This window comes from Antechinus flavipes, chromosome 1, assembly GCF_016432865.1.
Source record: "Antechinus flavipes isolate AdamAnt ecotype Samford, QLD, Australia chromosome 1, AdamAnt_v2, whole genome shotgun sequence".
Lineage (NCBI taxonomy): Eukaryota > Metazoa > Chordata > Mammalia > Dasyuromorphia > Dasyuridae > Antechinus > Antechinus flavipes.
In genome coordinates, this window is record NC_067398.1 from 405,650,832 (window position 1) to 405,795,010 (window position 144,179).

The window sequence follows — 144,179 nt, forward strand, 5'->3', positions numbered from 1 at the left end:
TTTGCTTTAAGAGACAAAAAACAACTGCTTAGGTTTAGTAGCATGTGAATTTTAACGCAAAAAACTCATTACTCTCGATAATGTTTGTAGTCTAAAAATTAAAATGACATTAGATTTAAAAGATTATGTATATATATCCATACATATATTTAAATCAACATTCACCAATAGCCTTATTCTCTTTAAGAAAGCATTATGGTGGTAGGTCAGTCAAGCATTTATTAATCACCTACTAATGCCAGGCACTATGCTAAGTCTTGAGTATACAAAGAAAGACTAATGATAAAACCAGCCCTCAGGGATCTCATGGTTTAATGGAGGAGAGGGAGACAAGCAAACAGCTAAATGGATGACACCTTCAATGGCACAGCTTCCCCTCATTAAGTGGATTAGAGCAGGAGGGACCTAGCTATATTCCAACTAAATGAATTGAGCAAATGTCTTCTTGGCTGCTAATACTCAGTATGATCCTGCTTTGGATCAATATGGTTATCTCTATTTATCCATTACTCTGTACTGCCTGAATGACCTCTTCCTTCACCCTTTCTGGACATGGTTAGCCTAGTTGATATTGAACTGATTCCTATGCCTGACTAATAAGTCTTTGGCTCTTACATTCAGACATATGGCCTGTGAACCATGGCTCCACATACAGATAAATCCTTGAGTAAATGCCTGTCATCATTAGCCAGACATATGCCTTTCCCTTCCCAGACACAGAGCAGGTCAAAACAATGAGACAAAAACAACCTGTAAATCCCTTTTGCATAAAGAGTTAAAAGTAGCCTAGTTTATTAACCTTATTTTAACAACTCAGCTCATCTAATTTCAAGATCTGTACCTATAGAAATAGGCTAACTGGTATGATTGAGAAAATAAGCTATTTCCATTTAAAGATCTGATGGAATAACTTTAATTACCCTCATTTGTCCACATTTACTTCCTCAGAAAAACAAATTATAGATATCTAGGGTCAAACTTTTAAAGCAGTTCTTTTATTTAGTTATTAATTTAGTTATTTAAAAATAATTCATATTAGGCAGAGTAATTAGATATGGTATTTTGTTTAAATTCAGGTAATTGTTAGAATTTCTGTTGTACTCTAGAGTAGATAAAATATTATTTAGAAAGTCAACAATAATCTGTTCAATGAATTGCAGGTATATCCTATGTGGGACAAGACTATTGGCTTAAATAAATCAAATAAACTAAAGAGATTTCTCAAGGCAAAAGGAGAAAGGAATTTTATTATTATCTCTCAGAGAAAGGTGATCTCCCTCTCCACAAGCAGTTAGGCAAGGAGAGGCAAGGCCCAGTCAGCAGACAAGAATTATATAGAGGCCTGGGCTAATACTCCCTGTAGGCTAGAACTTTGCCCTGATTAACCAGGACAAATGACCTCATATTCTAAGTCATCAATGGGGAAAAACTTTCAGCCCAACCACATCTTTAGGATTACTAAATTACCTTCTATAGGAGTTTCAATGCCAAGGTGGCTCCAATTTAGTCTCACAAAGAAAAGGTCCCACTCCTTGTAAACCGCATGATTTCTGGAGAAAGAAATCTAGCCCTGGGGCACAGCTGACCTTCACTCGATTTTTACAACATTGTCTCCATCTTGTGAGACAGCTTTCACAGTTCACTTCATTCAATCCCATATTGATTAAATTGGGAAGCACTGAATAATGGAGTTCAATAGCAATTCCTAGTTTGAATAAGAGGCACAAGGTGCAAGGAACATATGAAGAATTCACAATGGCTTTCTGGTTCTGGACAAAAAGAAGAGGTAAAATAGACATCAGTAATGTAAATATGAAATCGATTTGGGAGAACATATAATTATTAAGGAAAGGGGTTTTAACAAGTAACAATGGAAAAGACTAGTTCCCCAGTAAAACTCACAATTAACCAGGAGAAAGGCCATAAGGTAGGGTGTGCCATTAATTGGAAGGCTAAATCTATAGAGTAGTTTAGCACTCTAAGAGTTAGTAATAACAAAGAGAAAGACACCATGGAGGAAGGGGGCAAGACACCATGGAGCAGAATGCCAGGGCAGGCTAATCTCAATAGGGATTCAGCCAGCATGACACAGGCCATTGGCAGATTTATGGGGGAAGTTTAACCTTAAGCATTTGACATCATAATTTGGCCTTCTGTTTAAATACAGTAAAGTGGAGTTTCCCAAAATCTCCACGGGGTAGGACTGTAAAACTGAGCTGATACCCCCACCAATGCCCTTCCCTTCATGTCTCAGAGAATATCCTAATCTTATCAATACAGGCTTTCTCTGATAACCCCATCTGATAACCCAGGACATTATCAATATGACATCATCAATACCTTTTACTCCAAATCTGGAAAGGCAGTTTCTGTAGCTAATGGCTTCACAATGAGGAGAACCTAATTTCCAACTCACCTCTGATATAGACTGGCATTGTAACCCCCTGGTTAAGTCTACAATTACCTCTCAGAATGATCCTCAACCCCATACCCAGCAATTCTCTGAAAATAAAATGCAGGACAGGTTCTTCATTTATAGAGGGGATTTTTTTTTTCAGTTGGATATATAATATTAATGAAATCACAGGTCCTGACCCAAATAAAACTAAAACAAAATCTGAAACAAATTAACCCATATCCCATTCTGTTAGGAAAACATGATAATATGACTCTGATCTGAAGCTAGTTAAAGTTAACTCAAGTGACAGGTTTTAATTTTTGCTCTTTGCTCCTATCACCCCATCTATAGGATCAGTTTCTAATTCTTACAAACAGCTACTAAAACAAGCACCCTACACCTCTCCCTCACATAGGATGAAAAAAAAGTTATTCAGGATTCAGCCAAACTGACACCTACAGAGCCATTTTGATGAGTTTAAAAAAAAATCACAAAGAAATTGAGAAAGGGAAAGAGAAATTTGATTCCTGGACCCAGGCCCCAGCTCTAATCAATTTGTTTCTTCCAGTCACCAAAAGTTGGATGGACTAAACCTAAAGACTTTTACTTTTGTCTATTTGAGGGAATGGATTTTTTTTTTCTCTGACTGTGAAAATAGCTTAGAAAGTTGTTTTTAAAGAAACATTATCTAGGTTCATCTGAAAATTGTCATCTATACTTAGATCTTAAACTTGAGGTTACCAGATTTCTGAAGAGGAAACAATTATCTCTTCTTTCCATCCCCCTTCCAGGATGTTAGTGAATTATTTAGCTCCCCATTCAGTTCTGAAAAAATCTTCATTAGTCCCTAGGGAAGCCCCATTCATATCTGCTTTTTGTCTTGTAATCAGCCAACACCTCTTCCATCTCATTCTCTGGTCAATATTATATGTGCTATCTAGTTTGGTCTTTCCTTTCCATCCTTACAAATTTCATCTTACAGGTCGCTGGCCTCTGGCAATCTGACCCTTCCCTACGGCCTTTAATCAGCTGAAAACCTGAGATTGGGGGTTGGGGAGGGCTTACTTTGGTGACTTAGGTTGTCAGACTTTGTATCCGTTAATGTATTCCAGCACATTTCCTGTGAATACCCACCATACTCTCAGTTCCCTGTAAAGACAGATTTCAAGCTTTCTTTCTTTTTTTTTTTTTTAATTCTAGAAATGAGGTTATTAGCATAGGTCAAGAATACAATTTTTTTTTTTTTTTACTATATTTGCTTAAAAAGGCAAAACCAAAAACAAAACCAACCAAACTCTTTCCCCTAAGTATTTCACTTAAAAGTCATATTTTTGAGGTATCAAAATTCATTGAATTATTCTATACAAACATTTTAGGCTTATTTAGTATAAAGATAATCACATGATCACATTTAAAAACCCAACTGGCAATCTCACATCTGAGACTTTTGCTTTTGTGTTTAGATTTTCCTGGGCTTTGGGGATTTTCTGTCAAGGGAAAATGTTAAATCCTTTCCACCTTAATATTATGAAAAGATCACTTAGGGCCAATATGCAGTTCATGGTCAAAAGCACTTAATCAGGGTCAAGAACATTCAGACTCCCTCAAAAGCAGCAATCAAAAGGTGAGTCAGGCTTTCAAGATTAGGTTGGAAGCAAAGAATGTGAGGGATTTGAGACAAAACATATTCAGTAAATGAAACTTAGGTCATGCAGCTGTTAAGCTCATCAATATTTAGGAAATAAAGTTGCTAAAATAAAGTTTCAAACACTAGAGGTCAGTGTATGATGGACTAGGAAAATTTGGAGCCAAACAGCACCCTTAATTAGCTCAGAATTGAGTAAGGAGCAAGCAAGTACCTGAAAGAAAAGCTTGAAAAGCTTAAATACCAAGTTATCTTGTTCATTTTCTCCCAGGTTACATGCTAACTCTTACCTAATTAATCTGCTTTCTATTAGTAAGCAAATGGTTTCAAAGTAGAAAGAGCAGATGTAGAAGAATAATACTTAAATAGTAATGAAGATTTGGTCCAAAAGATAAACTCTACTTTTTTGCAGTCTCCACCATGGTCCCACTTTACAACTATTTCCACTCCACCAAAAACTTGGACTGTATTTCTACCCTGCTGAGTTCTGGTAATCAGGAACCAGTCCTCCATACCATTTCTTGCGTTATTTCTACCTTATGCGCCACCTTCCTTCGTGCCTTTCCTCCATTTTAGTCCTCCTTTATAGGCAATCTTCCTCCATTAGAACATAAGCCCAATGAGTACAGGATCAGTTCACGAGAGTGCTTGGCAAATAATGTGTTTAATAAAATTTCCTTCTATCTCTCTTAAATAGTCTTGAGAATTGAATGAGAACAAAGGATGAAATTGGAGCTGAAGTTGCAATTCTAGAATATACGAGTCTCATACTGAAATTGTGTTTAAGCACAGGTGATGTGGATAGTTGGAAGCCAACATGGTACAGTGGAGAGAATGCATTTCAAAAGAGCTGGGTTTAAATTCTAGCATTTCTATTTTCTAACTGTGTGAGCTTGAGCAAATCATTTTGATTTTCTGATGTGCATTTCCTTTCTTTTTATTTTTCTGGTTAAACATATTTCCACATTATTCATGTTGTGAAAGAAAAATCTGAACAAAAGGGAAAAAGTACAAGAAAGAAAGGAAAATGGGAATACTATGCTTCAATCTGGACTCCATAGTTCTTTCTATGGATGTAGACAGTATTTTTCATCATGAGTTTTTTTGGAATTGTCTTGGATCATTGTGTTGTTGAAAATAGCTAAGTCTAACATAGTTGATTGTTTCACAATGTTGCTGTTACTGTGTACAATGTTCTAATTCTGCTCAAATTACTCAGCATCTGGTATTTATTTTCTATAAAACGAGGGCGTTGAACTAGAAAATCTTGGGGGTCCTTTCTATAACTACAGTAATTCTTTAGTACTATAAGGTCAAAAATGATATATTCAAACAATGATAATTAGTTATAGAAAATGGTGAAATTAATCTTGAAGTAAGACCATCATTTTAGCAATTAGTGACACTAAGGACAAAGAAAATGAATAAAACATATAATTCAGCTATTTTGAATGATAGGTGTAAATATGTGTGTAGATGAATATGTCTGTGTTTGCTATAACTGTCCTGTAAATATCTATCTTATACATACCTATTCAAATATTTGTAAATATTAATTTGTGATATGTTGGAGATAAACTGAAAGGAAATAGGAGGGGAAAATATAGTTTATTTTGGTTTGTTATGGTAAGGAAGAAAATATTTATCAAATACCTTATCAGTATTATCTCATTTAAGACTCATAACAACTCTGAGAAGTATATACTCTTACTATCTCCATTTTACAGTTGAGAAAACTAGAGCAGTCAGAGATTGATTTGTTCGGGATCACAAAGCTGGTGAGTAGATGCCAAATCTGCACTTGTCTTCCTCATTCTAGATGCAGAATTTGGATTGCTGTTCTGTTTAGCTGTAAATAGAAATATGAAGATGGAAATATGAACAGAAAACTGAAGGGGGAAAAAAGCATAAGAAGATAAATAAAGGAGAGAACTGAGTTAATCAAAGTATCTAAAGGTCAGCAGAGTAAAAAATATAACTAGTTGAAATTTCTTGATAAGAGCTCAAGATCAGTAGGAAACGTAGAGAGCATGATATGTTTAAGTAAATCTATAAATAATTCTTTATTTTGGAATTGAAAAGAAGGGTGAAGAGAAAAGGTCATGATATTGGAGGAACTTAAAATATCACAATAGTGCTCACAGAAAGAGGAATGGATTCTTGGTAATGGTAGTTTAAAAAAAAAAAGGGGAAAAAAGCCTGCTATTGAATATTTGCCTTTTTACTTAGTGTAAATGTTTCTTTGGTAACACAAAGTCAGGATGCATTTTTCATTTAGTTTCTGAGACCTGCGTTTGCTCAGGCTCCTGAGCCAACAGAAAGGCTCCTGAAACAAGGAACTAGATTTAAGGAGATTCCAAAAGTCACATACTGGGTAACAACAGAAATTTGAAGTTAGATAGGGCATGATTTTGTGGGACTTTGTTCTGTCTTCTTAGAAATTGCCTAAAAAAAAAAAAGAAAGAAATTGCCTAGATATTTAAGGGATATGGCCAAATTTCAGATATTTGATTAAGTGTGGACCCCCATTAAAAGAACCATGAAAAAATTCCAGCTCTGTTTTTGAACAGCAAAATCATGAATGAGATTGGAAAAGTTTCTGGATTTCTGTCTCTTTCCTTTGCTGTTACAGTAAGTATTTGTGTAATGGAAGCATGTAACATTTTGGTGATGGGGATGAATTTCTGACTTGAGCATCTCAGTATACACATAAAAAAAAACTCTTTTTGGCTCCAGTGTGTGAATAGTACTCTTTTAATAGTAGTAAAAACCAACCTGACATGAAGTAAATACACCAAGAGTAATATATTTGACTTTTTGGAATTCATAAACATGGTTGAGGAAAACAAGAAATGCACATATTTACATGTTATACCAATAATGTATTCTTGAACTATATAACATATGGCCTCTAGTCTAGGTTTTGCTCAACAAACAATTTCATCCATGCAGCAGTTCCAATTTTATCTTGCCTTTAGCATATGGTATGGCCTCTTCCAACCCTCTTAATGGGTTGAGAGTGTGATGATTCCGCATATGTAATTCTTAAGGACAGAGTGTTTGGGATCATGCTATATCCTAGAAAGGAAGATGGGTTCCCCATAAGCATCCAGGAAAAGGTGTTGGAAGTAGGAGTAGTAATTTAGGAGAAGATTACGAAGTGAACTTCAACTACTATTCTGTGCTACTCCTCTTGTAAATCTTGATTTTTTGTCTCCTTCTTCTTCCAAACATTTTCCTAATGTGTGTGTGTGTGTGTGTGTGTGTGTGTGTGTGTTAGAATTTTTTGAATGCCTTTCTTTCATTGAATATTCCTTTATTTTTCACCACTGAAGAGTTAGAATCAGGTTTACAGTATATGTCATTTTAGTTTGTATCTTGAACTCCTTTGTTTTCTCAATACATTATTATTCCATCTCCTTCTATAGTTTCTGATGGGTGCAGAATAGTGTTGTGTTATTTGATTTTTTTCTCCTTTATATTGGAAGAGCTTGCTCTCTTGGTCACTTACAAAATTTGATCCTTATTGGAATTATTAAATTTAATCACTATGTGTCTTGGGGTTTAAAGCATAGTTTTTTTCCTTTTCTTTTCTAGAGAATATTTATAGATTCTTTCAATTGACATTTTATTTATTGATTGATTGTATTCTGAAGTTCCCAGAAGTTGAAATATATTGTCTTACATTGTGGTGTTCAAGTTTTTTAAGCTATCATGTTTTTCTATGAGGTCTATTTTTTTTTTTTTTTTTGAGGCCTATGATTCTTAAGTTGTTTTTACACATCCTGTTTTCTAGAGCAATGTATTTTGCATATGTAAAAAACATGTGCTCTCAATTATTATTGCATTTTGCTTCTCTTCTTTTAGATTGTCCTTTATTTCAATATATTTGTATTCCCAATTAATTGTTCTCTTTTTTTGCATCCTTGGAAACACTTGTTGATGTCAGTCAAGCAATCATTAGGTTAACTAATAAACCTTTATCAAGCATTTACTCTGTGTTTACTAAAGCATAGGCTAAGTGTGCCTTACTTACAAAAAAGAGCAAAATACGGTACCTGTCCTCAAACAATATAATGGAGAAGAAAGTAGTTCAATAGCTATATACAGGATATATTAGAAATCATCATCAGAGGAAAAGACTTCCTGTAGAAGATGCGATTTTAATGGGGACTTGAAGGGAAACTAGGAGAAAGAGATAAGAGAAAACCCTGAAATCACCCAGAGTCAGAAGATAGAGACTTTTATGAGAGGAAGAGCAAAGAGGCCAGTGTCTACACTCCTATTACTACTATGCTAGTAGGAAGCATGTGAATGTAAGGTGAAGAGGGAGAGAGGTATTCTGGGTTATGTAGGGTTTTTGACACCATAAAGAGGATTTAAAATTTGATCCTAGAGATGATACTAAGTCAAGATGACCTAGAGGTCATAAGTATTTATTGCATAGGGAGTGTGATGGTTGGACCTAGATTTCAGGAAAATCACTCCAGCACCTGAAGAGAGGACAGACTTTAGTGAGAAAAAATTTATGGCAGGCAGACCAACTGATAGTCTATTGCAATAGACAGTTCAAATGTGAGGAAATGAAGACCTGTATCAGGGTGACAGGAGTATCAGAGGAGATAAGGGCTATATTCAAGAGATGGCACAAAGGTAAAGTTGATTGATTTGGACATGGAGGGATGGTATAAAAATATAGTGAGGCGTCAAGGATAATACATAGATTGTGAGCCCAGAGACTTAGGAAGATAGTGTAGTAATAGTGTAGTTTGGAAGCAGGAAGAATTTGGGGAAAAGATGAGTATTGTTTTAGACATATTGAATTTAAGAGATCATTAGGATATCCAGTTTGAGAGGTTTAACAGAGATATAAAACTGGGGGTAAACAGAATGTTAAAATTGGATAAGTAGATTTGAGAATAATTAACATAGAGATAATAACTGAATCCATGGATGAGATCACTAAGTGGTATAGAAGAAGAAAAAAAGATCCAGGACAGAAAGAACTCTATGGGATACCCAAAATTAGGGGGGCATGACCTGTATACAGATTTAGCAATGGAGACTGAGGAGTTGTCAGATAAGTAACAGGAGAACCATGAGAGAATAGTGTCTCAAAAACCTAGAGAGAAGAAAGTATCAAGAGGAGAGTGATCAAAAATATCAAAGGTTGTAGAGAGAGGTCAAGGGAGATGGGCATTGAAAAAAGGTCATTGGATTTGGCAATTAAGTGATCACTGCTAACTTTGGAGAGAACAGTTTCAGTTGAATCATGAGGCTAGAAGTGAGATAGTAGAGAATAAGAGAGTTTTTCCATTTTGTGAATTATTTCTGTTGTGCGGGCCATAAATTCTACCATTTTTTTCCTTATAACTTTTTTGAATCATTTGGGAACATCTTTGTTAGGTTCCATGCTCTTTTAGGAATAGATATGGTTCTTTACACTATCATGTGTTGGTCCAATATATATATGTTAATTTAGATGTTTTAGTATATATTTAATTATCTTCCCTTTTGATCCATTTGTGCTTTTAGGTTTTTAATTCAAGTCTCCTGAAATCTTTGATGGCTTTAGTACTTCCCTCCTCCCTCCTTCCCCCCCCCCCCCCCATTTTATTTCCCTATTACTTACTGGTTGAATTCATCTTTTATAATGGTAGCTTCCCCCAGATGTTGGGACTCAAAACTTTATCGGCTTTGTTCCATGCTAGGGAATTCATTTTTCATTCTCCTTGCCCCAAGTGACTTCTGAGATGAAGAACTGGCTTCAGCTAAATATTAGTGCCCTTTCCCTCGGGTATGATACAGTCCATCACATACATATTTGTATACTCTTCCAGTTCTGTTTTTTAGTTCTCTGAGTGTTGATGCAGAGAAGAGCATGTTCTGCCATCCTGTACTAGCCTGAAAGTGGGTGGGCAGATTTGAGGTCTATTGTTTTTTGTCAGAATGGTGGGGTGAGATTAGGAGCAGAAATATATTGGCAAAGACTGCAACAACAAGGAATATGTTGAATGGATCTCAGAACATAAACTGATGGGTTGGATTGTATGTTTTCTCAAAGTATGGGGATAGTGGAGGGAAGGCTACTCCACTAGGGAAAGTATTCAGAATTATCCTTCTCTTCTATTACTTCACCTGGCTGTTACCTGACTAGCTTGGTTCTTGGACGATTTCAATTGCTTTCACTCTTGTGTATAATCTTATTTTGAGGAGTTTTTGTGGGATTTTTCTTTTGAGTTTTGAGTATTGAAAAAAAAAGTCATCTTTCACCTTGTTCCTTACAGACCCTTGCTTTGCCGCTATCATCCTTCAACGTCTCCTTTGCAATTTTTTGGTATTAAATTATATCATCTTATCCAAATAACTGTTGCAGTCACTTACCAATCTTTAGGAAACTATTTCATTTTCCTTATTGACTTCAACCCCAGTTTCTCAGTGTTGTTCATCAAGAGAAACTATCCTACTTTTAAGGTTCAGGATTCTGAACCTACCCCATCTGATCAGTCTCCTTTCCTCCAACTTCTATGGAACTGATTCTTTACCTTCAGCATGACTTCTGATTCCTCAGTTCCTTCTTGTTTTTTTCTTTCTCTTGCTTCATTTCCAATACGTTGTTGTTTTGTTCCTAGGTGGGCAGATTATGTATTGGGAATGAGTGTATAAAATATTTAGATCCTTACCAATACTGTGAAATCATTAAGTTACTAAGTAATCCAACAGTATTTAAATAGCTACTATGTATAACACCTTATAATACATGCTTTAGGAAATGCAAAAATAAGAGGAATTTCATTTTTCTCTCAAAGTAGATTTTTATTAAATATCTAGCTCAATTGACCTAATTAACATGGCTGTTTCATTTAAAGATGTAGATCCATTCAAGATTATCTATACAGTTTGAGTCTCATTTATGTCATTCTGGAAAGTTGCCAATGGTATTCTGCTTAGCACTCTTCGGACCTTTGATTTTTCTTGCTATTAAGAAGATCCCAATGGATCACATAGGCCATAGCTCATCCCTAACTTTCACCATGTGACTAGCCATTTAGCTGCAACTTTCTTCTGTATTCTAGTTTTCTTTATAAAGAGAATCTGAAAAATGGTACCATTCAATTACTTGAGTTCTATGTCTACTAATTGGTAATAGTTCACTTATGAAAACTGTGGGACTCCTAGTACCCTGGCCATCTGCATAAGGCAGTATGTCATTTTATATATTTCTGTTTATTTCATGGGTTGCTATGGTCAACCAGCTTGCTATTGGACATCCAACTGATGATAATCTCAATAAATATGGAAAGAATTGAGATAATTTATCATAAATTTGTATTTATGCATATTGGTTATACTTAAAGCAAGGCATAACAATATCTTAAGGGTACAGATTTCAACGTGGAGGAGTCCTGGATTGAGTCACACTTTTGCTTGCTCCTAGCATTTTGATTCTGGGAAAGTCAATTTACTTTAAAGGGCTTTACTTTGAGTCCTAAGTCTAGGTTTGGTCAAAGAAAATATTTGAATCATTTGTAAGAAAAGTTCTCATGAAGTTTAAATTTGCAAACAAGTCAAGGTTTGGTGTAAACACAGACAAAATATATTCTTAAGTAATTTGTTGTATGATTTGTTTGATTTTTAGCAATTAGAGAACTCTAATCAAACATTATTGATCTTGAGACATTTTTGGGTGTGTACATTAGACAACATTTTGACTATGCAAATTTAGAGTTTAGTTTTTCTTGTTTCCTTAAGAGGAGGGAAGAGGGAGATGTGGTCTGTGAGAGAAAAAGAAAAAGTGGATTTTCTAGAAAAACAAAATAAAGTCTAATTTAAAAAGAAAGGAAATCATCAATCTTCCTAAACATGAGATCTTCAAATTAATTCTTGTGAATTCTCTAAATCAAATCTTTAGTTTTTTCTCTCAGGTTACACAAACACATTAAAGATACTAGGATTAATTTGGAAATATGATTGGAAATTGTACTAAATGAGCATTTTAAAGTTATTTAGTTGTTGAATTCAGAAAGCCTTGTGCATGGGGTTTTAATTTTAGACAGACTAGAAGTTCATGGAAAAGCTTCCATTCAAGATTAGTTGTGCAGTTAGATCATTATTCCATAAAAGTAGAGCACCCTTTTTTAAGTTTCAGAAGAGCCGAACATGATAGAAGATGAATTTCAGTGGATCTGCATTTCTTAATGTTGGTTTAAGGATTTTTACCCCTCCAGTTTCTATGGCAACAGAGGATCTGTATTCCAATTACATTGTCTAAAGGGGTGTTTTCCCCATCATGAAAAATGCCCCTCTAAAAAAGATAATACTTAATAAGAATTTGGTAACGTTAAAGACAATTTACACATCTGAAAGAGAATAGGAATAAACCATAAATATTAAACCTAATATGATGGTCACTTTTGTTGTTTTGTCATTCATTCTTTAATAAAATATCTCACTGATTTAGGCACAGAATTGAAAATATATGGCACTCCAAAGAAAAATGACTTATCTAGTCAGATAAAAAAATAAAGAAATAAAGGTTTGATATGGCTAATAATATTGACACGTCTTAAGAAAATGGGAGGTTTTTAAGGGAAGTGTTATACACTGCATATATAATTTATCTTTCTACACTCCAATAACATTTTTCTGCTGTTTCATTTGCTGGGAAAAAAATGAAAATTTCATCCCCTTTCGCATACTGTAGTGGGGAATTTGTTGCCAAATTGCATAGTAAGTCTAATTTAACTGTAAATAAGGTCATCATTGATAGTAAATAAATGTTAACACTAGAAGAACCGTATCACAACAGTTTGCAGATTTACATGACCACGATTAAGGCAAATTGTTTTTAGTTTATTTATAATTAAAAGAAACAATTCCTTTTTTTTTTTTTTTTTAAGGAAACCTTCCTTAAAGAGGAACCCATTTCAAATTATGAGCCAACCTACTTAGAAAGTATTTTCCATAACAATAAAATGACTTACCTTTCCCCAACCTAAAAGTAGATACCTTTATAACCTTCATGCCTACCTCTTTCTATTTTTAATTACATTTGATTTCACAGGCTCTGAATGGTGACGACCACTTTTGAGATACAAATTCCTGTCTATAACTCTGTTCCAATTTTGCAATAAATCAATAATCCGGCTCTTCCTAGAACGAGGGAATTAAGAATTAGATAGTGCAGGAAGGGGGCGCCAAAATGCTGCAAATGGAAATTCCAAGTCCTGGACACTAATTTTTTACCCCAAAATAAATTTCGCTTTAATCAAATTTAACAGCTGTTAATTCAAAGTTTTCCTCCCTTTCCTTTTTTATTTCCTTCTTTCCAAAACGTTTGCCAGGTGTGCAATATTCCCCAACTGCTGCATTTGGGGGATTAATTGATGTATCTATCAGTTTTACATACTCGTGGCAGCTTTTTGCCAACATTAACTTGTCACAATTTGTCAGAGGTTGGAACCGTGCGGTTCTTAGCTGGACAGCTGCTAGATGCCTCGAAATAATCCCTTCATTTGAAATGTGGCTGTCCCTTCACCTTTTTTCTTTTTACCGAGATAAACCCGCTTCTTTGGCTTTTATCTTCTTTTCCTTTCTCTTGCTTTCCTAATTCCCTGTGCCTCTTGTCTTTGGGGGCGCGGAGAGCTAAGCAAAAGTGCTTCTTTTCCAACTCAGTGTGCAGCACTTGGACGCATTTAGCCAACCGGTTCTTCGACCTCTTTATCTTCTCTGAAGTTGAGAGAGCCATGCTATGGAGCCTTAGCCTCTAGTCGTCTGGCTGTTCAAAGCTAAAACCAGCTCGTTTACAGAAGAGAAGAAAAGGAATGTTTGCTGCCGTTGTGGTCTCACATCTTAAGTGACTTCAGTCCACCGGGCTGAGAGAACAATAACCTTCCAATAGCCCCCCAAACACCAGTGTCTTCTGCAGATTTCTGGCAATAGGGAGGGGAAAGAAGCCTCAACTCCCAAAAGCTAGGATCCCCGCTAATAATAGCACTAATTGAAAATAAGGTTAGCTGTTATAAGCAAGGTTCACTTATGGACCCTGCGTCCCAGAGCTCTTAGCACTTCTTCTTAAAACGTTGGGTCTCGACGCCCCCTTAAGACTGGGTGTGAGCGGTAGCGGAGTCTTTCCAATAAATAAAGCAATGGGGGGAGGGGGGCCCCCCGCAAATACACTTACAGCTAGAGCTGGCGTGGCTTTTGAACTGCCCATAGACTGTTACCAAGAGGCGAAGGGGGAAGGGAGGCAGGCGGGGAAGAGGGAGGGAAGAAGGGAGGGAGGAGGCAAGGAGGGAGGCAGGCGAGGGGAGGAGGGAGGGAGGGAGAGAGAATGAGAAATGCAAAGGCAGCAGCGGCGGCGGCGGCAGTAGCAGCAGCGGCGTTGCTCCAATAGACTCCCCTCGCTCCAGTCTCCGCTCTCGAGCCCGGGAGAGACATCGCGCCACCCAGTCCCAGCCGAGAGGACCCTAGGCTCCCCCAGGCTCTATTGGTGACACCAGGGTGCTCCGCACACGAACCGAGGGGGCGGAAAAGAGACAAACTCAGGTAAGGAGGAGCATCTCCTTTCTACCATTTACACATCGCATACATGGGAAGCATTGCTTTGGAGCCCCTTTGCCTCTTGCTTTCCTTCCTCCTCCCCCTCCCTCGCCGAGCCCCTTCTTTCTTCCCCCCGGAGAGGGAAGGTGGGGGGCTGAATTTGAAGGAGTGGAATGGGGAAAACGCCTCCACATTCAAACGGAGGAGCCTCCTGGCTGGGCGCAGTGAGAGCCTCTGTCTTCTGTAAGGAGAGAGCTATGAATTAATGCGAAGCTTCCAATCGGATAAAATAATTGCTCAAAGTTTGCTCTATTTGTACTGATAGGGAGGCAAAGATTGGGATGGGAGTGATGGGGGCGGGGGGGGCGTCGTGGGTTGGAGACCTTAGCCCAAGAAGGGAAGCTACTAAATCTAAAAAATACTCATACACACAAAAACCTTAACTTGAGAAGGGACCATTTTTTTGAGAGCTTAAAAGAAACATGTGTTAGTGGAGCGAAAACACTACGAAGAAAATGATTCTTGTTAGGGGTATGGCAGAGAGAAAAGATGGAGGGGCTCGAGAGGGGGTGGGGAAAGGGATGGGGTGGGGTGCGGATGGGGAGGAGGAAGGGAGAAGAAATGGGGAATCTTTTGGTACCTTAACCAGATGGGAGCCTGGAATAGAGTGCTGCTTTTAGAAATTGGCTTTTATTTACCTGTGGCAATTTATGATCTTTGACTTTGGGGAGCCAGGCTATCAAGATTGGCATTAAAACGTGAATCTGAAAACAAATGCTTAGCCACTCATAGCTCTAGCCTTCAACATGGCAGTGTTATCTTTCCACTAACCTATTGTGGTTGTTGGACAATTAATTTATGCTTCCTAGTGTTCTGTAAAGGCGCTCCTTGTTTTTATTTCAGTTGACTCTGGCCAGTGCTTGGAATTGACAGCATGCTAGCTGCTCTGAAACGGGGTTTTAATCCCACTGTGGTCAAAGCTTTATGCAAATGTTTGAGGTTTAGCGGCTTGTGCCTAAACCGAGCTAACGCTGCAACCAGACTCCAGGTTCCCGCCCTCCTCTCCCTCCCTTCTTTCTTCCCCACCAAACCAAATTCGCTGAGCCCGTTGACTGTATAGCACTTCTTAATTGCAAGCAAACTGCCTGGCTCGGAAGGGCAGTTTTTCCATGAATATTCATCGAGTGCTTTGCTTAAGATCCTTATCTCAGTGCTACCATGAAGATTTTAGCTTTGAAACTACATGGACCCCACCTGTCCCATGTAATTTTTTTCCCTGCACCGAGGCAGTCAGTATCTATGCATTTTTAGAATAATCTGTATGCTTAGTATGATAACCCTGTTTCCGTTGAAGCTTCTTCCCAGATGTTTGGTTTGTTGAATGAACACTCAAACATCCATGTCTTTCTTGTATGCCGGGTTGAACCACCCCAAGATACTGCTACTCTTGCTAATAGATCAGTACTGCGGTGAAAATGAATGAAACTGGACTGTAATTACCTATTCCTTTGTCTTTGCCTCACGCATGCGCCAGAGAGCTGGGTGTGGAGAGGGACATAGGCAGCTTGATCTCTCCATCACTAACCAACCTCATATCAGAAGCGGTGGAACAAAGGCCTAAATGTTGCATTAAACCCATTGATGCAATGGCAGGTCTTTGGGGAAAGAAGAGGAAGGTTCTTTTCCTATAGGGTGTCATCTTTTGCTTTCTTAATGATGAATGTGATAACATTAATAATTTTTTAAAAATCTATCTACCTAAATATTAAAGATCAGTTTACTATATCCTGATTTTTCTATACTTGTTAATAAGTGACAGCTTCCCTACCCTAATACTTTATTACTTGTATTAAAGCATCTACTAAACTTAGCATCTCTTTATCCTTTGTCTCCCACACAAGATTTTTTTTTCATTGGATTTATTAAATTATTAAATTAATTAAATCCCTATCACTACAAAAGTTCAACTAAAGGAAATTGGAGCCCTAAATTTTGCTTAGGCAGTTTTGCCTAACAAACCTAGAAGACGTGTATTCAAATACAAATTTCACATGAAGTGATCTGGGTGTTGCCTCTGGCAGCACTGGTTAGGGAAGTTTACTATTATAAATCATGCTAACAAGATGGCCTCAAAAATCTAGTGAAGGAGAAAATGATTACCTTTCTGAATATGTAGCTTTAGTCTTTCTGTTTTGTTTTCATTTCCACTTGGATGATTGGCAGGATCCTTAAAAAATGGCAAAATGGAATTACTAATCGACTGTGAAGGTTTGGAGTGAAGGTGATTGTTCCTTTAAGATTCCACTATGTCAAGAAGTGTGGCCCAAATCATATTGGTTGTTGGATGGCTCACTCTACCAGATCCTTAAAATTTACTCTACCTTTAAGCTTCTGGGAATGTCGTGCATTAAAGAGATGCATCTTGGTGTATTTACAAATGAAAGATTTCTCCTATAGGATTGTGAAGTTGGTTTTTTTTTTTTTTTTTTTTTTTTTTTTTAACATGTTGACCCATGGAGTCTTTCACAGCTACAAATGTAGCAGGATGGGTTAACATTGAACTTGTTATTGTACTTGATTATTTTGTATCTCTCATCCAAATTTTCAGTGTTCTTTAAAAGAAATTTCATATTTATGGTCAGGAGGAGAAATAGAAGCCCAATTGCTTCACCATATTGTAATTAAAATTTGGGAGGGCCATTGAAGATTGTGGGGATTTTGTTTTATAAAGTTCTAATTTCAGTAAATCTTGGATTTTAAAATAACCTTTTTTGTTCATTTTAATTGACGAACTTCTTTATTCTCCCTTTCAGTGTCCTTATTGATTCTTTTTAGTTTTTACTATTCCTCTGCAAGGAATTAGGTGAGGAAAGGGAGTTGAAATGAAGATAATTGTCTCTATATTGATCATCAATTATTGTTTTGCTATGGATATAGTTTGTGTGCTTTTGCTATGGAGTTTCAAGTAGACAACTGTTTTCTAGATACACCTGAATTTGAAAAAGTTCAACTGAACGAAATTGGAGCCCTAAATTTTGCTTAGGCAGTTTTGCCTATCAAACCTAGATGACTTGTATTCAAATACAAATGTCTGACATTTATTGACTGCAAGACCCTGAGCATCTCAGCCCCTGAGGAAGTCTTTTTAAATTCAGATAAGGTGCTAGCCTGCCTAGGTATAGTTGGAGATTCCTCAGTCAGCCCTAAAATAAATGAAATCACATGTCCAAATCCTAAGTGTTGTGATTGCTCTCAAAGTTGAGACTTAAGGCTCTGTATCAAAGGCACTTTAATTTGAAAGGTTTGGGGGGGGTGGTGGTGGTGATTATTTTACAGATCTAAAAATGTATATTGTCTCTCCAGTTTTTATTTCAGATAAACCACAATTCATGGTCAAGATAAAGTATGCCAATACTGGGGACAAGTATGACTTTTGGGGAGGAGATAATTATCTCTGCAAACACAATAGATATTTTTGTAACCTGTAATATTAGTGTTTGTAACTAACTGCATGATCTAGTTTGTATCAACTTGAACTGATGATTTAGAATTACATTTTGTGAAAATAAAATTTATGAAAAACCCATACACCCTAAGATATTGTGTTGCAGTTTAGTGTTTTCATGCTGCTTTTGGAAGTTGTGTTTTCTTGAAACAGCTTTTTCCCCCCCTCTGCAGGTTAAAAAAGATTCTGCTACCATACCATATCACTAAAGAAATGGGACAAATAGAAAATAAGAGCCTATTTTCCATTTTAAAAATGCAACAAAGTTACTTTTAGAAAAAAGGGATTCATAATAACTGCTGTCAAACGAGCAATCAGTGGGATAAGTAATGTTTATAAAAAAAAGAAAAAGGATTTTTAAAATTAGCCTTTCTATACTAATGATTTAATGTGACATTCAGACATATGAATCATATACATATTATGTATATGTTATGTAAACTGTTATACACATTATACATACATGCTTGCTTACATATATAATGACTAGCAGTGACCCAGACAGCCCCTATTCTTTTCATAAGGGTTACATTGATCTTTAGGTCCTAGGTTCTTTCTGGGACCCTCTAATCTGAGGTGCAAATCTTATTAGTTTACCTTACCTCCTGGTCTAACAAGATTAACATTTGCTTTATAGTAGCCTCACCTAGTGAAACTAGAGTGCAAACAGTTCAGAAATCATCTTAAGTATGTGGATAAGCTTGTACTGCCTTCGGGCATGCATAAGATATCTTTGATCTTGGATGAAAATGGTTTGTAAACCTTTGACTTTAGCAATTATTCTTAACTCTCAGTTTTTAAAAATTGTGTCTTTATGACTTTTCTTGGGTAAGTTTCTTTGACACATTTGTTCTAGTAAGGTGTCATTCTCGAAATTCTATTAGTTTATTAGGATAGTTATTACAAGTTATGTGGTAACACATGTATAGTTAATGTGCACTTAGGAAGTATATTTTGTATTTAATTCTCAAGCTTGAAGGAAGAAATTTAACTTCAAGCTTCTCCAAACTACTTGGAGAGCTGGAATGATGCTTCAATTAGTTTGTCTGTTTTCTAGTGTGGTTCTGTGCACACAAGGTGCTTAATGTTTGCCAAGCATGTACTAATGTTGGAAAATAAGGGTAGGTGTAGTGTTTCAAAGAGGCATAGTTCACACTAGCACACTTATCTTCTCTTTCTTAGAGTAATGGATTTATTGACATCTTTCTTAGTAGTTTTTCCTCACTAGAAGCCGGAATGATTAGAAATGTTATACAAAATACCTCTTTTTTTTATGTGTTTCCTTCCTTGATGCTCTAAAGATTTAACTAAGATTGAACTAGCCTAAAGCCTACTTTCTTGAATACAAGCAGTAGGAAATAGAAGAAACTGATTCTGACAAGCCAGAGCAATCAGTGACAATGGGATTGGAATGGGGAGAGAAATCTAGGAATGAATTCCTGAAAGCATTAGAGATTTAGAAATGGAAACCATCTGTAACACAACTGGGACTCTTGTGCATAAGGAAACACTTTTCAAGATAATATCAGAAAATGGTGTTTAGTGGTGAATGAAAAGCTGCTTAAGGAGAATATCTCCCTTATCATTTTAGAATTGCATAGATTTGCTTTTTGATTGATTTTTGATCCTTGTTTGGGCTAGTAAGCCACTGAAATTCATCAAACTTTACTGGATTCCACTGGTTTTATGAATGTCTAATCTTAAGACTTTTTTCTTTTAGAAAATATTGCTGCAATTTTTTTGAATAAAATGAGATGGGCGATGAAAAGGAGTTGAGGCCTATGATTTATGAATGTAGACATCCTATAATGGAATTCTATATTTCTAAGATAATTTTTATTAAATCATATAAAAATTATGCATATTTTATCCATAAGAGATTAACTCATTTTCCTTTTGGATATAGGTTCACATATCTCTGTGAATGAAATCCTTGCACTAATGGGGAAATAGAACTTGATCTTCCTAAATACTTTGTTGCAAGGGGCAGCTAGGTGGCTCAGTGGATAGAACACCAGCTCTGCTGGCAGGAGGATCTGAGTTCAAATGTGGTCTCAGACATTTAACTTGTGACTTTGGGCAAGTCATTTAACCCCAATTGCCTCCGGGGGTGGTGGTGGTGGGGACTTTGTTGCAGTATGGTTGAATTGATTAGTTCACAAAATGGCGTGTTGATTTTGGGAACAAGCTAATTGTCTACTTTGCCTCAAAATTTAAGAATATGTGAAGGATTGTAATGTGAAATTAACCTAAGAAATTCAAGTAGCATTAGAATGTTCAAGGATTTAAATGCCAGACTGAGGGTCTTTTATTTTAAAGAGCCACTGAGGATTTTTGAGGAGGGAATGTAGTCAGATCTACTCTTTAAAGTAGATTATTTTGATATGAACATTGGAATGAAGCAGTAGAACCAAAGGCAAAGAAATTGGGAGACACTTAGAATTTATAATTCTTGATAGATTATCCTTATCAGGATGAGGAAAAACCTATATTAGATTATTAACTGGTTTGACTTTGTAAGTCACTTTAGAACCCTTGTAATTAATTGGTTAGGGAATCAGCATTACAGCATTTGCAGGCCTATAAGAGACAATAAACCAACCTGGATTTAAAAATTATACTTACATTGACACCAACAAGGATGGCATTTCTGGCCCTATCCACAACTATAATTAATCTTGAAGATTATTTTTCTCCATTGGATTTCCTTTAAATTTATATTTCTACTTAGCTAGCTTTCATTCTTTATCACTGAATTTTTCTCTGTGGCAATGACATAAAAATAGAAAGCCTGTTGCTTATCAATGGATTTCTACCTACTTAGTAAAATGGTGGTTCTTCCTGATGTACGGAGAAAAGATCCTTTGTGTCCATATAGAAAATGAACAAAACTCTTTGTATACAATTCTTAAAATACTCAGATTTTAATTCCCTGTACCTTTGTGATTTAAAAAAAATATATTTTGCTTTTGGTAAGATATTTGAATGTGAATGGGTGCTGGAGAAGATAATTATTACAATACATGCCTTTTTTTTTTTTTTTTTTTTTTTGCGCTCCTAAGACTTGTTACTTAAGTATTCCACTACTTTGAATGTTGAGTGCAAGAAAATGTATGCTTAGAGAGATGTTACTAATCCTTGGGAGGCTCTGGACTAAAACTCTCCTATATTGGTATCCTTGCTTTCCTACTTGAAAACACTAACTCTCATTAGTAATTCTTTCCCTTTTTGCCCTTGGTAGGTGCTTGAAAAATGCTTATTGAGTGACTAGTACCCACGGACTATTTCTGTGGGGGTATTCTGAATAAAAGAAAGTACTTGACTCTTTAGAGCAAAACCTAAGTCTCCAGTGTAATTCTTCCTGGAGTAGATTTTTGTCTACTATTCATTAGTAACAATTATCACCTTCCTCCCTGAGTGGGGAAAAGTTGAGTCTGTCTTTGGTATTTCAGCTATTTTGGGTGGGTCTGTTTTTTGAAACAGTATTCACATTTTTGGTATTTAAGGGCAGGTGATGTTGAATGCAGAATTTCACTTTATCTGCTGTGGGACAAAAAAGGTTTTTATTTGCTGTGTGTCTTAGCCTACTAATTATAAGGAAAAGTTAAGATGATGAAGACACTTGTTAAATATTACTAATTTTTACAAGCTAATTATCTTCTTTCTCATAGAGTTCTTCTGGTGTGTGAAAAGTCTTGAAAGGGTACTTTGGAGGTGATTTTGCATTTCTTGAAGTTCTCTGCTTGGGATTTCTAGGAGTTGGAACTTTTTAAAGAGGGGAAATTAGAACTACTTTGTTCTCAAGTGAGAAAAATAATTTTTAGTTATGGTGACTTGTAATCTATTTCATTTAAACGAATATTGTTCATCAAATTGAAACAACTTCAGTTTTCTCACCAAGTAGGATCTACTCAGAATTTTAAAGATCAGATGGAGTTCATTTGTAAAGTGATTTTTAAATCTTATATGATAATGATGATCTTGATGTGATGATGATGATAATGTGGATCTTGTATAAGTTGGTTTGAAAGAAATTAAATAAATGCCTTAAAATGTTGGAACATGACAATGAAACTCATCCTCCTCTTGATGTAGAAAAATAGCAAATAGTTTTGACTCAATGTCCTTGTGCCTATATTCCATTTTTTTTTTGGTTTCAACACAGGCAAAGAATATGAATCTGCTTTAAATGCTGGCATTCTTTTTCTCCTTAAACTCCCAGTTACTGCAAGTGTTATTCTGGGAATTCTCCAAGTAAGCACATGGTAGTAACCCTAAAAAAATGTCTTGTATGTAATGCTGACTATTTTTGAAGAATGTCATAAAGACCAGCAGAGGCTCTTCTTGCTGTTATGTCAGATTAGAAAAATCCAGGTATTGAATTACTGAAAAAATGTTTACTTTTGATTGGTCAGCAGACACAGTTATAAAATATATATATAGCTTACTTGGTTTCCAATCAAAATCGGTTCTATAGTTGTACAGTACTGGGACTATCTTGCCTAAAAATAATATTGTCCATTATAGAGGTGGAATGAATTTCAGAGAAAATTTAATCCAACCATTTTTGCAGATGAAATAATTGCAATCCAAAGAAATTAGGTGACCCATAGTTGGTGGAGGTATTGGTGGAGACTCTGGACTATACTGAATTCCATCTTTTGATACCTTCCTAAGTGTAATGAAAATCTGCTCTACTTAGTATTTTTCCAGGGTAGTTACTGACTTTGTCATTCTACTTTCCCTTGGCCAATAACCTTCTCTTCTTCCTTTTTTTTTTCCCCAGTTATTGAAAAATCTACTCACTTAAAAAAATACAATTCATGGTCTAAATGCCAAAATCAATTTCAGTAAATATTAAATAGCTATTACCATGGACTAGATACTGTGATCTGAATTTAGCTTGTGCTCTATCATTCAGATTGCTTTGCATTCTTCTGAGTAGGAATAGGCCTCTAGTACGGAAAGTTAGTTAATTATCTCGTGGAGAGTAGGGAACGAAAGGACATTTATAAAGTGCTCATTTAATCCTACCCCCAGTTAAGAACTAGCACTTTACAAATATATTTTTCTCTTATTATTCCCCCAAACCTAGGCTGATAGGTGCTATTCCCCATTTTATAGTTGAGGAAACTGAGGTAGTTGGGAAATGACTTTACCAAAGTCACTCAGTTAAGTGTATGTGCTTAAATTACTTCATGGAAGATATTCAATTCTGGTACTCAAGGAAGTATTAACTGATACTGATTCTTAAAATTTAGAGATAGATTCTTGAGGGGCTAAAATGAAGGAGTAAATGTGGCTGATAATTTGTAGAAGGAAGGTGGCATTGAATTCTGGGAAGTAGGCCAGTGTACCTGGAAACTATAAAGTCTGCTGTAAATTAAGATTGCCAAATTAGGATGCCTCCAGAATGTTTCCAGAAGATGGTCTTTACTTCTAGTTTATGAAGTTATTTTAGGAGCAATAGGAAACCATTAATGTTTTTTGAATGGGGCAGTAACACTGTAAAACCTCTGATATTAGGTTATCTTGGCAGCTTTCTGAACATTGGTCTGGAAAAGAGAGAGGAAGCCTGTAGACCAGTTAGGTTATAGAGGTGGGACTTAGAAGATTTAGGACTGAACAGATCCTTTATAATACCTAATCTAATCCCTTCATTTCAAAGATTAAAAAATTGAAGACCTAAGAGATGTAGTTTGAGCAATTTAGGGTTGGTAGAGTTAACTTGTTTAAGATCATACAGCTAGGATAACGTGGTAATTGCATCATACATTTAGAAATCATCCAACATAACCTTGTTTTTTTGCATATATAAACTGAGTCTCAGTTAAGTGGCTTACCTAAGGACACAAAACAGGCATTTATCTCTTAGTGGCTTGCATTAAAAGTTATTTCCTCCCATATCAATGTCCCCAACTAAACCCTTAATTTTCTCTAAGTGTAATACTTTATAATGCATCTCCATTGTTAGGGATTGTGTGTATTTTTAAAAGTTCTAGCTTTTTCTTTTCTTTTAAAAATAATACAAAAAATATAAAGAGATTAAGAAGTGAAGGTAGATGATGGAGTCCAGAGTAAGTAGAATGAAGTTTCCTAGAATCTTGGAGACACTCATCCATGTTTAAAAACTTAGATAACATTTTCCTTAGGCCTGATGCTGGAGTGAAACTCTTAGACTTGTGGACTGTAAAAGAACATCACAGGTCCTCTACTCCAAACTCCAGAATAAGATCATCGCAGTGTAGCTCTGGGAAGTTTGGAAAGATAACTGGACTAACAATTAATTTGGGATGGATGCCTTTTTGTGTCCAAGTGCTTTTTGTTATCAGGGTTTATGGATTAATGTTGACATTGTTAAAACATCTTGCTCTGAGCTTGGCGTTATGACCTATAAAAATCCTTCAGTTTAGCTTGTATGATGGTATTGGGAGTTGGAAATGTTAAAGAGCTGCAAACTGAATTTCCTCTTTTCCAGATGATGTGACTGCAAGTCCACAGAATGGAAGTCATGTAGGTAGAGGGTTTGAATCCACATTTTTTGATTTTAATTCTTTTCAAAACATCGTACAACAGAGATAGAATTACAGTTTTAGATTTAGAATAGACCCCTTGAGGACATCTAATATAGTCCTCTCATTTTACAGATGAGGAAACAGACCTATGGACATTAATTGACTTGCCCAAATCCACTGTGGCATTACCCAGTACCAGAGGCAGCACTGGAGCATAAGCCATCTGATTTTTTCATTATACCAGGTATAACAGTTTTAAGTTAATCATAAGGATACGGAAATAATCTTTTATGAGTGGATCCCTACATTTTAGATAAATTTAAAAAACCCTTTAGAGAATATATTTTAAAATACCATAAAATTATTAAAGATGTTCTCATACTGAATAACCTTGAAATTTTATGCATTTACAGGTTGGTAGCTAGATAATGAATAAATTGGCCTTGGGAACCCATGAATCCTTACATGAGAGAAAAACTTTGATCAGGAACATTGTTTTTAGGTAAAAGATGCACTGATACCTAATCTTTTACAATTTCCAATAAAATTGTTGGTTTTATTATGAAGCTCTGGGATCAAAATAGGAGTTTAGTATGATGTTAACTACACGAATAAAAAAATGGGGAAAATAGAAAAAATGATATGTAGAGCACCAAACTAACCCTGTGTTATACATGTACAATACAGTAAATGATAATTCTTATTTGCACCATAATTAGGTGCTCATTTTGATTTGAAAACCAGTGTAGTTCATTGAACAGAATGTAAGAAACAACTTTGTTAAGAAATCCAGGGAGAAATGTAAGTCAGCTGTTCATTGGATTAAGAAGATGAAATCCCAGTTCTTTTCTCTGAACTCAAATTTCCTCCATTGCATCAAAAAAAGGAAGGAAGTGAGAGAGGGAAGGAACCAGTTAACTTGGTCTCTGAGGACAATCTGTTGAAATTTCTGTTCCATTAGACAAGCATAATGCATTACATATATTTTGAGAACCATTTTTGGGGAAAAGTGGTTCAAAATCCTCCACAAGACTAAGAAACTTCTCATATTTCATCTACTGATTGCTAGCTTTCTAACTAATTTATTTGTAGACAACTCTCATTGTATTGTATTTTAACACTTCTGCCATTACTTTGCATAACTTGGAGATTCACACACATTCATTGACTGTTTAGCTAAATGTATAAAGAATGTCGTGTCCAGTTTGGGTAACATACCTGATGTAAGATGTATAAAATTTAAACCTATAGCTTTAAAAACATTTCAAGTGGTTAAAAAAAAGTCTCGAGTATTGCTTTGGCACAAAGTTTCTTAATCTGGTGCCTATGGATTTGATTAATTTCTTTAATATATGCATTTAAACATTCTTTTAAGGACTTTGTCAGACTCCATAAAATGCTCCATAACAAATAAAATGGTTAGAAATATTTGCTTTAGAATATTCTTGCTTAGGGAAATGGGTGGGTTATTGAGAGTAAGGGAGGTCAGTGAACCTCAGATTAGGAGATCTTCCTGACTTGGGTGTAGGGTGCCCTCTTGGCTGGTTACCTAGTACTGCAAATTTGCCTGGTCTAGACATTTTCTTGAATCTTCCTAAAATGACTCATTCTCCTGAGGCCAAAAAAAAAAAAAAAAACCTCTTAACAATTAGAGGTAACAATAGGTCATGGGGCTCCTCTTGGTTACCAAACCTCAGTGAATAATGCCCTATTGATGGAGGTTTATTCTGGCCTAGCGTTCTCCTTTGTAGCCCTGGAGATCTTTTGTTCAAATCTCTTCTTTTGATATGTTAGGGCTCCTACTACTTGGCTTCAGAAACAGTTTACTTGGGTCAAGAATGCTCAGTGCTTGCCTTAAAAAAATTTTATATCTATATTTTGTACTAGTGTAATCTTTGGTGATAAAAGATTAACACACGTTTCTTTTCTTTTCTTTTTTTTTTTTTTTAGTGTGACTTAAACCTTAAGGGGCAATTATTTACTGTAAATAGGTTTTCTCAGTTGAAGGATTGACGTAGCTAAAAATTCAATTGAAATAATATTTATAGGATGATTGAAGACATTTGGATAGATATTTATTTAAGATAAGGGTAATGGTGTCTTCTGCCATTTTGCCCATTCATAACTAAAGATGGTCATATAAACAACAGTCCTTTGGACAGATCTTGGGAGTCCAGATCAGGGAACTAAATGAGTTCATAGCTGGACCCGAGTTAACCCTACTGAAGAAAGGAAAAAGGGACTCTTGAAATCTGTTTTAGTGAGGAAAAGAAATCTCACCTTTCCTTCTTTTGGTCTGCAAACAAATGTCAATCTCAGCAATACATTGAATGGCAGCATAATAGATTTAGGGTTGGTTAAGATCTAGTCTGTTTCATTTTGCCGGATAGGAAATTTATTCCCTGGGAGGGATCCAGTAACTATTGCAGTTTATACCAGTAGTAACATTTCTAAAATACATTCATGCCTCCTATCCAGTTATATCCAGATAAGATATTTAATTTAACAGTGGGTTAAATGTGAAAGCCTTTCTTTGTAAATCAATTTAGAGCTAAAAGACCTCAGAAATTTTCTAGTTTAATACCTCTCATTTTACAGCCAAGGAATGAAAGGACCAGACAAGTTAAGTTGGGTTAAGACCCAAGTTAAGACTTATACATACCAACAATAGTAACAGTAATAGCTAATGTAGCATTTAGTATGTAATAGAATACTTAATGTGCCAGATACTATGCTTTATAATTATTACCTCAGTTAGTTATCACTACAACCATGAGAGTTAGGTTATTGTTATCTCCATCTTACTGATGGGGAAACTGAAGCAAACAGGTTACATAATTTGCCAATTCAATAACTGAAATCATTGGATTTCAAGTCTTCCTCACTTCAGACCTACCACTGTATCCACCTATTCTCAGAGTTGGTCTAAGACGACAAAACCGGCTGTAATAATGGATTTATTCCTCCTAAGAAATCAGACACATAAGCACAGTTAGAAATGAGTTCCAGGTGCTCTTAGGCTAGGCTGCAGGGGATATTAAGACAAAAATCAGAGTGGAGTGATGAATAAGCAGGAAGTGCTCTTATCTTCTTTGCATCTTATCTTTGGGTTGGGTTGTTTTTCAGAACTGGGGGTTGATGTGAATCCATCTAAGTTGCTTATCTGTCATCAAGGAGAGATCTGGGTATTCCAAATACCACAAGGAATGCTCAGGTTTATCTCTTCCTGGGCTGGTTCTAATTCCTAGTTCAGTGTAGCCTCTTCTGAATAGTAAGGTAGCTTGAGCAAATCAAGGTGATTAATAAAAGTCATGAACCATTCCATTTTCACAATAGTGAATAGAATATCAGTCTTGAGTCAGGAAATGTTGAGTAATTTCAGTTATGTCTGACTTTCTGATCTCATTTGGGGTTTACTTGGCAAAAAGTGTTTTGCCTTTTCCTTCACTTCATTTTATAGATGAGAAAACGGAAGCAAACAGGGTTAATTGACTTGGCTATGGTCACATGGCTAGTTAGTGTCTGAAGCTAGATTTGAATTTAGGATTTCCTTACTCTGGGGTGCTTTTTTCACTGTGTTGCAACCCAGGGAAAACTTCAGTTTATATTCTGTCTCAGACTTTTAGCCATGTGACTCCTGGGTTAAGTTGGTTAACCTTTTTCTGTCGTCTTCCTCATCTATAAAATGGGAATAATAATAGCACCTGTTTTACTGCATTGTTGTTCAAGTGAGATAACATAAATTCCTCTAAAAGCACCATAAAAATACTACTTGTTATTAAATCTAGGTCCTTTTAACCAAGCTCCAACCAAGCTCCACAGCCACAGCCTTTACTGTTTTACTCTGCTGAATACCACAAAACAAACAGGTAAATTGCTGTTGTTGTTTTTTTTTTAAGATTATTTATATTATGCATTGAATTTTGAAAAACTAATGATGTTGGGCTTTGATTACTAATTTCATTCTTCCAAAATGTGTTTCTTTTGCAATTGGTCACAGATTTCATCTGCCCTCTTAAGAGGCTGCTATAATTTTGAATTGCCCTTCTCTGCTTTACCCCTACCCATCTGGCTAGAATAATGTCTGAGAAGAGACACTATGCAAATGAAGTACCTATCACCCATCTTGAGCTAGTCTAAATAAGATCAGGATAGTTTTGCAACAAAATATTTACAGAATTATACTGAGAGAAAAGAAATTTAAGGCAGTTGGGTGTGATTAGTGTTGAAAGACAGTCATAACTAAGGGAGAAGTACACATTCCCCCCCCCCCCCCCCCAGCTCCTTTTATTAAGTAGATTGGCAGCAAATTACAGAGCGATCAACAGATTGCATGCCCCAACAATCATCTATTTTGCATAGCATACCTGACAAAAGAAATATCTGGCAAATAGCAAAGCTGTTTTGGTGATGCTGATATGTGACTTTAAATAGTTTTAAATCTTGTATCCTATAACTGGTTTTCTAAACAATTAACTTCAAATCTTCAGAGAAAAAGACAAATATGAGCAGCTTTCTTGTTAAAATATTTTTAAAGAGTAATTGTTCGTGTTCAATCTTCAGTGCAATATAAGCATTTACATTTTGCAAATCCTTATTTTAATGGAAAGCCGATTTGGATAAAAATGTCATTCTCCATTTTCCCACCTGATTTTATTTCTCCTCTCTGAAATTAAATGTACTGAGTAAGAGTTAGTGAAATGTAGCAAAAATTAGTCTTGGTAGTCAAAAGTTGTGACTTTTAGTAGGCTTTGCAAATCTCTTGTCATTGAACTGACTATAGAAATTTAGTTTCTTCTGTAATTGTTTTTTTTTCCTCCTGTAAAATGGAGATATTCTTGGTCAGTCATGTCTGACTCTTAGTGATCTCATAATGTTTTCTTAGCAAAGATACTGGAATAAATTGCAGTTTCATTCTCTAGCTCATTTTACAGATAAGAAAACTGGAGGTAAACTGGGTTGTGACTTGTCCCAGGGTCACATCTAGTAAGACTGAGATTGGTTTTGAGCTCAGTGCTCTATTCACTATGCCACCTAGCTGCTCCTAAAACGGGGTTAATATTTATTCTATTTAGTTCCCTAGGTTGTGAGGAAAGCACCTTTTCCTTGAAATACACTTCAAGTGTGAATACTGTTGGAGAATTTCCTCTACTCCAAGATCCTGAGATCCTTCTGGAGGATAATCCTTCTACTTTGGTCCGTATGGCTGAAGATCTGTAAATCTAGAGGCTAGACAATAAAATTTTTTTGTTAATTTTGGCTAATGGGCAGTTGCCCCTTGACTAGCAATCCACTAAATCAAGCCTGACATGGGGCAGTCTCTGGGCAAGCTGTAGAGGGAGCCTTTCTTGCTTTTATTGGTGAAGTTGAATCATCTAAATTGAATGTCTGAAATTTGGAGCAGTTAACTTCTTTTTTGGTCTCTGGAATTGCCAAAGATCTGGTTTATTCTAATGGAGTTATTCCTTCTGCATTTAATCCTATCTGCATATCCTAGGTGGAAGGCGGGGGAGGCAAAGGCTTTGGGTTAGTTCCTCCTGTAGTTAATCCTATCAGCATATGCAGATGGGTGAGTGTTTCTGATAAAAGAGAGGTTATCTTGTTGAATAAAACTTTTTCTATTCACTTTCTTTGGCTTCCAGCTTTACTATTTCTGGGGAGACTGTTTCCTCAAACTCCACACATAGATTTTATTCATTTTCTCCACTAAAACTAATTCTAGGTCATGTGATTAGTATTTTTTTTTAAGTCTTAAAGAACCACCACCTGTAGAGTAGAACAGTTTCTGAGGTAGGCTTGGGAGTAAGGGATGAGAACAGTAAAAAATGGAGAGGAAAAAGAAAGAGGAAAGATAAAAGAAAATTATTTGAAGGATTGTTTCATTATCCTAGGTAAAATGTTAATACAAATTTGATTTTTTTTCTTTTGGTGGAGAGGGTAGCACTTTAGACTGTTTAAAAGTTAAAGAAATAAAAAGATGGTGCTTTCCTTTGTATTTTTGGGCTGTAAAAACAATTCTGATGATACTAAAATGACACTCGAGGGATTCCAGAGTGAGAGACATTTCAATTGGGGAAATTGAGATTCTCAGTGACTGGATGTGTAGATGTAAAATGCTTAATTTTGGAAGTTACTTTTTAAGATTTATACAAATGTGTCTGTCTGCCTTGTATTCAGTGATTTAGTAACTCAGTCTTAGCTCTAGATTTCAGATGATTTCATATTTTACTGTTGCCCATTACGATAAAATCAGTCAGTTAACCAATAAACATTAAATGATTTCTATATGCCAGGCATTGTGCTAAGGGCTACGTCTCCCCACCTCCACCTCTCCAACCACACAAAAAAGGACAAAAGATCTGGTTTCAAGGAGCTTACAGTGTTAGTAAAAGAAACAACATGCAAACAAAATGTATATTAAGGAAACTATACACAGGATAAATAGGAAGCAATAGAGGAAAGGCAGATTTAGGAGTGGTTGGTGAAGGCTTCTTGCAAAAGGTTGGGACTTTTAATGTAAACTAAAGAAGTCAGGTGGTAGGATTGAGGAAAGAAGGTATTCCAGGCATGGAGGATAGCTAGAGAAAATGCCCAGAGTTGAGAAATGGAGCATCTTGTTCATGGAAGAGTAAGGGGGCCAATACTACTCGATTTGAGAGGGTTTGGTGGGGAGTAAAGTATTCTTACACCTGAAAGTATTCTGGTCTTACAGATTGGGATGGTTGGAACGGGTAGGCTGTGTAGAATTTAGAGTGCATTTGTGTTTGATCTTGGAGGCAAAATAAGAAATTGTTGGCGTTTATTAAGTACCTCTGGTCAAATCTGAGTTTGAGCAAAATCACTTTGGTGGCTGGTTGGAGTTGGGCGTAGAGACTTGAGGCAGGCAGACCCACCAGCAGACTATAGTAATAGTCTAGTTGTAAGATAAAGGTATGCAACAGAATCTTGGCAGTGTTTGAGAACATATTTGAAAGATGATGCAAGAGTGAAGTCATCAGACTTTGGTAACAGATAGGATTTTGGTGGTGAGGTGAGAGATTGATAAATCAAGAGTAATTCAAAGTTTTGAGCCTGAGGGGTTAGGAAAATGGTATTGCCCTCTACAGTAAGAGGAGTATTTAGGGCAAAAGATAATGATGTTTATTTTAGACATACTGAGTTTTGGTTGTTTATTGGCCATCCAATTCCGGATGTCTGAAAGGCAGTTGGAGATGTAAGATTGGAGATTACAGGATAGGTAAATGAAAATCACCAACATAGAAAAGATTCTTAATCTAAGGGGAGGTGATCCTCAAGATCACCAAATAAAACTAAAGGATAAGGGGGAAGAAAGGACTAGGCCCCAAAGTCTGAAGGACAATGGCAGAGAAGTGAACTGAATTAAGATCCAGCAAAGGAGATTTTTGGGCATCTGGGTATCACAGTGAATAGTGCTGGACCTGAAGTCAGGAAGACTCATCTTCCTGAGTTCAAATGTGGTCTCAGATACTTATCTGTGTGACCCTAGAGTAGTCACTTAAATTCTATTTGCCTCAGTTTCCTCATCTATAAAGTGAACTGGAGAAGGAAATGGCAAACTACTACAGTGATTTTACCAAGAAAACCTCAAATGGAGTCACAAAGAATCAGACAATTGAAGTGACTGAACAACTGAGGAAACAGAGGAATTATCAAATAAGTACCAGAATCAGTATAGAGTAGTACCCCCCCCCCCCAATTCTGCACTGAGTGCAAAGAGAAAAGTGATCAACAATGCAGAAGGCTGCAGATAGGTCAAAGAAAGTGATTTATGAGAATAAACTGTTGGATTTGGCTTTGGGGTGGGATTTGGTGAGGCAATTGGGATTAAGCAATTTGCCCAGGGTCACACAGCTATTAAATGATAAAGTGTCTGAGACTGTATTTGAACTCAGGTTCTCCTGATTTCAGGAATGGTACCCTATATCCATTTCAGCATCTAGCTGCCCCTATCCATAGAGAGAAGTTTTGGAGAGAGTAGTTTTGGTAGAATAAAGTCAAAAATGAAAAGAGAGTAAAAGGAAAGAAAATGGATACACCCATTGAAAATTGCCTTTTAAAATCAACATGAAGATAATCACTTGAAGAAATTCACAATGAATTTACTTAACAAATAAATTCATAATCTCAGCTAAATCATTTTAAGTGAATTCAACCTGTGTTGTAACTCATTAAGATGACTTAAATTCAAGGGACAATAACCTGTCACTACTGGAAGTAATGCTCAATAGTAATAAGGAAAGGCAGGCAGGACAGGCATTCCTTGGTGTTGTCAATTGTTGATTTATTGCCACTTCTAATATTGAGACCATGGGTTATATATCCCAGAGCCAGCTTACCCACAAGAAAATAGCCGGAGGTAAATGAGCTGCCTACCCTTAAATAGAAAAAATCTGATCCTAGGAATTAGATAACCTTGGTTAGCATCCAATTTCTTATCACTAAACACTGGCTATAGGCAAGTCACTAACTCTGTGGGCCTCACTTTGTTCATCTTTAGGTAGGGATTGGATTAAATGATCTCTAATATTCCCTTCAACTCCAAAGCTATGATTCTATGATAATGAAAAATACCACTCCACCCTCCACTCTCTGAAGTAACTGCAAAACCGGCTGTTTTGGAGAGTTTAGCTAGATATGAAGTAATGTAAGCAATTAAATGATTGCTAATGGAACTACCCAAAACTAGAGGGTGATTGATTTAGAAACATCTGGTTGTGATTTACCCTCATTTGCTAAAACATGTGTATCCATGAACTAAGTCATAATGTGAACTGAAAGTCTCACATCAATTTCAGCTATCTTGGTTTTTTTTTTTTTTTTTTCCTTTTCAAATATGATTTATTCCCCCTGCCAGAATTTCATCTTATGTGTCATTTGAAACTTTTATTAAAAATTGTTTATTGGGATGCACCTAATGTTCGCATTTAATTTGGTGTTATATGCGAGCACAAATATGTTTCAAATGTTTGGCTGCCTGTGCTCTTAATATTCAAACCCCTAACATCATGAGCCTCTGCCCATCTCACTGAAACTTATAAGTGATGAATTGACATTTGGGGCATATTTCATTTGATTCTCCTCTCCTTTTTGTAATAAAATACAAATAGGGAAAATATTTTTCTTTAATTACGTAGGAATACTGGTTTCTCTTTATGGTCACATTATGGTTTTTGTTTTTTTCCCTCTTTTTTATTGATTTTTTTTTTTCTCCTCACAAATAGCTACAGATTATTTTCACTGCATAAGGTCTCCTAACAGAATAAAACAATTTACATCAAATTTATCACACTTATCCCACCTGAGAGTACATGCAACATTTTGCCTCTCTAGTATTACCCCTCACCTCTATTAAAAAAAAAAAAAGCAGAAAAATTGATTTTTCTCTCCTACCTCTCGTCCTATTAGGGAAAAAAAAGAAATTATGGACAAATTCTCTGGCTTTATACACACAAACATATATGCTTCGTTCTGTTATTGTATCACTCAGTTCTTACAGCTCTCAGAATCTGTGTTTATTGTTGTTTCTATATACATTGTCTCCTGGTTCTATAATTTCATTCTTCACTGGTTTATAAAAGTTTTCAGAATTGTTCATTTTTGCAAAATTGAGCATATATTGTAAATTGTCCTGGTTCTGTACCCTTCAGTTTGTATCAGTTCATTTAAATCTTCCCATTTCTTCTTAAAATCATCTACTTCATTTTGAAGACTGCAAAAGTCCATTGTATTCATATGCCACAATTTATTCCTTAATTGATGGGCATCTTCCTAGTTTTTAGGGTAGGTTTTTGCCACCATGAAAGAGCTGCTATAAATATTTTTTGTACGTAAGAGACTTTTTCTTTTTGGTTCAGGTTTTCCACAAGCCTTAGTACAATTTTAAGGTTTTACAACTATAAAATATGAGGTGTTTGTCTAAATGTAATTTCTTCTATACTGCTATCCAATTTCCCCACTACTTTTTGTCAAATAAGTTCTTACTCTAGGAGTTAGGACCTTGGTTTTTATTTAAATGATTAAGTTTTTATTAAAATTAAATTCATTAGTTTTAATTAAAAATTGACCATCTAGTTGTGAGACTTTACATGTACCATGGAGTCAGTATATTTTAAAACTGTTTCCTGAAAGAATAATTTTAAGTAGACAACATGTATTGTTCATATTTTCCCTTCTATCTGGTGAACTCCAATTAGTATAAGCTTCTGCTTCCAGTCAGTAATTCTACTAATAATTGCTCTCCTGCCCTGAGAAGTTACAAAGCTATTAGTACTAAAGACTCTGATATCTTCCTTTCCAAGATTGCAGCTCCAAAGAAAAATCCTGTATTCTTTGTTGGGTACTAAAACATATTAAATGTTATGGAGATCTCAGTTTCTGCAGTATACTGCTGTTAGTTGAGGAGTCAAGAATAAATTATGGAAAAGTTTCTTTCATCTGACAGATCTGAAAATTTAAAAAAATTAAGAGTCCATAAATCAAATAAATACTTAAGAAAAATCATTTAATTCCTGCTCTGTGCAATGATAATTATTCCACCGGAATAATTAACGATTTAACGAATGAAATTTTGAACATGAATGTCCTCTAGCATGTATAAAGGAGTAACATGAATCAAAAATCTATTTAAAATGGAAAATTTTCTTTTCATGGATATGATGAAATTTTGGCCAGATTCTTAAAGAGTTTGATTTGGCAAAGTAAATTATCTCTCTAGTGATTTTCCACATTTTCATTTTGTCTGTGATGGGAAAATTCGATCTTTCAGCTGTTCTCTCAATAACTTAGTGTCACTGGCCTTAGTTTGAACTAAGATTATATTGGAGAACTATCTTGATGCAAATATTGAAATTTTCATCAGACCCAAATTTAGCTTTCTCAAGCTGGTCCTTAGAGATTAAGTCATTTCTGTAGAATTGTGCTTTTAAAACTGTATGTAGTTCTTTAGTAGGGGATCATGTTTTGTTTTTTGTTTTTTTGGAAAAACCCTGTGGGTAAGCTTAATTTGTTAATTTGTTCAGTTTTAAATAAAAATGTCACACTTAACCTGCATTGTGAATATTTGCATTTTACTAAGAATTTAAAAAATATTCAATAAGGAATTTTCATAAAAATCATGGGGGTATAATACCATGATATTTTCATGCTCTAATAGAATTGTGATCTTCAATATAGTTAGCATGGTCATTTCTATAATGGAAAATTAGTCATAGATGAGAAAACTGAGGTCTAGAGAAATCTGGTGATTTGTTCATTGTCACAGTGATAGAACTAGATTAGAACCTGTCACAGAACCATAGATTAAGAGGGAGAAGACCATGAATGAGGTCCTCTGACTTCAAACTCCTAAACTATCTAAAAGATCCCTGATTAAAAAATTAAAAACTGAGTAGAGCTTTCCTTAGCCCCTTACCTATTGTATATAACAAGTTTTCTTCAAAGTTTTCTTCAATTTTCTACTAATAGGATGATTTTATTATAGTTGCGTGTGAGTGCACATATATGTGTATGTGTATTTATGTTTTTCTCTCCACTTTGACAACTTGGATGGGAGCAAGCATGTAGGTCAGAGACAGTAATAAATAGTAAATATTTTATAGGTAGTTGAAAAGAATGAATGCATTGTTTTGTTGGTCATAGGAACAATCAACCATCCTTTGCATGGGCAACTAAGAGAAAGAATGGGGTACTATGCTCCTGATAGTTTCCCTTGAAAGTACTTTAATTAAAAATGACAGTGTTTCAAGCAGTTTGCCAGTCCTCTAGGAAATGCTGGGTGGTGGAGCCCTGCTGGCAGGTACTTACTTATGTTGGCTTGACTGGATTTTCACAGGAATGTTTCTTACTAAGAAATGTCAGGAAAGCCTCAACATTGTTAAGAGTTGTTAAAGTGTATTTCAAAGGAAGTTCCTTCCTGTGTATCATCTGTTTGGAGAAAGGCAGTTTGTGCATAAATGGGATATAGGTAAGTAGTAGTTATGTTGACTGCCTTACTAAAATTATAAGATGACCAAACGACTCAATTTATTGGCAGTTATGTTTTGGCAAACGTGTTAAGCATATTCTCAACCATGTGTAATTAATCATTTATATGTGAAATATTTTACCTGAATGCAATATCTATTTTTTCTTAAATTAGAAAGCCTTTTCGGAAAGTGACCTTTTGAATGTTGTCAGATCCTATGAAATGAATACACCTTAAAAACTTTCATTGATCATTGAAGACAGGAAGGTATAGTGGACCAGAAGTTTGTTCCTGAATTCAGTGGGTTTGGGTTCAAGTTCCAGGATTATTCTTGCCAACACTGTAAAGAGATCACATTACCCTATCTCTTTGAGCTACAGTTTGTCTGCAAAAAGGGGTTATTAGTACTATCTAGTAAGAACTTATTATTGGACTTCTACATAATTCCTTAAAGGACTGACCTGTAATTTATGTTGTCATTACTATACTTTAAACCACTTTCAAAGCGCCAGTAGCACAGAATCTGTTTTTACTCTGGATGTCCATGTAAAGAAAGGCTGGTTATGTTCATGACCAACAATTCAATAATCCCCTATTCTTTATAGTTACATATAATCCTTGATACTTCCTTGGCCAACAGTCTCATCTTTGATTTACTTATATTGTAGTTGGTGATCCTACTTACCAAGTTAAAACTGTCTCATTGTACATATTAAGTCATGGCACTATGTTTTTCTTAATGTTATTGTCATTTAGCTTTTCCTCTAAAGTCATAGAATTAAAGCTTGGAGGACATTTAACCCAATCCCCTCATTTTACAGATGAATTTTAAGGCGTTCTACCCTTCAACCTTCCCCATTCCCCACCCCCCACCCTCAAATGTCAGAAAAGGTGTAGGAATTAGAGATTGGGATATCATTCCATTAATATGGACAATGAATAAATTCTAGACAAGATATGGAAAAGATAGAAAGAGGAACAATTGTAAATGGAAAATAGTTGAAACAGCCAGTTGGAAGACCTGGGTTTTTTAAACTGTAGGGACAAATCTCATTGTGTGCTAGATAGTAAAATGGAGAATATTATTGTCACACAGTAGTGACTTACATTCTCCTGTCGATTGAGTATGAGGGCAAGAGGAGAGACCTGCTGATTGGCCCAAGTGATCAACAGGCACATTCTGACTGTGATTATGTTATTATTGATTGAGAATGGATAGAGCAATTAAAGAATTTTAAAAAGAATCTTAAGTTTAAGAGGTTTTAAGTATTGTCATGTCCAATTCCTTTATTTTTCAGGTGAAGAAATAAGCTTTGAGGTTTTATAGTGTTTAAAGCTCGCTATTAAAGTTAAAGCAATAAAACAATAGTTTAATTGAATTACACTGAATGACAGTGCTTTCTTTAGTGACCCCAAAACTTGCCAGTGGTGTCTTCCAACTCATGCCAACCTTTTGCAAAGATATTCTAATGAAAATTGATGTGCCCACCCAATTAGGGATATAAAGAGTTATTCTTTGTTCATTTAGACTGCTTTTTTAAAGCCACAAAAGCATGACCTCAACCATATTATTTACTTCACCAATGTGGACTTTTGTTATTTGTCGATAAAGCCCTCCCTAGGTCCACATTGACTACTATATAATTTTCTGAAAATATCATGTGTTCCTGGCTTTGCTAAATCAGTTAAATGATTTGTTTATATAATCTGTACATTGTTGGCATCTATTGACCTTTCAAGCAAGTAGCAGGTACCTGGAGTTCTCATTTCAGCGTACCAGTATTATTCAAATGTTTATGACAAAGTAGTAGGGAGGCAAGATAGTGAAGCCAGTTTAGGAAACGGGAGACCTGCTTTTTAGTCTTTGCCTTGTCGTCAAAGAATTTAGTGAATAACTCAGTGAATACTTTAGTATTCACTTTTAGTATTCAGCGGGATATAATCAGGTACAATATACTGAGAATCTGAAACTTTTAATTCAAACACTGCAAAGAAAAACACTACCAGAATATAGAGTTGACATATAAGTATATTAAGTTATGGGAGGCCAGCAGGTCAGAATTCAACTCCTCTTTGACCCTGGTAAATCTCTTTATCTCTGTGCCTGAGGCAATGCCTGGGACTTTTATTCAAATCCTAAACTTAGTTGTAGAAATATTTATTCAAATGGATCCATCTGTTCCCACCTTGCTACTCGAAATCTTCTTTGTTTACATTTCCTGACCCCCTCATTTAACTCATTAAAAAAAAATATGTAAATATATTAACAAAATTATCTTGCTGCATAAGAAAAATCGGATCAAAAAGATAAAAAAGAGAAAGAAAACCATGCTAGGGAACAACAACAAAAAGTGAAAATGCTGTTTTATTATCCACACTCAGTTCCCACAGTCCTTTCTTTGGGTGTAGATTGCTCTCTTCATCACAAAATCATTGGAACTGGCTTCAGCCATCTCATTATTGGAATTATTTAGTTCATTTTCCATTTCTTTGATACATTTTATTTTGATTTTTTTCTTTTAGTAGTTCTTATAATGTATTTTATCCTGCTTTCCAGCACCATGCTTTTCTCCTAGTTTCTCTGGATAATTATCCTTAATGCCTCACTGGAATATAAAGTTGACCTTGTTTTTAAAAAAATTTATCCATTTATTTAAAAGCTGTAGGCTGTGCCAGATGAGAGCAAGTCCTGATAAGTTCTACGAGACCTCATTTGAATTAGAGAAGTTTATCACTAGTAGGCTGGCCACAGTTACCAATGAAACATGCAAAACATCCCCCAGGTTTTTGTGACCCTTTTTACATCTATAATTACTATGACAGACAATGGGCCAAGGAAAATCTGACTGTTTTTAGACCCATCTCTAAAATTTACCTCAGTTGTTGCTACTCTAAATGTGAGATCCTTATCAAAAGGGTCATAGATATAGAGGTCAAAGTGCTTTATTTATTGATTTTAATAATAGCTTATTCCAAATACATCCAAAAATGTTTTTCAATATCTACCTTTGCAAAACTTTGTGTTCCAAATTTTTCCCTTCCTTCTTCCCCCCTATAGGTTTCGATATAGTTTAACCAAGCCACTCCTTCCCATTTTAAAGCTGAGAAAATGGAGACACAGAGGGGCTAAGTTACTTGCCCAGGGACACATAGCTAGTAAGTGTCTGAAGTGTTATTTGAACCCAGAATCTTTCATCATCAATTCAGTGCCCCATAGACATAGTACTGGCATTACTGAAACCAAAAGAAAGAAGGAATTTTTAGTTAAATTGGATTACCAGTGTTCCTTGAAAAGAAAACATAAGGCGCTGAAGGAGTTGGTTTTTATTTTGTTTCCAATGATACATTATCTGAGATTCTTGTTCACTTCCCAGAAATCTATATTGATATTAATAAAGTTATGGAATTTGATAACAATCCAATTCTACAACTATTGTAAGACCCTATGGATATAAATGAAAAAACTGACCTTCACTGCCCTGAAGGAGCTTAATTTTTACTAGGTGGAATATAGGACATAGATAAATAAATACAAAGAAATGTGAGGAAGGAAAGAACACTAATAAATGGGAGGATCATGGAGGACTTATTTTATAGAAGGACTTCTAGAACAGACTCTTGAGAGGAAGGTGAACTTTTGAGAGAGGTAAGGATCTGGAAAAAGTACATTCTAGGATGCTTATATGAACCTCAGAATATATGGAATAGATTTTGGGATTTATATCTTGTATGCCAGATGAAGGCATTTATAATTTTATCCTAGAGGCAATAAGAAGCTATTGGAGGATTTCCATTAGGAAGTGTTATCCGATCCATTCCCTATGGTTATTTCAGTATTTCTGTGGAGGAGTAGTTAAATGGTACAGTAGTGGAGTGCCAGGTTTCCAGTCTGGAAGATCTGAATATAAATCAATAATTGTTGAAGAGAAACTGGAGGGAGGGATTTGCATATAGGGATATCAATTGAGAGGTTATTTCAATTTTTAGGCAAGAGATACTGAGGAGTGGAACCAGGACATCCACTGTTTAAGTGTAGAACCCATAGTAGAACCTACTAAATCACATTTAGTGAGTGTTGTGAAAATAGAAAAAAAAGAATATCTGGCAATTGGGTATAGGAGAGATTAATAAAAAAAAAGTAAGGCAGAATCATGATTTCAAGGTTACAAACTTGGGTGACAAAGAAGATAGTTACATCCAGAATAGCAGTTAGGAAGCTTGGTGGAGATTTGGGTTTAAAGACTAAGACAATGAATTCTCTCTTGGGCACCTTAAATATGAGATGTTGAAAGGGCATCCAGAGGGAGATGGATCCAGGAAGTTGGGTTTCTTGACTACAGTTCTGAGAGTTGAAGTCTGGAAATGATTGAAGCCATTTGAACAATTAAGGTAATAATGAGAAAAAGAGGGAGCCAAGAACAAAATCCTGTTTAGGAGGCTTCAACTGAGGGAGACTGAGGAAAAGTAGAAAGATCAGGTAGCGTCAGAGTGGTTTAAAGAAGTCAAAGAGAACAATTACTGAAAATAATGCAAGTTCAACAAAAGCCAACATATCAGCTATGTCCCACGGCATATGCAGTATTCCATCTCTTCTTACTACAGAAGAGAGTATGAAATATGGCTTTTCTCAAAGAGGGCCAAATTTGTCATAATTAGAGCTTCAGTTTTATAGTTCTTAAAAAAATTTACTTTGTTGTCTTTGTGTATATCATTTCCTGGTACTGTGTACTTTTACTTTGTGTCAATGATTATACATCTTTACTTGCTTCTCTGAATTAATACATGTACGTATATACACATATTAAAATGATTTTTATTCTTATCCCCTCAAATCAATCTTACTGGGGTTAATAATATTTGTTTTCTTAGAAAATATCAAATGACATTTTATTACATTAAATCAGTGTATGTTTGAATTAAAAATTAGAGAGGTCTTCAGTTTCAAATTTTAAAACATAATTTATCATCACAATTACTGAAATATTTTTACTTGCTCCTTGACTTATATTAGCTAAATTTTTAATCCCAAATATATACTTATCTTTATGTTCTCACCTTGGAATTGGCCAGTTGATAGGTATTTAGAGAATACAAATTAAGTTTAGTAATTTGTTTAGTTCAAAGATAAAGATAAATCTGTTAATATATTCTTAATAGAAATAGAAATTACTTTAAAAAATTATTTGCATTCCTTTTAGTCCCCTTATTAGTGTGGATAATCAAATTATCTTTCTAAAAATTATTCCTTATCACAATTTATGGTAAACTAGTTTTGAATTTAAATATGGGTTCCATACACTTAAATCTTAAGTAAACTTTAGTGTATAAAATAAAACTAATGATTAAAAATATGTTGATTTATTTGAAAGATATTTCAGGAGTTTTCTTTTTAAAACTTTTATCAATAGTATTTAATTTTCCAAATATACATAAAGATATTTTTCAACATTAATTTTCTTAAGATTTTGTGTTCCAAATTTTTTCTCCCATCGCCCCAAGATAGCCAGCAATTCAATATAGGTTAAACATGTACAATCTTTTTAAACTCCTTAAAAATCAACAACAGGGGCAGCTAGGTGGTGCAGTGGATAGAACACTAACCCTGAAGTCAGGAGGACTTATTAGATCAAATGTGGCCTCAGATCCTTACCACTTCCTAGCTATGTGTCCCTGGGCAAGTCACTTAACTGCAATTGCCTCAGCAAAAAAAAGGGGAAAAAACCCCAGACACCCCACATGAAGCTACTAAATCTTTTTACTATCATGGTTCAAACTTAATTCAGTAAACATTAAGCATTTATCTACATGGAGCACCATGAAGATGATACAAAGATCAGCCTAGTAGCCGCCTTATTCTGGCAAATTTGTGAATTAGCCTAGTACCTATGATGTGGTAGACACTATTGAGCCACACAGCAACTGTTAGAGCATGAAAGTGCTATAATACCTATTTTACAGGTGAGTAAACTGAAAGTGAACACAAGTCAAAACTGATTTACCCAGGGTCATATAATGAGGGAGTATCTGAAGCTAGATTTAAATTCAGTATGTAAAATGAAGATATCGAATTGGATAATTTCTAAGTCTCTTTTTCCCCAGAATTTTATGATCTAGTCCATTTTGCACACTGGAAAATGAAGTCTTAAATGAAATGAGTTTTTCAAAGATATATGAGGAAAGTTGTTGAATTGTTTTCAGTCATTTCCAAATATTAATGATCCCATTTGGGGTTTTATTGGCAGAAATTACTGGAATGGTTTGCCATTTCCTTTCTATAGATGAGGAAATTGCAGTAAACAGGGTCACATAGTTAGTGAATGACAGGTCAGATTAGAATTTAGGTCTTCTAGACCCTACAATCAGCATTCTAATCTACTGAGCTATCTAGATTTCCATAGGAGAAGTAGTGGCAAATATCTATAAGATACACAGTGTTCTTTAAGGTCTTTCCTAGCTACAAAATTCTATTCTAAATGAAATCTATGGAACCTAATGAATAGAGACAAGGTAACACTGTTTTTCTTGGGAATAACTATAACCACTGCTTGTCAAGATACTTGTAAGGATCAAATGAGATAACATAGATAAAGCACCTTGTAAATCTTAAATTTTTTCTAGATGTCTGTTTTTGTTAATTTAAAACAGAAGACGCGGTCTCCTGACCCCTTGTGCTACTGACAGTCTAGCCTTTGGACTTCCTTCACCTATTAAATATTGCATTTCAAATAGATGATCTTTTAGCCTTTTCGTCTAACATAGTATTGATTTCCAGAAAATTCAAAAGATAATGATCTCAAGATACTCCATTCTGATTTGATATATCAAAATATCTATTAAGCCTACTGAGTGTGGAACACTTTGCTAAGGTCTAATATACTGTAGGTTTTAAGTGATTGCTAAATAACCAAAGGCTTCCAAGCAAATAACTAGGATCTCTGGAACTCTGGTATGAACTTTCATTTTATCTTGCCTGGCGTTAGGCTTCCATGTCCTTTATTAGGGCCATTTCCAAACCAAACCTCTAGATATGTCCCTCCCTTTCTCTCCAGCTTCCTTTATATGTTGTCTTCTTTAGAATATAAGCTCCTTGAGGGCCAGGACTATCATGCTTGTTTTGTTTGTTTTCCTTGTGCTTCAACTATGATTGCCACATAGTAAACTCTTTTCTTTTCTTTCCCCACACAGGAAACTCTTAATAAAAAACTACATCATTCATTCGTCTACGGGCTGGCTTTTGATTTCTTTCTTTCTAATCCATTCCTTCTCCTTGGTCTAATTTAAACACTCATTCTTTGCTATCTTACAATGGAAAGCACAGGAAACCCAAGGCTGAAAAAAAAGAAACTCAATTTCTCAAGAAATGGCCCTTCTAAGCGTACATGGTTGGACAGTCCCAACAAAAGCAGGAACAGCCTAGAATTCGAAGGAGATCCATCTGCCATCTTCCTATGACTGGAGTGAGTTATCATCTTAAGATTCAATGGTCATACATTTATACATCAGTTTCCTTAAGGATAAATTTCCTGAAACTTAGTTTTCAGTCTAGCTGCCAAGCAATGCAAAGTAAAGAAACCTGAAGGGGAAGAAAGAATTTTCTTATAATAGTATTAGTTTGAATCCTCATAAATTGTAGTTTAATATAACCTTGAGACAGACTGAGCTGGAAGAGCTTCTGTAGTCCAAACTCCCTCACTTTGTAGGTGAAGAAAATGGAATGGAAATAATTAAGTGCCTATTGTGTGCAAAGGACTGGCATTCAAAGAAAGGCTAAAAATAATTCTCCTTCAAGGAGTTTACATTTTGAAGAGGAAGAGAAACATGAAAGTAATATACATATGCATAATGCATGCACATGTTATATTCAGAGTACACAGAAGCAGTTCTCATAGGGAAAGGCACTAATAACTGAGACAGTATTAGGGATGATACTGGGAAAGGCAAAAGGTAAAATTTGAGCTAAGAAGTGATGAAAACCAGAAAAACCAAGACATAGTGATAAAGGAGATCATTCTGAGCATTGGTAAGAGCCAGTATGAAAACATGGAGACCAAAGATGGAGTATATGTTTGAGAGGAGAAAATAAGCTGTTTTAGCCAGATTGGTAGAGTGATTGGAGAGGGGAATAAAGTAGAAGGAAGACTGGACAGATTGTGAAGAACTTCAAATGGCAATGAATCTATATTTTAACAGTGAACTCTTCAAGTTTTCTTAGTGATGAAAAGAATGTGTGTGGGAGATCAAGGATCTTGACCAAACCACATAGGAAATTATTAGCAGAAAAGTGCAAAATCCACTCCATTTGCCTCTCAGTTTAGTGTTTTCCCCCCAATTATGCATATAGTTTTCAACATTCATCTTTGTAAGACATATTTTCTTCTTCCTTTGTTACTTGCCCCCTCCCCACCAAGAAAGTCTGATATGTTACACACACACACACACACACACACACAAAATGTTAAACATTTTCATGCTAGTCATGTTGTGAAAGAAGACTCAGAACAAAAGGAAAAAACCATGAGAAAGAAAGGACAAAATAAAAAGTGAATAGTATACTTTGGTTTATGCTCATATTCCCTAGTTCTTTCTCCAGATGTTGTCAACATTTTCCTCCATGAATCCCTTAGAATTATCTTTACTTGTTGCATTTCTGCAAATAATTTCTAAATGGCTGAATATTGTGAAATGCCCAGACTAGTGATTTCTGAATGTCACATAAAGAGCATAAAGAATCGGGGGCAGCCAGGTGGCACCAGCCCTGAAGTCAGGAGGACCTGAGTTCAACTGTGGCCTCAGACACTTAACACTTCCTAGCTGTGTGACCCCTGGGCAGGTCACTTAACCCCATTTGCCTCTGCCAAAAAAAAAAAAAAGTATAAAGAAACAAAGTGTCATTCAAATGCCTGAATTTTTGCATAAATTAGTGTCCTTGCTTCTTCCTCATTTGATCATTGTTCTAAGTTAATGAATTGCATAGCTTTTGACTGTTTACTAGGATTGTTACCTTTCTCTCTTGTTCTACTTTCTATGAGTGGCTTCCTTTTGGTATCTAACTCTTCATCTGGTTTCTGACTTTTCTGTTACATGTTATTCATGTATATTCTGGTTTTGACCTGCCTACTTCATTTAAAGTCTTCCCCCTTAAATATATCTCAGGATCATTGGTTTTTAAATCTATCATCTGAAGCTAAGCATGCCTCAATAACCTTAAGGGCATATGCTTCCCTAGGTTTGGGAATGTGGGTTCTTCTTGTGAGGAAGGAGACACAGAGCTACAAATCTGGGAATACATTCCAAGTACTTTGCCTTCCAGAAGTCTTTTAATCTGGTCTATGTAGACATTCTTGTTTAGATCATGATTACCCATTCATTGCTTTACGGTGCAGGCTGGTGCATTTTCCTATGTGTTTCTAGGATTTGGAATCCATGATGTCAGTTTCGTAGATTTAGAAGTAGATAAAACCTTAGCAAGCCAAATTCCTTGTTTTGCAGATGAGAACATTAAGGGCCAGAGGAGGTTTAAGTGGTTTGTCTAAGGTCAGATAAGTAATGATAGAAGAAAGTAAGTTTTGAGGAACTTTTTTTTTTTTAAGGCATTTTCTTTCCCCCCTCTTTTACAAATATGTTTAACTTAAATGCAAGATGAGAAAATGGAAAAAAATGTACTGCCATGTACATAGCAATCAAAGAGAATATAAATTTCCATTTCTAAAAAATCTATACAATAAATGCAACATATTGTTTTTAAAGTTGCTCTGCTTTTTTTTTTTTTTTTTTTTGCTTCCCACTAGGTTTTCCTTTGTTCTCTAGTGTGCTTTTCACTGTATTCTTTTTTGCTCTCTGCCCCCTTCCACCCAAAGAAAAATCTAATTAAGCATCGATGGATATATGTATGTATGCTTGCATATACATTGATATAAATAAACGTACACATACATTATATGTGAAGTCATAGTATACGTATTTTTTAGAATCAGCCCATCATATTCAGCTCAGCCTTTCTTTCAAACTACCCAAATAATGTCAATCATAACTATTGCTAATGTATTCATATATTCAAAGTAAACATTTTGACTCTATTATTCTTTAATGTTTTGGATATATCTTCTAGATGTTCAAATTTTTCTTTAACTTTTGGGGTTTTTGTTGCAAAACCTGAAGTCGTTCAGTTCACTAAATGGTTCTCCTTCCCTTTGCCCCTCCCCTTTTTATTTTTCCATTCAGGATTATATATTGCTGGAAATATTACCTTCAGTCATAACAAATCTCTTTAGTCTGCGAAGAGCAATATTCCAAGACCTATAGTCCTTCACAGAAGTAGCTGCTAGGTCTTGTGTAATTCTTATTGTAACTCCATTATATTTAATTTTTTTCTTGTTGCTTCCAGCATTTTCTCCTTAAACTGAGAGCTTTGAAATTTGTCTGTAGTCCTGAAAGTTTTCCTCCTGGGATGTCTTTCAGATGATGATCAGTGGATTCCCCTCCCTGCCCCCCATTTCTGGTTTGCCTTCTTGTTCTAGAACTTTGGGGCATTTTCTTGAATTATAAAATTTATCCAAAAAAAATTAATCATTTTTTAAGATAATCTTGACTATTCTTACCTTGTTTCTCTTTGATCTGTTGTAATGATCAGGTTTTTTTTTTTTTTTTCTGATATTGTTATAAGCTTTCCCCCTGCCCAGTTCTAGTTTTCAAGGAATTGTGTTCTTAAGTTACTGACTGTATTTCAAGTTGTTTGAGTTTGTTTGAATAATTTTCTTGTTTTTCTTGGATTGCTCATAATTTTTTCTACTTTTCCCTCAATCTCTTATTTGATTTTGAGTTGAAACATTTCAATTTAATTTTAATTTATTTAATTATTGAATTTGTTTAAATTTAAATTCTTCAAAGAATGATTTGTGTGTGTGTGAGTGTGTGTGTGTGTGTGTGTGTGTGTGTGTGTGTGTGTGTGTATGAGCTAGGGGACCATTGGATCAAAGAAGTGGCTTTTAAAAATTTTCATTATCTTCTTCTGAATATGAACCCAGATATTCTCTACACCCATAGTAACTAATTGGGTTCTTTTTCCTTTACTTAGTAATTTTTATTCATTTAATTTTTTGTTTTTAGTTGCTATCAGTGTAATGAAATTGTAGTCCCGAAGTATGGGGAAAGATGCCCTAAGTCTCAGGTCCTTTTTACTGTTAATTTCTGAGGTCTGGCTAGAGCACTGTCTATAGTATCCAGCCAATAATCTTGCTCCCTGAGCTCCCTAGGTAGAAGAAAACTATACTTGTCATTTCTGTCCAGGAATTGAAACCAGAAACTCTGTTCTCCTGAAAGTGCCCACAGCCAGCAGGGTCTTCACCCCTCCATATTACACTAACCAAGTGCATGGTTTTTGCTTCTCCCTGTGGCTGGTTCTGTCCAGCTGTGCTTGGTGTCCCTTGATAGTGGAAAGTCCTTCAATCTTGCACCCTAACCCCCATACTGTCTGCCAAATGAACATTTTAACCTTTCAATCCACTTATCCCCATAGCTCATTATTTGTTGATTTTTGTGGGGTCTTTCCTGGGGTGGTCTTAAATTAAGAGAACAATTGCTTTACCCCATGTTTATTTCTGCTGCTCTGAGGTGTCTTTTTTTGTGAAGGAATTTTGGAGAGCTAAAAATTCTCTGATCTACTCTGCCATCTCTCCAGAATCCTCCCAAGGCATTCTAAATGTAGAAATTAATGACCTTCTGGCTATGTATGTTAATTTATGATAAAAAAAAATTTTTTTTCTATAGTCATTCTAAATTTAATATGAATTTGAGTGCCTTTCCTAACTAACCCTGTTTTAGGCACTATAGAGTTAGAAAGTGTTCGAATTAGGCTTCAGGAAGCTTATAGTCCTTCTGGGGAGGAAAAACATTCACGAATAGCACAGAATTTGTGGAGGTCTGTAGTGGGTGAAATCTGAACTAATTGAGAAAACAAGGTTCAGGTTTCCAAGCATATGGATTATTAAGCAATGTGTACCAGTTGTATACCAAACCTCCTCAGTTTGGCAGTGAATCCTGAATAGGGGGAAGACAGATTTTTATGCATTAAAAACAAACAGGCTATAAACTATGATTAGGTAATCTGATTTCTAATTGGAGGAAAGATTTAGGGACTTTGCAAATTAAGAGGGGGAGGGCAAGTGGGTGCAATTCCCTGAAATCAGAAAAGGGTGTGTCACCTTACTCCAATCTGTCAACTATAAAGCTGTTAAAAAAGACCATTTCTTTTTTCTTTCTTTTTTTTTTTTTTCTGTGTGAAAGCCCGTAATATCAGAACTTTATCTAAGTGGATGTGAAGCCCAAAGGCTTCTTGTTTGTGTTTTAAAGTGATTTTTAAAGAGAATGTTAGCCATATCACTCTTATAAAAAAGACCCCAAAACAAAACACTGACACCTAGGGTAATTAAATGACATGATAATTGCTAGTCATACTAATAATAATGATAATAGTTAAGAGTTATAAAGCACTTTTTGTGTGTCAGACACTGTGCTATGTGCTTTACAATTATCTCATTTGACTCAATCGCCCTGGGAGTTTGATGTTATTAAATCATTTGACAGATGAGGAAACTGAGTCAAGTGCTCTTGGTCCCTGGTCATATCTGGTCAAAAACAAAAGATTAAAACAAATCACTTGGTGAGCTTTTTTGAATATAATTTACTAGTTGGTAGATGACAGACATACAGTGGCCCAGTCCAAAATTGAAGTATTTCCAGTTTGTTAGGACCTGATGAGGTTTTTGTTGTGTCTGTATGTTCATTAGAAGAAGGTGGAGTCACCTCCATGCAGCTCTGAACGTGATCGCTCTTATAAGCATCTAATATCTTAATTACTTGTCATCAAAATGTTGAGATTCTGATCTCTGCTTTAAATGCAACTCCTTTGGCACATACTCAATTTAGCCCATTGCTTTGGTAATAAAGCAGTTTCTAGTAATATCCCTTTGATGCTTGTGTATTGCTTATTCCTTGTATTCTTCAATCCCCCTTTTGGGGAAAATTACCCATAAACATGTGATTTTCAGTCATTATATAGTAAACTTGATCCACTTCCTTTGATATAAAAGTAATTTTAATACTTTTAACATATTTCCATCATGTGCTGTTGCTATGGATATGGCTAAGAATTAGTTCCCTGAGATTTAGAGACCTGGAAAGGGATAAACTTTAGTGAATCTAATTCAACTCTTTCATTTTATGAATGCGGAAACTGAGGCCCATAGAGACAAAATAGTTTGCCTATGGCCATGTAATAGCAGAATCTGGGATTCAAACTCTTAAGCCTTCTCATTTCAAATCCAGGAACCTTTCTTCTTTCCCCTTCAACTTTATATCTCATGAGTTTTATTGTTAATATGTTGAAGATTCTTAAGAGAAGACTATTCTACAGATTGTAATTTCAGGGAATATTAAACTTTTTTTCCCTTTTGTTTTATTGGTTGAACTATAAAGGAATTTTAAAAATTCAGAATTTGCTAATCATAGCACTGTGCTAAGTATTGGGGATAGAAATAGATTAATAAATTTAAACACAAAATAATTGTCATAAGTAGTTAGTTTCGATATTTGTTGTTGGAATACATTATATAACCTTTGTCAGATTCATTCTGGAGCCTCCAGTGTTCTCTTCCTAACAGTGGAATGGAAGACAGTATGTATTAACATAGGATAGGATGCATTTAGTGATAGCTAGGTTTGGATTTGCTATCTAACCATTTCAAAAAAGAATAGTCCTGTTATGAAATTAATAGTTTTCCAAATGTGTTTGAAGGAAATAACATTACAGGGAAAAGACTCCAGAATGGTAAGATATAGTTTTCCCAAAATAGTTTGACTTGGTTTACAATTTTCGGTCCCTTTTGAGTTTGTGTCATATTACTTTACTGTGTTCCTGATGTTTTCCCCCATTTATTCACTCTACACTCTCATGAAGTATCTTCTCCAGCTTTTTGCTGGCTTTGGTACCAAATTATTTTTCTGACCTTCTCCCCCCACTCCATCCCATATTGCTTGGAACAATTTCCAAGTGATTACCATATACACTGTACCCATGACAAAACATAATAAAAAACTACCGCTTAACAATTACCCTTATAAATTTAAGTTCCAATTATTAAAGGACAAAACTACCATTTAAGTCTTTTAACTAGGTATTTTCAAATAAATTCATTTGTAACTTTTCTTTAAAATCATTTCATGATACGTTATATATTTAGTATTAAACTCATTCCTTACTGTAAAATCTTAGCATCATGATTATTTCTTTAATCCTTGCATTTAGAATCCCTTGCTAAGTCTAGCTTCCTTTTTCTTGCTTTTGTATTTTTTCCCTCATGCATTATCTGTCCTCCTCTCTGCATTTTCATTTTATAACTGTATCCTGCCTACACCACTGCTTCATTTCTCATCCCTTCTTTAATTGTTTTCTCTTATTATCCTTTTTACCCTCATAATTAAATGGTTTCTAAAATACCTTCTTATCCTTAACTGGAGACCATTCTAACTAATGCTACACTGTGGCTTCCTCCATTTAAATTTAAATACCTTTTATAGTTTAGTGTAATGTGAACTTGTGCTATTAGAAATCATGTCAACAGAAGTTTTTATTAGTTCCTTTTATCTATTACCTATATTTTTGTTATAAATATTTAAAGTTAACAACTCTAGACAGCCTGACATAATATTGTTTACAAAGAATTCATTGAACATGTATTTTCCCATTTCCATCATTTGTATTCTAAAGATGATCTGGAATTGGTATTTTGATTTTATTCTAATTTTAGTCTTCATTTGAAAGGGCTAGAATAGTGCTTTTTAAAAACTATTCCTTTATTTTAAATCAAATTTCAACTAGGACAATGGATAGTAGCTTTTGTTTTTGTAAAATGTTTTGCAAATCAAAAATTTCACAAGAAAAATGACAGCTTATTAGGTAACATAAGCTTCTTTTAGGATATAAAAATGAAATAGATCAGTAACTATTAATTATGTAGTAATTGCTTACTGTGTTTCAGGCACTGTGCTAAGCATACAATGAAGACTCCCCACCAAAACTAAACAAAACAGTTCTTCCCCTCATGGAGCTTACTTTCTGAAAGAAGGCATTTGAACAAAGTCTCTATTTCTTAGTCTTTCATTCTTCCATTATATCATGGTTTAATTAGATATGAACATGAATGAAGGAACAAAACTTTTCTGGAAGACACTAGCATTCCTATTTTATAGTCTTTCCTTGTCTGTTTTCCTTTTAGAGTATGGCACTTTTACAGGAGTTACAGTACCAGGGGATTTCAAGCCAAACAGTAGATTTCATGATAATATTCTTGTTGAGCTGTAATGTGTTCAGACCATATTTTTCTGAACTATAAAACAAATATCTAACCATATATAACCTCTTAGTGAGCTCAAAGTGGTCCATATGTTGCCTCAGTTATATTACCAATAAGACATAGGGAGAAAATTACCAAGTTACAGAATTAATATATTTATTCTTAATTGCTTTTGTTTCTTGTGTCAGCTAATCAGTTCTGTTCCCCTATGAAAAAAGTGGATCAATAATTCTTAAAAGTGTGGCCCAAGGGCTCTGGGGTCTGCACAGCTAAATAATATTGTTATAAAAATATTAAGATGCAGCTGTTACTGGTTTTTTTTTTTTTTTAATGACATTAAGAAATTAAAAAAAAAAACAATAAATCTAATATTACAGAATTCTAAAGGGAAAAAATTGGAAGTAGTAAAGGGTGGAGTGCAGAATCCTACTTCTAATTTCCTTTCTTTTCCTACTTGTAAGTAATAGGTGTGTTCACTGGGGCAGAGCATCAGCTTGTCTGTGGAAGATCCTTGTGGGGTGGTATTGGGAAAGAAGTAGAGTTGCATCATAGACAGTGACCATAAATACTTCCTAACTCTTCTTCCCCATGAACTTCTGGTAAACTTGGTGTAAAGGATGTGGTTTTATTTTATTTTTTTAAACAGGGAATGGGCATAAGGACCTCTGCTGTACTTTGTTCCAGTCCATTATGAGTAATCCCTGCTCCCTGAATTGACTGCATCTTTTGTCTCATCACCTTTATTTATTCAGTTTGAAAAGCTTTTCCTTCCATGTCTTCATATGTAAAAATGTTTTTTCCTTGTTCATCTTTTTAATGAAGCTTATCCTGATTTTTATAACCAACAACTCCTTCCTTCAAATTATTTCACATTTCACATTCACAGATAATTTTTGAACTTTTCATGTGACATTTTTCATTAGACTACATTATTCAATTTCTTATCTTAAATATTTAGATTGTAGGTTTTCTGACTGAATGTTAATCATATTTGTATTCCCCACAGAACACTGTACATCATCCCTGCCTTTAATATTCATTGTTCCTAAGCAATTCCCAAAATGTTGTTTCTTTTCAACTGTGGAGAATTTCTTTTTTTAATGATGAGAGTTCCTGTTGAATGAAAGATTTTTGTGTATGTATAATATACTTGTGTAAATTGCTCTTTTCCCCTCCAAAAGAAAATTAACTTCTTGTTTCTTAATCTTTCAACATTTCTTCATGTATTTCTATTTAGTAGCAATGCTACAAACTAGAAAGTGATACTGAACTAATCCCTGTAGCATCCTTTTGTCATGAATAATGTTCTTGTTTTTGATGGATAGAATTGAGTCACTGGTTAGGGAAGCTGGTGTATGGCCATAGAATAAAGCTGGAATTAAATTAAAGGGTTTCTAGTTTCCACTACTATCTTGTGACGATGTAAAAAGAGAAACTAACTGTAGTATCTTTATTTAACAAAAGGGGATACATACTTGATTTTGCTCTTTAACATTAAATATTTTAGAATATGGGTTCATAGTATTTTCATATTTTTAATAATATAATTTGATATACAAATGAGTTCTTTGTTAAATGTAAAAGAAATATAAATTGTGATTGCTTATTTGGCATTTGATATTTTTATGTCTGGCCTCCTTTTCCCCCCAATCTTGGTTAGTCTTTTAGTTGGCTAAGTGTTTGTGCGATGTTTGTAACTGACTCAGAAACAAAATCTCTCCCTTGAACTGGGAAAATATTTACTAAGTGAAACTTAATGTTAATTAAAATTACTAAGTGAATATTAATAAGAACTGTTGTTTCTATTTACTATTTAAAATACCTTCACTGGATCAAAGCACTAAACAGTGTGAGAAAGTAGAAAAAACAGGACACAAAAAATTGGGATTTCCATTGTTTCATTATCTAACCATGTGACCTTATGCAAATTATTTAACTTGATTTCTCTTTCCTACTTCAACATAAACTCTTATCCATTTCAAGGCCAGTTTATAAATAAATACTATCACTGCATTAGTAATAGTAATATCCAATATTAATATAATTTTGTCTAATTACTTAACCCTCTCTCCTTTTTAATACCCTGAGACTCCAACCTCTTATATTTGCTTTTGTAATCTCTTCTTTGATGACCTCTTTAGCTTCCATAGATTTAATTATTTCTATGCAGATATCTCATCTATATATCCAGCTCTTGTCTTCCTCCTGTACACCACTGTCCTATCACTGGCTGCCTGTTGGATACTTCTCAGGAGATATTCTAAAGGCTTCTTTCTTTTTTCTTTTTTTTTTTTTTTAATAATTTTTTATTGATAGAACGCATGCCAGGGTAATTTTTTACAGCATTATCCCTTGCATTCACTTCTGTTCCGATTTTTCCCCTCCCTCCCTCCACCCCTTCCCCCAGATGGCAAGAGTCCTTTACATGTTGAATGGGTTGCAGTATATCCTAGATACAATATATGTGTGCAGAACCAAACAGTTTTCTTGTTGCATAGGGAGAATTGAATTCAGAAGGTATAAATAACCCGGGAGGAAAAACATAAATGCAAGCAGTTTATATTCATTTCCAGTGTTCTTTCTCTAAAGGCTTCTTTCTTTCCAAAATCATCCTTATCTGGGAACTTATTTGTGGTTGAGCGCCACTATCATTCTAGTCACCCAAATTTATGCTCTCAATGTTTTCTGTTTCTCCTTTAAAGTTACTGGTATCCACTTACCAGCACGGGAATACATATTCCCTGCTCAAATGGAATGTTCTATCTAGTCAAAATTCCTTTTTTTGGGTTTGTTCTTTGTACGTGATACTCATTATCTCTTATGTTTTCACTAGCTGCCCATGTCTAACATTGCAGTCTTTTCACCTCTCTTAAAATCCCTATTTTCTTCTAAGATTTAACTCCACTCCTCATTCTGTATGAGACATATCTATCCCTGTTTCTATAGTGTATATAATTTTTCTCTATATATGGTTAGATTGTAACAACCTCTATGTGGGGGAACATTTCCTTTTATTTTCTATATTTACTTTTATGTGCTTAGCACACTTGAATATTTTCTGGTGTACTTATTATAAAAACCATGAGTTATTTGATGTTTGGAATCTATAGCTACAGATATTTTATTGAAGAGAGATAGTAGATCGTGTGTATATCCATAATTGAATTTTAGGTAATGCCATTTTAAGATTCACATATTACCAACATAGTAAAAAGGAACATTTTTATTCATTTACATGAAGAGAAATTAAGTTTATGCTAAAGATTATGACTCTAATCTTGGTTTAGATGACTAAGGAGAATAATATTCATTGTAAGATTATATTTGTATTATATAGAACTTGCTTAGAATCAGATTAGTTTACTATAGAACAATCTGGTTCTATTTTGCCCTCAGTCCTCATGCTTTAGTAGAAAGAGCACTGCAGTATAGAGACCTGAGTGTGAATAGTCTGGATTCAAATCAGCAATTAATTAATGTGATTTGGGCAAATCACTTAGCCTTTGAGCCCCATCTATAAAATGAGGAAGGTAATATTTATGCTGCTCATTGCACAGGAGTGTGAGGAACATGCTTCATAAATCTTAAATCTGTATTCTACTCTGCTATTCTTTTGATGCATTTAACTAAAACACAGTGTAACAAGTAATTTTCAAAGAACTTTTACAATTCACATTTACACTATTAATATTATACTCTTCACTCTCAAGGTCCAAAAATCAAAATAAGGGTTATGAAGAAATGCATACATAGAGCCCAAACCCTGAAGAATCTTGGCCTCAATCCCTAACAATTCACAACTGGAATCTGCTGACTATCTGAGAACAAACATCTCTGGTTTCAAGCTCTTGAAAGTTTGAATTTTTGGAGCTTCTGTATTAGATAGTTATTATCTTTACTGCCATTTTTTGACTATATTATATACTATGTACTATAAAATTAGACACATAATATCTTTCGGATTTTGGGGTAGAGTTTGTGGGATAACTTTGGACCAACTAAAATTCTTTCCATGATTATAGTGAAATTTAAACCAAGAACTAAAGCAACTTGACACCTATTAATGAGCCATGATTATATTCATGGTCCAAATATTCTTCCTCAAAACCTCTTTCTTTCGCCTTCCTCCACAATGTGTGTGCATTGAGAATAATCTTGGGCTGGGAGATGAAAATGTAGCTGAGTTTTGGCTTGTTCATGTTTATAATGAAGGAATAGTGATATCATGGGATATATTGGGGTAAGGGGATATAATCTTTCCCAGATGTTTGAGCTTAAACTCGGGGTAGTAATTCTTGAGGAAGGATGGCATGGAAGAATAAAGAAAAACTTTTGAAAGCTCCCAACTGGGGAGTGGGAAAGTCTACTTAATTTTAGATTTGGAAGTGATCAGAACCTCCATTCTAAACTCATGGGATAGGAAACTAGGGCCCATTGAGACTATGGGATTGGGTCAGAAACACATCGTGATGGCAAAGCAAGCTGTTTTCTTATTCTCTGCCTCAGTTTTCTATTTTCTTTGTAACACAGCTGTGCATCATGAACGGATCACAATGTCTTAATGTAGTCTGACAAAACATGCTAACAAGCAGTTGCCAAGGTGAAGATCATACTTCAGGAGAAGGGTCAGGTTTGCTGCATGTGTCAGGTTAATATCAGCCTTCTTTCTTATTCTCTGATCTTTGCAGGTATCCTCACTGACTTTCTTGCAATAATTCTTTTTTCCTTTTAACCAAAATATTTCCTTTCTTACTCCTGAAGGAATACGCTAGGCTGAGGTATGGAGAACATGCATGAGTACTTAATAAAATATCTTAAATCATATTTATTCAAGCAAAGAATACTTATTAATCCCATCTTGTGACTCTCCCTATGAGATGTATTTATTTCTTGTCTAGACTGTGATCACTATCTTTTCCAGGCTTAACTGCCCATTTTATTACATATATTATCCCTCTCTTATCATCTGTGTGGTATAAATGCCCATATCTTACATACTTTGTATTAGAATTATCAAATCTTCATTTGATGAGCCAAATTCCTCTGTAATAAAATTTGTTATTGGCTATCATTGTTAAAATGGCATTCTCTGCCATTTTTCCTAGATGTCCTAGCAGTTTAATTTTATATGGTATAGGTATTACTTAGATTTGGAAACAGAATTATAATAAAAGACAAAAAAAAAATTTAAGGTTATGGCATCCAATTTCCCACAATTAGAATTGCTGTAGTTACGGGCTGCCTCTCTTAAACCTAAACCTGACCTGGCAGCTTTCAAATGGCATGTCATGGGTTATTTTTTATTATTTTTTTAAATAACTTTTTATTGACAGAACCCATGTCAGGGTAATTTTTTACAACATTATTCCTTGCACTCAATTCTCTCACGATTTTTCCCCTCCCTCCCTTCACCCCCTCCCCCAGATGGCAATCAGTCCTTTACATGTTAAATAGGTTACAGTATATCCTAGATACAATATATGTGTGCAGAACCAAACAGTTCTCTTGTTGCACAGGGAGAATTGGATTCAGAAGGTTTGAATAACCCGGGAAGAAAAACAAAAATGTGAGTAGTTTATATTCATTTCCCAGTGTTCTTTCTTCAGGTGTAGCTGCTTCTGTCATGGGTTATTTTGGTATCCTGGGTAGGAGATTGTATTGGTAGCATTAATCTTTATTTATTTATTTATTTTAATCTTTATTTTTTTTGGAGGTATCATTATAGATGGTTAGTTCCTGAAAACCTGAAAAGTCACAGTGAAACATCTATCTTTTATTATTAGTTCAATTAGCTAGGTCTTTCAAACTGTGAAAACTTTTTTTTTTTATTAAAACTGTATTTTTATTGTACACAAACAACTCTTTTTTTCTATTTGTTCTTTCTTAACTTTGAAAAGTAGATATTGCCTATAACCTCAATCATAATCATAGAAGCCTTTATTGGCGAAACATAACCTTTAGTTAACAAAACATTTTCATAGGCTATCTGTTTTCTGCCTTGCTTTTGTTTATATATTTTGCTTTTTCTTCATATTCATTTTTTTAAAATAACTTTTTATTGACAGAACCCCTGCCAGGGTAATTTTTTACATTATCGCTTGCACTCACTTCTGTTCCGATTTTTCCCCTCCTTCCCTCTACCCCCCTCCCCCAGATGATGGCAAGCAGTCCTATACATGTTAAATATGTCACAGTATTCATATTCATTTCTAAATGTACTTTTTCCACCCCACCCTCCATCTTCTAACTTTTCTTGAGAAAACAAGACTTCTGCATTAAAAGTTAAACTAGGAAAAAAGAACAGTGCAAGTAGACAAACCAACAGAATTGAGTTTGCTATAGTCTGCCATAGATTACAGATTTGGGTCATTACAATCTGGAAGCATTTGGTTTTATATTAAAGTATCATTTTAGTAATTGTCTTGATCGTTTTCCTATTTCTGTTTATTTTGGTCTGCATCAGGTGTTATTCAGTTTTTTCACATTTCTCTGAATTTATCATTTCTACATTTATTCTCTAGTGCATTCATTAACCACAATTTGATTAGTCATTCCCAGATCAGTGGGTACCTACTTTGTCTCCAGTTGTTTGCCACTTCCAAAAAAATTGCTGTGTGAGTATTTTTTTATATTAGATCTTTCTTTCAGGCAGTCTATTTTAATTAGAAAAAGATAATTCAAAAAGAATAAGTTCATACCAGCCATTTATTGTGAAATGATTTATGGGGTGTATTTGCTGGATTGACAGTCTTCTAATTTTCTGCACTGTTTACATCTGACTTCAAACCCAGTTTTCAGATATTTGCTAGCTAGTCTTTTTAAAGAAGAGTATACTTTCAGAATTGTCACAGTGAGATCCTCTATCAGCAAAACCGAATTGTGCGCAGTAGGTATATGGTGGTAATGGATAGAATGTTGGATAAGTCACTTAGCAGGATAAAAAAATTTGAGAGTTGGAAGGAGTCTCAGCAACTCTTTGGTCCAATTCATACATGGAAAAGAACCATATTTATGATAAGCCTGACCAAGTAATCATCTAGTCTGCTTGAAGACTTCCAGTGAGGTGGAATTTGGCAGGCCCCAAGGTGGAGTATTCAACTATTGTATGGCTCAAATCATTAAGAAATTTCCTTTTAATATCAAGCAAAATTTTTTGTGCCTCAGATCACTCTCTTAACACTATAAGTTATAAGGGATAAATTGTTTTGTTGAAGGGAGTTCCAAGGCATCTGGTGTGATAGTGATCTGTCTATATAAGATTCCTTATTTTCTACAGTAGACCAGGAAAGTAAATTTACCTATTTATGGGGAAGGCTGAAATAAAAAGTTTTCCAGATGTGTATTTGTAAACAAGATTAAATTTAGCCTTTATTAATTTTTCTTAGTAATTAATAGTGCAACTACTAATATTTTTCTTTATAATCTTGAATAGCCTAAAAAGATGATCAATATTATTAATACAGTAAAATTTCATTAATTCAGGCTAATTTGGAGGTGACATTGATAGGGTTGTACTCAAGTGTGATTTGAATTCAAGTGATCTGTGACATGTGCCAACTTTATGACTCTGGGCAACCCACTTAATTTTTCAACCCTAGTTTTCTCATCTCTAAAATGAGGATAAAACATAGTGTTGTAAGACTCAAATGAAATAATATATTCAAGCACTACATAAAAAAAAATCAGCTATTTCTTTCAATCAAGAGAGTCAGTTTGAACCCCAAAAAGTGAATTGTAGATGATTTCTTAAAAATATTCTTTTGGCTTCAGAACAAGAACTTTTCTGGAGTTAACAGAAATTAAATAACAAAAGACTTGTACAGAGTTTTACAAGCTAGTAAATATCTGAAGCTGGGTTTGAACTCAGGTCTTCCTGACACAGCCTTCATCAATGCTCCATTCATAAGCTGCCTCTTACAGTACATAAATACTTTTATATGAGTGATTATTTATAAAGTGTTTGAGGATGCTTAAATGCCTTTATTTCCTTTAAGCATTTAAGAAATTCCTTCTTAATTTTGTTCAATTAAGAAGCTGTTGGTACTAAATGCCAGGCAACGGGATAGATTCACAGTACAGAGGCAACCCCCTACTTCTCCCCCCTCCCCCCCCCCCCAAAAAAAATTCAAGTAATCCTTACCCTCAAGGAGTGTTTAGCTTGTGTGGAATGTGTTGCAAATAAGTAAAGTTTAAAAATATGCATATATAAAGTGAATAGAGAAGAGTTCCATGAAGGAGGAGATAGGAGACAGGAGCTGAGCTTTGGAGCAAGTTAGGAGAAGTGGACATAAGAAAGTAACATCCAGGGGTACAGCTCAGGTAAAGGCACAGAAACAAGAGGTAGAAGTCCATATTTGAGGGAAAGTGGGCAACAATCAATCTAAAAAGAATAATTTGGCTAGACTAGAGTATGTGAGGAAGGAATAATAAAAGAATGTCCCCAAAAGTCTTAATGCCTTTTTAAGCTAAGTCATTAAAACTTTTGGGACACCTTGTATGATAAGTGTGGAAAGGTAGATTGAGATAGATTGTTAAATGCTTTAAATATTAGACAAATGTTCATTTTGCCCTGAAGGCAATCAGCAGCCATTGGAACATGTCTTGAGTAGTGACATGTTCATACCTGTGCTTTGGAGATAGTCATTTCAACTGCTATGGTGGGGATGTGGAGATGAAGTAAATTAGAAAAGGGAAAAATCTTAATAAGAATAAAAATTACTGATTTGTGGTACTCATATTCGTGATGTAGTGAATACGACAGGGTTGATAGCTAGAAAAAAGTTGGAAAGGAGCTTTCCCTTAATAATTCAGGGAAAAACTGATATTATATAGCAAGATTTGCAAAGGTTTTTATACATTATCTTTTACTGGTTCCAGCAACATCTCTGTGAAGTAGTTATTATATGTAAGTTTTTGATAGATTTTTGGTTCTTATTACTAAATTTAGAGAATTCTTTTACTCCATGAGAATTCTTAATGACAAAGTAGAATTAATAATATAATGATTTGATCTGAAAGTGCATCCAACATGCCACATATGTTTAGTTCCCCACATCTTTTCTTTCCCTAGCATACCATTTGAGAGACGGAGAGAGTGGGAAAGAGGGGGGGAGGAGAGGGAGAGAGAAGAAACAAGATAAATTCCTTGAAAAAGTACACATAATAAATTCTTGCTTTACAGATGAGAAAAAGGAATTGTTCAAAGTTATTCAGTTGCTGACTACCAGTGGTAGGGTTTGAATCCAGGTTTCCAATGACTGCAGGTTTAGTAATTTCTGCTTAATCACATTTCTCTTTAATGATTATTATGTTTAAAACACACACACACACACACACACACACACACACACACACACATTCAGAATTGATTGCCATTCAAGTAAATTGTTTTCTTAGTAAACCATGTATGCAGAATGATTTTTTTTTCTCCTGAAATTTTTTTTCTCTTTTTTTTTTTTTTCTTTTGGACTAAGGTAGAATGCATTGTTTTTGTAATCCAATATTGTGAATACTCCTGGGACTCCATTTAGAGCCTTTGCTTCTCTTGGCAGGTATGCACCTTCTAATGTCCAGGTGTGTCCTACAATCAGGTATAACCAGCTTAATATGCTTGAGCTGGAGTACAGTTAATTCTTTAAAACTGAGGCACAATTTCCCTTTTAACTATATGTAAAATTGACCACTGTGGGAAACAGAAAGACACACAGACTGTAGAAGGGAGAAATACAGCTCGCTCATTAACGCCTTTACTGTAATTAATTTTGTTAGACACTGACCATAAGAACTGTTTTTTTTCCCCTTTAATTAAACCATCTGAGAACATTTAATGTGTCCTGCCTGAATAAGCTAATTACCAAATACTTAGTTTCATTTACTTTGACTAAAGCTCAGCTTTGTCTCTTGTCTCATTTATAGCATGAAGGTGGACCCCGAGTTTCTCTGAAGGTTTTGTGAGAACACAAAGTCTGGTATTTCTTATTATGAAAAAGTTTTGGGGCACATGCTCCCAGATGGTCTGTATCTCTATCAATATGATCAGCTTAGCTGAATTTAAAGATGATCAGAGAGTTCACTAAATGATAATATCTTTAGTGGAGTATAAAAGTAAAAATTACATCTTCTTGCTGTATTGAACTATTTAATTTTTGAAATTCTGCTAATTTTATATTTGTTAATTATTCAGTAGTACTATTTTGATTCTCTGGTTTGGATCTGGGATTTTTTGGGATTTTTTCCCATTTTATGTAAGTATTTTCTCTGGGAAGGCAAATCACAACCTGCCCAGCTTTTATCCTCTGTGACACTTGTATAAATGTCTTCCCAATAAACTTCAGAGAATCCTGCCAATAGAGGTGTTGGAAGGGCATTTTCTAGATCTCTAATTCTCACTGGATTAAAATGAGAAATAAGCAGCAGCAGGATTTGGGATTATTCTGCTATATTATCATATAATGAAAGTCATATAAATTGTCGTTTTTCTAAGTAATCTCAGTTATTTCTATTACTTTATGGCTTTGTTTCCATTATACTAAATATTGAATACAATGATTTACATTTATAGGGCACGTCAAAAATTTGCAAATTGAATTCCTTATAATAACACTAAGATAGAACTGAAAGACAGATAGTAATTCTTTCTGTTTTCTTGGAAATAGCCAGATCTTTCCCAATTATTCCTCAAATCTGTAAGTATTACCAGACTGCTCTTGGCATCTTTTACTAGTCATGATGAATCTTGTCTAATTGGAGAAATTTACTCAACTAAATTCTAATGGATTGAGCATGCAAGTTGGATTTGGAGTCAGGAAGGTCTAAGTTAAAAAAAATAGCTTTGTAACCAAGGAAGCCATTTGACTTTGTTTTACATTTGTAAAATGGGAAAAAAAAATAATAGTATCTATCTCCTGGAGTTGTCTTGAGGTTCAAATTTTGCAGGAGAGGGTCTCATTGAATAAGAATGATTAAAGTCCTTGCTTTCACTGAGATTATTTAATATTTCTTATCTATTGACAGTCTTCTTTTATGACATAAAACATTGCTGTGTGTCTGAGGTAAAGTTCCGTTTTGCAAATATAGAATTACTAGACACATACAAGTCAATAGAACATTTTATTTGCAGACAATCTACTTGGGAAAAAATTATATTTTTGCTATAGAATTTTTTATTGTAATGGTATCACTTATTCTGATTAATTTTCAGCATGATTGATTTCTCTCTTCTCCCTTTTCTCCCCCTCCCCCCAGATAAGGGAAAAGTTGATGAGAGGTTGATAATAATTGGGACTTCTGGCACTCCTGACTCTGAATCCAGTATATTTTAAAGTTTATTATGCTTATTCTTATTGTCATAGATCTAGAACTGGAAGGGATTAATCAACCTATTCATTTGACAAGAAGAGGAACAAGGTCCATGGACATTGTGATTTATCTAATATCATATATAAATTGTGGTGGAGCTAGGATTTGAATCCAGATCTTCTAACTCTAGAGCCATCCTGTTTCCACAAAAAAAGCTTTGGATAATTCATTTAGCCTTTCAGGCTTTTAATATGGGCATCAAAAGAATTCTTGTTTTTTTTTGAGTATTAACTCTTCCTTATACACGAACCTGAAGATGTTGGTATTAGGAAGTCTCTTGCTACACATTGAATGTCTAGCATTATCAGGAAATGTTGTAACCTTCACACACATATACCTTCCTTTTTTTACACTCTTGCCAGGCAGGAAGGTGGGAGTGAGGGACTGGATGGCTATAAATAGTAGATTGCTTTTATCACAGGAAGTAGCTGCATCAGTGTATAACTTTTGCCAACATACAAGGCAAAAAGTTCTGTTAAATTTCATCTTTCAAATTCTCTCTACAGTTTCTTATTGAAGATGTTTTCTTGGGACTCATCAAAACATGTCTCTTAACATGTATTTAAAACACAGTAAGAAACTTGATTTGTGCTTGATCTATATAATTTCTGCTCCTATTTTCACAAAAGATGCTATAAAGTTTTACTTGAGGACACATAATTGGAGGACCCGGCAATGTCCAGAGATAGCCCATTCTACTTTAGACAGCTCTGAGTGTTGTTAGGTGTCCTTTTTCATCAGGCCTTTATTTGTATTGTTCCTACCTAGTGGGACCAAGCAAAATTGGTCTAATTCATCATCCATATGGCAACCCTTCAAATATTTGAAGAAAATAATCTATTTCTTTTGAATCAATTTCCTTTGAGGTCTACTCTTCTCAAGGTTAAACAATCCCAGTTTTTTTCAGCCTCTCCTCAGTATAATAGAACATCAGAGTCTTTCCTAAAATCTAGTACTCAAAGACTGAACTCAGATCCACAGCAGTGGTTTGGCCAGTGCAATAAAATTGTTGCCTCCATATCCCTGGACATCATGCTTTCCCTAATGAAACTTGAAACTTGCATTATTATTTTGTTATTCATATCACATTATAAGATTTTATTTTTGGAAATAAATGTAGCTTCATTAGCGTTATAAATATTCAAAAAGTAATTTTAAAATATTCTGAATCTAACACAGTATAAGCTTTGTGCCATTTGCTGATCTGGTAATTTTACTTAGCAATCTCTTCATAGTTTGAGACCAACAAATTATTTTGCATCATTAACTTGCTGAAATAAAATGGCATGGGATTTTGAAAATAATTTTATATAACAATTTGTAATTTGGGTGAATGGGTAGCGGGGGAGGGGAAATGTTTTTGTTCATTGGAAATTATTGAATTGATTTAAAGAAAAAAGTTAGGTTCCATTCAATAGGTATTAGTAGGGAACTTGGCTTCTCTTCTACCTATCTGGATATAATGGAGTATAATTAAACTGTTAATAGAATTTAGTGAATCATGGGAAGACTTATGTGACCTGAAGCAGAACCAGAAAAACAATATACACAAAGTCTCCAGTAAAGTAAATGGAAAGAACACTGACACCAATAAACTCTGAAACTGAACATTGTATGATTATTGTAACTGAGCTTGCCCCTGAAGAAAAAGTGAAAAATCCATTTCCCTCTTTTAATTAAAAGAAGTAGGGAACTATGGATATAGAACATTGTTTATATGGAACATTCCCTACATTACAAATGTATTGATTAATTTTGCCAAATAACTGTAAAAAAATTTTTGTTACATGGGAGTGAAAAGGGAGAAAATATTTCTAAATAAAGTTAGTGCTAAACAAAAAGATCTTTCCTCATATAATATATTTGTAGGAAGGAAAAAAAATTGTACTTTATTTTGATCTGCTATTTTCTTTAATATGTCCCCTTTTTTGGAGCTGCTTTTAGAGTATCTTGCAATTCTTAAAAGTCAAAAGCACATAGAAACACCAAACAACCATAGTGTAGATACAGATTTGTCAGAGGGGAGGGTGTCAAAAGTTGTGATTATGCTGGAATGAGACTTGAAGCAGTTTAGTTCCTTGTTCTCTCCTCACACAGATCATCTGAATTAGAGGTTTTATTTGAACCTTAATCTTTGTAGCTCTCATTTCAGTAATGTATCCACGTTACCAAGCTATCTGTACAACTTGTAGGTATTTATTCAAATTGAGGATGAATTGGGAAGAATAGTAGTATATTCTGAGGACTACTTTCTAGTCAAATGTCCTTACCTGATCTTTTACCAGCTCTATCAACAGAAGGTGAATGCTAGGATGAACAACATTTTCTTAATTCTACCTCTTGAAATTAGTTCTGGAACAGATCTGAGTTTGTGTATGTTATTAGGTATATGAGGTGATAAGAAGGGAAACTTTTTTTTTTTAAAGATGAGTTTAATTGCTCCCACAAAACCAGGTATAAAATCTGGGAGTTGGCATTCCAATTCTTTACTAAGAGGTTCTCTAGAGTTGGATTATGTCTCCTAATGCTGCTTTGAAATTCTATACCAATGTTCTAAAATTCTAATGGAAACAACCATTTTCTGGAGGTTGGGAAAAAAGATGATGTTTCTCAGTAGTGTTTCCTGTAACACTTTCCTCTTCCTTCATCTTTATTATAGAATTCTGGTGTTTCTGCATTTATGCAGTTTGGCCTTTGGACTGCTTATCACTGGACCTACCTGAAGGCTTTCCAACTTGATATGATCCAGTAATTGGCTAGCATAGCTGTTACAATGAGGACTTAAAGGGTGACTTTAGAGGAAGTTACCTAACATAAAATGTAAAAATATTAGCCATGACACAGAACTTAATGAGAAATCTTTTTCAGTACCTTCTTAATCTATTAGAAAACGAAGACAAACACTAGGATAGACAGAACCCTTATTTCCACTATACTCAATTCAAATGTGAATAAGTCTTTTGATTTTTTTATTTTATTTTATTTTTTTACAGATTTCATCTCCTTTAGAACATATTGTAATAACGTTCGTTTTCTGAGTCATTCGTGTTCTTCATCTTTGGCATTTAGCCTTTCCAATTTGGTGCTTCTGTTCATATTTTTATAAAAAAATTTTTTTAACAAGACAGATTTTTATCCCTTTGAGAACACCTGCTTCTTTTAAAAGGCAACTTATGCTACATAGATGACTTTCTAATGGGCTGCGCCACAGTAGTAACACTATAACTTCTGGCAACTTGAGCCCCTTCAAACACAGCTCAGATTGTGGTGGTAGAGACTGAGTACTGGACCGCTAACAATAGCGGTCACAAAAGCCCCAACTCTTCCACACACAGGTATTTATTGACTTTTCACTTGGTATAAACAAGCTTAGAAATTTATCTACAAAGATCTGGGAATTATTTGTTAGCTGAAATCTTAGTATATGAATGCAATGCAATATTTTGTGCAATAATAGATGATAACTATGAGTTCAGAAAAGTTATAGGGAAAGTTTATGGAAAAAATTATATGAACTGACTTAATAACATGGGGATAATTAGAAGAACCAGCAACAACAGTAATGCAAATAAAAAACACTAAAAAGAATTGGTACTTTGAGTAATTGTGATAACTAATCTAAGCTCTAGTAAACATAATAAGATGAACCATCTTATTGGGAGAAATGGAATACTACTAGGATAGAATATTAGACATTTTTATATAGTTCACTGTTGATTATTTATGCCCAATTATTTTTCTTTGTTATAAGGGGGAATTTAGTTCTTGGGGGATAGTGAACACATCCAGAAGGAATTGTGATATAAAAGACAAATATTTTAATAAAATTTATGGTTATTTTTAAGAAATTAAGTATAAAAACTAGAATTCAAAACAAACCAGCAATGATATTCATAAAGTTTGCTACCGATCCACAGATGATTAGGAAAGTAGCACAATTAAAGAAAAAGTAGAAATTAGCATTTCTGCACAATAGAAATTTAAAAAGTAACAGTTTGACAAGCCAATATGGAAAGAACAAGACAATTTAAAAGGAAATATGGAAACAGAAAATCTATTATAATACAATATAATGATATATCTTCATAATGATGAGTCTAAATCATTTTCAAAAGGTTAAATTATGTTTGGGATCTTTTGTTTAAAATGGTAGGAAGTGTATATGATCCATTTTAGTTATGTGGTCTTCAAATATGATGAATATTCTTAAAATGTTGATGCTTAAAAAGGCAAGTTAAATTGACAGGGAATAGTTTATTCTCTATGAATGAAAGAAATGAGACCATATTACATTTATCACTAGCATTTCAAATCATTATAAACAGCCTTGCTTTTCTCAGAAGGTAAGACTTCTGAAGTCTGTGTTGTTAAATGTAATCTTAGGTTTAAGCATCTGTGTTTTTCTTCCCTGTTCCCTTACTCAGATCAAAAAGTTGTTTAGTATAGGTGTGGTCTGTTTTCCTTTCCTTAGTTGCCTTTTTTGTGTGTGTGTGGGGGAAAGACACCCTTCTCCCCCACCAAAGACAACTTTACTTATTTGCTGCTGTCTTTGCCAAGTTCTTTTTGCTACTTATTGTGTACTTTCTTATCAGAGTGCAGTGTTATCATTTTCTATTTCGGAATTGCTAGAGAAAAAAAATTATAATCCAGTAATGAATTCTCCAAAGTTAACTAGACTTGACTTCATATGCATACATTAGCAATATGACTGTAGCCAAAAGCTTTCCAGGTTAGGAGGATCTCCTTTGGCTCTTTTAGTATACAATGAAGAATCAGAATAGGACTTTTTGGGGGTGGGGAGGTAGGGATTCACTTTTCTTTTATAAACAAAAATTAAGGTTTTTTTTTTTTTTTTTTTTTTTTTTTAAGAATTGCTTAGAATGACAGATGGAGCACCATGTCTAAGGGAGAAAAGGGAGTTAAATGGTCTTGGATAGTTTCTCTTTCCCGAGCTCCAGTTGTAGTTTAATTATGCTCTAGAGTAACTGTTCAGTTCTGCAAACATATATTGTATCTAGGATATACTGCAACATATCTAACATATATAGGACTGCTTGCCATCTAGGGGAGGGGGGGAGGGTGGGAGGCGAAAAATCGGAACAGAAGCGAGTGGAAGGGATAATGTTGTAAAAAAAAAAAATTACCCTGGCATGGATTCTGTCAATAAAAAGTTATTATAAAATAAAAAAAATTGTGCTCTGGAGTTATGACTAAAATGGCAGGTGGAACACCCTTCTCTTCTCCCACCCACCCCATTAAAATGGTCTATTCAAGGGCTTTTGAAAAGACCACTGGTTGTTAAGTGTAAAAACATAATAAAGTACTGTACTCTGACTCTAAAAGTGCAAGGTATTGATGATAATGAATAATGGCTTGTCTTTTAATGGTATTTTCTGGATGTGGTAGGATGATTTTGAAAATTAAAAATAGCCTTACCTAATACCTGTCATAAAAACAACCTTATTTATAGAGAAATATACCTAAGTATTTTATACTAACTTAATGTAGTTTATTCAGAGCTATTTAAATTCAGAAATAATAGCTTATATAACTTTTCCATACTAGGCATAAGTGATTTCATAAAGCCAAATTTGTGTCAGACTTGCTGTGGTTTTTCTCATTCTTGTTTAAATATAAGAAGGATCAAAATGGCAGAGGAAAGGAGTTTCTCATCTATATGGATGTCAAAGACTTGGCATTCTCATAGTATGAAAGATGAGTGAGTTATTTGACCCATTTTATTTTAGACCTGATGCCAAGTGGAAAACTTAAGTGCACAAATTTTATACTTAAATATTTATCAAACTAGTGTGTTCAAAAGTCAGTTTTGTCTTCATAGCATATTTTAACTGGAAAGCTGCATTGTTTCATTACTATTTGTTTGTAGGTGTATTGAACACTAAATTAGCTTCTATTATGAGGATTTAAAAATATATTGTTCTATCCCTGAAGCAGCTTTCCTAAACTGAGTAGTTACACTGGGAACTAGAAATTGGACGTCTTGCCTTCCAACACATTGTTCATAGTTGGAAGGTGAAGTACAGAGTGTGCTCTGGTTATCCATCATTCACCCTGGAAAGATTTAAAGAGGTTTGTGAACAATATGGAAATCGGTATAAATGAAAGCAGTAAAACAACAGAGTACATATAACCTCAGGTGAGAGGTTCTTTAGAGAGGAATGACCCAGTTCTTTAGCAGTGGAAGAACATCAACAAGGAAAGTGCTGGTATTGTCCAGAACAGAAAGGAAGTGAAAGTTGTATTTTTAAGTGAAGGGTTTTTTTCCTCCCTTAAAGAAAATTATTGGAGAAGCATTGGCTCTGGAGTCAGTAGAACTTGAGTACAAATTCAGCCTCAAATACTAAACACTTATCCAAAGTTAATAAGACCATAGATTTAGAATGAAAAAAGACTTTACTGGTCAATAAGTACAACCTCTCATTTTATAAATGAAAACCTAGATACAAAAGAGCAGCATCAATCACATGGTCATGCATAGTATCTGAATCAGGATTTGAACTTAGTTTGTCTTAACTCCAAGAGGTCTGGGACATTTTCCCATTAGTATAATTTTACTCTTATGGATAAAAGCCAGATGTTTTTCACTTTTATTCTGAAGCATTATTAAGAAATGTTCCACAACAAAATTACTTTGTATTTGCTTACTTGTGTATAAAACTTCCCAAGTAGAATGTAAACATCTATTCTATTTAACTTTTGTCTACTGTATGTATAGTGCCTTGCACTTAGTAGGTACTTTTTTAAGTGTTAAATTATATAAAATCGTTATTTTTTTTCTACTTTTAAAAAACAATTAAATTATAAGCACTTTGAATGAATGATTAAAAATACATTTATTAAGTGTCATGTATTTCAAATGTGGGGTATACAAATTCTTTGTGTATGTGTGTATGTGTATATGTCTGCCTCAATTTGTAATTAATGCCTGAAGGAATTTCTTTTCTAATTACAAAGGGCAACATAAGGTAGTCTGAGAAAGAAGTTTTGGTGTGGGAAGTCATAAGGCTGATGAATCGATCCATATGGCCATCCATATGGATTAACATGGTGGCTGTGTGATCCAACAGAAGCCATTTAATCTCTCACTGCTCTAAAATTTATATGTATATCTATACCTGTCTGTCTCTCCCTTTTCTCTGTACTGGTCCCTGCCCCAATTTAAATCAATGCATTTTCTTGTTTGTTTTACCTTTATGCAACAGGCTCTTTAACAAAGAAGTCATATCCAGGTTTAAAATTCTAGAGTATTAACCAAAAAAAAAAATTACTTGGTAAAAATTCAATTTCTTTGCTCTCAAAATAATAGCTTCTTCACCTTTCATACAAGAATATAAGAGAGGCAGCTAGGTGGGTGCAGTGGATGGAGCATCGGCTCTGAAGTTCGGAGGATCTGAGTTCAAATCTGGCCTCAGACACTTAACACTTCCTAGTTATGTGATCCTGGGCAAATCACTTAACCCCAATTGCCTCAGCAAATATAGATATATGAAAGAAATAAAGGAAAGGGTTGTAATATGCACAGGCAAACTGAGGTATTTACTAAACTGAGCCTAACTCAGGAGAGCTAAAGCTAACTACTGTTTTCTGTGAAGTGGGATAAATCAGATCCAACTGGTTTTCCCACTTATGAAGAGAGAATAAGGGCCCAAAAGTTGGAGGGTAGATTAAGAAAAGGAATAGATGATAATTGAGCCTTTTTTTCAGGTACATGGGACAATGTATTGATGGAGCATTGGTAGTCAGCCAGCATAACAGTGATTTATTTTTCTGTTCCAAGTGTCAACCAGACTGGGATGTGTTATCTTTTAGAGAAGCAGGAGAGGGATTCAGATAAACATGAGAACTCACCATTGAACCTCTGAAGTCAAGCTTTAATTGGCCTGCTTTTGGGGGAAATCTAGGTAATACAGCCTTTCTGGGGAAATCCCTATTTAGGTCAACATGGACTGTCCTAAGATAAGAATAAAATGAGTCTGGAATTGCCCCAGCTAACCTGGAGAGCAGCCAGTTTATCTAGCCATTTGTCTTAGGAAAGCCAGTGATTTTTATCTTTAGAACATCCCCAAAAGTGCCAAGGAACACAGAGAGGAAGTTAGGCCAAAGTGCATCGAGGCTTCTTGAGTGAATCTTCCCAGCTCTCCTTTCTTGTCCCTCAGCCCAATTATTATTATTATTATTAAATCTTTTTATTTTCAAAATATATAAATAGACAATTTTGAACATTCACCCTTGCAAAACCTTGTGTTCCAATTTTTTTCCCTTCCTTCCCCTCATCTTTTTTCCTAGAAAGCAAGTAATCCAATATATGTTAAACGTGCAATTCTTCTATATGTATTTCCACATTTATCATTCAGCCCAATTTTTGAGTTCTGTTACAGCACCTTCTTCACAGGACCAAAACTGCTTTGAAGTCTCTAACTAGAAATAATATTTCATTTTTATCTTCACAGCAATCCTGGCAGGGGTAGCTGCTTTGGCAGACAGGTTTAAGTGACTTACTTGTAGTCACATAACTAATAAGTATCTGAGGTAAGAATTGAACTCAAGACTTTCTAACTTGGCTTCCAGAGCTCTGTCTAGTGAGCCATTTTATTCATGATTTACCATCAAAGTGACAGACACCTCCTATTTGTGTGATATTTACAAAGTACCTTCCTTCTAGCAACTATGTGAGGTAGCTGTTGTATAAGCTATTATTTGTTTTTCACAAATCAGGAAAGTGGAATCCAGGTTAAATGACTCTCCATGGTGACATGGTCAGTCAGTCCAGTGCCCTTTTTTGGGTATACCACGTCGCCCTTCGATGATAGCCAGGATTTGTGCTGGATGTTCCTAGAACATGGAGATACAATACACATGCAACTGTATTCAGCTGTTCATTAAAAATAAATGCTTGGCTATCTAGAACAATCAGCCCAATAATTTTCTCTCAAATACAAATGAGATGTAATTGAATTACAACTACTCGCAAATGACTAAGTTGCCCTAGATGTGTCATCCCTGAAAAGCCAGAATGTTCATCAAAAAATTTAATCAGTTGTTTTAGAAATTGATGTCTGTTTTTCCTTCCTCAGAACTCTCTCACCCCTGCCCCCAGATGTTGGCAATACTTTTGAATTACTAAATAAAAGCTTTGACTGAGTCAGACTCTGAGAACAAAAAGTCCACCAGCGGAAGTTCTCACAATGCACTGATGAAATTTGACAGCTAAGCGTAGAAAACATTGTGTCAGAGTATGAAAGGGAGGGGATATTACAAAACCATCAAAACACACACTGCAGCCTTTTCCCTTATACCTTTAGGGCGGAGAAATCTTTTTAGAAAGAGTTGACCATTTGGAGTAGAGTTTGTAGCAAAATTATTTAAAAAAACCCAAATTTCACTGTGTCTATCTCAACATTAAAGTGCTATTAGGATTAACTGAGTTTCTTTATCCTCAGGAACTCACAGTTGGATTTAACGCATTCTCTAAAGTGGATGATGCTATTTCTCTTCAAAGTCTTAATACTTGAATATGGACCTATAACTTGATGTCTTTCTAAGTAAATACCAAACTATTATGAGGCTTCCTTGGCTGTTTATATAGGAAATATTGAGTGCAACTAATGAATTAATTTTGATTTTACTTGTTTCCAAGAAGAGGTTCTTTCCTAAGAAGGGATTACTCTAATAAATATGTACTTTTGGTAGGACTAAACTGTTTATATTTAATCATATAAAATAAAAAGACTGATTTGTAGATATGGAATGAAGCTATTTTGATTATAGCTAGTTCTGTTAGTCAGAGTAGTGATTTTTTTGGGGGGGAGGGATACTACTAGAAGTAATCATCACAATAATGACTTATAAAACACTTTGTTAACATAATCTCATTTTAGCTGGACAATAGTCTTAAGCATATGGATACCTACCTACTGGTAGTATTTCCCCCTTTTTATAGATAAACTAAGTTTCAAGGGTCAGCTACTTTTGTGTCTGGAGTAGAATTTGAAAAAGTTTTTATTAGTTAACTCAAGTTTATTACTACTTGCTGATTAAGCAGCTTTTGTATACTGTGGGTACTATTTTAATTGATGGTGTTAATTTACTAATTTCCCTTAAATCAATGAAAAGTAGACATTAGCTTAATTAGTAATGGTAATCCATATTACTTGATCTGAGGTAACTAAGGATTTTAAATTGGTTTATCATGTATTATACTGTATTTTTCTCCAATCAATCAAACTCTTGGTTTAATAATAGAAATAAAATATTATAATTGTTAAAACTCAGATTTGGAAGGGATATTAAAAGTCATCTAGTTCAACACTAACCTCTTGTGTCCCCTTGTGTTTAGCACCACACTAGAAATAAGTAAACTATTTAGTAAATCCTGGCGGGTGGTTTGGAGTGGAAAAGGGATTGAACTGAGACTTGGAAACTAGAGGGCTGGGATAATAAGAAAGTTCTTAGTTAGCTAGAGAGATAAAGGACTGAGTATGGCTAATGCATAGTAAAAAAATATATATATATTTCTATATATATATATATGGAGAAGGCCTTGGTTAGGATGGAGCTGGGAAAGTAGGAACAAAAGGGCCAATGGGGAACTCTTCATGTCTGACTTAACCCTGTTCTAAAAACCACTTCTGCCCAGAAATAGGGGGAAAATGGCAAAAATCTTTATCATCTCTGATTGCCCTCTTAGAATCATTCATTGTTGAGAAGAACACTATCTTTTTCTAGTCAGATTTCTAGTTCAGTACATTGAAGTCTGCTGAAACAAGGATTTGATAATCTCTTCCTTCCCTCAGACACATCCTCCTCCATTCAAAATGTTAATGTTAGAATTTGGTAACAATGATCCACCAGGCTTATATACTTAGTAATTTTATTTTAATTTGCTTGGTGTGAGCTGTCCCTGAACAAATTCTAATCACTATTGAAGATAGTCTTTGAGAGAGTTGCTGTGTTGGAAAATTTCATCTGTCCAGTATCCTCTTTGATTTTATCACCATCCTAGAGCCATATAGAAACATCTACAGCATGGTCATAATCTTAGAGTTCAAGCTCATTTCTACAGTGGGATGAAGTTTTAGACTCTCAAAATTTCCTGTTTGTTGCTTGTGTTTTAACAATCGGTTTGCCTTTTTTTTTTTTTCCTTCCTCATTCTCTCTGGTTTTCAGAAGCAGCATAGCAAAGTAGCCAGAGTACTTGCCTTGGAGTTATTTAACTTCTTTAGTGCTCATTTTCTTATTGATGAAATGAAATGGTTGGGACTAAATGGCCTCTAAGATCCTTCCCAACTTTAAGTTTTTGATAACTTAAGTTACATAAATAAGTGGCAGAACTAAAATTCAGACTTGGTTCATGTAACTTGCAAGTTTTGTATACCTCTAAAATCATTCAGCAAGGATTACAGGATCATATATTTAGAACTAAGAATTCTCTTAACTCTCCTAAAGCTTACTTTCCAAAAGTTGACTTTAAAAATTTCAGCATTCTCCTGATGTACAACATTAAGTTAATGTTTTTGTCATTAGGATTATTTCTTGTCTCTTGTCTCCCAGAACAATCTAAGCTCTTGGTGTGATGATAAGGGCAGCTCTGTAAAATACAGAAGTTCCAAGATGATCTTGTAGATAGACAGAAATAGAAAAGGCTTTGAACAGATTAATGTAGTTCTTTATTTTTTTTAATTGAGAAGAAATTTAGAGATAGGACTGAACATTGTTAGATTTCTCATGGCTGTGAGTTAAGATCTAATCAGGAACAGAAGGGAAATAACCTATAATGCTATAGAAGGGAATATTTTGATTTAAGAATATAAATGAGCTCTTTTTAAACTTTGTTAAAGTTTAATAATAATAATAGCTAGCATTTGTATAGCTTATTATGTGCCAGGTAGTGCTAAGCACTTTGTAATTAGAAACTGGATTTGAATTCTGGTTGTCCTGACCTCCAGGCCACTTTAAAACTAATCTTTACTGGCCTATCTAGCTACCTGTCATAGATTTGGTCACTAGCACCATCTCAGGATGAGGAGAAAAAAAAGCATAAGAGACTCTGTGTGTGTGTGTGTGTGTGTGTGTGTGTGTGTGTGTGTGTGTATGTGAATAAATGTATTTCTAGAAAAAAATGAGCTGGTCCTATAATTAAAAAAAATAGGGATAACCAATGGATAGTATGTGTTGAACAAAAGAGCTCCAACACATTGAGTAATGACTATGTAGAAGGACTTGAATGAAGGCAGCCCAGTAATGGGACGGGTTATAATCTCCACTGTAGGTACTAGTCACATTAGATGACATTAATTAAATTATGCATTAAATGCATGAAAATAGCTTATCTTAGAAAAAGAAACTGAACCATTGGGAGAAGGACTATATGAAGTCACTTAATAAAGAAGGAAAAAGAACCAGTCAGCTCTCAAAAGTTGATGTAATTATTTTAAATTACTTTCCATTATTTTATTTCATACATTTGCGCCTACCTTTCAGATTAGGGTTGGTTGCTTTCCTCTCTTATGTGGATAGGCTGAGAACCAAAGTAATCAACTTGAATTTGTCAATCAAGCTTAAAGTTAAGATGGATGGATTTTAGTATGGAGGACATAAAAAATTATCCTAAGAAGGATATTTAGCACCAAAAAACAAGTAGAGTAGAACTATAAGAAATAAGAAAACAATTAGAACAGCTGATAGTTTCATTATATCACTATAGAATGAAAAATGGTGATCCTTTATAAGCCTTTTTCATTGGAATCGGTAATAGGAAAAACTTGTAAATATGGTTCTGTAGTACTGCTCAGAAGAATAATGCTGGTATGATTCTGATGGAAATGACAGGACAAGATAACTTAATTTTGAAAAGAGTATGAGAAAATAATAGTAGAAATGAAATTATATTAGGCCTTTTCTAGAATAATAATGATCTATTCAAATAATTCTTAGTTTATAAAGTGCTTCCTTTTCAAGTACCCTATGATGTAGGTAACCTTATTATCCCTACTTTTTAGATGAAGAATGATTCATTTGGTATTAATTTTGGCGGTTAGCAAGGAGGAATTAACCACCCCACTCCACCCTACCCCCCTCTCTTTATATACTAAATATTATTACTTTGTGAGCTATGTTTTTCTTCTGAACTATTCAGGAAAAAAACAACCAAAAAAAAACACAAACTCTTTGGCATGTTTAAACTTGTGATACTTGATACAAACAACATTTGGAGAGCAATGTATGATGTTTCATTACTTATAATGGGCAGACTTCAACCAGCAGAAATATCTGATCTTCATGCAAATTTCTGTACACAGAACAAAAGGAAAAAGCCAATTGTAAACCTTGATAATCATTTTTATATACCTTGATTTATAGGTCCCTGTTGTACTAGAAAGTGTATCTACAGCACATCAAAACACAGCACCACTATATTATAAATGGGACTTAAAAGTACATGCAAGCAGTAGTAAACATTAAATAAAAATTTTAATTAATAGCAATGATGTTTGCCTTCTTTGAATCAGGAAGGAATCATAATGCATTTGGAATAGCCTCAAGCTTTGTTTCATAGGGCTATTAATACCAGAATTCAAATCTCAGTTGCATTATTTACGCTTTAGTTTCCTTGTTTCTAAAATGCGACCTCTAATGACTTTCCTGGTGCAAGTTTTAGGATTCTATTAATTTAGGGTTGAAGGGTGATTGAAATAACTCAGCTCTCTTAAACACATACTCTCCAGCTCACTCTAAGCACTCATTTCTTGTCCATCTCTGCCTTTCCTGAAGCAAAGAGGGACACAGAGTACCAGTACCTTTCAGATGGCTCCAGTTATTTTTTTGTTTTTCAAACCAATCAATCAATCAATTAATTAATTAATTTGCAAAGCATATGCATGAGTAATTTTTCCAGCATTGACCTTTGCAAAATCTTTTGTTCCAGAATTTTCCCTGCTTTCCCCATCCTCTCCTCTAGCTGGCAGGTAGTCCAATATGTGTTAAATATGTTGAAATACATGTTAAATCCAATATATGCATACATATTTATAGTTATCTTGCTGTACAAGAAAAATTAGATCAAGAAAGAAGGAAAAGAAAAACTGAGAAAGAAAACAAAACACAAGCAAACAACAACAAAAAAGAGTAAAAAAGCTAGCTTGTGATCCATGCTCAGTTTCCACAGCCCTTTGAGTGTAGATGGCTCTTTTTATCACTGAACAAGTGAAACTGGTTTGAATCAGCTCATGTAAGTCTCTCAAGGCTTCTCTGAAATCATCCTGCGGGTCATTTCTTACAGAACAATAGTATTCCATGATGGCTTCAATTATTACAGTGGATGCTTAGTGTTTTTCAGTTGTGTCTCTGTTGGTCTCATTTAGGTTTTTCTCAGTAGAAATACTAGAGATGAAAATGTTTGAAATACATAAAATGAAAATGCTTATCAAATATCAAAATATTTATCAATAAAAATGCTTTCTTTGTTCTATGTATTCAGATTTCTTTTCTCTGGCTCATTTTATAGAAATGAGGTAAATAGAACTATGTGATTTGCCCAGGATTATCCAGGTACTTGGTGTCTGAATGTCAAATTGAAACTCACAATGAGTCTTCTTTACTCCAGGCCCATCATTCTATCCACTGTGCTACCTGGCTATCTATCCTAGGTGCTTGCTATTATTTTTGATGATGGTATTTTAATTGAGAAGCATTTCTAACTGACGATTAAACTTAACATTTCAGATCTTTTTTTCTTCCTCAGTTTTTTTTTGAACCTCTGTCCAGTATCAGAAAAATAAAATTTAAGAAATAATGTGAAAGCTATTGAAGAAATTTTCACTTCTCTCAACTGACATGGTTACTTACAGTAGTTCATGCCCTCCTTACCTTTCTCCCAAATATTGTAGTAATCTCCAAATTAGCCTCTCTGCCTTTAATTCCTGTTAGACTCGTCTGCAAAAGTGATTTTTCTCAAGTGCTGGTTTGATCATGTTGCTTTCCTTAGACGATAAATTCTGATGTTTCCCCTAGTGCCCTTTAGGATCAAATCTATGTTCATCTGTGCTTTTAAACTCCTGGGGAACTTGGCCCCTAAGCTACCTTTCCAGTCTAATTATACATTACTTTTCTTCCCTATAGACTACTCAAATTGGCTTTCTTGTTACTCCTCAATAATGAAATTCTATCTCTATCTTTGTTTTGCACAGATTGTTTCCCATGCCTATAATGCACTCCTGTTTTAATTCTGCTTCTTAGAATACCAATTGCTGATGCTTTCACCGACATATTATACTACAAATTGCATAACAAACTCATAGATAAATTTTTGAGTATTGTACAAAAGTTCATCACCCACTACCCACCTTCTAGAAATGGATTTTTTTCTGAAGTTGAATTTAGGTTGTCTATTAAGGGATTTTGCCAAGGCTTTCTGGTTTGGTAGAATTTTGCAGAGATTGGAGCTTTGCTAGCATAGTATTTGAGGAACTCTATGCTCTGTCAGAGGATCATCCCTCAGTGAAGATCAGATTCTTCAAACAGCATAGTGGATCTATGATCATAGTATTTTTTTAAGTTTTCAGCTACTTTTCTTTTTCAGAACTGGGGAAGGTTATAATTCATTTTAACACTGACCAATTTGATCCATTGTATATACCAGTGTTGTTTTGTCTACTGCTGGACTCATCAGAATTTGAATGTCCAGTTTCCATTTCTTTAGATTCTAGCAGTAGGAAAAATTAGGCTCAATATGGGAGCAAAGACTGATAAAATAGGACTCAAAACTAGATTTTAAAAAATTTTGTTCAATTTTGTTCATGAATTGACTTGCATTCTGGAAACTGCTTTGAAACAATGTCCCAAAAGTTACTAAATGGTAAATAATCTTCCACTCACTTCTACACCTTAGAGATCAAAAAAGGGGGAAAATGTCTTGTATATGTACAAAAATATTTTTAGCAGCTTTTTTTTTTTTTTTTTAAAGTGGTAGCAAAGAACTGAAAGCTAGTGGGATAATTCATCAACTGGGAAATAGTTGAACACATGTGATATTTGGCAATACTTTGTATGTCCGTGATACAGAATAAAGTGAACAGAATTGGGTTAAGTACTGGAGAAAATATGGTCCTGTGAATTTTAGAACTCTGCCAAGCTTAAGTGGTGGCAAAGATCTAGGATTAGGAATTTAGAGTGTTTTGATAATACTTTGGGATAAATGAATTCTCAATTCTCTCCCCGTCCGTCGATCGGTCTATCTGTCTGTTTGTCTCTATCTCTCTTAGTCTCTCTTTTTTGTCTCTCCCACCCTCCCTTTCTCACTCCCCCCTCTGTTTAGCAGAAAAAGTATAATCTATAAGGAGGAGGACACACATGGTCAGGTTTTCAGTATTCTCAACCTGTGGTACTGCAAATCAAATTTTTTACTCTAAAAAAAGTCCTACATTTGCATGTCCCAGAAAATTTTTTATGTGTGAGCATATGCTCCAAGCGGATTTGCAAACTCATTTTAAAATGCCATCTAAACTTGGACAAAACAGTTTGAATGGTAGGGGAAGAGTTTTCTTTTATGAGGACAACTAGCCTTTATAAGTGATTTTAACTAGAAACTGTTAAAAGTGCCTTGAACTCAATATACCACAACTTGGTGTATATACCTTAGAGATCAAAAAAAAAGGGAAAAGATCTTATATATTCCCATATATACATATATATATCCCTTAACTTCTGACTATTTAGGGGTGGTTCATATAATAACGATACAAAAAGAAAAATCAATGATTTTGTATTTCTATATTGACTTTCTTTTTTGACCTTGGGACTCCAAAAGGAAGGTTTTTTGGCGTTGACTCTGTTCTTTTTTCCTCCCTCCCTCCTTCCCTCCTTTCTTTTCTTCCTTCCTTCCTTCTGTGTAATAGTAAATTGCAATGTCTCAACTTAGATAATGTTTGAAGTCCTAAATCTAGAACCTATTAGCACAGAATTTGTTAATATCAAATAATTCTTGTGTATTTGAATGTCAGATTGTATTTGTCATTCATTGTTGGTAAAGCGTAAGAAAGACCCAATCTTTCCTGGAAAATTTGTTTCTTGCAAAATGTGATTAGAATTCATTTGATGTTCTTTGCACAGCTGTGGAGCTATCAACAGTAGGTAAAGAGGAAATACCCTTACAACCTGCATAACTCCCACACAGCTTTTTCCAAGTGTCAGTGTGGAGCTAAAAACATTTAGCATGCTTTAATTCCTTTTTTTTGAGAGCCAATGTGATATAGCAGGTAGATTGCTGGACTGGGAATAGGAAAACCTGGTTCAAATTCTGTCTCTGCTACATCTGGGCAAGTCACTGTGTATCTCAGTTTCCTTATGTGTAAAATAAGAGGGTGAGATTTATTGACTACTTAAAATGCCTTACAATGCTAAATTCTTATTAGCTGGATTAGAAGCAGCAATATCTATTGTTATGTAAATTTCTTTGATGTTTTTCATATGTTTGGAGGAATGTAGAATACCAGTACTTGTTGGCCTTAAAAACTACAGGTTAAAATAACTAAAATATTGGGCAAGCTAGGAGGCACAGTGAATAGAGTGACAGTTGTAGAGTCAGAAAGACTTGGAGTCAGATTTGTTTTGAGACACTGTGTGGGCACAGGCAAGTTAGTTTAACCTCTATTTACCTCAGTTTTCTCATCTATAAAACAAATCTGAAGGAGGAAACAGCAAACCATTGGTATGTCTCTGTCAAGAAAATCCCAAATGGGGACATAAAGAGTTGGATATGACTGAAAAATAACAACTATAAGTATCAGTAAATCAACAATTGAATCCCTTTGTAGCAAAAAAAATCTGATTAGCATATGGTGATAAAGAAAGATACTGCTTGCATATTTTCTCTTCTTAGAATAAGCAGTTTGAATTGGAATCTATTTAAAAGGCCATTCTGATAGAGTTTTATTTAAGGTAAAAACCAAATAATTAAATAAGTAATTAAATGATATGAAACTGAATATTTTAATAGCTGAAAGTTTGTAAATATAAAGTGTCTAAGAAATCTATCTCTATCCCATTTGTGAAGTTTCTAATAATTTCTTGCCAGTGGTTCAAAGAAGAGATAGATGTGTGAAGAATTGGAGTCTTTGTCTCCAAGTTATGATGATTATTAGTAGCTTTTGCCCTTAAGAAAGGACCTGACAAGAGAATTTAGTTTTTGCATGTGCCCCAATGTGTTATCTTTGCTGCTTTTTATTACTAGCCAAGAATAGTTCTTCAGAAACATACTGATATTTTAGCCCTTAATTTTATCCTTGACTTTTCTTATCATATTTCTTTATTCAGCTAGGGTACTACAAAATAAAAAAAAATTATAAAGAAAAGTGACCAGGCAAATAGTTGTTTGCCAACTATTTTCTGAAGTAAGATGGCAAACCAGTTCTAATGATATTTCAGGAAGTAGATAATAAGAGCTAGACACTGAGGATAGGACAGTCCCTTTCTTTAAGGAGCTTGCATCTTTTGGCGTGGGGAGGGGGAAGTAACATGTATACATATTAATAAGTAAAAGAGAACCTGGATAATAAGAATAAAATGTGCTTTGTGGCCTAAACTTGCTTTTAGAATAAAATTAAGAACTATTCTTGGCTTCTAATATCACTCAATATTCTCCTTTTTCTTCCCATTTTAGTCCCAACTTGGAGAAAAATGGCAGGATTCTGATTCAATTTCTGATAATATGTTTATTAAGAAATGGAGACCAATTCACTAATCAAATATTTGGTTCCATAATATAGTTGCCCTAATATTAGTCATATTTATTTTGTAGAGTAAAATAAAGCGTTCCCTTGTTGTGTTCGCAATTGAAATGTCAACTAACCTCTTTGTTCCCAGGTAATTTTCTAAGACCTTAAATCTTAAAAAGAAATCTAAAAACAATAAAAAAAGAAAAATGACTTTGACCTTAGTCATTGAAATACTTCTCAGTTCTGATTTTTCTAAAATAGTACTTCCTCTACCATGCTTACTGACATGTATTTTGTTAAGAGAAGTGATACAACTAGAATTTATATATTTAGTATACAAAATACTTTTCCTTTCAAATAACCCTGTGAAACTGTGCAAATGTCATTGCTGCCATTTCACAGATGAATCAACTGAGGCTCACAGTCATATAGTTAGTAAATGCCATAATCAAGATTGGAATCCAAATCTCCTGATTCCAAATTCAGCAGAGATAGTCTTCATCTTTACTCCCAACGGTAGTTAGACTAATCTTTGTTCATTGCAGTTTTTTACTTTACAGATTCCCTGATAGTAAGCAAGAAGAGGTTGCTATGATGATCTATGAATAGATTAGGGAATTTGTTGTGTTTTAGTTGGAGGAGTACTAAGAGCTGAAGGTAAAATGAAAGTTCAGTGAAAGGGGAAGTGATTGATATTGTTTCCTTTGTTGTCACTCAAACAATATCTCAGCTGAGGAAGCGGTTCATATGTCTGGCCCAGACTTTTTAACTCTGTCTGGAAGATTATTTTTGGCTATAATGAGTACTTAAATGCCCATTAGTATTATACTAAATGGTTCTTCTGACTAATTAAAAATATGTTGAAGTATTTTCATAGTTCTATAATTTATCTTTCCGATTACCTTGGGAATATATACACAAAATTCACTTGCAAAATTAGATTTTAAAAAATTGACAATCTAGTATTTTCTCCTTTTCCATCTTTTAGCATAAGATTGGAGAACAAGATGCAGAGTAGGTTGGACACCCAGTAGGGCAGAAATTTTTGTACAAGTCTTTGCATTCCTTTTTCGTTTTATTGTCAAATTTGAAATAGCTATGAGCATAATGTAGGGGATTTAAAAGATGAACCTGGATTTCCCCTAAGCATACTTCCTAGTAAGTGGGGAAACTACTTGACCTCTGATCCTTAGTTCCTTCAGTAGGTAGTATGAGATATTTTCATTCAAAGTAAGAATTTTATAACTATAAAGTGTTAGTTATACAAAGTAGTATTATGATGGTGATAGAGCCTACAAAAAGACGTTCATTCTGCCATTCATGTGTGAACTAGCAATTTAGACTCCCATAATGGTAGAGATGGCAAGGACTTTAGTCAGCTTTTTCATTAGATATGGCTTTATTTAGATTTCAGCAAAACATTTATTCTATACTAAGTGTCACAGTGGATAGATATGTCAGGTCTGGAGTCAGGCAGACTCATTTTCATGAGTTCAAATCTGGTCTCATTTACTAAATGTGTGACAGCAAGTCACAACCCTGTTTGCCTCAGTTCTTCATGAATAAAATGATCTGAAGAAGGAAATGGCAAACCACTCCATTCTCTTTGCCAGGAAAACCCCAAATAGGGTCAAGACAGAAACACGACTGAAGTGAATAATAATTCTTATAGAGAAGATCGAAAGATACTATAATTAGATGAATATACTGAAGTAGTGACCCAATTTAAAGAAGAGTTTTTAATGTCATGATGTGAACTTGGCAGATAACCTTTGGAGTCTCTCAGGGATCTGTGCTTTTCTTGTGCTGTTCAATGCTTTTTAAAATTACTAATTTGTATAAAAGCATAGACGACATGATCATCAAATTTGCAGATGACACAAAGATGAGAAGAAAGTAAGTACCACAGGATAAAAGGATAAAAAAAGACATTTACAGACATTTAGCACTAGATTAATTTTAATAAGATGAACTACCATAGGAATGAAGGCAAGTCCTATACTTGGGTTAAAAAAAAAATTAACTTCAAAAGAGTAAGACTGTGTGTGCATTTGTCAGTATTTTGAACCAGGTCTGGGATTTTTAGTGAATTAATTATAAGCTCAGCATAGTAATATTATGCTGAGCTTATAATTATTAACGTATTTATTGGACATCATATAAAGTACATAACCAAGAGGGTAAAACTCCTTAAATACATAGTATCCAAAGATAAGTTGAAGGAACTAGCAGTTTTTTAACTTGGAAAAAAAGAAGACTAAGGCAGAGGGAGACAGCCAGCAGCTGTCTAAAGAGCTATCATATGAAAGAAGGATTGGACTTAATCTGTTTGTCTCCAAAGGGCAGGACCAGGAGCAAGAGGTATAAATTTAGGCTTGATATGATGTAAATAAAAACTTCCCAAGTATTATAGATTTCTAAAAGTGGACTGAATGCATTAGGATGTAATTGGTTCCCCTTATTTTAAGCAAAGCTTGGTCGACCACTTACTTGTTGGATGTAGTGTAGTGGGATCCTTGTAGATACATTAGTTGTACAATGTGATTGCTGAGATCTCTTCTGACACTGCAGTACAGTGATCTTTTGGTGTGGGTTGAGTTTCTTCAGTTATTTGCATTTCTTGAGTATTACCTAAAGAAGTGGAGGCCAGGTGATGTTTTCTGTCTTTTACTACTAATGAGTATAATGAATATGACTATTCTGTAAGAAATAATAAATATGATGAATGCAAAGAAGCATGAGATTTATAAGAACTCATGAAAAGTGCAGCAATCAGAATCAATAATGGAGATGAAGGAGAAAGAAAGAGTGACATATAACAGTTTTGAACAGGGGACACCGAGTCAAATGGTGATCCCACTGACAGAAGGTAGAGTCAAAAAAGAACAAATTTGGAGAAAGAGATAAACAATTTGACATTCTGAGTTTGAGATGCTAGTGATAAATCTTATTGGAGATTCTACCATCATTGGAAATGTATCACCGAAGTGAGATTGATGTCAATTTTAGGAGTTACACATGTGTGTTTGAATGTCAAAGGCATAGGTAAGTGAGGTTGTCAGGGCAAAGAGGTGAAGAGTGAAGAGGACTGAAGATAAAAGTACCTGTTTTAAGGGTTTGGGAAGATAAAGAGCCTGAGCAAGATCCAAGATTAAGAAGTTAGAAAAGGTGGGAAGAAGACCAAGGAAGGAATGGTGTTATGGAAAGCTAAATAAAGAATGAATATACCGGTATCTGCAACTTCACTTCAAGGGGATGTTTTATTGTTTTAATTAGTCTACTTTCCACCCACCCTGCCTTCCATCTTCCTCCTCCCTCCTCTGCAGTTTTAGGATGAATTAATAAAAAACAAAGAATTTTCACTTCTGGTCTTTCTGTTTTAAAACATTTTCCTAAGAGGAATTAAACAATGGAAATGCAATTTGATTAACATAGTTAATATTTCTTGCCTTCCTACGTGTGACAGATAGATATACAGAAAAGAATAGTGTGATTTTAATGTTGTATAATGAATCTTATAAGATTTAAATTTTTAGTTAACTAGGATCTCATTTTAATAACTCAATGCTGTAACTCCTGAGGTCGGGGAAATATCTTCCCCCACTTAATTTGTGTGAATGCATTGATATGTATGCTTTTATTATTAAAGTGTGTTTCTGTACTCTTTTTGAGTTTATAGTCATTGAAACACTGCAATAGTTAGTTGCAACACTGCAAAAAGTCAATGTCTTTTTACTAACTGAAGTTTCCAAATTGACATATAGAGCTCTATTGGGGCATGAGAAGAAGTATTGTGAACACACCTTATCAGTTTTTCCATTTCTTTGCTCACTGTGCAGTACTCAAGTGTCATGTCCCCAGGAATCAGAGCAAAAGTCATTTGATGACTCTACATGCATTTGGGGCAGTTAAAAATTAAATCAGATTGTTATAGACCCATATCTTTGTCAAGGCATATTATTTATTTAAGTAATAATGACTTCTGCCTTAATTATAGCTCTTGATAAAGAAAGTGTATTTGTATTTCACACTAGGAGGCCAAATTGAGCATATACTTTTCAATCAAGTTCCAATCAAGGCCAAGCAGTTACTTGGGGAGGTGAAAGGGGAGGGAGAAATGGATGCCCATTTCATTTGTTTGCTACTTTAATTCCTTTCAGTGAAAATATCTTCACCAGAGATATTGTGAAATATCTTTGAATGAATTTATCTTTTTTTTTTTCTGTCACTAATGAAATGTAAGAAGTACTGGATTTGCACCTGAAATTTAATCTAAGTTTTGACACTCTTCCTAGCGCAGTGATTATAGTAATTTACAAATGAATAAATGTTACTCCATCTATAAAATTAAATTAGACTAGTAACCATATAAGTCCCAGTCTTACTCTAAAATTCATAATCCCCTATGATGTCAATTGTTGTTGATAACATTTTATCTATATTCTGTAATCTCCATAGTACTAAGAATGCACATAACAAATCTTTTTATTTAATAATAGCCTTTTATTTTTCAAAATACATGCAAAGATAATTTTCAGTACTCACCCCTTTTAAACCTTGTATTCCAAATTTTTCTTCTTCCCTCTTTCCCTTAGACAGCATGTGCAATTCTTCTAAACATATTTCCACATTTATCATGCTGCACAAGACACATAATTAATCTTTATACACACTGTTGGTGATGACAGAGTATATTAGCTAAACTAATAGGTGATATATTAAAAGATATGACAACCTAGCATATTACTTCAAAGAGAGAAAGATTTCCATAGGCTTCCCACTGACAGATACTCTGTAAGTTTTGAATTTTGGATTTTTCCTTTCTTATAATCTTAGTTATGAGTGGAGTAAAAGGACACTGGTCTTTGTCTATTAATCAGCATATCGTGTGAATTTCTACCCTTCCCTCCTTCTCTCCCATCTCATTGGTACATGCTTTCCTTTACTGACTTAAAAACAAAACAAAAACAAAAAAACCTCACACCATCCTATCTAAAACCGAAGTACTTTTTAAAAGCAGTGAACAGAAATCTACACTAGTTGACAAACTAAGTATAGTGGGAGTACACACTCTATTTTTAATGACCTGGATTATTGTTTGACTTTAACAGGTCCGTTGTTAATTACTGGGTAGATTGAATCTCTTCTGTTCTATTTTAGCCTAGGTATTCAAATGCATGAAAATTTATTTTTGTGTGTGTGTAGGAATAAGAGAACTTCTAAAGCATCCAAGTTTTCTGGGATTGATTTTTTTTTTTTTAAAAGCAAATTATGATCTACAGTACATGATGGTTTGCGGTTTTCATATAGAGACCTATTTTTAAAGCATGAAGCAGGTTTTGATTAGCTATAACACTAAACCTAAGATGGCTGCTGTTGCCATTTTAGGACCTCTGAATTCAACACTTCGTGTTTGCTTTAACTGGAAGAGATGGCTCGATTGCTCACTGGTAACTTGAAAATCAAATATTTGTTCCATTTTCCTTTAAGACTGACAGGTTAGCTTCTAATCATTGGCACTTTGAGCTCAGCTTATTTACCAAGCTGGCTGGTCAGGAGCTCTATAATTGAGCTGCTTTGTTTACTTCTGCAACTAAAGCCTCCTTTGCTTTTTTCACTCTAAAAAAATAAATCTCTTTTTATTTTTCTGTTGCAGAACTCCAAAAATGGGAGGCAAGCTTAGCAAGAAGAAGAAGGGGTACAATGTAAATGATGAGAAAGCCAAGGATAAAGATAAGAAGGCTGAAGGAGCTGGCGCAGAGGAAGAAGAAACTCCTAAAGAGAATGAGACCCAGACGGTGGCTGAGACCACAGATGTGAAGGAGAAGAAAGAGGAGAAGACTGATAAAGATTCCCAGGTGACTGCCAACAAGACCGAAGAGAAGGAAGGAGAGAAGGATGCAGCGACTGGCAAAGAAGAAGCTCCGAAGTCAGAGCCTGAGAAGCCTGAGGCTGTCCCTGATGGCAAGGTGGAGCAGCAGAAGGATGCTGAGCAGGAGCAGGCGCCTGCCCCTGCCCCGGCAGCCACTAGTGATGCTTCTAAGACTTCAGGGTCCAGCACTGAGGCTAAGGTCTCCCAGGCTTCAGAAGCCACAGCAACTAGTAAAGTAGATGACAAGAGCAAAGAGGAAGGGGAAGCCAAAAAGACTGAGGCTTCCGTAGCTCCAGTCGCCCAAGAAACTAAAAGTGAAGTGGCTCCAGCTTCAGACTCAAAACCTAGCAGCAGCGAAGCTGTGTCTTCTTCCAAGGAGACCCCAGCAGCATCGGAAGCCCCTAGCTCTACCCCTAAGGCCCAGGAACCTGCAGCGCCAGCAGAAGAGATTAAACCTTCTGAGGCTCCGACCGCTAATTCGGATCAAACCATAGCAGTGAAAGAGTAACATGGACAGCCTATTGAAAAAATAATAATAATAATAATGATGATAATAATAATAATAATAATCACTTAAAAACAACCTGTGTCTCTCTCTCTCTCTTTTTTTCCCCCCAGCTATACTAACTTGTTTCAAATCTGAAATAATGATATGTATTGCCCCCCCAAAAAAAGATATCCCATTAAGGGAGGGAGGGAGAGGGTGGGGGAGAGAATCCAAATAGTATTTTTGTGGGGAAATATCTAATATACCTTCAGTCAACTTTACAAATAAGTCCTGGATTTTAAAGATGGATGTCTGAAAGTACAATACATCTTTTGTACCTGAACTGCTGTTAGATGCACTCCACCGATATAACAAAAATCTCTTTTCTTCTGTAATAGGGTTTGGGAGTGATGTGTTTGATTCTGCCCACAGGGCCTGTGCCAAGGCAATCAGATCTTTATGAAAGCAGTATTTTCTGTGTGTGGTTTTTTTTTTTTTTTTAATTTACAGCCTTTCTTATTTTGATATTTTTTTTAAATGCTGTGGATGAATGCCAACTTTCAGACAGTACCCACTTAGCTGTCCACATTTTTTTCTCAATGCCAATCCTCCATTCTTCCTCTCCAGATATTTTTGGGAGTAACAAACATTCTCATCCTACTTAGCCTACCTAGATTTCTCATGACGAGTTAATGCATGTCCGTGGTTGGGTGCACCTGTAGTTCTGTTTATTGGTCAGTGGAAATGAAAAAAAAAATCTGCGTTCATTGCAGTTCCAGTTTCTCTTCCATTCTGTGTCACAGACACCAACACACCACTCATTGGAAAATGAAAAAAAAAATACACAAAAAACCAAGAAAAAAAAAACAAAATGTACAATGGATGCATTGAAATTATATGTAATTGTATAAATGGTGCAACAGTAATAAAGTTAAATAATTAAAAATGTTGTACAGGCTATTAGTTTTGTTTAGGTTTTCTTTTTTCTATTAAAGATATTCTTGCAATAGAACCTACCCCTGGGATGAGCATAATATTGCATCATAAAATACTGTCCAGAGATTTTGAGAAAATAAATTGATTGTCCTGAAATCAGTGTGCCTTAATGAGCACTGAAGCAAATTTGATGACTTGGAAGAAAGAAATTCTAGGATCCAGGGGAAATGGTTTATATATTTGGGTGATGCTTAGCATAAGCAGAAAGGAAGAGGGGAAAGTTTCAGGGGCCATAATAACATGTTCTCCAGGTGCTTGGAGCCTTGCTGATGTCCAGCAGTGTTCTGCTTGTGTGGTACAGTACATGTAACATTATTTACCACCATTTCCAGTAAAACAAAGACAAAACATCTTGAACTCCATTTTCAACCTACCTTCGGAGTGCACTGGAGCATAAATCTGGTGCTGTACCTTTGGTTGGTGGCCACACCATCTAATTAGAAGAAGTACAAATAGATTTACAACAACTTTTAAAATTATGAATAAATATGAAGAATTTTCCATTTTTATTTAGAAAATAGATGGCTAGCTTAGAATGAAAATTTTCAGCTTAAAAAAAGTCACCTTCACATCTCTATGAATTTGTTAATTTTACCCAAAGAAAGCAAATTGAAGTTTACATTTAGAAAACATTCTCCCTGATGTATCCTTTTGCCATTGAGTTTAGTAAGCCCATATAGCTAAATAAATTGGCAAACTTGCATTCAAAGATAGATTGCACTTGAAATGTTCTATGTGATGAAGTTGCACAAAAACACTTTACTGATTTTCCCACTTCAAAGTTTATCTCAAATCAGCATTTCTATCAATATCTTTAAGGAGGAATTGAGAAGGGTCTTGGGACTTATCTGATTTTTTCCCTTTGAGTAAATGTTAGGCAAATAGCCAGCCAAGAATGGTTCACTTTAGGTCTTTCAATACCTTCACAACACTGGATCTTTGAATCTATATTAAAATTTGAATTCACCATGCATGCATATAGAGCAAACAAGAACTATTTAAACAAATTAAGTTCTTTTTAGAAAGGGGAAAACCTAGGTTGTGCTTCCTCACAGCATTTTAGATCGTCACTGTTTTGCACATGAGGAAATGGGCCTAGAGAAGTTGAGTTGCTCAGTAGCAGAGTGAGGTTGGAACTGCAGTCAACTTTGATCACAACTTACACTCTCTTTGTTGAACTCCAGTTTCTTGGTAGTAAGTGGAAGTACACCGGTAAAACCTTGCCATTTTATATTACACAGTAACCCAGAAGAAGTTGTTCTGTGCATCAGTCTTCACAAAGAAGCTGCAAATCAATGTATGTACTTTAGCAACTATAAAATATTTTAAGATCTTTGCTTTTAACAAAATGAGCAAATTCACCTATAACTTTTAGTCACTGCAATTACCCAAAAGTCAATCAAACGGGAAAGATTCTTTAAAGTCATTCTTTTTTCCTTTATCTTCCTACTAATGAATGATATTTGTCCTTGAATTTTAGCTAAAACATAGAACTATTGGCTGAAGGGGTATTAGAGATCTAATCTGGTCCTCTTATTTTGTAGATAAGAACTTGGTAAAGTAAATGACTTTTCTAATGTATCATAGGCAGAAAGCTATGAATTAGGATTTGATCAGAGTTCTTATTACAAATGCAGAGTTCTCCATACTTGTTTTCTCATAGCTTTTTTTTGGGGATATAATTAAGAAACTTGAAAAACTTCCTTGAGCGTATTTTGCAGATATGGTTTGCAACTTTCAAGTAAAAAAAAAGAATTGCATCCCATCTCTTTGGCAGCCTTTGAAAGTTAATCCGTTTTTGGAGGAGTGATTCTTTCAACAAATATAAGATCTTTTAAATTAATGGAGATGGAACTAAGATGTATGTATAGGTCCTTTCAAGTCAACCATTTTTGTCCATGTATTAACATATACTCTTACTATATTAATAAAAAAGGGATATATCCTTATGATATTTATGAGACGAAACTATTGGGCAAAAAATAATCTAGGTGGCATATGGATGTTTTATGAGGTTTGGATTTCTTGGCTTTTAGAGCCAATTCTTGGCCTCTGTTGGCTCATGTAGGTAGGCAAATGACAATACTTTCTCCCAGTGACAATGAAAACTGACTAGTCTGGGTTGCACTTCCATTGGTCCCAGGTGACATGAACTTTCATCCATGACTGATAGCCCATTCAATAGTCCAGCCAGAACAGCCTTCTCTGTAATGATCAAGGACAATGAGAAGATGGAAATTTATCCTTAAGCACTTTTGCAAAGTTGAAAGTCAATTTTGTTAGTAGATGACTTGCTATCAGTAATTAGTGTTCTTAGCACCATTTATTATGTAAGGTTGACTTGATGCAAGATTTTTTGGTCCATCCCTGTTTTTTCTTCAATATTGATTAAATTTAACTTCCATTATCTTACTCTTTGCCTTTTTGTAAGAATTTCAATCTAATTCTGAAGCCATTTACCAAATATTTTCTTCTTTGTGTTATTAACAAGAGAATTATTACCCAACACTTTGAAGAGCACACTATCCCCAGTTGTTGAGTGGTATTGTCTTTTATTGTGTTGGATGGCTCATAATTGCTGTCCAATAACTCTTTAGTTGTGTCTGTGTAGAAAACAGATTTAAATTTGCCTAATTTAGATTGATATTGATATCTCTAAAGTACAGAAAGAAGAAATTTTACGAAGTTCTTTCTAAGCATTTAAAAGATCAGTTCAGTTAAAGATGGTAGGTATGTTTTTTAAAATTACAATCTAAGTTAATTTTCAAGCCCAGGCTCATTGACAATTATTTCCCACTTCTACCCCTATCTTTTAATTTTTGGCATGTTGATAAAATTATTCTTAAAAAGTCTCTTGTGATTAAAACCTCTAATATGATTAAACTGCACAGAGAAGGATTTTTTTGGGGGGGAGGGGAGGGCTGAGGCAATTGGGGTTAAGTGACTTGCCCAGGATCACACAACTAGGAAGTGTTACGTGTCTAAGGTTATATTTGAACTCTGGTCTTCCTGATTTCAGGGCTGGTGCTCTACCCACTGTACCACTCAGCTGCCTCTATGTGATCTTGATAAAGATTTTGTTTCAGTCTCATAGAAAAGTAGAAATACTGAAAAAAAAAATTAATCCAGGCAACAGTTAATCTCTTAATACTGTAGCAATTTATATATAAAGGAGGGAGGAGGGTAGGTATCTTAGTAAGATAGGAGATTTATTTACAAGTTTGCTTCCTGTAATGGTGCATAAATAATGACACTGTCAGAGTCCAGGTAATAAGATATAGCAGAGTTCAGTATATTCCACTTAAAAAATAAAACCCAGCTACTGGTGACATGAAACAATCTCCCCAAACTTAACCATTACATTTTTAATAATACATGAAATATACTTGAATCACAAATTTTCTAATTGTAAATAGAAATATACAGGTTGCAATTAGATCTCTAATCAAGTCAAATAACAAGCATCTATTACCCGCTTTTTATGTGCCTGGTACTGCACTGTTTGAGAAAGGCAAAACCAGTTCCTGCTTTCAAAGAGCTCTTATTCTAATGGGAATAGAATTATTCCAGATGGAAATTTTGCGAGGACTGTAATTATGAAAACAAAAGCCTACAGGTTAGCATTTTTATTTTTAAACGTAGTCCAATTCTTTGGTGAGAGATACAACTGAAGACTTGTACAAATGGAAAAAGAATGTGAAATTTTGTCGAAAGAATTTTGTGTTCTAGATTGGCTGAATTAGTGCCTTAAGATACGTCTCAGGAAAAAACAAAACAAAACTAAATGCTCAAAAAACTTGGAAAGTCCCTATGTTAAACCTAGCAGTGAACAATTATCAAATTTCCATGGTGTGTTAGTATTGGTTTCTGAATTAAAAAAAAATCACCCTCCAAAATAGAACTTACTGAGCCAGAACCACCCACATCAATACACACTAAAATCTGAATAGTATGAAAATTCTTTAAAACCTTTTTTTCCCCCAATTTAGGGTATATGGAGAATATGCATTGCTGCCTAGCTACCTATTTTGCTGTCTGTCCTTTCAGGGGTCCTGAAATTTGGAATAAATTGTTCTTTTTGGAAAAGCAAGGGCAAAATTACATAAAGTCAGTGGTTTGCAATGATAAGATGTAGGTTTCAAGTTGACATGTATGTAGTATAAGCTGATCATCTTTGTGATGATAGAACTCCATTTTATCTTTTCCCTTTTCTCATTCATTCCTTTATTTTCTTCTTTTGGCTTTAATCTCCTTACTGGGATATCTTACTAGCAACTAAAATAATTTCTAAAATGGCACATTTTCCTTAAAATGCTTTCCTCTCTCCAAGAGACAGAGCAACCCTGGTATACTCTTCTGGAAGTAGCTGAGGTGGGGGGGAGGGGAGGCAGGGAAAGCATCTCCCTGTGACCATTGTAGTTTGAAGAGCCTTTGGGAAATCAAGAAAGTCCTCAGATGAAAAAAGAATCATCTCTTCTGCTCTTCTTCCTCTTTTCCTCTTCCCCCCAGGATTTATTTTCTTAAAATTCTATAAGCCCAAGTAGTTGAGCAAAGCAAATTCCATCTTACCCAAACTTAATCCTAGTAAGCTAGAAAGATATGTACACACCTCTCTCATTTCTTTGAATTTTATACCAAACAAATACAAATGTCTCAGCCCATGAAAAAAAAAACAAACAAACAGGACTATGCTCTAAGATTCCCTAAAGTTTAATCCATATGTTTTGGAAAAATATAAAAGAGCATATGGACAAGAAGAAATACTAAAATTAAGATTGTAAAATTTAGTTTGCCTCTCTGATTTCAAGTGTCAACAAAAAAGCAAATATATTAATTTTTTACTTTTGCTAGCCAAAATGAATTTTTTTCCATTTTTTCTCCTTATTTTAGGGGGATTATATTTTAAGTTCTGCATTGTTTCCCTCCCATTACACCCTGTACTAGAGAAGACCATCATTTGACTCATTTATAAATATATGTAAAACTATACTTTGTGTACTTCTATTTATTAGTTCTTTTTCTGGATGTTAAAAGCATCTTTCTTCATAGGTCTTTTATAATGATCTAAGTATGATACTCAGAATAACGGTGGTTTGCATTTATTCTTTGAATAATCTACAGTGGTCCCTTGGTTCTGCTCACTTTGCTTTTCATTATTTCATACAAGTCTTCCCTTGTTTTTCTAAAAATAACGAGCCCATCATTTCTTACAGTAGTACTATTCCATCATAATCATAAGCCACAAGTGGTTTACCATTTTCCCATTAATAAGCATTCCCTTAATTTTTATTTCTTTTGTATCACAAAGAAAGCTGTTATTAAAAAAAATTTTTTTTGCCTGAGCCAATTGGGGTTAAATGACTTATCCAGAGTCACTCAGCTAGGGGAGTGTTAAGTATCTGAGACCAGATTTGAACTCAGGTCCTCCTGACTTCAGGGTTGGTGCTCTAGCCACTGTGCCACCTAGCTGCCCCTGCTATAATATTTTAGAAAATATAAATTCTTTTTCTTTTTCCCGGATCAAAAAAATTTTTTTTTCACATTTGCTAGCACTCATTACTAAGGCCTCAGTATGAGTTTGAAGGATGCTATCTGACACCTTTTAAAATCTTATGACTTTTTGTTTCAAAATCTAAGTGGATTGTTGGACACTTATACATGAGGCTTTGGAAATAATGATGTGAAACTAAAACCTACCTCACAGGGTTGTTGTGAGGAAAACATTTTGTTAACCATTATCATTTAAGAACTGTGAGACATTATATTAGAAATTAATCTCCACAGGTTCTTAAGGTGAGTCTCCTTAATGAGAAATCTACTTTCAAAGCTGAAATCCCTTATTTCTATTTTCTCTCTTGGTCCTGGCTTTTACAAACCATTTTTGCCATTAAAGGAAATTATTATTTGAAAGAATACTCTTGAATTCAATCCATTCCACATGGATCCTTCTTTAGCCCTTACTACATCTCTCCTTATAGAATTAATGTTATATGGTTAATGCTGACCTGATATTTAGGAAGGAGAAGTGTTGATTAAAAATATGACTTCATAAAATCTCCAATTTGGAAATGATTTCAAAAGGTTTTCATTCAATCCATATCTAAACAGGGAGAGAACAAGAATCTGACTTGAATTAGGTAACTTGACAAGGAGTCATTCAGGCTTCCTCCCTCTTCCAGCTGATATTCATTCTTTTCAGTTTTTGAAGATAGGTTTTTAGGTGTTCCTCTAAGTTACTGTAGGCTAAATGACTTCAGTTCCTTCAATGAATCCCCCTTGTCTTTGAACCAGAAGCCCTTTACTGTGCAAGTTACTTTCCAGTAGATATTCTTTAACTCATCAGTGTCTTCTCATATTAAATTGAATTCTTGCGACAAAATTTGGATACAAGCCACTTAGGTCAATATATTCTTAGTGCAGTATATCAGTGGCCCTCAAATATACCTAGGTATTTTAATTCTGGAGCTCTACTATTACAAATTTATTCCTAGATGAAATCTTCTTTGAAATGCAAATATTTCTAGGAAAGCAATTCAGCAAAGGTGTTAGTGATTCATATAATTCCTTTTCCAAGGGATCCCAGTCAACATGAAATTACAGGCATTTGTTGAGCAGTGGTAAGAAATGAAAAGAGGGAGAACAAATAGTAGCAACACTCCTAGAGGGAACTTGTTCGTATTTTTATCAAAGGTCACCAGTACACCCCCCTCCCCACTATCAGTATAGTGCGCCAGGTGCCTTTTTATATTCTTTCTTTTATCTAATGATCCTATCCCTATTTCAAATCAGCCTAGAGCTATTTTGATTGCCCACTTTTTGTCCATGAAATAGCATTTTCCCTGTGATTAAGGTTTTTCCTAGACAATCTTATTGGAGTAATGTCTGCCTGAGCATTTCAGAATGGGATCACCTATTTGGAAGATGAAGGGGCTTTTTTTTTTTTTTTTTTTTTTTTTTAGGTTTTTTTTTTTTTTTAATTTTATTTTATTTAATAATAACTTTGTATTGACAGAATCCATGCCAGGATAATTTTTACACGACATTATCCCTTGCAATCACTTATGTTTCGTTTTTTCCCCTCCCTCCCTCCTCCCCCCCCCCCAGGATGGCAAGCAGTCCTATATATGTTAAATATGTTGCAGTATATCCTAGATACAATACATATTTGCAGAACCGAACAGTTCTCTTGTTGCACAGGGAGAATTGGATTCAGAAGGTAAAAATAACTCGGGAAGAAAATCAAAAATGCAAATAGTTCACATTCATTAGATGAAGGGGCTTTATTCTAAATACAGTAAGAAATGAAATTAAAATAAAATAAATTATCAAATATATGTAAAACTTTTCTTTCTTTAAAAGAAAAATAAAAGTGATCTTTCTAGAGCCATTCTGAGACCAAACTGTGGCAAAATTAATCTGTAGAAATTAATTCCTATTTGCCCTTTCTATATTCTTCAGTCTGTTTTCTCCTTCCTAGGGAAGTACCACTACCACTACCACCACTACTTATTGCTGATGGAAGGGGAAGGGAAAATAATAAGTATTTATAAGCATCTTCCACATATATGTCAGAGACTATGCAAAAGCACTTTATAAACATTTAATGTTATATCCATTTGGAAGGCAGGTGCTGTTATTTTTCCCATTTTACAGATGAAGAAACTGAGGTAGACAGCAGTTAAAGAATTTTCTCAGGATTACATAACTAGTCGTGTGTCTAATGGCAGCTTTTAATTCAAGTCTTCCTGATTTCAGGTCCATTACACCAATCAGCAGCTACTGCTACTACCACTGCTGCAAGCATAATGCATTAAGATTGTTGGCAAATCTAGGGGAAGTGTTGGAGGGAAGGAGGAGAAAATCTGAAACACAAGGCTATGTAAGGGTCAATGTTAAAAAATTATCCCTGCATATGTTTTGAAAATAAAAAGCTTTAAAAAACAAACAAAAGATTGTTGGCAAGACACTTTAACAAAAGACATCTCATTTTATCCTCACAACAATCCTATAAAGTAGATATTATGACCCTCATGTCATAGATGAGAAAACTGAAGCTAAGAAGTTAAAGGACATGTCCAGAGTAAAGTAGATAACAAGCATTGAAGGCACGATTTTAATGCAAGTTTCCCTGTATCCAATGCATCATTAGAAATACAGACATAGTTATCAAATTAGATCATTCATTACATATGATGAATGGACTATGGGTTTATGAGTGAAGTCATGTTTCCCTTGGGTACTACACTAGTGCTCCCATGTTCTTTAAGAAGCTACTTAAAATCTGCTTTCTGGGAAAGAACCTGAGGAACCTACTTATAAATCCTGATGTGTTATCTTTTTCAAAAGTATTTTCAATTAAAGAATTGTAAATGGTGCTTATGATCTTTTAGAGAGATTAGATTTAAAAAGATGAGTTGAATATATAACTTGACACTGCAAAACTGTGTGGTGTATTAGGAGAAGTGTGATCGAGGAGGTGAAATTTGGTTTGGGAATTAAAAAATAAATAAAAATTACATAGACAATAAAGAGAAAGAGAAGAGAAAATAAATGACAGCGAGAAAGAAGAGAAAAAATAGAGACAAACTATACAGAGAGAGATAAAGACAGAGAAACAGATAGACAGACACATACACACAGAAAATGGAAACGTTACTATGTATCAGGCACTGAGAGAAGCATTGAGGATACAAGAAAGGCAAAAGACAGTCCATTCTATCAAGGAACTCACAGACTAAGGAGAGAGACAATATATACACTACGTACAGGCAATATAAGGCAAAGATAAATTGGAGAAAAAGTATAGGACACATTTGGGAAACGGAAAAGTTCCACCAATTTTCATAATGCAGGAGCATAGAATATATAGAAGGAGAATAAAATGAAGAACCACTGGAAAGGTAGAATAAATAGCATTAAAAGATGGATAGTTTAAATTCCAGGCAAAAATTTATTTTTTATGGTATGCACTAAGGAATTCCTGAATATTTTTGATCAGAGGTGGGTGGGTTGTGGTTACATATATTTTTAATTTTAAATTTAAAAAATTATTTTTTTAGATTATATATGCATTTTTTTTGCATATTTCCATATGAGTCATATTGAGAAAAAACTCAGAACAAAAGAAAAAACCATGAGAAAGGAAAAAAAAAGTAGAAAAAAGGGTGAAAACAATAGATCATATGTTCTCTCTCTCTCTTTTTCTCTCTTTTTTTTTTTTTGTCTGAGGCAATTGGGGTTAGTCACAAAGCGAGGATCACACACACACACACACACACACACACACACATATATATATATTTAATTATAGTTTTTTACTTAACAGGTATATGCATGGGTAATTTTTCAGCTTTGACAATTGCAAAACCTTTTATTCCAACTTTTCCTCTCCTTCCCCTCACTCTCTCCCCCAGATGGCAGATTGACCAATACATGTTAAATACGTTAAAGTATAAATTAAATACAATAAATACATGTCCATACAGTTATTTTGCTGTACAAAAAGAATTGGACTTTGAAGTAGTGTACAATTAGCCTGTGAAGGAAATCAAGAATGCAGGTGGACAAAAATAGAGGGATTGGGAATTCTATGTAGTGATTCATACTCATTTTCCAGAGTTCTTTTGCTGGGTGTAGCTGGTTCAGTTCATTACTGCTGTATTGGAACTGATTTGGTTCATCTCTTTATTGAAGAGAGCCACGTCCATCAGAATTGATCATCATATAGTATTGTTGCTGAAGTATATAATGATCTCTGGTCCTGCTCATTTCACTCAGCATCAGTTCATATAAGTCTCTCCAGGCCTCTCTGAAATCATCCTGCTGGTCATTTCTTACAGAACAATAATATTCCATAATATTCATATACCACAATTTATTCAGCCATTCTCCAATTGATGGGCATCCACTCAGTTTCCAGTTTCTGGCCACTACAAAGAGACCTGCCACAAACATTCTTGCACATACAGGTCCCTTTCCCTTCTTTAAAATCTCTTTGGGATATAAGCCCAGTAGTAACGCTGCTGGGATCACATATATTCTTTTTTTTTAAATAGCTTTTTATTTACAAGTTATATGCATGGGTAATTTTACAACATTGACAATTGCCAAGCCTTTTGTTCCAATTTTTCCTGTCATTCCCCTCCATCCCCTCCCCCCAAAGGCAGGTTGACCAATACAGATCACATATATTCTTAATAGTATCCAATTTATCCAATATCCAAATGTATTCATCCAAATACATGTAAAGATAATTTTCAGCATTCATTTTTGTAAGATTTTGTGTTCCAAGTTTTTTTTCTCCTTTACCTTCCTTCTCCCCAAGATAGCAAGCAATCTTATATAGATTGTATCTATAACTCTCATGAACACAAACATGCACAATCTTTTTAAACATATTTTCATATTGTGATCATTTGCATTCTTAAGAAAAATGAATATGGAGAGTAGATTGGAGTAGAAAAAGAGTAGACTTGGGAAAACCTGAACAAAATCCAGGGTGATGTTAATGAAGGATTATATTATCTTATTGATGAGGAGAAAAGTGTGGGAAGCGAGAGATGTTTCAAACAAAATAAGGGTCTAGATGACATAGTATACCATCAGTTTGTAGTAATATTAAGTGGGTTCATAATTTTTCTATAGCAGTGTTTAACAGCTGGAAAACAAAAATTGAAAAATGAATAGTATGGGTTACCAAAATAAATACCAAAATAAAGATTAAAGTGTATAACAGAAGGTCAAGATAGGGTGCAGGTGATTTTATGGCAATAGCTAATTAAATATTAAAATGGAGCTCAGAGGTCAAGGCTGTGTATGGAAATTAGTGAAAACTGAGAAGGGTAGATCAACTGGGGAAAAAAATGCTGAGTCAAGGGACTGAGGGTTATTATGAGGACAAAGACTAGGTTTAGTTTAAATAGGAGAATAGGAGAAGTGAAAAGATCAGGGAGTGTATATTCCAACAGTGGAATTTCAAATTTCCAGGAGATATGTGGACAAGAAGAAGGATATTGGCGGTGGGGCAGTTGAGGGATTATGTAGTAAAGTTGTTAGAGATGAATATGAAGTCCTCAATAATTTATTTATTAAAAGTCATTGATGAATTTTGGAGAGTGACTTGAGGGTCAATAGATGATGACAGCAACAATAGGAAGAGGGTGCTATAATTAGATTTCTTAGAATTCATTTCTAATTACTTTTTTTTTCTATTTTTACCTAGTTGTTTAATTCTTCCTCTCAGTCAAGTAGATTTCCCTTTTTCTTTCTAACTAGTCCTGTTTCATTTGTTGTGCCCCTCTTCAAAGATTTCTCTCCTTCAATCACTTCACTATTCATTTTCTCTGACTGTTCTACACATCATTCTGTGCTTTGTGGCCCCTATTGCTTACCTAGATCCTTTCCATTTTCTTTATTTCTTATGAAATCAAAACTTTCTTAGTTACCCATTCTGACATTTCCGTGGAATCCATTTCAAAAGAAAAAAAAGGAATTGATGGTGACAGAGGAAGGCTCTGAATGGGGCAATGGAGAGTAAAAGAATCACAGCACTTTCTTTAGATGCTTATGAGTTAGGGGGATTGAGAGTGGATTACTTATAGAGAGGAATCCTGTCAATTTAGACTTTTCAACATCTTTCAAATATACTCCCTTCTTTTCTCTGACACTTCTACCACTGGAGTGCAGGTATTTATCACTTCAGGCCTTCATTATTGCAATAGTTGGTTGGCGGTTTTGCCTATCTCACTTCTCCCTACTCTAATCCATCCTCCATTCATTTAGCAAAGTGACTTTCCTAAAATGCAGGTCCAATCATATCACCATGACCACCTTACCCACATGTTCAAAAAATTCCAGTGGCTTCCTTTTTCCTCCAGAAGCAAAAACTGCTCAGTTTGGCCTTCAGAGTCCTTCACAACTTAGCATCCTCTTATTCTTCCACTCTATTTACAAGTTACTCCCCAACACACCCTCTTCAGTTCAGTGACATTGGCCTCCTGGCTGTCCCACAACAAGACACTCTGTCTCTTGGTTCAGAGCATTCTCTCTGACTGGAGCACTGGAACATTCTCCCTCCTTCACTCTGACTACTGACCTTAACTTTTCTTAAGTTGCAACTAAAATATCACTTTTTTCAGGAATCCTTTCCTAACCCCTTTTAATTCTCATGCCTTCTCTCTGTTAATTATTTCCTATTTATTTTGTGTATAGCTAACTTTGTGTATATATATATTGCATGTTGTCTCTCTCCTTAGAGTGTAAGCTCCTTGAAGGAAAGGACTTTTTTGCCTGTTTTTGTATTAGCTTAGTACAGTGCCTGGTATATAGTAGGCATATAATAAATGCTTACTGAGGAAGTGATAAATGTGTTATCCTCAGCTTTAAGTACAAAGGAGGAAGTGGAAAGAATCATTTTTGGAAAGTTCAATGATATAAAAGAACTTTTTATGAATTTAGAGTTTCAAAGGATTGAGTTATCAAAAAATTGTTCTAAAATATAGATAAACCAGATTGGAATGAATCATGGAAAAAGTAGGGTTGATTAGTGTAGATGTTATTCCAATGGAAGTAGTATGGCTATGTTACAGAGGAATTAATCTCAAATTGTAGGGTTTCAGATGAGCATGTTTTGGAGCAGGGGTTCCTAGCACTCCTCAAACCAAAACATGACACTTACATACTCTATTTATTCATGAGAATAAATCCTGTACCCAGAACAATACAGTCATATTTTCTTCACTAAATTAAGAACAGAATAACCTTTTATATTTACTAAAGAGAGATGGAACCCTTATTTCATATATCTAAACAGTGAAATTCTTTAATAGATGCATACATAAGACTAGAAAGATTTCCAACCATATTTATGACTCTGGCAATGAATTAGGGAACTAATTTAACTTTTAAGACATATGTAAATATTGGTTTGATTTGGCTAAAATAAAAATTAAAAGGCTTTAATATTGCTAAATACTTTACACAATACTCCTGTGATACAGGAGCCGCCTGCCAGTGGCTGCTGGAGGTCTAACTCAGACCTGTAGAATGGTTCTCTTCATGTGAGAGGATGATGATGATGCAAGGAGACTGAAAGGCAGTTGGGTTCTCTGACCTCTCTCCTATTCCTTCTTGCCTCCAATTTATTTCATTCCCAAACCACAAGGAACATCTGAGAAAGCTGCTTTGCAATTCCTTCAAGTTTATGATTCACAGCTATGAATTGACCTGCCCCTTCATTTAAGCATGATCCTTAGCAAATAATATCTCTAATATCTGTGACCTCTCTTGGGTCCAAGATTGGTCAATTTCTCTTGAAGGTAATGTTATCTTGTTCTCAGATCTCTTTTCCTTTGTGCTATTGATGCTTACACCTTTCCAAAGCCCAACTCTGGATTCCTCCTCCCATCTGGCTTCTTTCATTAAATGTGCTCCTGAGCAGAGACAGAAGAAACTGCAACTTGTCAGACTCTGAAAATGAATGACCAAAGAGTCCCAGAGGTTATTACACCAACTGTTAACTCTGAAGAAGTAAAATAAAATAAAACCAAATTGATTAGAGATTAGAGGCAAAAAGCCTTCTTTATTCTGTAGGCAGAGGGAAACTAGATATTCATGCTCTGTCAGAGAGCAGACCCAAGGCAGCAAGGCTAAACCTTCATACATATAGTCACGGATAGATAAACAGCCAGGCAGGGAGGTGGAACCATCACAATGAGGAATAACAGCAACAATAGGACAAGTCTACCTAGTGGAAATAGCCTCTTCATAGCAGGGCTATATGACTGCAATGTTGTTCCTGCAGGTGCTTGTCTGAGCTCAAGGACCATCTAAGTTTGACCTGAGCTAATTCTGTGATTTAGCTTCAGTAGAGTTCTTCCAGAGAGTGAATGCAAAAGATTGTTGTTATTCCAACCTCAGAGCACAGTTTACTTGTGGGACCTTCGCTCTTCAAAATAGGGTGGATCCTAATTGTAAAAAGAGAGATATAAAAAGTGAGGGGTGGTCTTAGTATAGGAATCCTGACAAATCTAAATGGATTGGATCCACTCTACATTTATGTTATCTAATTGCAATTTGGCCCTCAATGTAATTAGAAACTCCTTTCTCCTTTGTAATTGGGCCTCTGCACTAATCTATAGTAGATCCTTTTCTAAATCTTTTCTTCTCTCTTCAGACTTCTCATACTATCTCTTCCTTCCTCCCTCTGAGCCTAGGGTCCTTCCTTATAGTTGTTTGAGAAAATAGAGATCATTTACATGAGTATTTCTCTTTTCTCTTCTATATCTCAAAACTCTTTGAAATTATTGTTCTTTTGAGTTTGATTGAGTCTTGATGTCTCATAGTGTGCCCCAAGATCAGGTCCAGGGCTTTATTCTCCTTTGTTTTTCTTTTCTCTTTTTTGGGGGGTGGAGGCAAGGCAATTGGGATTAAATGACTTGCCCAGAGTCATACAGCTAAGAAGTGTTAAGTGTCTAAGGCAGAATTTGAAATTTTTCTATAATTTCTCACCTGGTAACATTATCAGCTTCAATGCATATAATTAACATTTCTGTGCAGATGCCTCCCAAATCTCTAAATCAAAAACTATTATCTCTCCTGAATTCCCATTTTATATCCCAAACAGCCTTTTGGATATTTCAATTGCATTTACAGACATCTTAGGAACATATCCAAATAAAATTTTCCCCCTTAAACATATCCATCTTTAAAAAAAATTTTTTTATTAAAGCTTTTTATTTACAAAACATATGCATGGGTAATTTTTCAACATTGACCCTTGCAAAGCTTTCTGTTCCAAATTATCCCCTACTTCTCCCTATCCCCTTCCCTAGATGGCAGGTAGTCTAATACATGTTAAATATGTTAAAACATAAAACATATCCGTCTTTTGAACCTTTTGATTTCTCTTGAGGATGTTAGCATCTTTGAAGTCCCCCAGGTTTTCAAATTTGGCTTTATTATACTGGACTTTTCATTCCCTCTCAATATACACACAGACTATGTGTCAAATTTTGTTGTTTCTGCCCCGTAACATGTTTCTCATCCATCACCTTTTTGCTATTCACCTGGCCACCAAACTAGTTAATCCCTCATTATTGCCAGCTTAAACAATAACTTCTAATTGGTCTCCTTGTCTCAATTCTCTCCTCTGCCAAGTGATTCTCCATGTCGCTATCAAAGTGATTTTCCTAAAATGACTATGTCACTTTTCAACTCAAAAACTCTGGTGGCACCCAGTTAATTTTAGGATTAAATACAAGCTTTTCCATTTGATTTTTAAATCTTTTCACAACCTGATTACAAAACTTATTCTATATTACTTCCCCTTTCCACTCTGTGGATTACTACAATTTAATCCTTTTTGTTATGGTACACATACAATATGGTACATCCATAGTACTCCACTCATTTTCATGTCTTCAAAGTATCTGGAATGCATTCTCATTTCATCTTTGCTTTTTAAATCTTTTATTTACTTTAATATTCTGCTCTGACTTTGGAGGAGTCCCAATTCACTCACAAGTAGACATTGCTTTTACGATGTTATCCTTCCTCTGAGAATAAAGGACAGACAACAAAAAAACAACAATGACCAATAGTACTTCCTACATGAAATCTTTCTTGATCCTGTCTTTGGTAATTAGTTCTTCCCACTCCTTAAATGCATTTTATATTTATTTTGTACATATTCTTTTATGCATAAATCATCATCCTGGATAGAAAGCTCCTTAAGGGCACCCAGAGATATTTTCTTTTTTGCTTTCATATCTCCAGCACTTAGCATAGTACTTGGTTATTAGTTGTTCTATATTTGCAATCATGCTATACTTTGATTAAAAAAATCTACCTCTTTTTTACCTTTAGCTCAGACCCATAAGTGGAAATTATTGCATTTAGAAGAAACCCCCAAAATATAGCTAATGGTTATTAAACCATTTGTCAAACAAAGAAAGAAGAATTTACATACTAAGTTCATAGTCAGATCAGTCAGGCAGTTACTAAATAACCAGAGAATAAGATTATTCTGGCAGGCCCCTAAAAACAAACTTTAACATAAACCTTATCTTTTCCTTCTGATATAATGAATAATATTTTAGTATAAGTGTAACAAAAGCATTCTATGACTCTTCTTGTAGGCTTTCTTTTCATTAGCTATGATGTATTTTCCTTTCCCAGGAAGAAAAAACCCCAGAATAATATTATATTTTTATATCCACTTATTTTTCATTTGCAGGTAAAATGTCCTGTGTCCCCTTCATTTTTTAAAAAATATTTCTCAGTTAGAAAATTCTAATTTTTCTTCATTTATGTAAAGGTTGGGGTTTTGAATTAAACAGAAAACCACATGTCCAATTTAAAAGTGGTCAACATTTTTTATTTTGCTTTGGTTTAGTATACAATATTTTGTCAATTAATAACATTCTTTTCCCAAAACACTTTCACATTTGTCAAGGGCCTATTGACCTAGTCCAATTTTAGAGGAAAAACCTTGCTACTGCCATGATAAATGCCCACTCTGAGGTCTCCTAACTTAAATTTGAGGTTTAAGAAACAAGTTCTGGTAGTATCAATGTCCCAGATAATTTGTCAAGTTGTCTTGAATCCAGTCATGTCTGTCTAAGCTTCCCTATCACATTCACATTCATCTACGACCTTTCTAACATCATTGCTAAGAATTCCCTATTAGATCTCTTTCCTCTTCATGAAGTATGTACAAAACTTAAGTTGACCTACCTTCTATATTAATCACACTTGTAAGAGCTAGTTATTAGCAAGTTATTTCATATGTTCTTTCTAATTTTCCAAATGTATTATGGTTTATAACTTTGTTCAGAAGGAGGAATAAATGGAGGATATTAAGAGGAATAAATGACCCTTATTTTATTATTGTAATTACCACTCCAGTATTTTTGACAAGAAAACTCCAAATGGGGGTCACAAAAAGTCAGACACGATTGAAATTAATGAATAATAATTAGCACTTATCTTCTAGCCATATTCTCATTATTCAGTTAAAAATAGTATATTCTTACATATGTCATGAAGCATATTATCACCTTCCAAAATCTATAAAGAAATAAAGGGATGGGAATAGCACAAGCTCAGGTATAAAAGGGTGTGTAGATTTATGGCAGTGGGACAAGGTGTATTAATAGAAAATTAATAGAAAATTAATTAATAGAAAAGGGATAAAGAGGGAGACAAAGAGTAGAATAGGTTAGAGTGGGTGTATAGATGGGTATGTAGATTTATGGCAGTGGGGCAAAGTTTGTAGATTAATGGGAAAGGGTAAAAGGTGGGGAAGAAGATAAGGGAGGGATTCCTGGGTGGGGGGAGGTTAAGTAATAGCAAGGCAAGTGAAGGAATAAAATTGAAATAAAAGAATTAGTAGGGATAGGAATGAGAGATATACACAAACATTATAACAAGGCTCAGGAGTAGAATTTATTAGGAAAAATATGGATAGTAATCTTTGATCTCAGATAAAGTCAAACTAAAGATTCAATCAAGAGAGAAATCTACATTATGTTATCAATTACATGTTAATATTGCTTAAGATGTCTCTCTATATAAAGGCAAATGTATTTATGTTGGTATGTATGCATGTAGGAGTAGCTATGTGTGTGAATATATTTATATATGTTTGTATAAATGTCACCTTCTTGGGGATGGGGGTGGAGATGAAAGAGGAAAAAAAGAATAAAGTAAAAAGCATACAGCATAGAAGAAAAGAATAACCTATAAAGAAGCAAAGAAAAAAATTGACAGTTGTGAATATAATCTCTTCTATTATTATATATGCTTTCTTGAAATGGAAATTTATTGTTACATATTTTGAATGCTCCCTGATGTTCTGCTAGGCACATGACAATGGTGTTTTTTTTTAAATTTCCTTTTCTGTCTTTTTCTATTTTGTTTTTTCTTATTTTGTATTTAGTTTTAAATAAATATTAGAAAAATAAAAAGGATATCTTTTTATGTTTGTCAAAGAAAATAAAAATATGATCCCTAAATTTAACAGTTATTTAATCCCCTATGAATTAAAAGCTGAATTAGAGAAATATCTAGTTCAGTCAATTTTGATTTAAGTCTGATGTAGAAAGCAGTATTAAGAAGCAAAACTCTATTCTAAGGATCCAGATCGCATGCAAAACATTTAGCAGAAGCAGTAAATTAAAAAAAAAAAAACGTACCTACAAGCAAACCAATGTTTGACAATGACTAAATTGAACAATGGTCAGTTCTTGTACCTAAATTTTGTTTTTTTGGAGAAGGTGGGTGCTGATCAATTATCATGATTCCTTCATGCCCAATGAAGATGGAACAATAAAAAAAATGGACTTAAATTCAAGCAAGACTTAAATTCAAACAAGATAGATGTAAGGAAAATATCACTTTTTAGAGTCATGAAACATTAACATGGGTTACTGAATATTATGGAAAGTATTCCTGGAGTGCTTTAAGACTAGTATGGCTAGGTTACATAATAGACAAAGTACTGAACTCAGATCAGGAAAATCTGCCTCAAACTTTTGGTAACTGTAACTTTGGGCAAATCCCTTAGCTTGTCTCATCCCCTTATCTCTAAAATGGGAATAATAATAACAATGTCAGCCTCAAAGAGTTAATATGAAGATAAATTGGATAACATGTGAAGCACTTTGCAAATCTTAAAGTGTTATGTAAATGCTAGCCATAAATATTATTAGAACAGCCAAACATGTTTAACATGGCTCATTTCCATAGTTATCCATCTGAAGATAGAGAGCCAGCAGATCTTTTAAGCTCCTTTCCAGCTCAATTTCCCAATTTCTCATTTCCCAATAATTCTAATCAGTGCTTTCAGATGCTTTTTTGACCTCCATGTCTTGGTTTCTCCATCCGTAAAATGGGGATATAATAGCACTTATACAAGGTTGTGAGAATCAAATGAGTTAACCAAGACTTGGAGAGATTTTGTTATTTCCTTAGGGTCATACAGCTAAGAGAATCTAAGGCAGGATTTGAACCTAGGTCTTCCTTCCTGACTCTTGGTCTAGTGCTCTGACCTGGCTACCCCAAAGAAAGATAGAAGGAATCCTAGAAGTCATTTAGTACAATCTAAAAAGGGAAGATACTTGCTTGAGGTTATAATATTTTATGTAAATTACCAGTTAGATGAGATGAATAATTAGATAATAATAGCCTAGATTAGATGAATGATATTATCCAGTTGAAATTAGTTTATTTTAATTAATGTTAAGTTGACCCTATTATGTATCAATATATGTAAAGTGACTTACATATGTTTTGTAGCAGGAGTAGTAATAGCAGCAGGAATAGCAGCAATAGCAATAGTAATATTATATTATTACTATGTGTGGCATATTGGAAAGAGGGTTGAATTTGAATTACGAATGCTGATTTTGTCACTACCAATGTGACTGTGACAAGTTCCTCCTTCTCCTACTTACTTTTGGACCTCAATTTTCTCTCCCCCTCCCGTTTTAAATTAAAGCTTTGTATTTACAAAACATATGCATGGGTAATTTTTCAACAGTGACCCTTGGCAAAACCCTGAAGTTCCAAATTTTCTCTCCTTCCTCTTATCCTCTCCCCGAGATGGTAGGCAATCTAATACATATTAAATATGTTAAATCCAATATATATACACATATTTATACAGTTATCTTGATGCATAAGAAAATCGGTTCAAGAAGGGGAAAAAAACTGAGAAAGAAAACAAAATGCAAGCAAACAACAGAAGGAGTGAAAATGCTATGGTGTGGACATCAATTTCTCATTTATAAAGTGAGAAGATTGATAAGTCAACCTTTAAGTTTCTTCTAGCTCTAATCTTTGAACATAGTATATTATATATAAACTAGTGGTATCGTAGTTCATTTCAACTCATTGGGAACTTTCTTTTCTTCATCCGAGTTCTTATGGGATGGGATCTGAGGAACACGCACACACACACACACACACACACACACACACACACTCACACCCCTTGTGAGACTTCAGATTGGTACTAAGGAACTAGAACTTTGCCATTACTTTATGAAAGTAGGAATACAGGAGCCAAGAAAACCCCTCTCTTGAACTGATCTAATCCCTATCCCCTACTCTCTATTTCATAGTATTGACCATTGGAATAATCATATTGTAAACATATCTAGCCTTCTTCATTTTTAAACTTCCTTCTCCAATTGAAGCAACTCTCAAACTTAGAGAATATTTCAGTTATCGCAGAATCATAGCATGTGGGAGCTGGAAGTGATCAGAGAAATCATTTCTTTAAATGAAGAAATTAATAGAAGTCAAAAGATTTGCTCAATGTCAAACCGGTAAAGTTGGGTCCATAATTCATGGTGATGGCTCCCTGTTTAACCCTCTTTCCATCTTTCCATCAGACAAGCATTTCCTCTCTTGTTCTGTATCCTGGTTAAAACCATGATTTGAAATACCTGGTGACAGATCCAGTAAGATGCGACCAAGCTAAGACTTGTTTTTAAAAATCTTTTGCAAAACCAGAGCTGGTTTTTGGATTACAGATCTTGCCATTTGGAATGTATTCATATACAAACACCTGGTGATCTGGGAGTGCTGCCAGGTGAATTGATGCAGGCCTCCCTTTTGGAGGGAGAAAAGTCTTTATTTCAGTATTCTGGACAGGAAAATGACACCTGTAGAAGAGTTCAGGAAGCTGGGGCTTAAGAAAAATCCTTACCATTCTTAGATGAGTGAATTGCATTGTGCTTTTGATTATATGATTGATAAGGTGGGAGGTCTTAGTCAGAAAAATGTATTTTCTAAGCAATAGTAGGACCATTGAAATAATTTCTTCAGAGAAAAAGGAGGCATGATTGAGGCATTTATTTAACTTATACTCTTTAGTTTTTCAGGGGGAAAAAAAAAGTTCTTCACCTATGAGAAGAAGTTACTTTAAAATTTCTAAATTTCAAAGGATATGTATCATTGACCATTGTTTAATATGTATAGTGATAGAGGAATGTTCTCTGACTACTTAATTATATGTTAATAGAAACAATCTGTATTGGTGAATGCTGCAACATGGCTTCCAGCTTTCAGATTCAAGTTATATCTATGTAACAACAGAAAACATATTTAAAAGAGGAAACATTCTTTCTTTGCCATGCTCTAGCAGATAAATGATTTAACTAGCTTTTTTTTTTTTTTTTTAATGCTTTGATCTCTCTGTCTTTTTTAATGCTTTGAAGCCTCTGATGGAGGCTTAGAGAGGAAAGGAATTGGTTGGAATATTTTCACAAAACTTTGCAAATACTCCTTCCTTCCCTTTATCAATATTATAATGTGTCAGTGGATAGCTGGGGACTTCTATGCATTAGAGGGAGTACGTCATTATAAACTATTGCTACTTGTTTGGAAGCAAAACCTATACACATATAGAGTACTTTAGTAGGATTGTCAAATAGGATTGTCAAAAATTGTCTTTGGCTCCTCTCTCTACAATTTTTTTTTGTAGACTCTCATCTCCCTAACCCCAGGCAATCTTTGTGGAATCCATTAAGACTTACATTATTAAATAAAAATGCACATTTATGCATCATTCAGTGGCTTTCAAAGCAACTGTATATATAAAACCCTTCCTCATATAGTATTCCATGCAATAAAATATTCCCTCTATCCTTTTCTGATTAAAATCATAGTCTCTCAATGCTTTGTATTCTCTACTAGCCTGGAGAAAATCTATCTGATTAATTCACCCAAACTAAGGTTTGAATATTTGCCCATTTCCAGGGATATTTGTATTTTAACAGAGAATGCTAATTAGCCAAAAACAATATTCAGAGATTTAAAGGTGGAAAGGCCCTTAGAAAATCATTTCCTTCCCTTTGGTAGATGGGTGAAGCTTTTTAAAATATAAAATATATTGGCTTTTAAAAGAAACTAATGATACTGAATTTCAGTTATTAAAATATTAAAAAAAATAAGTTCATGGGCTGACTACAAGTTGAAAGTCCTTAAACTAATGTAAATGCCTAATTTTACAGAGGCATTTATTAATGGCTTTTTCTGGGTAAAGCACTGAAATGAGACTGGAAATACAAAGAAAGTTCCTTGCTCTCAAAGAATTTACAGTCCAATGGGGATTATACTGTAACTAAGTAGATAAAATATGTATACTGAGTAAATGGAGTGAGGGATGCATTAGCCTACAATCAGAAAAATGCCTAGAGCTGAGAGGTGGTAGCTAGTTTAAGTACCAGAAGGAGATCAGTGCCACTGGACTGCAAAGTTTAGAGACATAAAAGTATAGCAAGATGAGAGCCTCAGAATCACAGAGTCACAGTTCTTAATAGGACACAAGAATTGAAAGGGACTTTACAGATCATCTTTTTCCCTACAGAGGCAACATCTTGCTCTTTGTGCAGAAGCAATGCTAGCAAAACATTTTAAGAAACCATGTAGCTAATGAAGAAAGCTTTCCTGAACAGTCATAGATAATGTTGTGACTAACTGGTGGTAGCCTGGATTTGCCAGATTTTTGAAAGTGACATTTCTTAGGATCTCCTACAACTCTAAGTATAATGTTAGACTCTGTAGTGGGGATTTAGTAAAGGTTTATTGAGTGAAAAACTGGGGTGAGCATGACAGTGGGTAAAATGTTAAATCCAATCATTTTTCTGAGTTCACATATGGCTTCAGATACTTATTAGCTGAGTGACACTGGACAAGTCACTTAACCCCAATTGCCTCAGTTTTCTTGTCTGTAAAATGAGCCTGAGAAGTATCTTTGCCAAGAAAGCTCCAAAGGGTGTCATGAAAAGCCAGACATGATTGAATTAACTCAACAGAAACAAAACTATGGAAATTACCTGGCTCATTTGGACAGAAACCCAATATCTGTCACAAACCCATAATCCTTACAGATGATGATACTGTCTATTATACAAAGGGAGACCAGTATCTAGATGGCTAAATACTTGATGGATTTGGTAATTGCTCCATGAAAATGTTTCTCCAGGAGGCCAAAATAATCAGTTGAAAAATGAGCCTTTGGCTGGGATCACAATGAAAACTTCAATTTGACAGGATCTTTCCATTTCCAGTTAATCACCCCTGAAGATACCTCATCTTTTTCTGGTCAGTAACTTTTGGAACCAGTAACTTCTGGAACCATCATTTTAAGGAGTTGGGTCAAGCTAGCCAAGTTTTCCTTCCAGACTTTAGAGATACCTTCCCTTTTCCTTCACTCTCTTATGATTCTTTTGAGATATTCTCTTTTATTCTTGGAATGTAAGGTTTTTTTGAGGGCTAGAACTTTCCCTTTGCTTGTTTTTATAATTCCCAGTCTATATTGGCTAACACAATAATTGCTTGTTAATGACTACTGAACAAATTGGCAAGGTTCATGTTCACTTCCATGCTACCATGAGGAATTGATATAGAAAGTTATTTGGACAAAGTAGAATGGATTAGGTACATACATAGCAGGTGTCCCAAATTTGGAGGCCTTCAAGCAGAAGCAGGATGTCTTTTTGTCAAGTATGATATAATATGGGTTCCCTTCAAGTATGGGTTGGATTGGATGATCAATAAGTTCTCTTCCATTCCCAAAATTCTGTTCTTCTATAATTATACCCAATCTAAATGTGCAAAGCTAGGTAATGTTTTTTTTTTCTTTGTATAGATAATATATACCAATTAGATTTCAGGCCTCCCTATGCCTGGTCTAAATATTTTCACACGCTGAACATGATGATCGTTCATGGCAGATGTATAAAATATCAAGCATTTTTCCTTTCTCAATAACTTGTAGAATTTTCTTCGTTGCTGGGATTGTGTAGTACACCTTATTTGCCAACTTAATCAGTATTTTGTGAAAGGGCAACATTGCTGGAGGAGCATTGATATATTATGTGTGGACAATGGGCTTAGGTAAAAACCTGTAGATATTTTAATGTTTGTTAGTGATAGACATTGGAAGCAATAAGTAGATTGATAAATTATGGAATCACTTTCCAAACTTTAGGTTACTTCAGCTACATTCCTAGGTAAATAAGTGAAAAGTACATTTTGTATTTGTAGTGAGATAGAGAATTCTACCTGGAACTGGGTGTGGATGAGAATGGGAAAGAAAAAGGGAGGAGAGAGATGGAAACAAATGGACTAGAGCATCAGGAAGTGAGGAAGCATTTATTAAATACCTACCATGTGTAGGCACTGTACTAAGTGCTGGAGATACAAAGGCAGAAGATAGTGTCTGATTTCATGAATTTTGTAGTTTGATGGAAACCAGCTATCTATTTACCACAAGATGAACATAGGATACATGGGGGGAGGATAATTTCAGAGGGAAGTTATCAGAGATTTAAAAAAATCAGAGAAGTTAGGTGGCAGAGATGAGGAGAGAGAGAAAGCAAAATTTACTGGGAGTCAAAGACAGAATGTTATATGTGAGGGAGAGTAGGAAAGCCACTGTCACTGAATTGAAGACTAAGCTAGGTTGGGAGGGGAGAAGATGTAAGAAAATTGGAAAGGAGGAAGGGGATAGGTTATTAAGGAGTCTGAATGCCAAATAGAGGATTTCATATTTGATCTTGCAAGTAATAAATAACCACTACAATTTATTGAATAGGTGTGTGTGAGTATATGGGTTGGTTATGGTCAGACCTGGAGGATTGTGGAATTAACTGATGACACAGAAATGTTGCTAACTGGCCAGGAAAACAGAAGAAAAGTCTACATTTTCAGAGACTCCTTAATGCTGACTTTTAGAGTTTGCATGGAAATTGCAAATGATGTCAATATGTGGAGAGTAATTTATGGAAGAATCTGTTCACCTTCATCCACAAACACAACAGGATGACCAAGGAGTGCCTGTTCCTATTGGGTTCCACAATACCTTCATTGTGTGATTTGGGGAAATGTGTCTAATCTCTCAGTTTACAGCCTTGAGGACATCATTATATAGTATTACACAGTACAGTAATTGATCTTTATAAAGATGAAAGTCCCAAGTCATCAAGAAATGCCATTGACATTTTGTACAATGTGCTGTTTTAGGCGGCAGAAAAACAGAGGAGTACATAATCCCTACTTGAGATGTTTTCATCCAAAAGGTTAAAGAGAAAGTGTGTTAGTAAGAGAAAGTGTAGTGAGTTTCACTTATCTGGGAAATCACATGTTCATTCTGCAGTAATGAGGGAATAAGTGAAATTTTACTAAATTATCACTGTGGACAGATCTTGAGTTCCTTGAATGCAGGGACTATATTTTAATTATTTTTATAGCTTCTTTCAGTGTTTGATACTGAAAATAGGTCCTTGAGTGAAGTCTCATTGAATAGATTGTTATATTTCCCCATTTTTTCTAGTTGTAAAAAACTCTCTAGAGGAAAATAATTGATACAATTAATTTTCCTACAACTTGACAGGAAGGCATTTTCAAAAAGCACTGCCCAATGCAAAAATCACAAAATAAAATCCATAGATCTTATGGAAAAATTGAGACTAGGGTCACAACTCTTGAATACTCCTTCAGTGACACATAAAAAAAAGAGCCTATTAAAAAAGTGTAGCACACTTTTTACATGTTAAATGGTTAAAAATATATAAAAACTACAATAAATTGTGGCAGAGCTCTGGGCCTGCACTCTTGTTCCCATTGAGTTTGGGCTGATATGGAGATAGTTGGACAGGCCAAAGCTAGATATAAGAGGTTGTGGCTGGTATGAACCAATCTTCCTCCTCCCACAGTTTTTACTGTACAAGAAAATACATAAAACTGTAGTACTTCACCTTAATAAATACCTTAAGTTTCCTTGTAGAAGTGGGTTGGTTTCTGTTGTTATCAGTCCCCTTGGAATAAATTTGTTTTCAAAAAAGGCATTATAGCAGAACTGGCTGTGTTTTCCTAGATCAATGATCTTCAGTGGCAAGAGAGAGGAGAGGAAAATAGAGAATTTGAAGGAAGCAGAGGATAGAAAGAAGTTATGGTAGCATAAAATTTTTGCACTTTAGTTTAAAAACAAACATCAAGGTAAATAGCAATTACCTTTTCGGAAAGATTACAACTGTCAAAATAAGTACTTTTAAATGAGGTTTATAATAGAATAAATTGAGCAAATAAAGTCTCTGCAAATGATAAAAGCATCTAATAGGCTTCATGGGTATAATGCTTTCTTTATGAAAAGTGAGATAAATATGTAAAGTTGGGGTAGAATTTAGATTTAAGCAGAATAATAATTATAAGAATCATAGAAGGCTAGAATTTCAAGGGACATTAGAACTTATCTAGGCAGAGGTTCTTAAATGGGGGGCTATGAATGAAAAAATATTTTCTGAGAAGAGGCCCATATGCTTCAGCAGACTGTCAGTGAGGTCCATTATGCTGTGGGAAGAGTATTAAACATGGAGTGTGGAAGATCTGTTTAAATCCTGTCTCTGAAACTTGAAGCATTTGTAGACAAGTTCATCTTTCTGAACCTCAGTTCTCTTAGTTGTGGAACTGAAAAATAGCAATGATAATAAGATCTATATCACAGGGTTGCTCAACTGATATGATCTGTGAGTATATGGGACATAGGCTAGAGCCCACTGATATTTGGAAATGATAAAATGCTACAAATCATAGTTTGGTTTATTGTCTTGTTGAGTGTCTAGAATTGAGAAAGTGATGGAGAAATTATAAATAATGTAAATACAATTTAAATGGGTGTCAAGATATTTTTTTTGATTTTTAAAAATTTGGATAGCCAGTTTTTAAGCACTTATGGAACACTATTGGAACAATCTCTTCCTGGAGATGTTCATTCAATTCATATTCATACTTTTTAGTTGAGTCCTTAGTGGGGATCATTACCCCTTCAAGTTATGGAAGGGAGGAGATTTGATTCCTAACTGATTTCTCCTCCTCCCCCATCCCCATCCACTGAATAAAACTAAAGAAGGGGACAATTTGGAATGGGATTATTTGCTCAGTAGGAGAAACCACCTTTAATGGGTAACAAAAAGAGAAAGGCAGAAGTACTCAGAATTGGGAGCAGCTATCCTCAGCTGAGTTCTTAGTTAATTTGTGGGTACATACTCTTAAAACCACCTTTTATAAGCCTGTACAAAGATATTGATATTTAATATTCAGTCAATATATGCAATTAGTTAAAAGCAAAATCATTTACTAAGATGGTTAAGTAAGAACTATAGCTATATTACATTCTCCCTAGAAACTGGGAAGGATTATCAAATAAAGACAGCATCAGTGAGAAATGGAGACATAAACTTAAGAGTATCCTACTAGTGAGACCAATACCTCAGGAACAGATGTGATCTAGGCCAACTTGTCACGTCTCTGATGCCCCTGGGATCTAATGACCTTCAGAGTCTTCACATTGCTCTTATTAGGCTGTTGACAGGTTTCTCAGTTTGCTTATTCCTCTTGGTTAGCTAACTTCCTACTGCCAGGGCTAATTCTCCCTTGAATACAGAGTTTGGCTCTATCTGTGCTGCCAGATGTCATGCTCCTTGAAACTGATTTTTGGTGCAGAAAACTCTTTGACCCTGCTGAATTTGAAGATTCCCACTGGTCAGCTAGGTGATGTGGAAGAAAGAATGCTGAACCCAAAGTCAGGAAGATCTGAATTCATTCAGCCTTAGACACTTAATAGTTGTGTGAACTTGTGCAAGTCACTTAGTCTATTTGTCTCAGTTTTCCCAATGGTAGAATGAATATAAGACATTACTTCCTAGGGTTGTTGTAAAGATCCAATGAGAGAATGTTTGTAAGCATTTAGCACAGTGACTGGTACATAGTAGTGCTCTATAAGTACTTACTGAAGAAGGAAACTACTTGAACATCTGTGCCTAAAAAACCCTATGTGGAGTCAGAGTCAGACAACTCTAAATGACTAAACAATAATACTGGGGTAGTAGGTCTCCTACTAAATGCCATGAGCAACGTTGGAAGTTGGAGAGAAAATATGCTCCTTCCCCATGATTCTCTTCTACTTTATTTTTTAAAAATTTATTTTTATTTTATGAGGCAATTGGGGTTAAGTGACTTGCCCAGGATCACACAGCTAGGAAGTGTTACGTGTCTGAGACCAGATTTGAACTCCTCCTAACTTCAGGGCTATGCTATATCCACTGTACTATCTAGCTACCCCAAATCCCCTCCTATTTTAAAAGCTTGATTCTCCCCAGAAGCTCACAGATTTAATTTTTTAAAAGCCAGTGGGGTCAGGATCAATCTTTCACCATTCCATGGCCACCTGCCCTTTTAATTACATCAAGAAGAACTGTTTTACACTCCAATTTATGGATGTGTACATATGATAACAAATGATAGAGGCTTCTTTTGCCTCTTTAAAATATTAATACAGCATTATCACTATTATACAACCCTTAATTTCCATGATTTTTATCATCTGAGTTTAAGGGTATTGAATCAAGTCTCTCTCCCTCACTTCACATCACATGGGAAAAGTGCTTTGTTAACTTGGAAACCCTATGTAAAGGTGAGTCAATGTTGCTATGAAAAAAGGGGTTCAGAAAGATGAAATCTTTTCCTTTATGGTGAAAAAAACTACCTGAGAGCTAAGCTAAGATCAGAACCTAGTTCTCCAGCTTTCATGGAGAAACTTATTGTCTTGTTGTACAATTGGATTTGTATATATCCCCAGCTTGCTGTACTTTTCTTTATATCAAAATACTCTCTGTTTGTATCTATATTATGTATAAGTGAGCTATGAAACCATGACAGAATCTCAGTGACTGAGATTTATCAGGGAAAATACTATCAGATTATTTCCATTGGAGTGGAAATATTTCTATTGGTTTCAAATTTACTGTTGGCCAAGTTTACTATTTTGAGAACAAGTTGAAGGGTGGAATGTCATATTGGATCTTTTCTGCATTACTCTTAACCTGACATAAAAGAATTTCTTAGATCTTTTTATTTTTTTTAAATAATGGCTTTTTATTCTCAAAACATATACAAAGATAGTTTTCAACGTTCATTCTTGCAAAACCTTATGTTCAAAATTTTTCTCCCTCCAGTCCCCTTATCCCTTTTCCTAGATAGCAAGTATTCTAATATATGTTAAACATGTTCAATTCTTTTATATAAATTTCCACAATTATGCTGCACAAGAAAAATCAGATGAAAACGAAAAAAGAGAAAGAAAAAAAGCAAGCAAACATCAAAAAAGGATACTACTATGTTGTCTTCTAGAGTCAGTCCTATAGTCTTCTTTCTGGATGCAGATGGCTATTTCCATCACATGTCTATTGGTATCGGCTGGAATCCCCTCATTGTTGAAAAGAGCTACATCTATCAGAGTTGATCATCAGAATTGATACAGTTGTTACTGTATATTCCTTAGATATTTTAAAAAATATTTATTTCACTTTTAATCTATGAAATAAAATAAGCATTTCCATAATATAATTAAAATAATTAAAAAAGATGATTGCACATGAAATGGTAAATTTATTATATACAACTTGCTATTCTTTTAGAATATATAGTAAAAGTTGTCATGTAAATTTCTTTATCCTCTTTTTTTCTTCCTTTTCCTGTATCCTACTCAGATGGTTCCCATTAGACAAATATATATACATATATGTATACATATAAATATTCTATTCATACTTCTTTTTTTAAATTATAGCTTATTATTTTCAAAATATATATACATGGATAATTTTTGACATTCACTCCTACAAAACCCTATATTCTATTTTCCCCCTTCTTTCTCCCCTTCTACATTCAGCAAGTCATCCAATATATGTTACACATGTGCAATTCCGCTATACATATTTTCACAAATATCATATTCATATTTTTATCAGTTTTTCCCTGGATACAGATAGTATATGGTATTTTATATCAATTATAAAATGACTTATTTGTTCAAAGTTCTTAAAATCATATTGCTGTTATTGTATGCAACATTCTCCTGGTTCTGTTCATTTTGCTCTTCATTATTTCATGCACATCTAAACATGTTTTTCCAAGATCATCAAGCTCATCATTTCTTATAGCACAGTAGTAGTTCATTACAATTATATACTAGAACTTGTTCAGCCATTTCCCAATGGTTTTCCTTCAGTTTCCTGTTCTTTGCTGCCACAAGAGAGATGCTATAATTATTTTCAAATATATAGGTTCTTTTCCTTTGAAAATCTTTGGAAATAGATCTAGCAATGGTATTGCTGGATTAAAGGGCATGGACATTTTAATAATTTTTTGGGCAGTTTAATAACTGGAATAGTTCCATCTGGAAGCAGAGTAACCTCAAGAGATTTTACCTCACAAACTTTCACTTACATCTAATACTTGAAAATAGTTCCTTCTTAACATCTCATTCTTAAACAGTAAAGATTTTCTTAAAATCATAGAATAGTATTATCATGCCATGTCAGGGCTGGAAGAGAATTATTTAGGAATCAGTATAAGCTCTCTGAATGTTGATTTCATTAGCTTTAAAATTAAAAAAGCTTGTGTGGATGATCTCTAAGCTCCTTTCTTGTTCCATAGTGAGGTGGTCTAAGAACTGGAGTGCTGGAACTGGAGTCAGGAAAAACTGAGTTCAGATCCTATCTCAGACATTGACTAGCTAGGTGACCTAACTTTTACAGTTTCCTAATCTGTAAAATGAGGATGATAAAAGTGCTTACCTTCTATGATTATTGGGAAGATAAAATAAGACATTTGTAAAGCACTTTGCAGACCTTAAAGTGTCATACAAAATGGTCTTATTATTAAAATTATGATACTATGAATATCCTTATTTTAAGCCAAAGCCAAGAGGTAATGTGACTTCTGAGATCTCACAGATAATCAATTAAACCAAAATGGATGTTTCTTGACTCTCAAGCCTATGATCTTCATAATGAATTAATATCACACATGACTTTTTAATTTTTTAAAATTAAATTATTAATTCATTCCTTTAAAGTGGGCAGGAAGAGAATTTGAGATGAGCCCAGGGGTAAGCTGGAGCCCCACTGTCTTTTAAATAGTAATTATTATATTTTATTTATTTATTTTTGCTCAGGTAATTGGGGTTAAATGACTTGTCCAGGATCACATAGTTTGGAAATATTAAATGTTGGAGGACAAATTTGAACTCAGGTCCTCTTTGACTTCAGGGCTGGTGCTCGATTTATTGCACCACCTAACTGCCCCAATTGTTATATTTTAGTATGAGCATTTATACCCTTCGAATCAGCAAATGCTATCCACCAGGGCTTGATTTATCATTTGACTGATTGTCTACATTTAAGAAAGTGATGGATAAACTGTTAATGTTGGAACTTAAACTCAAAAGTGGGTTGTGCATATGTTTCCATCCCTCCCTCCTGGTCAGTCAAACATTGACCAACATAGTTCTCCATGGAAATAAAAGTCAGAAGAATTTTCCTGCCTAACCTCTCTCAGATAGAAAGGAGCACCTAATGGTGCTTGATCATCAACAACCACATACCTTTCTCCTTGTAATTGCCCCCTTCTCTCTTCCCTTATGATTTGCAGAGATCTACTGTGAGATGAAGAATGCAATCATCTGTGGAAGTCCGTCATCCTTTCTCTATGTAGGACTTCACCACGAACTACTGTATCACTTCTCATTGTTTTCCCCTGGACTCACTTCTTTGTATATATCTTTTTTTTCTACATTTCTGAGAAAATAAAAAGAATAATTAACCAAGGCTCTCTTTTTTTTTAATTTTATTTTTTATTATAGCTTTTTATATACAAAACATATGCATGGGCAATTTTTCAACATTGACTCTTGCAAAACCTTCTTCTCCAACTTTTCCCCTTCTTCCCCCCACCCTCTCTCCTAAATGGCAGATAGTCCAATACATGTTAAATATGTTAAAGCATATGTTAAATACAACATGTATACATATTTATACAGTTATCTTGTTGCACAGGAAAGATTGGATTTAGAAAGAAGGCAAAAATAACCTGAGAAGAAAAAAACCAAAAATGCAAGCAAGCAGTAATAGAAAGAGTGGAAATGTTATGTTGTGGTCCATACTCATTTTCCAGTGTTCTTTCACTGGGTGTAGCTGGTTCTGTTCATTACAGATCAATTGGAACTGATTCGGATGCTCTCATTGTTGAAGAGAGCAAGGCTCTCTTTTTCAATTGATGTAGAATTGGTAGTATAATTTTAATTGCAAATTAATTGCAAATTAAACTGCAAAAGAATTAATAGATTTCTGCCAGTATTGACTATCTATAACACTCTTTGTCCCTTTTGCTTATTCTAGACTTAGGAGAGGAAAAGCATTTGTTGGTTTCTGTTCTCACTTATTTGTAAAGTGAAGGTCATTTCCCAGTCAGGCAGTCCGGGTCAGGAAATATTTCCGTCACACACAATGTTGGTTATTTCAGTGTGTATTTTGATTGGAGTTTGAACTAAATAGTAAAGAGAAAATGCTTTGGTCCCTTGGGTTTGCCTTGAACTGACAGCAATCTTTTTTTTTTTGAAGATGTCTGCTGAACAAATGTGCTAGACTTTAACTTTGCAGAAAATATATCTGCTTGGGATGATATATGTTCAGAAGCTGTATCAATGTTTGGGCTAAAGACCAAATTTGAAAGAAAGGAAAAAGACCTACAGATATAAAAATATTTATAATAGCTTTTTTTTGTGGTAGTGCAAAATGGAAAACTAAGGGAGTGTCTTTTTAGGGGATGGCTAAATAAATTGTCATATAGAAATATAATGGGATATTATTATGCCATAAGAAATGATGAAGTGGGTGATTTCAGAGGAAACAGGGAAAACATGTAAAAGGAAAGTAAAGTGAGCAGAACTAGAAAGACATTTTTATAACAATAGCAGCATTGTTGAGAAATCACTTCTGATCAATGAAGTGATGAACTAACTACAAGTCCAAAAGAAAGAAGAGCCATATATTTTTAGACATAACTAATAGGGGAAAATGTTTTGCTGGACAATGTGACTATATATTGAGGGCTTTGCTTTTTTTTTTAATTATTGTTCATTTTCTTTCTTTCTTTTTTTTTTTTTTTACCTTGCTGGGGGATTGTAGGAGACAGATTACTTGTCACATGAAAAATAAAAATTATAAAATATTTATTAAAGATAAGACAGTGGTGTTGAGGAATCACTATTACTATATTCATTAATTAGTTCTCAACTTTTTTTTTTTTTTAAGAACTTTACTGGGAGAAGTAATAAAGTTCTCACAGAAAAGATAATGCTATACTCCTACCTCATGACAGGAGGATAAAAGACTATTAGGACAGAATAATGATACCCTGTCAGACTTGGTTTCTATGTAGAGAGATAAGAAAACAAACATTTATTTTAAAAATTATTTTGTTTTCTTTTTTGTGTGTGGTTACACTTGCACATTGATTTTTTAAATACACATTTCTTTATGAATCATGTTGTAGAAACAAACATTTATTAAGCACCTTTTATGTGCTAGGCTCTGAATTAAATGCTTTACAAATATGATCTCATTTTCTCTTCACAACAAGCCTTTGAGGTGGATGCTATAACTATTTTCATTTTTTTCAGTTGAGGAACCTAAGGGGTCTTTTTGATTCCAGATCCAACACTTTATCTGATATAACTTTTGGATGATTTATTTATATTGTTTTTCTTTGTCACGAGAGAGGGCTCAGCCTGGAAGTGGTGGTAGGGCATGGCTGTGAGGTAACGATAAAAGACATCAAAAATTAAAAAAAAATTATTCTACTGGGAAAGTTCAAGATTTCTTAATTTAAGACTTTTATACTTGTCGTTATAGGAATAGGAGAATTTTGCTGACTGGCTCCCTGGGAGAAAAGTGAAGATTTATTATTTATTTGTATAAGCTTTTTTTTTTTCCTTATTCAGGATTTGGGGAAATACAAAGAATGGAAAATTTGCTTTTTCTTTAATTGAAAGTAATTTAATAAAAAAAGAAAATTCACAAAAATAAATTCAAGCTTTCATTCTCATTTACCCTAATAATTGCAAAAAAGGAAGAAGATCTTAAGAAAAGAAGAAGATAGGAGAGCTAGATGGCACAGTTGATAGAGCACTGGCTCTAGGGTTAGGGGTTCTGAGTTCAAATCTCAACTCTGCCATTTGACATTTACTAGCTGTGTGATCCTGGGCAAGTCACTTAACCCCAATTGCCTCAGCAAAAAACCAAAACAAACAACAACAAAAAAATCTGACTGCTTTAAAAAGTCTGCTGATGTTTACATCTTGTTTAGGGATATTATCCTCAATTGTATTTTATGGAGACAACTTGACCTACAAACTACCCAACTGTTTTTGCTAAACTGCATAGGTAAGCAGTAGTTGTGATATGTAGCAAAGCCTTAATATCTCAAAATCTCTCTGAAGTAGAGCAGATCAGGTATCATCAACTCCATATATGGAGGAGAGACAAAAGCACTTGTTTGAGATTATAGAACAAATGAAAGATAGAACAATCCTTAGGATTTCTAAAGTGATTATAGTTCCCTAAAGAATTTTATGTCCAAGACTCTGATGTCTCCTGTAATAGCCAAATAATTATTTGGTGAGGCATTTAATAGCAAATAATAGAGGAATTTTTATTGCCACAATTCATTTAAATGGTATTGACTCTTGATAGCAAAGTAAATCAGGATTTTGCTTTTCTGATATCTCTTAAAGCAATGATGTCAAAAATTCCTGGTACTGCTAAAATAAATACATCCTGGGATTCATTTAATGCCAAGTTACACAATTGGAAACCTAGTCATCGTTTGCATTTGCCTGGTGGTTATTGTTTTCAACATCAGAAAAAGTTTGCATGCAGTTCTGGAATGAATGAGCATTTAAGGAATTCAGTAACATGAGACCTGACAAGCGAGCATTAATTCTCATAATTTTGAGATGAGCATGAAAGATATTTAGTGAGGGCAGATCCAAGATGCCACTGTTCTCCTGCCTGGGAATAGAGCAGCTCCTTATTCATGTTAGTTTGGTATTTGGGTGCTGTCTTAAATGAATGAATAATACTCCATGGAGTACCCAGTCTTTAAGTACTCTTTGTTCATTTTTCTGGATCACTTTTTAAAGCTTAATTAATATTTTTTTGAAATTACAGGTAAAGACAATTTTTAACATTCATTTAAATTGTTTTTTGAGTTTTAAATTTTCTCCTTTCCCCTCCCTAAAACTAATTTTATATAGGTTATATATGTGTAATCATGTAAAGCATTTCTATATTAGTCATGTTGTGAAAAAAGAAACAGAAGATGAGACCTTTGGAATTGTCCTAGATCACTGCATTGCTGAGAAGAACTAAATTTATCATAATTGATTATCACACAATTTTGCTGTTATTGTGTACAATGTTTTCCTGGTTCTGCTCACTTCACTCAGCATCAGTTCATGTAAGTCTTTCTGGGCTTTCTGGGTCACTCTTAAAACAATTTAGTAAAGTGTCAGAGAAAGCACAGTGTTTTTCTCAAAAAAAATTTTTTTTTTTTTGAGGAGGGAGACATTCCTTCAATTCCAGTAGTGTAGAATCTGATACACCTTACCTGGGAAACTCCCTCTGTTACAGCAAATTGGTTCCTAACCTCACATTTTATATTTGAGTGTTGCTTGACAAGAGATTAATTTCTAACTTGTTCAGGGTCATACAGCCAGTGTGTGACAGAATCTGGATCTGAACGCAGGCCTTTCAGTCTGGCTCTTTATTCATGACAATTTTTAAAAATATTTGTTTTTAAGATTTTTGAGTTCTAGGCACTCTCCTTTATCTCCACCCACAATTAAGAAACCACATGTGAAGTTATGCAAAACCAGCCTTAGAATTTTTTAAAATAGCTTTTTATTTACAAGCTATTTGCATGAGTAATTTTACAGCATTGACAATTGCCAAACTTTTTGTTCCACTTTTTCCCCTCTTTCCCCCATTCCCTCTCCCCATGGCAAGTTGACCAATACATGTTAAATATGTTAAAGTATAAATTAAATACAATATAAGTATACATGTCTTAACAGTTATTTTGCTGTACAGAAAGAATCAAACTTTGAAATAGTGTACAATTAGCCTGTGAATGAAATAAAAAATGCACAGCCTTAGAATTTAAACAAAAACTAAAACCCAATCTTGAATTACCTTGAAGCTGACATTTTATCAGTACCAATCTCAAATAGTATTAATCATCCCATTAGAAATTATAATGATTGAATACTGGATGCTTATTGAATACCTAAAATGTTCTAGGTGTTATGCTAGAAGTTGTAAAGATATTAAATTACAAGAAATAGTCCTTACCTTCAAGTGGTTTATGATCTTCTAACCATCCCTCCCAAGATATCTTGGGGTTTACTGGATGCATTTCTTTTCTCATTGACTAGGTAAATATGGCCATTCTTTGTTTCATTTCTTCTTCACCTAGCCTTAATCACTGAATGGGTTATTGCCTTAGTCAATTTGAGATCTATTAAGGACCTTAGTTTAAAAAAGGCCAAAGTATCCCACTGCATCCAGGACCATATGGACCAGATGGCTCTGGAGGGGAAAGTGAGGCAGGTGACATTGCACTGCCCTCTCTCACTTAAATCTAATTTACTTGCATGTCATAGTATCACTTCCCTGATGTTACGGTCCTCTTCAAGAATGAAGAACAAACAACAAGAAGGATATTAACAAGAATTAGTCCTTACATTCAAATGGCTTATGATCTAATGGGAGAGATGAAGCATAAAAAATATGAAAAATCAAATCGCAATAGGATTAGGGTTAAGAGAGTAATAGTGTGATAGACTGGATAGTCTTGGGAGTTAGGAGATGTAGATTCTATTCCCAACTCCAATTTGTATTTGAAAATGTGTACCTTTAGGCAATTCAATTAATCTCTATGGACCACAGTTTGTGGTCTATGTGGGGAAACTCAAAGAGTTTCTAAGGTCATAAAATCATTGATTTAGAACTGGAAGGGATCTTGGAGGTCCCTAATACAATCCCCTTATTTTACAGAGGGGGAAATTGAGATCATAGGACATTATGAGTTGCTCAAAGTTACACAGCTAGTAAGTAACAGGAATGGGATTTGAATATGGATTCTTTTTCTCTTCATCTTTTGTTCTTTCCTCGGCACCGGGGTTCCAACTCTAAATTCTATGATTCTGTAAACTGAAAAATGACAAATATCATTGAGTACTCTGAGTTCAGAAGAGGAGAGATCATGGAAAGCTTAAAGACCGAAAGGCTACTGTAGATCTCGTGCCATTTTCTAGCACCTGCTTTAGGCCTAAGGCCAGAGAAAAATGGAAGAGAACAGTGTTCTGAATTTGAAATTCCACATTGATGGGCTTATTAGCAAACATAGAGAAAATGTATTCTCTATAAGATTTTTGGAACAAATAATTATATAAGATAATGCAGCCTTTACTTTTATACATTGCAAAGAAAGCTTATCATTATATATATTCATATACATACACATATATGTATAAAGTCTTATATACTGATTGATTATAATTTATTTCTGAACATAATGGATAGATCTGCAATGGAAAAGTTGAAGATTTAAAGTAATTTTTAATTTAAAGTCCTTCTCCTGGGAACTAATAAAGTACCTCTCATTCTTTAATAACAAACATATTGAGAGGATGGCCATCTTTTTTTGAACTCTTGTCAGTTCTTTGGATCACTTTTAAACTGTCACTTTTGGATACTTTTAAGCAGTAGTTTAAAAATTCACAATAGTACTTTAAAGAAAGATATCAGAATTAGGACTTGAAGCACCTGAGTTCAAATAAAATACTTTGAAGAATTTAAGCCACAATATAAATTCCTTCTCCTCCTCTTCTTTTTTTTTTCCTTCTCTCACCAAGCTTCCAGTTTGGTGATAACTTTATTCTTTGAGCCTTCTACTGTGATCCTGTTGAGTTAAAGTAGAACAGTAAAGAAATGAACTAGTAAATGTTTAATAACTAGGCTGTAATGCACACACAGATTAAGATTAATTCATTATTAACATTTTCTTAACAAAACAATAAATAAGACTTTTACTGATTAAGGATTTCTGAGATATAATTATATAAGATAATGCAGCCTTTACTTTTATACATTGCAAAGAAAGCTTATCATTATATATATTCATATACATACACATATATGTATAAAGTCTTATATACTGATTGATTATAATTTATTTCTGAACATAATGGATAGATCTGCAATGGAAAAGTTGAAGATTTAAAGTAATTTTTAATTTAAAGTCCTTCTCCTGGGAACTAATAAAGTACCTCTCATTCTTTAATAACAAACATATTGAGAGGATGGCCATCTTTTTTTGAACTCTTGTCAGTTCTTTGGATCACTTTTAAACTGTCACTTTTGGATACTTTTAAGCAGTAGTTTAAAAATTCACAATAGTACTTTAAAGAAAGATATCAGAATTAGGACTTGAAGCACCTGAGTTCAAATAAAATACTTTGAAGAATTTAAGCCACAATATAAATTCCTTCTCCTCCTCTTCTTTTTTTTTTTTCTTCTCTCACCAGTTTGGTGATAACTTTATTCTTTGAGCCTTCCACTGTGATCCTGTTGAGTTAAAGTAGAACAGTAAAGAAATGAACTAGTAAATGTTTAATAACTAGGCTGTAATGCACACACAGATTAAGATTAATTCATTATTAACATTTTCTTAACAAAACAATAAATAAGACTTTTACTGATTAAGGATTTCTGAGATATAATTACTCACACCAAAAGTTTAACCATGGGTTCTACTAAGCCAGTTTGAGCTGCTCAAAGGCATCTTACCTTTCAATCCTTCAATTACAGAGAAGAAAACAGACTCTCAATGGAATTAATTCACTTTCCTAAAGTCATAGAGATAATAACTGTTAAAGACAGAATTTGAACTCAGGTCTTCTGATTTCTTCTGATTTCTGATTTCAGAATCTGTGTTCCTGCCAATGTACAATGTATATTGATTAGAAAATATAAACACTAACCATTCTTCCAACTCTACATTTTATGTTTTTTTATAATATTAACCACTTGTGCTGACCAAGTTTGTTGGGGTCTAATAGCACTACTTTGGCTACTCTCTTCATGTCCAGCGAAGATAGTAAGAGCCTAATTGAAGTTTCAAAATGAGGTAGAGAGAACAGAATAGAAAGGAAGGAAACAACAAAAGAATTGAGCTTCAAATAAAGAAAAAAACAACAAAGCTTTCAAACTAGGGCAGCTTCACTGAAACCTTTGTAAACTAATCTATTCAGTAATTTTTCTTTCAATGTCCTCATAAAACAAAGAAATATGTCCCTGTCCAATTAAATTAAGGTGACTTGATAGTATTCAGCTCCCTTGAGCATTAGTTAGAGTTCATTAGGCCTATAAGACCAAGAATTTCAATTGGAAATGTCTCAAATTCTTGAGCCATTTTGCAGTGGAAGCAAAAACAAAAAGGACGAGATTTGAATTAACACAGAGATTTAGTCCAAAGGCTTTTATGCAATTATGACCAGTGGTCTAAGAAATTTCCCCCTTTATTTCAGGCAGGGTATAGTGGATAGAACACCAAACTTGGAGTCGGAGAAAAAGCTATCTTCAAATTGTGCCATCAACACTTATTAGCTGAGTGATCATGGGCAAGATATTTAGCTTATTGGATCTAAATCTTCATCTGTAAAATGGCAGAATAACCAACCTGGAGTGTGGAAGAGCTGAATTCAACTCTGACTATATAATGTCTTCTACTACTATTCTTTTTCTCCTTCAGATCACTTCTACCTCTTCTCTATATTCCAGAAAAAATATTTTTATTTTTTTTTTCCCCTCAAGTCTTACTCCCCCTGCTCCTTTGGATCAAAGATTGGTAGCAAAAAATCCTGAAATTGTACTCCCTCATTTTCCAGATGAGAAAATAAGGCACAGAAAAAGGTTAAGGGATTTGCCTAAAGCTTCACAGATCCAAACTTGGTCTTTAGATTCCAACATTCTTCCCATCATGCCCAATTCTCTCATGGACTGCTCGGCAGGATGGCCATAGACTCACAGGACTGATGTTAGGTCTCAACAAACTCAAGTTAATATCTTGAACTAGGACATTTTTCAAAAAAACATGAAATATGTTACTGGTAACAGCAGAATTCAGCCCATGTGGCTTGATGGATAGATATCTGGTTTTAAAATTAGAAAAATATGGCTTAAAATCTCACTTCTGACACACTATGGTAGAAATCATGTGACTTATGCTGTTTTCTAGGACATCAATTCTATGATTTACATATGTCCCTTGGAAAACTGGCAGAATGTGGGCATGGCATATCTCAAAGGGCTAAAGGGGGCATCTGGTCCTTCTCAATATATGGTTCTCAGATGTTGCATGAGCCTTGTCAGTGCTATAACCTATGCATGATGCTAAACAATACATATTGAAACAGTTCTGGAAATGTATAGTAAAAGACAAAAAAATCTTAGAAACAGTTCTGGAAATGTATAGTAAAAGACAAAAAAATCTTAGAACATAGCCTTGAAACAGTTCTGGAAATGTATAGTAAAAGAGAAAAAGATCTTAGAAACAGTTCTAAAAATGTATAGTAAAGGACAAAAAAGATTCTGTCCATCTAGTCCTAATGAAGGTATACTTTTCATGATCAAGTTCCCCTGGGTAGAACAAGATGAAAAAGGAATGTTAAGAAGGTAGTATGGTTCAGTGGGACTAGTAAGTGGGTAAGAGGACATATATTTGGGGACACACCAGAGCACATATTAAATATTGATATGGGCCAGTTTTTCATGCTGCAGTTAGGACTTAGATGTCATGTCTGAAGAGGAGATGCCTTGTTCTCTGTTAGTGGAACAAAGACTCATTAGACAGAAATTTTAGTGGTGAATTAGGGGCATTTTCCACATCATGTCCAATTGTATAATCAATTTAAATAAATATTTACTAGATACCTAATACATGTAAGGCAATTGTGTTTCTTACAAAGATCTTACATTATCTGGGGAAGGGAAGGGAAAAGACAAATATGTACAGTTAAGTAAATATAATTTTTGTTGTTCTGGATCTGCGATTTCACTGGTTTGGGGAGCTCCTGGTGAGGAAATGTCCCCTACCAATGAAGTTCTGCAATGTGGGTGCCTTTTACCCTATGCTCTGGAGATTGATTTGTAACCACTTTTCTACACTATTTCAGGAAAATCTCAGCCATACTTTCACCTTCCCTTTTTTGTAGCCTCCTCAACAATCATTCTTTCTTTCTTTACTTTCTCCCTCCAATTAAGGAATTATGAACCATTATTAATGTCACCATTTTCTTTTGGAATGTGTCAATCTATTCCCTATGGCTGACTCACCACCCAAGTAACTTTTTTTCTTTTTAAAAAATTTTTAATTTTCAAAATTTATTTTTTCAATAGTATTTTATTTTTCTAAAAACATGTAAAGATAGTTTTCAATATTCATTTTTGCATTCCAAATTTTTTTCGTTCCTTTCCTTATCTCCTCCCTCCCCAAGACAGCAAGTAATCTGATATAGGTTACACATATGCAATTCTTTTAAACATATTTTCATATTTGTCATGTTGGGCAGGAAAAAAATGAGACCAAAAGGGAAAAAAATCATGAGATAGGAAAAAAAAACCCAAAACAAAAGGTGAAAATATTATGCTTTGATCTCTATTCAGTTTCTATAGTTCTCTCTCTGGATGTGGATGGCATTTTCCATCCCAAGACTTTTGGAATTGCCTTGAATTATTGCATTATTGAGAAGAGCCAAGTCCATCAAAGCTGATCATCACAGAGTCTTGTTATTGGTTATAATGTTCTCTTAGTTCTGCTCACTTCATTCAGCATTAATTCATATAAGTCTAAATAACTTTTTAGACCTTTACTGGCCACTATTCTTTTTCATTAGTTCATTAATATACACTTAGAGAGCTGAAAAGTTAAGTGCCTTCTTCAAAGAACTGCAGGTTTAGAACAGTAGGGTATGAGGGCATGGGAATATTGTTGACCATCAAGAAATGAGTACAGGCAGGTTATCAGTAGTTGGAGAAAGGTGTATTGATTATGTGATCTTTTGAGGTCCAACTTTAATTAAATGGTAATTGTATATCCTGAGCCTTAAGATGAAGAAAAGCTGAGAAGCAAGTGGCTAGGATTATGACTGACACTGGATTTTCTGGGAAGTCAGTGGATCAAAGAAAGAGGTCCCTAGTCAGGAGAAGCTGGGTTAGGACTGATGCTGATGAGACTTAAATTCAGGTGATTTTTATTCCAAAGCAGTTCTCTAGCTGCTATATAAATACAAAGTAAGTTTAGGAGGTAGGGACGATTTAAGAGAACTAGCAAATGTGGAAATGAAGAGAGCCTCTTAAAAGAAGTAGCACATAAACTGAATTTTGAAGGAAGCTTGGGATTCCGAAAGTCAGATGCAGAGTAACTTGAAGGAGGGAGATTGAAATGAGTGTGGAAATGTTGGCTGGAGCCTGGCTGTGAATGACTATATTATATGATTATAAATGACAAATATTAGAATTTGTGTTTTATATCAGTGGCAAGAGTGCTATGCAGCTATGAGAAGTGACATGGTCAGACCTGTGCTTTAGGAACATAAATTTAAATTCAAGGAGTAACTCTGGTCCAGTGGAGAGAAATGCTGGCTCTGGAGATAGAGGCCTTGTGTTCATACCCCATCCCAGACACTATTGTGCAACCTCGAGCAAGTCAGGAACCCCTTCTTGAGCCCTCAGTTTCTCTATAAAATGAACATTTGTACTAGATGGCATCTGAAGTCTCCAGCTTCACATCTATGAACCTGTGATATCAATATTAGTATCATACATTTCTGTTTTATAAAAAGGAATCCTGATCATGTCATACTTATATGTGACTAGCAGAAACATTATCTTCCAACAGAAAATATTGCATAATTTTTGAAATTATTCTTTTTTTTCAGTTTGATTTTGACCAGGCAATTGGAGTTAATTGATTTGTTTAGGGTCACACAGCTGTAAGTATTAAGTGTCTGAGTCTGGATTTGAACTCAGGTCCTCCTGACTTCAGACCAGTATTCTATCCACTGCACCATCTAGTTGCCCTCCTTTTTTGTTCCAAGCATCAGTTTTTTTTAATCAAAAATTATTTCCCATAACTACATTTTAGAATCACAGATGGAAGACTCTTCAGAGGCCTTCCAATCCAATTCCACCTGAAATATGTTCTTATGATATCTGCTCCCCTTCTTGCTTTCCTTCCAGCAAACTCCCTCCCTCATGAGGGTGCTGATTCCACTTTGGGCAGCTTTTACAGATTTCATTATTGGAAAATTTTTATGGTAGGGTCAGCTGGCTCCCAGGCCTTCTGTCTCAGGGTGGGATAGAAAAAGGGAATATGCATTTACATAGCACCTATTATATACCTGGCAACTAACCAGTTTATAAATATTATCCCATTTTTAAGGCAAAGTGAACAGTATAACCACTTTGCTTTGTTAAAAGTGAGATCTAGGTAAGAGCCTTCGAGTACATGCAGATCCCCGCATCTGACACAAAATCCTACAAAGCAGCAGAAAGCCCATGTCTTTGTAAGCTTTGTATGTTTGCTTCTTTTTCTGGTTCTGGGATTTCACTGGTATAGAGACCTCCTTTTGAGGAAATTCCCTCTACTAAAGCCCTTGCTTTGCAATTTATAATCTTAGAGTGTTTCCTATGGCACTGAAGAGTTAATTAAGTTGCCCAGGGTTACACATCCAGTATGTTTTGGAGGCAGTACTTGAACACACATCTTCCTGACTTGAAGGCTGACTCTCTATTCATTATGCCATGGTGTTCTCATGACTGTGTTTACCATCTATTTATTGGAGTTCACTAGCTCCACTTGTTCTGTAAGAGTTAATTTACTTTTCACAAGGCTTTGCCATCTATGCTTTTGCAAAGAGCACCATATTCTCTGCTGTGTTTACCGGGATAGTCATTTGTGTCTGTGCAGAAGGCATTATATTTCTGATGTTTAGCCAGAAACAGATTTATTCATGTCCAAAATGAATCCAAAGGAAAAAAAAAATTTACTTGTGGAGCAGGTTTTAAGCTTTTCCTCTAGTTTAATGAAATAAACTTACCTGGCCCCAATGATTATGGTCCAGTATGAGATATTGAAGGGTCCAGTTTCCTTCTTTCCTAATATCACAGCATTCCAGAATAGGTCCATTGCCATTTACAAAGGCACAGATAGTCAAATAGTCTCTTTGAAGTGAGTTGATGTTTCAGGTTTAATCCCACCTCAGAACTTTGAGATCTCTTTGTTTATTCAAGTGCTTCTGTCAGCACCTTTGGAAATTGACAGCACAATAATTGAATACACTAAACTTCCTTATCAGTTAAAAAAATGTATTCATTACAATTCAGAACTAATAGATAATCAGTGGGAGGCAAGCCCAAAGAACAGGATACAGTTGTTATTAGATTTCTTAACTGATATTTGGGGGGCAGAAAATACACCTACAGCTTTATGGTAAAGTGGAAAAGTGCCTGGTAATTGAGAAACCTGAGTTTCCATAACTACTCCTCCATGACCTAGTCAGTAGTTCTCAAACTTTAGTTCTCAGTATCTTTATGGCATTAAAAATTATTGTGGATCTGTCGAAAGAGTTTTTGTTTATGTGGGTTGTAATTATAGATATTTACCCTATTAGAAATAAAAACTAACCTTGAATTTGTAAATCTTCTGAAAGATTTTCAAAGACCTCCCAGGATTCTCTGGACTACACTTTGAGAACCACTGACCTAGTTTGTAACATGCTTGGCAGCTTGCTTCCCCTTTCTGGACCTCAGTCCAAAGGAAGAACCTTTGGACCTCAGTTTCTTCTTTTGTAAAACTAGAGACTTTCTGAGTTTCCTGACAACTCTAAAAGTTCTTTGAAATTTGAGAGTCATTAAGGTGTTGAATTTATAAAAAGATTGGTGCTTGTATATGTGACATCTGGTCCAAGAAAAAGGAAGGCACTTTTCCAAAAGAAGAACAACAGATTCCTGACAAATTCTGAATTTTGAACCTAGCTAGATAAGTGTCCATTTTCTTCATCAGCTGAAATCACTTTCCCACTGATCGAAAAGTGTGGGATTTTGCGATTACACCTACCAAAAAGCTTTACAACAAATTGTAAATGAACTAGAAGTAAACAGAATAATTTTCTTGGAAAACAGCCTTTGATTTGGGAAAATTGGGACATTAATTGTTGGTGCAGTTGTGAATTGATTCAAACATTCTGGGGAGCAATTTGGAACTATGCCCAAAGGACAAAGTGTGAGCACCCTTTGATTTAGCAGCAGCACTACTAGGTCTGTATTCCCAAAGAGATCATTAAAAAGGGAAAAGGAGCTACACATACAAAAATATTTATAAGTTTTTTTTTTTGTGGTGGCAGAGAATTGGAAATTGAGTGAATGCATATCATTTGGGTAATGACTGCATAAGTTGTAAGAATGTAATGGAATACTATTGTATTACAAAAAATGATGAACAGACAGAGTTCAGAAAAACTTGGAAAAACTTACATGAACTGATGCAAAGTAAAGTGAGCAGAACCCAGAGAACGTTGTACACAGTAACAGTAACATTGTATGATTATTAACTATGGACGACTTAGTTCTTCTCAGTTATACAATGATCCACAGGATTTCCAAAAAACTCATGATGGAAAATGCTATTTAATCCAGAGAAAGAACTATAGAGTCTGAATACAGTTTGAAGAATATTATTTTTGCTTTTTTGGGTTTTTTTTTTTTTTGGTGGTTTTTCCTTTTTGTTCTGTTTCTGCTTTCGCAACATGATTTGTAGAAATATTTCTATGATTGCACATGTATAACCTTTTTTTATAGCTTTTTATTTACAAGATATATGCATGGGTAATTTTTCAGCATTGACATTTGCAAATCCTTTTGTTCCAACTTTTTTCCTCCTTTCCCCCACACCTTCCCCTAGATGGCAGGTTGACCAATACATGTTTTTTTTTTTTTTTAGATTCTTTATTTATTTTTTTATTTTTTAAAAAAATTTTATTTAATAATAATTATATTGACAGAATCCATGCCAGGGTAATTTTTTTTACAACATTATCCCTTGCACTCGTTTCTGTTCCGATTTTTCCCCTCCTTCCCTCCACCTCCTCCCCTAGATAGCAAGCAGTCCTATATATGTTGGATATGTTGCAGTATATCCTAGATATAATATATGTTTGCAGAACCGAACAGTTCTCTTGTTGCACAGGGAGAATTGGATTCAGAAGGTATAAATAACCCGGGAAGAAAAACAAAAATGCAGATAGTTCACATTCGTTTCCCAGTGTTCTTTCTTTGGGTGTAACTGCTTCTGTCCGTCATTTATCAATTGAAACTCAGTTAGGTCTCTTTGTCAAAGAAATCCACTTCCATCAAAATATGTCCTCATACAATATCGTTGTCGAAGTGTATAATGATCTCCTGGTTCTGCTCATTTCACTTAGCATTGATCAATACATGTTAAATCATATGTATAACCTTTATCAGATTGCTTGCCATCTTGGGGAGGAGGTAAGGGAGAGAAGGAGGAAGGAAAATTTGGAACTCAAAATGTTATAAAAATGAATGTTGAAAGCTATATTTTCATGTAATTGGAAAAAATAAAATATTATTTACAAAAAATTTAATAAATAAAACATTCTTTGATTAGGGAAGTTTAAGACAAAATATTTGGTAAAGTCCACTTGACATTTACTTATGTGGTCACATGAGAAAACTATACTGAAATATTTCACTTCACTTTCTTGACTAATTTCACTTCAGTTCCTTGAGATTTACTATATTCTAGTACCTGACATTGCCTTGATTCTTTTCCCCAAACCCCAATCATTTCCTTTCTTCTTTCTTTCTTTTTCTTTTTTCTCTGTCCTCTTTTAACTTTACTTCTCCCATCTTATTTTCCCATTTTGTCCCTATTTTCTCCTTTTCTTTCTCTCCCTTTTCATATTTTCTGTTTCCCCTTTTAAAAAAATCTGTATATTTTGTATTTATTTTAAAGCATTCAGTTGCCTAGTGAGAGGTAACATCATGGAGTAGCGAGTTAGCCTCAGAATGAAGAATAGATGAAGTTCAAGTCTTGCCATTGACAACAAAGTTGTTGTTTTACCTTGTGTAAGTTATTTAATTCCTCACTGCTATTCCTCATCTTTAACTTGAGGAATTTGGATTAATTGATATACAAAGTCCCTTCCAATATAAATTTCTATGATTTTGGATAGATGCTAAAGTACCTCTTTGCAAATAACTAAAATATATAGTATATCTATTTTCAGTTGCTATATACTTTTGTTCATATTAAATAACTCACTATTTTTTAATTAAGTAAAGCTTCAAAGATTTCACATGCAAACCTTACCTAGAGTTTTGCACTTGGATTTATATGTTTATTGAATTATCAAAGATAACCTCTACCTTAAGTTCCATAATATTGTTTTTTTCCGAATCACTCAGAATATCACCTATTTCTCATTCTTTTTCTCTTCTTCTGTTCTTTCTTTTTATCTTTTGTCATTCCCTCCATCTTCTTTATGTCCTGACTGCTTCCCCTCTAGTTTATGGTGGAGGGCTGGGCCATCACTCACAGAGTACTCACAGAGATAGATCTGCTTCAGGTTGTATAAGACAGGCAAAACCTTCTGGATTTCTATATGCAAACTAGATTTACAAATATTTGCCACAGGAGAACATTACTAATACTTAGTTTGCATTCACATTTATGTTTCAGGGTCAAGGGCACACATTTTCTTGGTATTTTGATTATGGAAATGGTTTTATAAAATAGGCTGAGGCCTCAGAGTAGAAGAAGGAAAAGCCTGTGGCTGCTAGCTTTTCAGAAGTTTTTGGCATGTATGGGGAAGTCATTACAAATTGTTAAGGTAAATGTTTCAGGTATGGAAACTTGTCATCCTAGATCATTTTATGGATTGCTCAAATCCAGGATTTCATTTCCAGAAAGGGTTCTCTCTTAAAATTTTGTTACAATTTAAAAAATACTTCCTATCAATGAAAAACCAAGAAAATAAACATAAAATTTAAAAATATGTATAAAATTTTGATGTGTGTATCAGTGACTACCAAAAATATCATTTGTAACAAATTAAGCTTTTATCTCTTTCTGTCTTTCCTTCTTCATTTCCTTTTCTCTACTCTTTGCTCTTTCTTCCTTGCTCTTTCTGGTAGTTAAAATACTAAAAAAGTTACTTAGTGTTTCCTATTATATATGAATACATGACTACATGTACGATTTCTGAGATGATGACAAATTAAACCAAATTTAATTTTAAAAAAGTCCATTTCCTTTCCTTTACCATTATCTTTCTTGGGATTAAAAAAAGTTAAGATCTTTTTAGATGATATTGTAAGATGATTTTTTTGGAAGAGAATGTAATTTTATCAAGCTATGTCGCTATGACTTTAGTAAATAACTCCTCTGGATATAAAACACCTAGGAATTAAACAGTTTGCTCATGGTCACACTCCCGGTCTGTCAGAGGGAAGATTTTAACTGAGGACTCTCTTTGTCATATTACTTCCTTCCCAAAAATCACATCCTAAATTATTCATGAACTATATTTTGTACAATATTTTTGTACTTTTGTATTTGTTTTAAATTATTAATTTGGTCATTATTTTTCTGCTTCTTTTTTTATTTCATGTCTATTTTTCCAATCTTAGAATTGCCTTAGTTCCAAAGTTTTCCTTCCTTCCTAACTACTGACATTCTTTTCCTTTTTGTCTTACACAATCCATGATATTATACACATAGAGAAACCAATGGAATTAAGCCAATAAGCAATTTATGTAATCATGAAGTTGTATACTTGTAAGCCACCTTTAAAGTCATTTGTTAACTTTTACATTTTACTGAAGAAACTAAGCTCAGAGTCATGACTTACTCATGGTCAATAAATAGGTGTTAGAGAAAGGACTCACCCCTAGATCATTTGATTCTGAATTTTACTCTGCATCTTACACTATACATCATTGTTCTATAATTTTTCTCTTTCTCCCAAAATTGATTTGTATTTAGCCAAAACTAGAGCACACTCTAGCTTTAATGTAATAGGAGGCCTAGATCAGTTCAATTAAATTGAACCAGTATTTATTGAATGTCTGTTAGGTTTCCAGTGCTATGGGGGCTATAGAATTTACAAGATGTACTTCCTGAACTCAATAATCTAACAATCTCATCACAGGACATAGAACATATCCAGAAATGTATAAATACCAATTAGAAAACAATATAAGACAAAAATGGACTTAAGTTCCAAAGAATATAGTAAGATAATGTATAAAAAATACATTATTTTGAATTCATTTTATACTTATTTATATGTGTATATGTTCTCTGATAGAATTTAAGATCCTTTATTTCAGGGATTTTTGTTTTTATATTTTCAGTTTCTTGTGCTTTGCACACATAGTAAAGTCTTAAGAATGCTTATTGAATTGAATTGAATAACTATGAAATATTCTGTGAATGCAATCTTTTATTGTCATTTTCATTAGCAGGTATAATAATGTTAATCATTATGATTATTATTTTGAATTGACATGACCTCTGGTAGCTGACATTTAAAGCTCTTTATAATCAGGCTCTGACCAGGATGGTACAGTAGAAAGTATGCTGGATTTGCAATTGGAAAACCTCAATTCAAATCCAGGCTTTGCTACTTATTACCTTTGTGACCTTTCATGAATTCTTCAAACATATTCGGTCTCATTTCTCTCAACCATAAAATGAAGAAGGATAACCTTAAAGGGTTCTTTTATTTCTAAATTGATGATCCTTAAGGGTTCTATGACTATTTTCTCACTATTCTTGCTGGTATACATTTGTTCTTCATACATAACTTTCCATCTTCCATTTATAATCCATTATTGAAATACTTTACTTTCTCATCTCCATCCAGGAGTAAGTTGGCAAATGTTTAATAACTAATTCTCTGGGGAAAAATATGCATAAAAGTCTTATAAGTTTAATTAGCATTATCAGCATTTTCTCTATCATTAAATCTATGGATCAACAAAATAATAATTTAAACCCTTTTAATTTCTGAGATGTAAATTCTCATTCTGAAAATTTAATAGTGGGCTCTTGATCTAGTTTTAGCTCATTCTTGCCTCCCGTCACTGAAATCTCTAATTTCCTTTAAGCCTCAGTCCCAGTCTTACAAATTTATGTGCTCTTCAGATACCAAATTAATCATCTTTTTATTTTGTATGTGTGTATATATTATATTCCTTCCTGTAAAATGTAAGCTTCTTGATGGCAGAAGTCATTCATTCATTTCTCTCTCTCTCTGTCTCTCTCTCTCAAATAAATCAGCCAGCCATATAAATTGGGGCTAGTTCTTTTTCTTCAAAAGTACTGAAATTGCTCTTGAACCTAAATTGGTTTTGAGGTCTAGGGTTCCTAGAGCTATTATTTGTCTTCCTGGTCACATAAGTTTGAAAAGTCATGAAGAACTCCAGGTGGGCTTTGAAGTTTTGTGTGACAGATCCAGTGCCTTGACTAACAATGGAACACTATGTTCAACTGAATCAACTCTGTGTCTTGACAGAACATCCTTGTTGAATATCCTTCCTCTGCTTTGGTTAAGTAAATCTCATTTTGTAAACCTTTAAGTGTTTCATGAGGGTCACTTTGTTCCAATATTGGATCTAAACTACCAGGGAACTCACTTTAGTATATTCCTACAATATCTGGGTAAACTTTTTTCTCATTATTGACTTAATTATCTCATTTGAAAAATCTAATACTGTCTTCTCTTTCTTCCTGAAAATTCCAAGCTGTTCTTATGATGAATTTGCCTTTCTCTTTCATTCCAACAAGGTTATGCTTAAGATTCTGCAAACTAGGCTTCAATAATATGTGAACCAAGAATTACCAAAAGTATAGCTTGTTTTCAAAGAGGCAGAGGAAATAGAGATCAAATTGCCAACAATAGCTAGATTATAGAAAAATCAGGGGAGTTCCAGAAAAACATCTACTTCTGCTTCATTTACTATACTATAACCTTTGACTGCATGGATCACAACAAAATGTTATGAGTCCTTAAAGAGATGAAAGTACCGGATCATCTTATTTTTTTCCTGAAGAACTTGCATGTGAGTCAAGAAGCAACAGTTAGAACCAAACACAGAACACCTGATGGGTTTAAGATTAGAAAATGAGTATGACAGGCTGTATATAGTCACCTTATTTATTTTATCTTATATGAAGAATACATCATGTGAAATGCCAGACTGGATGAAATCAAAAGTGGGAATTAAGGTTTCCAGGAGAAATATCAACAGTCTCATTCTGATAGGAGAGGAATAAAGAGGAATTAAAAAGAGGAATTATGAAGACTTTTGATAAGAATGAAAGAGGAGAACATAAAAGCTGGCTTGAAGCTTAACATTAAAAAAACAAACAAATCCTAAGATCTTAGCAATTGATCTCTTCAGATTTTATATTCTTGGGCTCAAAGATTATTGCAGATAGTGACTATAGTTATGAAGTTAAACAACACTTGCTCCTTAGAGGTAAGTATGGTAAATCTGGATTATATATATGTTTTTAAATTTTATCTTATTTTATAATAATTTTTTATTGACAGAACCCATGCCAGGGTAATTTTTCTACAACATTATCCCTTGCACTTGGTTCTGTTCCGATTTTCCCCCTCCCTCCCTCCACCTCCTCCCCTAGATGGCAAGCAGTCCTATATATGTTAGATATGTTGCAGTATATCCTAGATACAATATATGTGTGCAGAACCGAGCAGTTCTCTTGTTGCACAGGGAGAATTGGATTCAGCAGGTAAAAATAACTCCAGGAAGAAAAACAAAAATGCAAATAGTTTACATTCATTTCCCAGTGTTCTTTCTTTGGGTGTAGCTGCAATTGAAACTGAGTTAGGTCTCTTTGTCAAAGAAATCCACTTCCATCAGAATACATCCTCATACAGTATCGTTGCTGAAGTGTATCATGATCTCCTGGTTCTGCTCATTTCACTTAGCATCAGTTCATATAAGTCTCGTCAGTCCTCTCTGTATTCATCCTGCTGGTCATTTCTTACAGAACAATAATATTCTATAACCACATACATATATCACAATTTACCCAGCCATTCTCCAATTGATGGGCATCCATTCAATTTATCTGGATAATATATTAACAAGCAAAGACATTATCTTGCCAACAAAGGTCTGTATGATCAATGCTATGATTTTTCAATGTATGGCTGTGAGAGTTACACTGTAAGGAAGGCTGAGAAGCACAGAATGGCTGCTTTAAAATTGTGGTGTTGACTTTTGAGAATCTCTTGGACAGCAAAGAGATCAAATCAGTATTTAGAGAAATTAATTCAGACTATTTATTGGAAGGCCAAATACTGAAGCTGAAGTTTAAATCTTTTGGCCACATAATAAGAAGATAAAACTCATTGAAAAAGATTCCCTGATGCAAGATTGAAGTCCAAAGGAAGAGAATGGCAGAGGAGGAGACAGAGAAAAAACCATGGAAACAATGACATGAAATTGGACAGACTTTGAGAGAAAAAGAGTTTAGAAGAGCCTGGTGTGCTATGGTCTATGGGATTATAAAGAGTTGGACATGATTGAACAAAAACCAGACTTGCTAAAGATAATTTTTTAATCTCAAACCTTTATGTCTCTTACATAATTTTGCTCCATCCATCATTCCTTCCTCTTTTTCATCTCATTATTTCTTCAACCTTTCCTATTCTACTTATTCTTTTCCCTCTTCCTATAAATGTTTGTATCTTCTTCTCCAGCAATTACAGCAATTGATTGTTTCCTTCTTTAATGCAACAATTAGGGCCCATGTTGTAGATACAATTTTTCAGCTCCCTTCCTCCTATCTCAAAAGTTTTACTCCTCTAGGTATGGCCATCAATTGGGGAATGACTGAACAAGTTGTCATGTATGATTGTGCTGGAATACTATTGTGCTATAAGAAATGATGAGCAGGATGCTTTCAGAAAAACCTGGAAAGATTTACATGAACTGATTCAAAGTGAAATGAGCAGAACTATTGAATACAGCTAATAGCATTATTGTATGATGATTAATTGTGAATGACTTAACTATGCTCAGTAGTATAGTAATGCAAGACAATTCTGAAGGATTTATGGTGAAAAAATGCTATCCATCTCCAGAGAAAGAGTTGATTGAGTCTGAATACAGATTGAAATATACTTTTTCTTTAATTTCTTATCTTTTTGTTTATAGAACTTTTTCCCTAACATGATTAATATGGAAATATGCTTTGCATGATTGCATATATATCACTTAAGATTGCTTATCTATTCAACAGGGCATAGATGGTGGGGAGGGAGAGAATTTTGAATAAAAAAAACTGTTAAAATTGTTTTTAATTGGGAAAAATAGAATATCAAATTGAAAAAAAATTAATGACTACCTTTACTTATGTTCTTTCTTCCAGCCTCTCTTTCAGGCTCTTATTTAATTCATATTTCCCTTTAACTCTACTGGCTCTTTTTTCATTCGCCATATATCTGATTAGGTACCTTCTATCCTTTCTATTTTTTTAAATACATTTTTTAGATTCTATTTTTCCTTTAATCTATTATCCTATGTCTTTTCCCTGTTTCACTGTTGACCATCATTACTCTCTTGATTCTCAACCTTCCAACATTTTAGATGGTGTTGTGGATAGAACATTGTACATAGAGTTAGGAAGAGTTGTGTCAGAATCCAGCTTCAGACACTTAATAGATCTGTTACCCTGTTTGACAGTGTGTCACTAAAGCTTTATTACTCTTAGTTTTGTTATCTATAATATGAGGAGTTGGATTCAAATGCTCTCTGAGGTCCTTTCCAATGTGAAATCAATGATTCTTTAATTTATGATCTCCTAATGCACAGGTCTGATTATGTCACTCCCTTAAACCTTTTGTGCTTCCCTATTCCCAGTGTAAGAGATATGGCAAAGCTTCTTTCAGACTGGTTTGATCTATAGTTAAAAATTCAAGAACATGTCTGGACAAAGATAGATAATAAGATAACTTTACTTCTTGAGCTTAACTCATTTATTTTGCTTCATCTATTCATTAGATGAACAGAAAATCCCAAACTCTAGAGTTATTTGATATGTATTAAACAAATAATCATTATCTGGTTTATAGTGTAGCTTTTGGTGATTAAGATTGCAAAATATATGGAATGCTCACCATGAACTAGAGTAAGATCTAGCATTTCTATGTCAGTGAGACTTCAAAGCCTAGCAACTAATCTGTAAATAGAGTCTCTCAGACCACCTCCCTAAAAAGGTATACATTAAAGACATTAGCCAAAAGTCCGCTATTTTTTTGCCCTAAATTGCTTGGTGTGGTGAGATTCTAAAAGCTTTGCTAAATCCTTTGTAATTTATTGCAATCTATGATATTTCTAACTCAACTTTCCAGATTAATTTCACTGTGTTCCTTTTCAAGTACTTAATATTCCCATCAAATAGAACTCCTACTACTCTAACCTTTGCTCTAACCTTGCATTCTCCTTACTTCTATGCTTTTCTACAGGCTGTCCTTAAAGCATAATCTCTCTACAATTCTAACTATTACAATCTTTTTTCCAGTCCCAGTTCAGGTGCCATGTTTGTAGCCTTCCTTTCCACAAGTGAAATTAGTTTTGTTCAGAATCCCTATAGCATGAAACTACCTTGGGCTGTTCTGTCACAATTTACCCTGAATCATATATAAAACTGATTAAAGAGGGAGACTTTCCACAAGTAATAAAAGTTACAGGAAGATTACA

At 34.5% G+C, this 144,179-nt stretch overlaps 1 protein-coding gene across 2 annotated transcripts; it reads left to right on the forward strand.

Annotated features, from left to right (window-relative positions):
* The first annotated feature begins 14,373 nt into the window (after window positions 1-14,373).
* On the forward strand, window positions 14,374-89,332 carry BASP1 (brain abundant membrane attached signal protein 1). Of its 2 annotated transcripts, XM_051969874.1 has the most exons (3): window positions 14,374-14,591; window positions 57,455-57,504; window positions 87,684-89,332. In XM_051969874.1, the coding sequence occupies exon 3, from the start codon at window positions 87,694-87,696 to the stop codon at window positions 88,405-88,407; it is 714 nt and encodes a 237-aa protein (XP_051825834.1). In that variant the 5' UTR covers window positions 14,374-14,591; window positions 57,455-57,504; window positions 87,684-87,693; the 3' UTR covers window positions 88,408-89,332. The 2 variants fall into 2 exon arrangements, with proteins under 2 accessions (XP_051825834.1, XP_051825833.1); XM_051969873.1 differs by lacking the exon at window positions 57,455-57,504 and having other exon boundaries at window positions 14,375-14,591.
* The last annotated feature ends 54,847 nt before the right edge of the window (window positions 89,333-144,179 follow it).

What these genes read in the sequence shown, in the direction of transcription:
- BASP1 (XM_051969874.1), top strand. Translation starts at nt 87,694, where the DNA reads ATGGGAGGCAAGCTTAGCAAGAAGAAGAAGGGGTACAATGTAAATGAT.